The sequence below is a fragment of the Pantherophis guttatus genome, chromosome 1, assembly GCF_059756535.1.
Source record: "Pantherophis guttatus breed Tessera chromosome 1, ASM5975653v1, whole genome shotgun sequence".
Lineage (NCBI taxonomy): Eukaryota > Metazoa > Chordata > Lepidosauria > Squamata > Colubridae > Pantherophis > Pantherophis guttatus.
Window position 1 is genome coordinate 261497131 of NC_142063.1, and position 144179 is coordinate 261641309.

Sequence of the window (144179 nt, forward strand, 5' to 3'; positions counted from 1 at the left end):
CTCTAATAACCTTTAGCTATACATTTAATTGTGTGATCTTTTTTTTAAAAAAAGTAACTTTTTTAAAAGGTTGATTACCTGACTTGTTTTGATAAATTAGAAGAAAAAGAATAGAAAACATAGTTTACGATATATACAGGGCCTATTCTTTGAGCACTAACACGGAAAACAAGTTTAAAAGAGTAATCTGAGCTAATGAACCTTATTGTGCATTGAGTTTATGCTGCAAGCCCTTTGCATGAGGAAGAAGCTGAAAGGTTTCTGTAGTTTCAATTTTATGCTGTTACAGAAGTGCCACATATGCCCTTTGTTAAACCTATTTTAGCCAAACAAATAAAAGTAAAAAAATATTTCAGCAATTTTTTCACAATCCTAAAATGCAAATGCTGCACTAAAATTTTGCCCTTAAGTGGCATATAAAGATACTGAGTTGTCTTAGTCTCAATGTCTTAACACCAGGTTTTCAAATGACCTTTGTTTGGTGAATGCTTAAATTATAGCTTGAAAACTATTTTTTTTTTAATTTGATTTATATGCCGCCCTTCTCCGGAGACTCAGGGCGGCTTACAATGCGTTAAGCAATAGCCTTCATACTTTTGTATATTTTATACAAAGTCAGCTTATTGCCCCCACAACTGGGTCTTCCATCCTTGAACCAGCAGAAATTGCAGGCAGCTGTGTTAATAACAGGGTGCGTAGACCACTGTACTATCATCTCATTTCTGAGATGATACTTAAGAAGATCTACTGCAGTGTTTCTCAATCAATCAATCAATGTTTCTTAGCAACTTTGGACTTCAATTCAATTCCCAGAATTCCCCAGACAACATGGAGTTGAAATCCAGACATCTTAAAATTGCTAAGGCTGACAAACATTGATCTACAGAAAATAAGACATAATCATATACAGACATTTTATTTATTTATTTATTTATTTATTGTCATATTTATATGCCGCCCTTCTCCCGAGGGACTCGGGGCGGCTCACAGAATAAAACAACCCAACAATAAATAAAATTAAAATGTTAAAATCAGATTTAAAAACCCCAAATCCCCAAAATAAAAATGCACGGCAGATCAGGGAATTTGCTGAAAGAGCCATATCTTTAGGTCGGCACAGAAGGTCAGGAAGTCGGGGGCCGTCTGGAGCCCAGTGGGTAAACCATTCCAGAGGGTCGGTGTGACCACAGAGAATGCCCTCATCCTGGGGGCCACCAGCCGACACTGTCTGGCCGATGGGACCCGGAGGAGGGCAGTCCTATGTGAGCGCATTGGGCGGTGGGAGGCCGGTAGGAGGTAGTCCTGCAAGTACCCCGGGCCCATGCCATGAAGGGCTTTATAGGTGAGCACCAGCACCTTGAAGCGGATCCGGAGGACCACCGGCAACCAGTGCAGCTCGTGCAACAATGGTATTATATGGGAGTAATGGGAAGCACCCGTAACTACCCGCGCGGCTGCATTCTGGACCAGTTGGAGCCTCCGGGTGCACCCCAAGGGCAGCCCCATGTAGAGGCCATTGCAGTAATCCAACCAAGAAATAATGAGAGCATGAGTGACCGTACGGAGGGCGTCCCTGTCTAGGAAAGGGCGCAACTGGCGCACAGGCGAACCTGTGCAAAAGCCCCCGTCAGATGGTCCACCAAGGACAGCCGTAAATCAAAGAAGATGCCAAGATTGCGAACCCTTTCCGAGGGAGCCAGGCACTCCCCTCCCATCAGAAGCAATGGGGATACTAGATCATGAGATGCCGGCATCCACAGCCACTCTGTCTTGGAGGGGTTGAGTCTGAGCCTGTTCCTACCCATCCAGACCGCACCGCCTCTAGGCACTTAGACATCACGGAAAGGGCATCCCTGGGTTGATCCGGGGTAGAGATGTAAAGTTGGGTATGATACCTCAACCCGAAACTACGAATGATCTCACCCAGCGGCTTCATGTAGATGTTAAAGAGCAGGGGGGAGAGAACCGACCCCTGCAGCACCCCACAAGTGAGGGGCCTCAGGGAGGATCTCTGACCCCCCCGCCCAAACAAACTGCATACGGCCCAAGAGGTAGGAGGAGAACCACTGTAAAATAGTGCCCCCCACCCCTAACCCCCCGAGTCGCCGCAGTAAGATACCATGGTCGATGGTATCAAAAGCTGCTGAGAAGTCAAGTAGCACCAGGATGGAGGAATAACCCCCATCCTGGGCCCGCCAAAGATCATTCACCAGGGCAACCAATGCTGTTTCCATGCGGTGTCCATGCCTGAAGCCTGATTGGTATGGGTCTAGATAATCAGTTTCCTCCAGGAATTGTGGGAGTTGGTACGCCACCACAGACTCAACAACCTTCGCTATAAAGCGAAGGTTGGAGACAGGACGAAAGTTGTTCAGGGAGGCCGGATCCAGGGCAGGCTTCTTGAGGAGGGGACATAATCATAAAGAACAGATTCAGGCATATAGAACTGGAGAGGGGTGGTTATACAGTACTGGAAGGCCAAATGTTAAGCAAGAGATTTTAATGAAATGTTGGTTGGAACTCTTTTTTTCTTCTACTGGCATTCATGATTGGTAGAGGATGAAATATCCAGTAGCGGAAGCTAGTTCGGAAAAATCAGAAGATATAATCTTAATCATCAATAAAATTAGAATAGTAGTACAGTAGTTTGGTAACTATTGTATTGATGATGTTACCTAGTTTGGGTAATGAAATGTCTTCAAGAAAACAACCAAATCCAAAGGGCATCAAGAACACCACAATTGTAGGATTTATACAAGCTGTAGAGAAAATATATTTTTTCACAAATGAAGGAAAATATACAGTACATCAGTGGTGGGTTGCCCCTGGTTCGGACCGGTTCTATAGAACTGGTAGTAAAACCGGTGGGAGGCTCCACCCACCAACCCCGACGTCATCAGAACGCTTCTGCGCATGCTCAGAAGACCGTGCGCGCAGCCCCGTTGCGAACCAGTAGTAAAGGTAAGTAGAACCCACCCCTGCAGTACATGTCCCAAAATAATGTTGAGGATCCAATCTGTGTCGGTCACAGGGAACAGAGGATTAGTCTTCTGAATTTTCAGGTTTATATCTAGCAGAGTGTGAGAGAAGTGGTACTTTTGTTTAAAGTAGTACTTTCCCTTCCCCTTCTGCTGGAGAGAAATTTCCTGAAGATGGGCTCCAGCACGAGTTCAAAAGCTCAGAAGACTAAACCTCTGGTCCGAGTGATTTGACCCAGATTAGATTTTTTCTTATCTCAATCCTATTTTTATTATTTCTATTTTTACTGGTTTTGCTGGAAAGAGATGCTGTGTACTGTGCTGTGTATACTTCTGTGCAAGAAATTAGTTTGTGTGTCTGAAAGAGGATGGTTTGATTGAAAATCAGTTAATTTCATAAATGGGATGTCTTCTTTTAGAGGCAAATAATTTTAATCATTTTTTTTTCTTGGCCTTTTTTGGAATTCAATACCAGAATACATGCAATGCACACTTATATATAATTGTGTAATAATAAATGTGGAACTGAATAATCAGATTCATTCTCATTGTTTGAGAACTCCCTCTAAAATTCTCCCATTGAAGATTCTTCATGTGTAAAGCATTGTGTCAAAAGTGATATGAAAACTCATCACATTTGATATATCACAGTTTTACAGACTGAATCATCATGTAATGTAACCATTCTAAAGCTATGCCTGAGGATATTTTAATTAACTAATTTTAATTAATTAATTAAGATTAAACAAATGTACCGTACATGTTTGCCATGCATGAATGGAATTGTCATCATTTCTTTTTGTAGCAGAAATCCTGCCTTTTCTAGAAAACATAATGAGACAGCAGGAGGAAAGACAAATGTTGCCAACAACAAATTCAGAACATTATGACCAGGTTGCCAGTAAGGAAAAGATCATAACCACACCAAGAGTCCCAGGGGTAAAAGTCATGGTGTTAAGATTTTATCATGCCACTATAATCATGTGAAAAGGTAATGTTTTGCCTTTTTCAGCATATTTCAGTTTATTTGCTCATCACAACAATATTGATAACAGTATGTAGTATAAGAATTATTATGCATCATTTACACGTTTTAGAACATTGTGTGATTTAAATAAACATAAATGCAAGTTTCACATGTACAAAAAAGAAATACAACCCAGCATTTATTACTACCTAAAATACCTAAAATTAAAATCAGGTACAGAAGTCTAAGTGCAAATGATTAGAATATTGTTAGATAGAGTCTGGAAGGTGCCTGTCTTATTTAAATCTTAGGTGTTGAGTTTAATTTGTTCTTTGTTGTTACATGTATAGAATACCATGCCTAGATTGAAAAAAATTCTCTGAGGCTCTCAGAAATTAGGATATACAGTAGATGAAGTGGTTAAATGTAAAATTTGTTACTACTGGTTCTGTGGGCGTGGCTTGGGGGGGTAATGTGAGTGGGTGAGCGTGACCAACTTTTTTTTTTTACTTTTAAAACCATTTTTTCTACAACCTCTTTGGCCGAGGTAAAAAAAAGGCTTTTAAAAGCCTCTGACGATCTCAGCTGAGCCACACGATCATCAGAGGCTTTTTAAAAAACTTTTAAAAGCATTTTTTCGGCCGAAGAGGTTGTAGAAAAAAATGCTTTTAAAAATTAAAAAAAGCCTCTGATGATTGCGCAGCTCAGCTGGGCGGTGGGGGGCAGAGATTTTTGCTACTGGTTCTCCAAACCACCTGCCGCCATTGCTACTGGATCAGATGATCTGGTCCGAACCAGAGCATTTCACCCCTGAATAGATGCCAATGATTCTGGGAAGGGATTTTTAAAAAATTGCCAAACATTGAACATCAATCATTTCACTAAAATAACCTGGAAGATCATCTACAAGTGGAGAAGATTTCAAACTACTGCCAACTTGTCCAGGTCAAGCTGTATCAATAGGTTCAGCCCAATATGTTGAAAAAAGTCTCTAAGAATCCCAGAAAGTTGTTACATAACCTACAGATATCTTATACCACTATTGATATCAAAGTACACAAGTCTACTATTAGAAAGAAGCCACTAAATTAGATCTCCATGTGCCAATAGGAAACTTTTGTGATAAAGAATAGAATAGAATAGAATAGAATAGAATAGAATAGAATAGAATAGAATAGAATAGAATAGAATAGAATAGAATAGAATAGAATTCTTTATTGGCCAAGTGTGATTGGACACACAAAGAATTTGTCTTTGGTGCATATGCTCTCCATGTACATAAAAGGACAAGATACATTCATCAAGAATCATAAGGTACAACACTTAATGATAGTCATAGGGTACAAATAAGCAATCAAATCATACTAGGAAACAATCAATATAAATCATAAGGATGCAAGCAACAAAGTTACAGTCATGCAGTCTTAAGTGGGAGGAGATGGATGATAGAGACGATGAGAAGATTAATAGTATTGCAGCCTTAGTGAATAGTTTGACATTGTTCAGGGAATTATTTGTTTAGCAGAGTGATGGCATTCAGGAAAAAACTGTTCTTGTGTCTAGTTGTCTTGGTGTGTAGTGCTCTATAGCGTCGTTTTGAGGGTAGAAGTTGAAACAGTTTATGTCCAGGATGTGAGGGGTCTGTAAATATTTTCACAGCCCTCTTTTTGACTCATGCAGTATACAGGTCCTCAATGGAAGGCAGGTTGGTAGTAATTCTAATTCTCTCTGAAGTCTTTGTCTGTCTTGTTGGGTTGCAGAACTAAACCAGACAGTTATAGAGGTGCAGATGACAGACTTAATAATTCCTCTGTAGAACTGAATCAGCAGTTTGAATCTCTGTAGAACTGAATCAGTTTGAGTTTTCTGAGTTGGCACAGAAAGAATATTCTTTGTTGTGCTTTTTTGATGATGTTTTTGATTTTAGGTAGATATCAGGGCAAGAATAAAATTTGCTCATGACCACTTAGGCAAAGACTAAGACTTCTGGACAGGTAAGGCAAAATACAGAGTTACTTGGTTAGGGTACTAGGAACCATGTTTGTCCAAAACCAATATTTTACCAGAAGAACCTGATGCCAACTGCAAATTATGGCGGTGGAAATGTTATGGTTTGGGAAAGAATCCGCTATGAATTTTTCATAGTACCAAAGGGTGCTTGAGGATAAAGCGAGACCATCTGTCAGAAGATTGAAGTTCAACCAAAAGTGGACCTTGCAACATGACAATGACCCTAAACATTCCTGTAAAACCACCAAGTAATGGTTAAAAAGAAAAAAGAAATAGAGGGTTCCGGACTGGCCAAGTCAAAGCCTAGATCTAAATCCCATCAAGATGTTGTGGGATAATTTGAAACAGGCTGTGCATGCAAGAAACCTCTCAAATATTGCATAGCTTAAAAAAAAATTATGAAGAACTAGAAAAAAAAATCCTTCCAGTTAATGTCAGAGACTGGTTACAGTTATATGAAATGCCCCAAAGGGGCCAAATATCAGATATTAGAACTAAGGGTGTTCTTACTTTTTCCATAGAATAAAATCTGGCACATCTGTTAATTTTTTTGTTGAATAAATGATTGCAAAGTCAATTTCCCATGAGTTTTTTTTTGTGTGTGCGTGTGTTCAGTTATGTCACCTTTATATTTATTATACTGTTTGAATGAAGATAAAATATTGGTATGTTCACATGTTTAAAAAAACAAAAAAACTTTTAGATGGGTTATGCTTACGTTTACACATATCTGGATAGTATGATATCACAGAACAACAGATTTGCCTCATTTTCATATCAAATGAGGCAAATGTTGTTCTGTGATATTCAATGGATATCAGTGGTTTCCTAGAGGTCAAAAAAGTCAAGATGGCATGCACACAAAAGGGCCGTGTCCTCAGTCACAGGTTGGGGGCATGGTCTTGACATTTTAATCCCTCACCCTTGTATGGAATCTCTTCAGATTTATTATATGAGTTGAAGTGCTCCCTATCCATCCTTCAAAAATATATGTATACCAACATATTTACTGTCCGCACTCAAATAACAGATTAATAACAGATTTACAGAGTTGGAAGGGACCTTGTAGGTCATCTAGTCCAATCCCTGCCCAAGCAGGAGACCCTACACCATTTCTGACAAATGGCAGTCCAGTCTGTTCTTGAAAGCTTCCAGTGATAAAGTTCCTACACCTTCCGAAGGCAAGCTGTTCCATTGATTGATTGTTCTCGCTGACAGAAAATTTCTCCTTATTTCTAGATTGAATCTCTCCTTGATCAGGTTCTATCCATTATTCCTTGTGCTTTGGAAAATAGCTTGACCCCCCTCCTCTCTGTGGCAGCCTCTCAAATATTGGAAGACTGCTATCATGTCTCCCTTGGTCCTTCTCTTCACTAGACTAGCTATGCCCAGTTCCTGCAACCGTTCATTGTATGTTTTAGTCTCCAGTCCCCTAATCATCTTGGTTGCTCTTCTCTGCACTCTTTCTAGAGTCTCAATATCTTTTTCATAGTGTGGTGACCAAAACTGGATGCAGTATTCTAGGTGTGGTCTTGCTAAGGCTTTATAGAGTGGTATTAGTACCTCACTTGATCTTGATTGTATCCCTGTTAATGCAACTCCTGATCCTTCTATTGCCTTTTTCCCTTCAAATCGCTGCAATCTTATTTCTGTCCAAGGTAATGATTAATAAAGCCTAGAGAAATTTTAAAACACTGAGGCTGCCCTGGGATCAGGACAGAATGAAAAGGAAATGCCACTTTAACACAAGTATAGCTAAGGATGACTTAATCCTGTCTTATTCATAGTGGATGAGTATCATTGGGCACAGCATGAAAAAGATATTGCCAGGACATGTTTGTATCATAGTTGAGTTGCAAAAAGATTCCATGAGGAATGTTTTGATTATGCCTGCCTTCGCACAGCATTACAGGAGCGAGAACAGCTCCCTCGCTTTATTTCTTCTTGCAGATTTATAAGTACAAGGTCCAGGGGCAGTGGTGGTGTAAAGGGAAAATGAGGCCTTATAATTGCTTTACCCAGTCTGATGCCCTCCAGATCTCGAGTTCTTCAACTTCAGGTAACCAGAAATGTGAGGCTAGCTGACACGATTGTTAACTGCAACTCACTCTGTACTGTATTTGGAAGAGAGCAAAGAGGGCCTACCATAGATTGCCCCAAGTGAAAGCCCCCAAGTGGGGGCCACTTCTAGACCTCACACACCCACTTTACAGTCTGTTTCTGTTTCTCCCCTCTGGGAGGAGGTTCCGAAGTATTTTAGTAGGACTATCCAATTCTGTAATTGTTCCCTATGCCATCTATCTGGTAAACTGGCAAGATTAGTTTCTCTCACCATGTACATGTATACATCCGGACTAGACTGTGTTGTTTCTCTGTGTCCAATAATATATGTGGGTATATCAGAGGTGGGTTTCAGCAGATTCTGACCAGTTCTGGAGAACCGGTAGCGGAAATTTTGAGTAGTTTGGAGAACGGGTAGTAAAAATTCTGACTGGCCCTGCCTCCATCTATTCTCTGCCTCCCAAGTCCCAGCTGATCCGGCGGAAATGGGGATTTTGCAGTAACCATCCCCTGGATTGGGGAGGGAATAGAGATTTTGCAGTATCCTTCCCCTGGAGTGGGGTGGGAATGGAGATTTTACAGTATCCTTCCCTTGCCACGCCCACCAAGCCACACCTACAGAACCAGTAGTAAAAAAAATTGAAACCCTCCACCGGGGTTTATACATAATTTTCTACTTATTTTTTTCATGTTCATGCAGTGTATATTGGAGGTGGCTAGAGCTGTATGCAACGAAATTTCATTTTAACGCATGCCGATTAGTGTACATTCATAACGACCATAAAGCTATTGTGTTCTATTTTGTTCTATTCTTGAACCACTTTCTTCATTTAGCAAACGTCATTGGCGTGTTCGCGAGTATGAGGGACCAGAGATGAATTGGAATTAGTGACTGCTTTCGGGCACGGACGACGTGAATCATTCGCGTGAGTAGGGCAGCCCTCGCCGCTCGAAAACTTTTGGATGTTTTCCCGTCCCCGCCGTCACTCCGGGGTGGGGCTCGAAGTTGGAAGCCGGCCCCTAGAAGGTGAGAGGCGGCCGCCCGCAGAAACCAGCTCTGAGCCTCGCGGGAGACACTCTCCGGGTGCGGGGCCACGTGGAAGCCCCAAACACCGCAGGGTTTTGTGTGGGGTTTTTTTCTCTCTCTCTCGCTTCCCCCAACTTTCGCGGGAAGCGCCCGAGTGGGCGGGGAACGAGGGGCTGAGTCGCGGAAAAAAAAAAAACCCTTTCGAGGTTGCGTGGCTTCTCCTCTGCCAGAAAGGCGCAGCGGCGGTGGGAGAAATCGCTCCGGGTGGCCCCCATTTACCGCCTACCCGAGTTGGTCTCGAAAAGTTTTGAAGGGGTTTCCGAGAGGGAGGAGCAAAGAAACCCAGCGCCTGATTTCCCCCTTTTATTTTATTTTTTTCCCCGCCTTCGTCGGGTCCCAGATTTTTATTTTTATTTTTTTGCCCGTCGAAACGAAGGTGGTGGAGATGAGGGCGATGGAGCTTCCCTCGTGAAAACTTTCCTACCAAGCCCGGCGCTAGACGAGGACCACAAGAAGGCAGGAAAAAGAAGGATCCCCGCCCCAGAGGATGCTAACTGAAACCAAGTAATGCCAACATGTACGTTTCTGACTCGGCACTTGTCCTTACTGAAAAGAATCACGCTTTGCTTCCTTTCTTCTTCTTCTTCTTCTTCTTCTTCTTCTTCTTCTTCTTCTTCTTCTTCTTCTTCTTCTTCTTCTTCTTCTTCTTCTTCTTCTTCTTCTTCTCCTTCTCCTCCTCCTCCTCCTCCTCCTCCTCCTCCTCCTCCTCCTCCTCCTCTTCTTCTTCTTCTTCTTCTTCTTCTTCTTCTTCTTCTTCTTCTTCTTCTTCTTCTTCTTCTTCTTCTTCTTCGTGATTTGACTTTCTTTTGGCTGAATGCGGACCTGTCGTTTGTGGTTTAGTGTGTCATTAGGACAGAGCAGGTGACTCGTCTGTGCAGAGAAAAAAGTAGGGCCCAAAAAGCTAACTTTTAGGAAGAAAAGCTTAAAAAGAAAAGAGCCCAGTTTCGATGGAACAAACTTAACCCGATCTTTGACAGCTGGATAATCACAGGAAAGTTTCTTTTGTGGGTTTCTTTTTTTAAAACAACCACATGAGTTCACCTGGTGGCTTTAAAGTAATAGTTAGAAGGACTCATGTTTGCAGTGCAGCTGGATGAGTAACTCATAAAAGCAGTTGGTGTTTGCTCTCTGGTTTTTGTTTAGAACTTTAATGCCTAATTTCACATCTTGGGCTAAATATTATTTGGTGCTGGCCTACTTTAAAACCCCAGCTTTATCTGAGAGAAGATGTGAGTAAACTGTTTTACAAATATTTTACAAAGAAATATTTGCAGCCAAAAAAGATGCTCTGCCAAAAAGAGGAACAGGAAACTCATGAAAAAAAGATATTTGCCACCTTAATTTTCATGGTTCTTTGGTTACTGGGTTGCCAGTGAGACATCTTCTTGTCTATCTTGGGGAGAAAATATGATAATTGAGATTTGAACGACTATGCAATTAACTTTCTTAGCGGCTGGACTAACTTATTAGACAGAATATGCTGTATTACAATATTGCATAGTGATCAAAGATGCTCATTACTTTTGCTTTGGGTTCATACTTGCTAAGTGTCAAATGAAAATACATAGTTGAGAGCCAGAAAGGAAGGAATAATGGAAATTGTTTTGAAAATACATTGTCCCACTTTATCTATAGTACCTAGGAACTTTTAATAAAGCAAATTACCGAGAATTGTTTTCATAAATGTGTTTTCCTGTAAGAAATTTACCCCAAAGTCTGCTTAGCTTGGATTAGAAATCTCTAGTTATTGAAATTAATCTTAAAAAGCAGGATTTTTATGATATGTCCATCATACTAATCCAATTTATTTATTTATTTATTTAAAAGATTTATATGGCTGCCCATCTTAAGCAGCATTGGGGAGCTCACAACAATACCCTGTTTTCCTAAAAATAAGACATCCCCTGATAATAAGCCCAATCAGGCTTTTGAGCGCATGCACTAAAATAAGCCTCCCCCAAAAAATAAGCTCTCTCCAAAATAGTTAAACACAGAGCTCGAAATCAGGTAAAATGGAAAGAGGAGTCCCATCTTGCTCCACGGGCCCCAAAATAATAAGACCTCCCCAAAAATAAGGCCAAGCGCTTATTTTGGAGTTCAAAAAAATATAAGACAGGGTCTTATTTTCGGAGAAACATGGTAATAAAACCAATAACCATAAAACAACTATAAAACAAAACTATTCTGAATATTACAAGGAAAGGTATAAATTGGAACATAGTATTTTAAAAACTTTACTACAAATTATAAATATCTAGAATGACACCCGTGAACATGAATGTGACAATCTGAAGAGAATGTTATGGGAACACGGGCAGATATAAAGTGGCATAGATGATGTTTACACCAGCGTAAGAAAGGGTTAGGGTTAGGAGGACTAATATTGTATGCTGTTTTTGTCCTTCTTTGTGTCTTACTACTATGATATGGGGAGGGGTAATTACAAGTATTAGAATAGATTAAGGAAATAGTCTAAACCTGATATCTTGTTACACTTGTTACACTTGGTGGGAAATAAAGTAAATTGAAAAGTATATACCGGTATGTTTCTGAGTAAATATGCATAGGATAGGTGAAAGTTATACATAAAATCTCATCAGTTTATTGATTGATAGTATATTAAATGAAGTTGGCTTTGAAGATGGGATACAATACTTTAATCAAGATTTTTGTGATAATGAAATTAGATAAGATTTCATTATAATAACTGTTGAACCTCCTTAGGCTAAAATAGAAAAACATCTGTGCAACCAATACATAGCAGTCATTTAGTAATATAATTAATTTGGTTCAGTTCCTGATTATTAATTACAAAACTTGAAGTGAAAAAGTTGAAGTGAATTCAGTTTATCATTTATGCAATATTACTAGTAACGGTTAATATCGCACTGAAATATTCTATTACATCTGATTTTATTTGTTGCTGATTTTTCCCAAAGTATTTTGGAAGTTGCAAACTCCATCCTTTTTTAAAGGAAACAACCGAGACAGTATTTTTATTTTTATATATATATCCTTTGTATAATATCAGCAAAAATGGTATTCAAGGGGAAATCCCTATTTGCAGTTGAAACTTCATTTTTAGTTAGCAGCTGCATGAATTCTAGTAGTTCTCATGAGTAGTCATGCAAGGTCATAATTATATGAATGAAACCATGGAAACTTATAACTCATTCTATTCATTAATCTTTCCAAAGTCAGGCTTTGTTGCATGCCATTTTAGAGAGTTGTATAGAGCTCTCTATAACAGTATGTCATGTTGATAGCACAGTAGTGCTAAACATCTCTAATTCCTTTCGATTTTTGTAATAGGTCTGTCTTGTAAATTGCTTAATCAGTGATATATGTGTATTAAAATAATGGGATTTATGATTAATGATTCATTTCAGCTGCCTTGATCTTCAAGGCTACATTTTTACTACCATTTTTAATCAAAAACAAGGCTTTAAGGCGAATTATGGCACTTTCCTAGAAGTAGTGGTAAGCCTAAATAGTGGCCTGCTAGAATATGTCTGCTTAAATGGACTCCAGAGGATGGTAGAGGATAGGAAAGCCTGGAGGAATGTTGTCCATGGGGTCGCGATGGGTCGGACATGACTTCGCAACTAACAACAAAAGAATATGTCTGTCTATCTAGAGGTCTATCGATCTATCTATATTCATCTTAAACCAAGATATTTATTATCAATTTTCTTGTAGACTTTTCCTTTTTATTGGACAGCACTTAAAATTGATCATCAAACTTTATATAAAAGATTATACCTCCAAGGAATTCTGCATGCTAGTAAATAATAATGGGCATCCTTGAATATATTACCCTTACCAAAACCATTTCAGGCTTTATTCCTATCATAATTTTGATCACAACTGTTGACTGCTATCTCTCTGGCCTAGGCCTCCATAAATAAAACATGGGAAGTCTACTAAGTCTATAGATATGAATTTTGTATACATGTTGGGTTTAGAACATAATTTTTTAGATTAATGGACTATACCTCAAAACACCAGCCATAATGCTCAGAGTGCTCTAGCTGTTAAAAATATTAATGGAATTTGAAAATTTCCTTCCTTCCTTCCTTCCTTCCTTCCTTCCTTCCTTCCTTCCTTCCTTCTTTCCTTCCTTCCCTCCCTCCCTCCCTCTCAAACTTCTTATAAGTTACTAAGCCAAATGCACCCTGCCTTAACAACAGCATCTAAGTGAATCTCATTTTTTGCTGAGAATAACGTGAACTGTGTTCTGTCTGATTACTGAATTTATTATGTCTTATACATACCTCACACAGTTTTGCAGTCTAAGAACCACAGTGGGTGGCTGCAGTGGTAGCAACTGAGAGAAGAAAAATACCTCTTGACAGATATTGGTGACAGTAGTAATAGCTGGTAGATTGATATCTATGGACATTGCAATACAAATCTCAAGAGATATTGCAGCAGAGAAGGGATCGTGGAGAGGAATGGGGAAAAATACAAAATGGGAGTGCTGTATTTAAAATTATTGTATAATGAAAAGTTTTAAGTTACAGCCTATGGTGGACTCGGTGTTAAAAAGGTTCCAATCCAGAAAATAGAGTTGCATTGTGTGTATGTGTGTGTGTGAAAGAGAGAGAGAGAAAGAGAGTGGGTTTTTAAAAAAATTTTTAATAGTAAAGCTGATATATTTATTAAGGGCTACCTTACAGATACATAAGATTTCCAGGAATTTAGAGCAATTTTAATAGGCATAATTTCTCTTTCAAGGTGAGAAAGTAGGATTGATTGAAAAGGATAGCCGTCCGATATTCAAAATGGAGTCTGTATTTGCACTATTTAGCTTAGCTGAAAATTATAGCTGTGGATAATAGTACATTGATCATTTGGGGTTTTTGTCTGGATAGATAAGATATTTTGATTTATAGAATTAGGGTCATATTACATCCTATCCTTAAAATATAAAGATTTCTTCAGCCATTTTTTCTTAGTTAATATTCTTAGCCTCTCTGTAGGCTATTTCAGTATTATACACATATAGAAAATAATGATACTAAGAAACATAAGGGCAAACTTCTTCATCTAGTGAAGAATTCAGAATATGTGTGTTCATTTATTAACCATTCATTATGGATCGCTGGTATCTCATTTTCAGAAATTTTAGCAAGGATTTATTTGCAATTGCATTGACATCCAGGACAATCATTGTGTTGTGTGCTAATCCGGTTATTTTAGTGTGTCTGGCTTCATCAAAGAGCTTTTTATATTTCAGAGAGCAACACGTAGTGTAGGATTACCATTAAGTTTAATGTTACTGTTCATCAGAAAGCTGAGTCAGTTTCTGAGTTGATAATTTTAAAAAATGTGATTTTTCAATTTAAAAAATATGATTAATTAATCAGCTACTTATTTATGAAAAATCAATACCATGTGTAATTTAATTTTTAACTAGAATGAAACTGATCTTGTTTGTACATTTATCTTTAATAGACATAAGACATTTTTCTTTCCTTTCTAAGGAATTGATGATATGTGTAAGAAATCTCCATGCCATTATCAAGGGAAGAGTAAGTTGTATTAGAAATATAAGTTCCCTGTAAAATAGCTGCTTTTATTTGAAAAGAAAAAACAAAAGGAGATACTTTCCATATACAGAGATTAATCTCAAAACGACTTCTTGTTTTACTGATGTTTTAGATTAGATCTTTCATAATTCTGGAAGGACATATGGAACTGGAGGTAAGGCATCTGGAGGATATTAGGCCGCCTGTGAGGAAACTCAAATGTTCTCAGAAGATCTAAGTGCTGCCTTTGATTTGTTTCATATTCCCTTTCTCACGTAGGCACAATTGTCATGAATCTGATGAAAATAAATGTTCTAAGGTTGATGGCTACAAATATAGGGTTAATATTAATATAGGCTGATGGTATTTAATAAATTGGTAATCTCATTTTATATATTATAAAATTCAGTTAATGAATATCGGCCACTGGCCTATAGCTCCTACATGACAATAAGGCTTTAAAACAGCTTTCCACTAAAATCACTGAAGGCAACTTTAAAAGCCTGTTGTTACATGCTGGGAAGAAATATTTAAGACTCAGATTCAGAATACAACTCTGTTTTGGAAAAGGAGGGCTGTTCAAGATGTAACTGAGTTCACCAGAAAAAAAAAATCTAAATGGATCAAGAGTATGACTTTCTTTCTTTCTACATCTCTGCCATGTATGTCACCAATGCCCGTCCATTCATTTCCCCTTTTGATCATGTATAGTAGAAGTAGAGAATGTAGAGTCCTTTAGATATTGATGAACTATACTTTTTATAATCCAGTCAGAATGGCCTTTGTTAAGTGGACTAGTAGATACAGAATATAAAGAGGAGCACAATGTAGATTCTCTTATGTTGTGGTAACAGTATACAATTTATTTGTATCTCCAGAGACACCGAGACTGCTTTCCCTGCACCAGTCAACTTTCCTTGCCATCCTAACCCCAAAGTCCCCCCTCCACCAGCTGATACCAAGTTATGCCATGCATAACTTTAAGACGATCTAAAAACACAGCCTAGGAATGGGCAGCGTTTGATGTGAGACAGAATGGTGACCCATATGATCCCATTTTAAACAAAGTATCATTAATAATGAAGAAGCTGCAGAGCAGCCAGGTTGGAGTGAACTGGGAAAGACAAATGTCCCTTGGCTCTAATTAAATTAATAGCAGTGAATGGATGGAAGCAGAGGAGAAGGAGAGAGGGAAGGAGAGGGAAGTGGAGAAGAGGAGAGGGGAGAGGAGGAGAGGAAAAGGGAGGAGAGGGAAGGAGAGAGATAAGTACATATAATGTTATGGAACAATTATCAAAATAATGGTTACAACTATGACATACAACATTATGTATTTAAAAGAGACTATAAAGTAGGATTAAGAGAATACTGGTTATAATCAGGGTGTATAATACTATGTAAACTTAAAAAGGACTGAATACAGCCAGTATATTACCGTTGCAAAACTGGAAACATGATGTATTATAAAGAAAAATGTATAATATTTTTTTTTAAAAAAAATAAATTAATAGCATAATCATTATTATTATAAAGCTATTTCTTTAGTAGATGCAGTGATGTAAAAGTCAACATAGAGCAGTTGGTCTGATAACCTAATGGAGGAAACCAAACAGTTGGCCTGCGTCTTTGATTAGTCATAGTGCGATTCTCTCCTGCCATGCCTGCAGTGGGGTAATTCCTATACTAGTGAGCATGCAATAATCACCAAATAGAGCATATTGTCTCTGAACCTAGATGTACAAAAGGAAGTTAAAGAACAGGGTAGTACATTCATCTCAGCTTCCTCTTCCCTGTTGGTACTGACGATCACACTTATTTCACAGTGATACCAATTAATGAGTAACGATGACTAGCTTTGGTTACAGATTCTGATTCTTGTAAATGTAATCCAATTTGCATGACATATTTAGTCTTAAGCAAATATTGCATTTACCATACTCAAAGGTTGTCTATGATGTGAGAGAGTATGGTGACCCCTATGATCCCACATGGGATCAAATATTATATTATTTGTAATAATATATACATTTTCATTTTCATGTCCTTTTTTGTGAAAGGTGTTGTGTCCTAGAATTCCCAGTTGTAGTGTAAGGGTTAGATCCTAGGAAGACAAGAGTCAGTGATATACAAAAGTGTTCTAATGACAGATGGATTGACCCCAAATCTTCACTGGATGCACAGAAGAGAATACAGGGAGAATAGCCTAGCATCCCTGTGTGATTTTTAATGTTGCAACTAGAACCAAGTCAATGTTTTTAATATCAGAATAGCTATTTGTTTTTCCATGTACATTACAGTAAACTAGGTAAAGTCGTAAGATCCAGCAAAGCTTTCACTTATCCACTGGCTGATGGAACACAAGTACAATTTCACCCTTGGACTAAAGCCTTGTATTGCTATTCTAATCTTATATCCACCTTTGGTTTTACCTCTTTAAATCAGTGGGAAAAGATCTTGGATTTGGTAAATTTGAGTATTTGCTTGTTTTCAGTACCATTCAGACAACAATACTTTGAAAATGCATTTCATGATTAGCAGCTTTATTCTGAAACATTTGGAGATCAGATAACTTTCTCTGTTTTAGATAAGAAATAAATAATAGAAGTTATTTGACTAAAAATAGTTTGAAGAAAATATCTTTGAAGAAAAAATAGGTTTGTAATCTCAGGAACGTTAAAGAGGTATATTAAATTTTTCTCATTCCTTGTTCCATAGGATGTTATATGAGATTCAGATGTGGTGCTGTCAATGGAAAAGGAAGTCACATTTATTTTTTCTGTTCATACTCAGTCTTCTGTGTGTACAGATTTCAGGTAAGACACCATGAATATTTCTTTAGTAAATCATTAAAACACTAAATGTTTTAGAAAACTATATTTATATTGGTTTTATGGAGGTTTTGCAAAAGGTATTTGAAGATAATTATATTATCATTAAACTATTAAGATATTATTATTTTATTAATAAAACAAGTATAAACCTTTGCATCATATATACACATCTATACTTTCAGATGGATGCTTTTTACTTCATCAGTAATCCTAATTTTTCTTTGTTAATTCTTAGAATTACATTTCACAATTTATTAAGCTATGATTTTCAGATCAGATGCCCAAGTAACACATGGGTGCCAGCCAATGGTGCATCATGCTGTATCTCATAGTGCAACACACAAGCTTGTGTGCAATTACATAATGTGCTAGAAACAGAATTTCACAACAGCTGTAACTGTAGCAGCACCAAATATAAGTGGGTGCTAAAGTCCTGCTTCTGTTCCTGGTTGAGTGGGGGGTTGGACTAGATGACCTATAAGGTCCCTTCCAACTCTTATTAATCTGTTAAGACTTCTGTTAAGAGATGTTCATTAATATTAGGACTTAGTGTAGAAAATTCAGTGCAATAGGAATTGAACAAATGTCACACTTCATTACCAAAAATATCATATATCGATCTAATAATTATTTCTTTCAATATGAACTGCACACACAATAGTGTCATTTAAGAAGTTGGGTTTTGTGAAGCATTTACTAAAAGTGTGTTGTGAATAGAATGTATAGCTTCATTTGTTCTGCAGAGTAAGAGCAATTTTATTATACAGCTGGACTATGAAACATGAAAAATATAAAAGGAGGAAAACAGATCCCCTGAAAGGAAGGAAACAAGCTGGAAATTTCCATCCTTGGCATATCTCTGATGTTCTGATAGGAGTGGCCTTTAATTATGGCTTTGATGTTATTTTTCCTTGTCACCTTAAGATATTTGTGAGTATGTGCCAATAATTCTTTGAAGGTGCGGTTATATTTTTTTGCAACAGAAGAATGGATGATAATTAGGCTTCCTTTACTTTGTGTATATAGTTTGGATTAGATTTGCAATTAAGTAGAGCACAATGACAAGTAAGTAACCATACTAGTCTGTCTCTTCATGATTGCTATAATGATAAAGGTTATTTCTGAAAATATTTTTTTTAATTTCTTTAAACATTTTACTGGATGGTAAATTGGATTTAGTGAAGGCTGGGAGGGAACATGACTTGCTCCAAGAAGTAGAAGGAAGGAATTGCTTTTGATACAGATAAATTCTTTCTATTCAGAAGACAACAATAGCAAAAAAAAAAAAAATGCAGCACAAGGAAGAGTAGAATAAATTCAGTGGGTGGTAGATAGAAATAAACTGCTAGCAAGAGGGATATGACTGCTACTGCTGTAATAGTCCCGATAGGAGAATTCAAATAATTTTATCCCAGTGACAAGACTCAAGAAAACTTCAAATCACAATTGCTAAAACTGAAAGGAACTTTAAAAACACTTCTATGCTAAGATTAATTGTTTAGCTTCAGGGTTTTTAAAATGACACAAAAATTTTGAGATCAATACATAGCTATTAAAATCATGGTAAAAGCTATGTTTTTATGGATTTTCTGTAAGCTGAAAGACTAGAGTAGATGCAACACTTGAAGAAATGTGTTCCATAACCTGGAAGGAATGCTGGCTAAGTTCTCTCCTCCTTTTAGAACCACAGATCTCTGATAGCCAGGGCCATGTTCGCAAAGTTTCTCCTGCAGACCTTAACTCTGGGACAGTTATTTTAATGAGGAAAAACATGCCTTTGGATGGTTAGGCCTGAAAAGTAATATGGTTTTAAAAAATCAACTCTACCACCTTACATTGTGTCCTGTAAGCAATTGGCAAGCAGTTGCAATATGTAAAGTCATCATTTGATATCTGTTCCTTGTGCTGCACCTCTTGACAGTTCCGGATACTTCAGTATATAGGGACTGTGGCAATAGTCAAAGCAGCTTGGTTAGCCACTGTTAATATGACCAACCCACAAAGGATTGCAATTGTGACATCAAGCGTAATTGTGAAACAGTTCCACAACTGCCACATGTGATATCTTGGTGAAAGCTCATGGTCAAAGAGTACTTCCAAAGTGTACTTAATTCCTTAAGAGGAAAGTAGACTCACTCAAAACAAGCTGAACCTTCATATTTTTACCTAGATTTTAATTTGATTTTTTTTCTCCTTCTTTAATCATCCTATCTACTTAAGGGATGCTTAAGGCCTCTAATGGCTTTTGTAGGGTTGGGTACTAAGGAACCATACAGCAATGTAGCAAAAAACTCCAGATGACTTCTTGCCTCTATCTTCAATTTAGATAGTGAGAATACATAGGACATAGGGAGAAAGTAGTGAATAGTCCACTATCAGTAAGCATGTAATTAGCTTGGGGTAATGTATGATGCTGTTATCTTACTACTTTATTTTCTAAGGGCAAATCAACAACATGAACCACTTACTGTTTTAAATCTGAGTTCAGTACAAGTTTAACTCTCCCTGTCTATACATCTTTCAATATTCAGGTAATGAATTTGCAAGTTTGGTTGATATTCTGTTAGAAAGATTATGTGAAATATCAGACTATGAAAGAATACCATTGGCATGAATCATCATAGTATTTTATAATTATGAACTTTAGTATTACAGAAATACTGAATTTTCATAAAATTGCTTCATGAGTACAAATGCTGCAATGCACTCAGGATCATAAATTAAAATCTACTTAAAAACATACATTTTTATGCAAGTATGTTTGGAAATACTAATTTAAGTAATAATGCACCTGTCTTGGTACATGGGTAATGAATGTAGTATATGTAATGAACATTGTAAAATTTTGAACTAGCTATGAAAGGGATTTTTTTTTAAAAAAAATTGAGTCAGCCACACTGTCCAGAGCCAGCCCTATGATTAGGCATAATAGACAAATGGATTAGAACCAGTAACTGAAGTTGGATTAAATACTCACACATTGCCCTCTAGATTTGTTGCACAGAGGACCTTATGGCTCATGGAGCTCTAAGTAGTTTGCTACCTAACCAGAAAGATCCTCAGAGTATAGTACAGAGAGTTCAATGCAAGCCAAATGGTAAGTATGGAAGTGATCGTAACAAGGGATTACTGACTACTTCTATTGCCTGGGCATAGATTTTTTTGAAATTGTTATTTAAATAAAAGAAATATTTAAAAATATTAGTATTAAAAAAGCTACTGTTGTAATGGGATTTGTTATGAAGGTATTGTGTCTTCAATTTTTTTCAGTTCTGTTTAGGAAATCCTAAGGAAAGATACTAATGATCCATTTGGAACATGTACATTATATCCAAAGCACTTTCCACACTGTTAAAGCAGCTATGTCTTTTTTTGTTCTTGTACAGTTGTTTCAGAAACTGCTTTCATCTGTCTGATGTGTGGGTATGCACAGACATTTCTCTTCAATTTTTTTTCCCCAACAAAGAAAAGTAGCTGTGCACACATATTCATCCAGGTAGAGCTGGGAATAGCTTTTGAAGCAGGTGCATAATCCTGATGAAAAAAAGGTGGCTGTCATTACCCTTCAGGAACAGATATTTCAGCTGCACCTCTATGCATTTTGAAGTTCATCTTTTGAAATAGTTGCATAGCCCTATTAGCCAATCCTAACAATTTCTTCATTAGTTCTTTTGAAATTTCTACAAACTGTTTTATAAGTTGGACATGTCAGTATATTTTCCACAATAGGTAGGAAATATTGAACTTCTTGGTTCATCTTACATAAGTTGCATTTATTTTTGTAGTTGCAAAACCAAGAGACCTGCTTATTAAATAGTAATAAGACAGTATCACCCACCAGGCCAGTCAGTCAGTGTTTCTTCAGCTGAAAAAACATATCCAAATGAGGATTTATTTGCTAAGTCCATGCTAAATCCTACCCATATTAAAGACTGTCTGATATGAAAGCTGTTTCTGTAACAAGGGCATGGATTGGGAATTACACATTTTTTTAATTTGTTAAGGGCTTGCTTAACTTTTGAATTAATAGTTATTACTTCAACTACATGTAGTTCTTCAACTTATGACCATAATGGAACCTGAGCATAATGGTTGTAAGAGGTGTCAATCATCATGTGACCAAGCCTATTTTACGACCTATTTTTGTGGTAGTTACTAAGGAAAAACCAGAAACAAATGCTTTCAGAAAAACATTGCAAATCGCAGTCATGTAATTGCAGGGCACTGCAAACAGCCATAAATGTGGGCTGGCCGCCAAGTGCTCAAAATGTTGTCACATGACTATGGGGGAATTCAGAACTGGATTGTAAGTATGTTTTTGGGAGGTTCATCATAATTTTAAATGGTCATTAAACAACCAGTCGTAAGTTGAGGACTATCTGTATTGTAAGTGAGAAGAGATCACTAGGAATTTGCCAGGTCTCTGAAGCAGTCCAGATGATGAATAGAGTTTGCAAAATTACAAGAAAGGATCAAAGTCATCTATATTAGTGAGGACAACTAATCAAATACCTGAAGAAAAAAACCCTCAGGTGCTTAGATTTTGGAAAATAACCAGTTTGATGTAAATATGTGAAAAAGTAAGATATGCTGATTTAAAAATTTTAAAATGTGTATGTGACTTACTTAGACGTGCCAGTTCTAGAAGGAAAAAATATGCTAAGAATATTGTATTTTTCTTTATCAATTGTACTTCCTGCAAATTACTGAGCAGTATTACGTTCATCAAGACTGATAATCCACACTTTTTATTCAAAAGGAATGAAAATTGAATTTTAATAACCAGTGTCTACTCTCTTCTACAACTTCAAAGATCTTCAGTGCTGACTTAATTTTTTCTTGCTTCCATACTAGTTAATGATCACCAGTGCTTTGCTTTGTAAATCAAGTTAGAGCAGTTTTCTCTAACCTGTATGTAAGCAGTAAGCAATGCTCCAAAATTTCTTCGCCAGAAAGGTCCATGACCAAGAAATCTGACTTGTGCTCCAAACAGGGTACCATTTTGCAAAAGGCTAATTAGAAATAAGCAGCTCGCTAGATGAAATAAGCTGTAAATTAGCAGGAGTTGAAAGAGTTGCTGCTGACTATGAAAAAAACATTGCGACACGAAATCTCCTGTTTCATCTAGAGAGCTGCATATTTCCTTCATTAAAACTGACTAATCTTTATTTTTGTCACTCTAATTGGGAAACTGCTTGCTTTCGAAAGAGGAAAAATCTAAAACATACCGTAGAACAAGCTTTCAATTTATGACAAGGTGTTAGTTCCATCTTTTCCTACTTCATCTACCCACAAGGAAAATAAAAGCATAATAATTAACCTTAAATAAATGAATAAAACATGACTAAGTTTAAAGGAATGAAAGATTCAGTGGGTGTACCTTAAATATATGATGATATGATCTCAGCACAATTAATAAAATAAAATGTAGCATCTCCAATGAGTTGATAGGTAAACACATTCTCTAACTGGAATAACAACTTTATAGAAAGTTAATCCCATGTTACAAACCAAATTTAGGAACATGAGAAGTAATATAAAATGTGGGCCTTTGCTAAAGATACAAAAAAGAAACAATGCTTTTATTGAAATATTTTACATGAGGTACTTACTTCATCATACTTTCAATTACATGTTCACCACCTTGACTTATTTATAAAAATAATAAATAAATATAAATAAATCCAATAATAAAAACATAAGGAGAAGGAAAAATGCACTGTAGCTCATTCTGTTATAAGCAGGATAATCATTATCCTTGACTGTTTATTGTCAGCTTCTGGAGATTATCGTTGTACTTGTGATCAGGGAATAATTGTGCGTGCTTGTCTTCAGAGTCAAACAAGAACTTCTCTGATTCTACAAAGAATGCTTTCTTTTACAGTGAAATGGCCAATGAAATAAACCAGGATTTTTCAAATAGTTTTCTATGGTATCCTAAGAACTTGATGAGATTCTTAGGTGTAAAAGAAAATCCCACTTAAACTCAGCCAATGTTAAAAGTTCTGCTTTTTAGTGTTGTGCTTTTCCTCCTGAAAAACTTGTCAATTAATATAAATTATTTGGATCAAGAATATATTTACTAATATTAGAGGGTTTTTTTTTTTAGATAATCTCATTTATTTCTGCTGAAATTGAATGCTATTAGTACAGGCTTCAATCCCATGCTTCTGTTTTTTTTTTAATAATACTGAAATTATTACTGAGAATTATTTTTTTTAATTTCTTTTTTTATTAAAAAAAACTAATATTAGAGTTTTAAAGGGTTCTTTGCAATTATGAATAAAAAATTCAAAATTATTTGATATTATATGTGTACACACACACAACTTTGAATGTCTATATTTGTTACTTTCCCTTTCCTAATATTAGCAGCAGAGGATATAATATTTAACCAGTTGACACTCCAATTTAATCCTTGTAATCATATTAAATAAATTGTTAGAAGAAATCTAGATTTCAAATAGCAGGATTATTTTTTGTTATAGAACTTGGAAGGAATGTACATTGTGTAATTTTGATCAATATAAGGACTTAGATATCCATTGCAGTTAATTAAGTTGTAATGTAAATCTCATTTACAGGATGGCAATATCTTAAGATAAAATACTTCTCTTAATATATTTTATATTAATATATATTTTAATGTATTTATGTCCAGTTAAGAACTTCAAGAAAATACTACTTCAGGTTCACTTTTAAAGATTAGAATGTTTTACTTATTTTCACAAAATCATTATTTATAAACAAATATTAGAATGTAGTGTGTGTAAAACATTCTGTATCTGGAGAAGGAGTGTTCTGGGAAATGCTAAAATATCCTATTATCCCTTTGAATTATTCTGATCTGGTTGTTCCAGATGGTCCAGAAATTTTCCAAGCAGGAAGTAATTTGTGATACTGCAGAAAGAGACTGGGCATAAAATACACCCAAAGCTTTTACATGCTTAATACATTATGGTTTGTCACACAGTCAGCTAGATGTTCAGACTGGATTTGGCTTTTTTTTTTTGGTCCATCTATTGAGGCCTTCCAATTGGGGTAGGCAGATGTGGATGTTTGATGCAGTAATGAAATCTAAAATTTGTTAATACCGGTTCTGTGGGCGTGGTTTGGTGGGAGGGGGTAATGTGACTGGGTGGGCGTGGCCATTTTTTTTTTTACTTTTAAAACCATTTTTTACATGTAAAACCATGTAAAAATGCTTTCAAAAGGCTCTGATGATCCCACCTGAGTTGCCTGATTGTCAGAGGGTTTTTTAAAAACCCTCTGCCGATCAGGCAACTCAGCTGGGATCGTCAGAAAAAACTTTTTTTCTTTTAAGTGGCTCTGACGATCCAAGCTAAGTTGCCTGATCGGCAGGCAACTCAGCTGGGATCGTCAGAGCTCGGATCGTCAGAGGCATTTAAAAGAAAAAAAGCCTCTGATGATCGCGTGGCTCAGCTGGGCATGGGGGGGCGTGGGCAGGGATTTTTGCTGCCGGTTCTCCGAACTGCCCGCCGCCATCGCTACCTACTCGCCCGAGCCGGTCCGAACCGGGAGCATTTCACCCCTGGTTTGATGGTCTTTAAAAGTATTGTTGCAACATGTAAGCTGTTCCGAGCAAAGCCACCTTTTGCAATTGACGGATGGAGAGTTTGTCAACGCCAGTGGTGTTCAAGTGGTGCTCCAGTTGTTTTGGGATTGCGCACCCCAAGTTCCTATTACTATTGGTACTACCTTTGCTTTCTTTTGCCACAATCTTTCTACTTTTATTTGCAGCTCTTTGCATTTTGTTATTTGCTCCAGTTCTTTCTCTTCTATTTGGTTATCTCCAGGTACTGTCACATCTACTATCCAGACTTTTTAAAATATTTCTTACCAACAATTGTTAAGTCTGGGGTGTTATGTGGCAAGTACCCATCTGTATGAATTCTAAAGTCCCCGAGCACTTTAGCTTCTTCATTTTCTATTACTTTCTCTATTTTATGGCCCCAGCAGTTCTTGCTTGCTTGCAGGCAAATATTATTTCTTGCAGTTCTTCCAATGCACCAGTGTTACTACTTTGTCATGCCGTCGTTGCTAGTCAGTCTATGTCAGTGATGGTGAACCTTTTCGGCACCGAGTGCCCAAACGGAATGGTCAAGGCCATCTGGTCTTTGGGTTACCAGCACATGTATGCATGCCAGCCAGCTGGTCTTCACGCACGCTGGAGCACCGGAAACCAGAAGAGCAGCTGGCTATGGTGCGCGTGCTCACAAAGAGGGCTCTGCGTGCCACCTCACGTACCATAGGTTCATCATCGTGGGTCTATGCGATCTTCTTGCAGCAGCTAACCCGGTGAGTCACTGTTTCTGCAGCTTCTTTGCAGAGGTGGCACTTGCTATCTGTTGCTGTCTTCTCAATTCTGGTGTGCTGACCTAGGCTTCCTGAGTCAGTAAAACACACGAGTAGTCCAGTGGTGCGTTTCAAATTTTTTTACTACCGGTTCTGTGGGTGTGGCTTGGTGGGTGTGACGGGAAGGATACTGTAAAATCTCTATTCCCACCCCACTCCAGGGGAAGGTTACTGCAAAATCCCCATTTCCTCTCAATCAGCTGGGACTTGGGAGGCAGAGAATAGATGGGGGTGGGGCCAGTCAGAATTTTTACTACCGGTTCTCCGAACCATTCAAAATTTCCGCTACCAGTTCTCCAGAACTGGTCAGAACCTGCTGAAACCCATCTCTGGAGTAGTCCCAAAAACCTCTTTTATTGCAACAGCTGTGAATTCTGTTCATTCACAGATGAGTCCCAAATAGTTGTAAAGAGTCTTTCAGGATAAGGCCGATAATCACCCACCTTTATCTCCCTTGAAATGCTGGCAAAGCCACACAGATTCCAGAATCAAACAGAGCTTCAGACTTTAAACTGAACAGAATTAAGAACGTTGCTTCCTGCAAAGGCCCACATGCTTTTGCTCCTCTTCTAAGTCTTATGGGAGGGGCCAATCATCTCCAAGCCCTACTCCTGAGTTGTTCCTTTTGTTTTAACTGTTCTTGCCTTCTGGCAGCTGTGCGCATGCACGCACTGGGAACAGGCTCCCCCTGTTCCTCTGCCTTGACTCTGGAGGCTCCGGAGGCAGCACGTACCTCCCAGATGGCCCTTTCTCTGCCTCCGACACAGAGCTTCTGTCCGAGCCTTCCCCATACTCCAGGACTGGCCCATGTTCCTCCCCAATCTCTTCACTGTCCAACTCTGCTGCCAGCTCCACAGGCTACCGGTGGACACAACATCTGGCTTTGTATGTTTTTGTTCTTAAGGCTTGGTCTTATGCAATCAGAATTAGCCCTTCTGTCTCTTTCTTCAACATTCCTGCTCTTAGCCATTGCCAGGTCTTGTTATTATCTGCTTTCTCTGGTCTTTTTTTTAAATGTACTGGCCATGTAGAGCTTTGTCTTTTCATGCCCCCATTCTGTTCTTAATTTGGTCTTAGTTTTAGGCCAGTTTGATCTCTCCAGTTGTCAGTAAGCCTTCCTGATTTGTCCCAAAGTCCCTTTTCCAGGAGGCAACTGGACTTTCTTGTTTTTTCTTTGAAGACGTTTCTCATCCAAGAAGCTTCTTCAGCTCTGACAGGATAGTGGGGAATGGAAGGATTTATATTCCTTTCAGACAGCTGGTCATTTGCATCCTTGGGTCCTTGAAGCACTTTGAGATTTATCTGTGGCCTCAGGGTCACCTGAGTAGTGCTCCTGTTTCTTGTAGTCTGCATTTTTTTTATCTGGAAATCCATTCCTACTCCCACACCATTCAAATTGTATAGCTAAAAGTCTGTAGAAGCGAAACGTCTTCAAAGAAAAAACAAGAAAATCTAGTTGCCTCCTGAAAAAGCACCTTTGGGACAACTATGACCTGGATGACTGAGAATCTCTAAAACCTTCCTGGTATATCAGTTTTGGTGCATCTTCTCCACTATCCTTTCTTCCAATGTACTTGCAATAAACCCCTAATTTTCCTTGGTAGTAGAGTCTGTGACTAGGGCATATATGACTGAGCAGATTCCGCTGATCTAGGAATGGGTGCAATGGACCTCCTGACCATGACTGCCACCTGATATTTATTTATTTATTTATTTATTTATTTATTTATTTATTTATTTATTTAAATTTTTATACTGCCCTTCTCCCAAGGGACTCAGGGTGGTGCACAGCCAGCAATAAAACACAAATATACATAAAATTTTAAAACAATTTAAAACATATTAAATAATTTGGCCCCATTATTTAAAAAAAACTAAGACAACCATTAAAATTCATGTTTAGGCCAGCCCAGCTTGTTGGAACAATAACATCTTGAGGGCACGGCGAAAGGTGCGTAGGTCAGGGATCATCTGTATCTCCGGGGCAATTCATTCCAGAGGGCAGGTGCCCCACAGAGAAGGCTCTCCCCCTGGGGGTTGCCTGTCGACATTGTTTGACCGACGGCACCCTGAGGAGTCCCTCTCTGTGGGACCGTATTGGTCGGTGGGAGACTATCGGTAGCAGAAGGTGATCTCGTAAGTACCCAGGTCCTAAGCCATGGAGCGCTTTAAAGATGGTAACCAACACCTTGAATCGCACCTGGAAGACCACCGGGATCCAGTGCAGCTCGCGCAGGAGAGGTGTTACATGGGTGCGCCGTGTTGCTCCAATAATCACCCGCGGGGCCGCATTCTGGACCAGTTGAAGCCTCTGAGTGCTCTTCAAGGGGAGCCCCATGTAGAGAGCATTACAGTAGTCCAGACGGGAAGTGACGGCATGAGTGACCGTGCGCAAGGAGTCCCGATCCAGAAAGGGACGCAACTGGTGAATCAAGCGAACCTGATAAAAAGCCCCCCTGGCCACAGCCGTTACATGATCTTCTAGAGACAGCCGTGCATCCAGGAGGACACCCAAGTTGCGAGCCCTCTCTGAGGGGCCAAGATCTCACCCCCAATAGTCAGCGATGGAACCAGCCAGAAACCACAGCCACTCGGTCTTGGAGGGGTTGAGTCTGAGCTTGTTTCTCCCCATACAGATCCACACGGCCTCCAGGCACTGGGACATCATGTCAAGGGCATCATTGGGGTGGTCCGGGATGGAGATGTACAGCTGAGTATCATCAGCGTACTGATGGAACTTCGCTCCAAAACCACGGATGATCTCACCCAGCAGCTTCACATAAATATTGAACAGGAGGGGTGAGAGGACCGACCCTTGCGACACCCCACAAACAAGGCACCTCGGGGTTGACCTCTGTCCCCCTGCCAACACAGACTGCGTGCGGTCAGAGAGGAAGGAGGAGAACCACTGCAAAATGGTGCCCCCCACTCCTAACCCCTCCAACCGGCGCAGCATGATAGATGGTATCAAAAGCCGCTGAGAGGTTTAATAGGACTAGGACAGAGGAACAACCCCTGTCCCGAGCCCTCCAGAGATCATCAACCAATGCGACCAATGCCATTTCTGTGCTGTACCCCGGCCTGAAGCCCGACTGGTACAGATCTAGATAGACAGCTTCATCCAGGTACTGGGGAAGTTGTCACGCCACCACACTCTCAACAACCTTCACCACAAAGCGAAGGTTGGAGACTGGACGATAGTTCGCTAATATAGCCGGGTCCAGGGAAGGCTTCTTGAGGAGGGGCCTCACCACGGCCTCTTTCAAGGCGGAGGGGAAGAAACCCTCACTCAAAAAGGGTTGTGCAGGAGGACCCCCAGATTGTGCATGGGGTCTGTCTTGGGCATTGCCACTTCAACACACACATAGAGATAAGCAACATTTAATTTGAAACGTATAATAAATAATAAAAAGACCAGAACAACTCCTTACCAGCAATCAACACCCAGTTAAGCAGGGATTAACATCATACACAACAAAAAGTAAACAATACTCTTAAATAAGGAACTACCAACTCAGACAAATAATCAAAGAACTGCCAAGGAGAAAACAACAGCCCCATCAACACTGACAAGATAATGTACTGTATATAAACAGACAGCAAACCTCATGCACTTCTAGCACTAAAAAGATTACCTAGTTAAGTAATGAAACATTTGCAAGCAAACAACCAAACTGTCACTTTGTAGTCAAATTTACATAATTCCCAGGTAATCCTCGATTTACGACCACAACTGAGCACAAAATTTCTGTTGCTCAGCGAGACATTCATTAAATGAGTTTTGCCCCATTTTATAACCTTTTTTGATGCAGTTGTTAAGTGAATCACAGAAGTTCTTAAGTAATTAACAGTTAACAGTTGTTAAATTAATCTGGCTTCCCTATCGAATTTGCTTGTCAGAAGGTGATCACATGATCCAGGGACATCATAAATATGAACCAGTTGTCAAGCATCTGAATTCTGATCACGTGACCATGGAGATGCTGCTTTGGTCATAAGTGTGAAAAAAGGTCACAAGTCATTCAGTTCTGTAGTAACTGAATGGTCGGTAAACAAATTGTTCTAAGTGGAAGACAACCTGTATATTGCTGCTATTTATTATATAGGCCAAATTTCAAACTCAGATATGTTTAATGTATTTAACAGAAAACAAAACATATTCTGGAGAATTATACAGATGTATAATAATTCAGCAATTTTAACTTTTAAATGGATGTATATATTTCCTCGACTAAACAGAATTTGCTCTAAAGGTTGTATAATCTGATTAAAGTTTAAAATAATTCTAAGTCTAATGCGCATAAAGTCTTAATTTTGTTCTGAATCAGTATTACAAATTATATAAAACAATAATTTTAGTGTGCCTTTAATTTTCAGTTATCATAAATATGTTAGCTTTGCATTATACGGTAAAAAATTTTGTATTCGTTCCCCCTTTTTCTTCATTAAATATTATTATTCTCCTCCAGTTTTTGGAACTCAATAACAAAGTGGAGTTATTCCTGTTATCTTTTTCCTCCAGTATACAATTATTGGCAAAATAATCTGTTTTTCTTTTCCTCAGAGGACTGTGATGCGAAGAACTCCAAAGACCCCTGTGCCCTGTTGGCTTCAGGCCAGCAGGGTGGAAGTGCAAGGGACAAGTTTCTTGCACCTTTGCTTCAATTCCTTAGTTTGGTTTTGTGTTTTGTGTTTGTTTTAATTTAAAGGAGGAAAGCATTTTATCAGGAAGGGAGAATAGGACTCTCTCCTAAATGTATAATCTGAATTTTAAGTGAACATCATACTATGTTCACTAATTGAAGTATAAGGACGTATAGTAGAACAACTGAAGAGTTGAATGCGCTGCTTTATGGACAATTTGTTAGGAAATAGAAGAAAAGAAACAGCAGGAATTGTTTGTACAGACTAATTGGATGGCAGTGTGCCTGGAGCTTATGGATGGGTATTTCTGTGTTTTAATCATATATATAATATACAACACACATGCACACACACTCACATACACTTACATTTTGGAAGTGACATTTTTGATGTGAAAAAAATATTTAACCAGATGAAAGAACATAGACACAAAGCATATAGTGCCCAGTCTTTCTGTTTCCTTACCACCTTCCATTCCAACACTTCTAAAGAATGTGTGGGTTGTAATTCCAATCTTTTCGTCTTTAAAAGAATTTCCTTTAGATCTAAGAATTCTTTCTAAGCAATTATCATGTGACAGAATGATTAAACAGGAAATGGTTCTCTAGCATGTGGAAAATATGAGATAGCAAAACTACTCTCAAATATGGTTTTCCTAAATTGTAAGGACAGGTTTTATGCCAACCCAAAATTCTGCTGGATTCATTTACTGCTTGTACTGACATTCTTAGACTGTTCAAGCAAATAATTTGAGAATAATTTTATAAAGTGGCAGGTGCATTAATGGTGCTTTACAAATAAGAATAAGAATATTAAATATGCTCCAGTTAATACCCATTAATACTTACTGGCTACATTTACTAAGCATATAATATTTTACCCAAATATTTTGCCACTTAATTTTAATTTACTTTTTACTTGATGGGGTAATTTTCAACAACAATGGTATACATGGCAGAATTGCAAGGAGAAAGCCACTACTCTCCAAAAAGAACATTACTACCTGTCTGCAGTTAGCAAAAGACAATGTGAGTTATCCAGAAGGCTATTGGAAGACTGTTCTGTGGATAGATGAAATCAAAATTAACCTTTTTTCTTTTTTAAAAAAAGCATTTTATTTGCTGAAAAGCAAACATTGCATTGCAGCATAAGAACCTTATCCCACATGTGAAACATGGTAGTGGCAGTGTCATGGTTTGGGCCCGCTTTGCTTCTCCAGACGAAGACAGCTTGCCATCATTAATAGAACTATGAGTTCTAAATTGTACCAACAAATTCTACAAAAAATGCCTAGGATATATGTTTTTGAAGTGAAGCTTAAGAGAAAGTGAATCATGTACCAAGACAGTGACTCACACACAAGTTGTTCAACCAAAGAGTGGTTAAAACAAAAGGAAGTTAATGTTTTCGAATGACCGAGTCAAAGTCTTGATTTTATTCCTAGAGAACACTTGTGGAAGGACCTGAAGTAGGCTGTCCATGTGATAAAGTCCATCAGTTCAACTCAATCCCTGAAGCTACTCTGTAAGGAAGATTGAGCTAAAATTTCTCCAAGCTAATGTGCTGGACTAATCAACAGTTACCAGAAAAGTTTGATGATGACGGTGATGATGATGTTATTCAGTTGTGTCCCACTCTTGGCCATTCTATGGGCCAGGTCTCTCTACATCTTCTGATCTTGCACTACTTCTTTGAATTGTTCTGTGCTCTGGATGGAGACAGCTTTGATGGTGTCCAGCCACCATATTCTTTGGTTACGCTAATTCTTCTAACATAATTGCTTTCTCCAGTGAATTCCTCAGCAAAACATGGCCAAAATAAGTGAGACACAGTTTCGTGATTTTGCTTTCTAGTAATAACCTTCTGGTATTATGCATTCCAGTACTTTCTTGTTAATCATCTTTGCTGGAATACACAGGAGCCTTCTCCAGCACCACAGCTTAAATGAGTCAATTTCTTTCCTGTCTTAATTTTTTAAGGTCCAATTTTCACAACCATAGATACCTTACACAGAACAGAATGGACTAACCTACATTTGGTTACCAGGTTGATGTCCTTGCTTTCCCATATTTGATTCGTGTTCATCATTGCTGTCTGTCCCAGTGCAATCCAACATTTATTTCTGTGCTGCATTCACCATTTTGAACTATCTGTGATCCTAGGAAAGTGGTTTTTTTCCATGCATTCTATCTCTTCACTGTCAGTTTCTATTTTGATATTTCCATTCCTAGCAGTGGTCATGAGCTTGGTCTTTTTGATGTTCAAAAAGAGACCAAAATTCTCACTTTATTTCACTTTTCACTTTCAGAAAAGTTGTAATAATTGTTGCTCATAGGGGGGGGGGGACAGAGACACCAATTGCTGAAAGTAAAGATACAAAAAAAAGAGCAACAAAGATGATTAGGGGGCTGGAAGCTAAAACATATGAAGAACGGTTGCAGGAACTGGGTATGTCTAGTTTAATGAAAACAAGGACTGGGGAGACATGATAGCAGTATTCCAATATCTCAGGGGCTGCCACAAAGTAGAGAGAGTCAAGCTATTCTCCAAAGCACCTGAGGGCAGGACAAGAAGCAATGGGTGGAAACTTATCAAAGAGAGAAGCAACTTAGAACTAAGGAGAAATTTCCTTACAGTTAGAACAATTAATCAGTGGAACAACAGAAGTTGTGAATGCTCCAACACTAGAAGTTTTTAAGAAGATGTTGGATAACCATTTGTCTGAAATGGTGTAGGCTTTCCTGCCTAAGCAGGGGGTTGGACTAGAAGACCTCCAAAGTCCCTTCCAATTCTGTTATTATATTATATTATAAATACTTTAGTCACACATAAATATGTAGCTCCATTATTTTCATGAGCAGAAATAATGGATGGAATGGTTGCAGACCTTGTCACCAATGCATAAGTAACCAGTCAGCACTTTATTACTACAGGTAGTCCTCAACTTACAATAGTTCACTTAGTGACCATTCAAAGTTACAACAGCACTGAAAAAAGTGACTTACAACCTTTGCGGCATCCCCAGGATAATATGATCAAAATTCATACACTTGGCAACTGACTCATAGTTATGACTGTATTAGTGTCCCGGGGTTACATGATCCCCTTTTTGCAACCTTCTGACAAGCAAAGTCAATGGGGAAGCTGGATTCCCTTAGCACCCATATTATTAATTTAACAACTGCAGTGATTCACTTAACAACTATGGCAAGAAAGGTCGTAACATGGAGCAAAACTCACTTGACAAATGTCTCGATTAACCCCAGAAATGTTGGGCTCAATTGCGGCCGTAAGTGGAGGACTACTTGTATTCTGTACTTAGCCAGCCTGAGAAGAAGTTATTCCCCTTTCTTAGTAAGGAACCCTGAGCTACCTTTACATACTGAATGTATAACTGTATTTAATTGTACACAGGTAGATCATGGAGCTTTCTATTGCTCTTCCATTCAGTAATAATGCTGTTATTAATTTTTGCTGTGGATATCATATGACAAAATACTTGCCATATTAACATATACATAACTAGTAATGAAGTTCCAAAATGATAGGAAACTTTAAAAGGAAGAACATGCCGTATTTCCATATGAAATTTTAATTACCGTATTTTAAAGTAGACGAAAACGTTAATGGCTGGGGATGTGGCAGAGCCCCCATCCAGAGAAATAATGACAAGTGTAGCTAATCCTGAAGCTTGTACATAGTGTTAAAGTTCAAGATAAGGAACTTTGTGCTAAATTACATAGACACACTGTTTTAAAACAATTTGTTCAGTCGATTTCAGAAAAGACATTAAAATATCTTAAGTCACTTCCTAATTCATTTCAAGAATCTTTGTGCACTTGTTATCCTGCTTCAATAAATCTTTCCAAGCCTCTTTAAAGTATGTCTCCAGAGATAACTAAATGCCATTTTCCTGTCTGTATTACTTTTAAATACATAATCGTGACAGAGATTTCCTTTTGGCTAATGTCCTAGATTTGGTTTCAGAAGTTGTAAAGCAATTCATTTGTAAAGCTCTGCAGTTTTAGAGGGAAATATGAAGTGCAACAGTGGGTCAGACCTTAAAACAAGCTAAATTGCCACAGGATTTATTTTTTATTTTGGTCTTTGCTTCTTTTATAAGTTATCTATTTGGAATTTGGGGTAATAGGAAATTGCCATTTTTAAAGTAATATTTTATTCATGGCTGCTTTCTGTTTCCGTTCTATATGGTGTCAGTTTAACTTTAAAATGAAGTAAGATTAATTTCTTCTCAGTTTTAGAATAAATTTGATTCGAAGCCATATCAATAAATAGATATATAATTTTGCAACTCTTTTAAAATGATAAAACAAATATTGATCCTATATTCAGTTCAACAAGAAAAAAAAATGTTAATGCTATTGCAAACTCTCCTTCAATAATGGGTCTTATTACTCATATTTCTTTAGCTCCTAAAAGTGTTCATGATTGTGCATCTCCATATGGGATTCAGCCAGTTCGCACCACTTCGGGAGAACCGATTGTTAACTTTCTGAGCAGTTTGGCAAACTGGTTGTTGTAAGAAATCATTAGGGCAGAGAACCGGTTGTTAAATTACTTGAATCCCACCACTGGTACAGTTGTACAACCAGATTTAGTCTCATAAAAAGGATTTTGTTGTAGAGAACAGTATATTTGTTTCATATTGGATTTTGTTTGTCATAATTTCTGCCATTATTTTTCTTGCATACTTGCCTATTATAGTAAACTTGTAGGTCCATTGGAATATACTGATATGCAATCTATAAGAAGCTGACCTACCACATTGTTAAAATACCACCTAAGCCTAACTAAGGATATTGTCAGGGCAGCTTGAACAAAGAATAGGTATTTCCCCTTGCAATAGTGTTTGAAAATAAATTACACCGAAATGAAATTAATTTGTAAAAGACAGAAATAAATATGGGGCCATAGGCCATTATTTTCCTGTGTGTTTAGTTTTTATTTAGTGAAACATTGTTGGGTATAAATTATTAAAGCATATTCATCCTACTGAGCTTTAATAATTTTATAAAAGTGTAATTAGTTTACACAAACATGAAATTAAGATTTGAATTAGCAGCTAAGTTTTGTTATTTGTAAAAACTTATAGCATGAATGCCAATGAAAATACTCTCAAATAACATTGGGTGTAACACAGGATTTTCATACTACCTGTTCCTCCGAGGGAAATCCTTACACTGCCTTCAGGGTGACCTCTTCAAAAACTGTGGATGTGGGTTGAGTTAGTCAATGCATTGTGCTTCTACTTGAATTTTCACTGGCAGAAAACCAAAGTATCAAGGGAAACAGGCAGGGCAGGGCCCCAATTCTAGTTCAGAAAATATGTTCTGCTTTTACAATTTGTTCTTTCATAGTTCAGTCTGTCTTTCAGGAAAAGTAACACATATATATGCTATCATCCTGGAAAACTTTTGTAATCTTTGATTATACATAGACATTCGTATTTTTTTTCAAGCAACTTTGCTTTTAAGGTAAAGTGGTCTTTGGCATCAGAGGCATTTCAGAGAGCGCCTTCATGTTAGATAATTTGATAAGAACAGAGTACTTTACAGCAAGGAAAAAAAACTGAAAGCTGAGAAAACCAAAAGGGAAGAAACAGTCCTGCTGAGAAGGTTGCAAGTAACAGGATGACTTCCCTCCAATAGAAAGAAGACAAGAAAGGCAGTAAATGGGCACAATCGAAAAGTCTCATATTAAAGTACAAAGCAAAAGAAAACCAAGTTGGTTAGAAAGACTCAAAGTCTACTTTTTTCCCCATAAAGATTGTACTTTTTGGAAATACGATGGTTGGACAACTGGAAAATATAAAAGAAAACTAACTTCCTGCTGATGCAACTTCTGTATATAATGTCACTCACTTGAATATTTTATGAGTTAAGAGTGAAATCCATAGCAATTAAACACAATAAAACTTCAAAATAAAAGAAAAATCATGCTAAACCTGGAGCAAACTTTTGAAAGAATTGCTTGTTAGTCCTTATTTATTGACCATAATTGGGACCAGAAACTCCATTACTAAGCCATATGGTCATAAAATGAAACATTATATGACCATGCATACTTATGTAAGTTTATCTCTTTTGGCTACAGTTGTGAAATGAATTAGGTCATTAGGTATGTGACAATGGGGAAGCCAGAATGACAACTATAGTTCTACAGTTTAATGTTCAATGCAAAAATTAATAATTCAAACAAGTAAAACTATGGAAAGTTAGTAGCTGAAATAACTGAATCAGGTAGAATATTCCAAACTTTGGCAACTCTATTACAAAAATCATTTTTTTACAATCAAGTTTAAAGTGGTTTGCATTAAGTTTAAAGCGATTATTTGTGTGTGTTACATTACATTTAAAACTTAAAAAGCCATTTACAGGTAAAATGTTACTATGTACAATTTTGTATACAAAATTAATACCTAGTCTAACCGCAAGTGTTGCAATACTAAGTTATCTGAACCAAGAATTTCAAGCCTAGTAGAATTCCACAACTCTAGTGAGCAATACAGTATTTCCAGAAAAGAAACTTAGTAAAATTAAATTTACAACTTTTAGTGCCTTTTTAGTAATGCTGCTGCAATGAACTTTAGAACATAAATCATTCAAGATGAGTACACCTAGGTCCTTAGCAAAATAAAGATCAATATTATACTTTACATTCTGGTTTTGCTTTCCAATATGTAAAACTAAGCATTTCTTAATTGAAATTTGAAGTTGCCAAATAGGTGACCATTAAAAAACGTGATCAATGTCATCTTGAAAAACAAGTGAATTTTCAGTAGCATTAAACAGTTTTACATCATCGGCAAAGAGGACACAATTACTTTTAAGTTGATCACATGTCATTTATGTAAATCAAGAAAAAAGTAGGTCCTAGGACACTATTCTGAGGAAAACCACTATTAATGGATACCAGATCAGACATTGAGGAGCCTGTTTTAACTTTCTGCAGCCTGTTAGACAAAAAAACAGCAATATTTTCTCGTCTTTCTCAGAGCTAAGCAGTTCTTTGATACCTTCTTCAAGGTTAATTTAAAGGTTATTGCCACATCTGAGTACCATTTTTTAAGAATGAATCAGAGAAATCGAGATACATTGAGAGAAGAGTAAGAAGAAAAATCAGGAAATTACCGTATTTTTTGGTGTATAAGATGCACCTTTTTACCCCAAAAAAGGGGGTGAAAATCTGGGTGCATCTTATATGCCGAATATAGCGCCGCCCACCGCCGGCCCCCACCCTTTGGCCATTTTCGGCCAGTTCCAGGCGGCAAAGATCTGGGTCGGGGCACAGCCTGAGGAACAACCTTCCCTCTTCAGGACAGTGGGGGGGCGGAATCTGCCCAGCAGCTTTGGGGAACAAGGCAGGTGCCACAATTTGCAGCTGGTCACCCCTCTGGCTGCGCTGACTTCACTCCCCAGCAATGTGAGGTACCGCCGCCACCACTCTCTGCGCCCAGGAGCCAAGCCAAGCTGAATGGGAGGTTTGCATTTTGGAATCCGGGCAGCGATGGCTGGAAAGGAGGAACGTTTCCCTTTAGGGGCTCCCATTCAGCTCGGCTTGGCTCCTGGGCGCAGAGAGGGTTAGGCAGCAGCGGCGGCGGCTCCTCACATTGCTGGGGAGTGAAGTCAACACGGCCAGAGGGGTGACCAGCCGCAAATCGTGGTACCCGCCTTGTTCCCCAAAGCTGCCTGGCAGATTTCACACACACACACACACACACACACACACACACACACACTGTCCCGAAGAGGGAGGGTTGTTCCTCAGGCTGTGCTCTGTCTCTCCCCCAGAGCACGCTAGGGGTCTCTTTGGGGGAAAGCGAGTAGTCCCTGCACCTCTCGCTTGCAGGAGGAAGAGGAGGGCAGCGCCACCTTAAATGCTGGTAGGCAGAGGTAAAATACTTTTTTCCTTGTTTTCCTCCCCCAAAATTAAGGTGCGTCTTATACTCCGATGCGTCTTATACACCGAAAAATACTTGGGAAGGGAGTTTGAAGGAGCTTTGAGAAAAGTGATTGAAGGGAAATATGATAGCATTCTTCAGATAACTTGAGAGGATGCCACAAAGAAGATGGTCACATTTTGCTCACTCATTCCAGAGTACAAGATGGAATGGTTTTAAGTTACAGGAAGCAAATTGCAATTCTGTTGAAAAAATACTTCATAACAATAAGAGCACTTCAGTTGTGAAACTACTTCATTTAATGTGTTCAAGTGAAGGCTAGATAACCATCTGTCTGGAGTAGCTTAATCTGTATTCCTGCATATTATGAGCCAGATGACCTTTTCTAGGTCTGGCCCATTTGTGTTTCAAATTATTTCTGTGTAAAATGTCCTCTTCTCAAAAACTCAGTTCAGGAAGTTTTGGTGGCCAAAGCGTGTACTGTATTTGTGGATGGACAGAGGGCGGGTGGAACAGGCCTGTTCATAATAGGCACCTTATCTTCAATCCCCCTTTCCAGTTGCAGATATCTCTGTGTTAAATTTGGTGAGGTCTTTTTGTTGCTTAACTATGAAGGGCATATTGTATTTTATGTTGTCATGTGGTTCTCACCTCAAAAAAAAAGCAAAAAACACCTGCCATTAGTTTTGTGCATCAGAGATCTAAGGAGACTAGTGAATTAAAGGTTACTCATTTGTGTTTTAAAGCAACATGTTAGATAGCTAAACTGTGTTAAACTGAAAATTCTTCAGCTTTGAGTGATAATTTCCATGCCATCAGTCTGTATTATTCACTGTAAATGCTACACATTATAAAGATTTTTTTTCCTGCAAGCATTTATTTTGGGGTAGCACATTCAGGACATTTTAGGGGGATGGAATCCCTTACTATTATATGCTTTAAGCAGTTGAGTTTTCTCTAAAGCACAAAATATCAGTGCATAGATATAATGCAAGCTGGTGGGACTAGCAATAATGCTGCCTTTGTTTCCTATCATCAGTGACCAAAACGCAGTTGAATAATTTTATGACTGCATAATTCTGTCTTTCATTGAATTATTTTAAAAAAATGCATGAAGCCTATACATTATTTCCAGTCCAGACTGAAGGATTTATATTCTTCCGGGTTAAGGGACTCCTATTAGGCAGATGAAAGGAACACAACAATAAAAAATAACAAGATGTGATACCTCATATAGTACATAAAATAACATCAATTAAATAGCTCTCTTAAATATTTGGAGCACTAATACTATCCCAGTATTGCTTGCAACATCATGGAATAAGTTCCACTGCATTTATACATAGCCATATATATAGCAATATAATTTTAAGATTTGGAATGACCAAAGATTGACATTTAACTTTAATGCCAGAAGCTGTATGTTTAATAAAATGTTATAAAGGGTTCTGGAGACAAGAGTCCTCTTTATTCTTTCATGTGAATTTGAAAATCACAAAATAGCTATTCAAATTGTTACTGATAGAAGCAAATGTTTTTTTTTAAAAAATGTAAGCAAATTTTGATAGAAGAAGCTCTTGGTATTGATAGTTTGCTTTTTGCTTCTAGAAAGTAGAAAATTGCTGGTTATTGTGTTTTTAAAAAAGTATTAATGACAACCTAAAATGAGAAAAAAGTTGAACAAATAAGAAACTATCACACTGATTACTTCATTTTTTGTTTGAAATTAATTTTCATTAAGACGAGTTAAATAGATGCTTTCCAAATAATGAATTCAGTTTTTTTTTTAATCAGTGCTGTAGTGAATTAAAAGCAATGCTGAAAACTATAATTCTGGAAACATTTGGTAATACAATGTCTCCCAACATTGTTGGAGATTAGTGGTGATTTGGGCTCTACTTGGCAATAGGAAGAGCTATTGTAGTCTTTTCTCCATGCATAGTTGTTAAGGAGATAATGTCTGTAAAACATTTAATATTAAGAATTGGAGATATATTCTGCTGTTTAGTGTTTTCAAATACATGAGTTTAAAAAATATGGTATCTTATTTCCAAAAAGTAATATTAGTTAGAGAAAAGTTAAGTGTTGTCTCTAGCCTTGTCTAGGAATCATAATAGGACTTATCCTTTCCAAACTAGCTATGTAAAGAAATATTAGTCATTTAGTCCCTTACCAAATCTTTCTCTCATTTTCCACAAATTTTAGTACACCCAAATCCAAGTGTTTCCAGTTCTAAATATGCTCTCTCAGATTGAAAAAAATTACCAGCTACAAATGCTGAACAGTCTTTTGCTCATCTCACAGACATTCCTCTTACTTCTGTGATTTGTAAGAACATTTAAGAAACTGTGGCATAATAATTGTGCATGGCAATTGTAATGAAAATGTAAAATATTTTAGAATCTAGATACTTTACTACTCTTCTAGATTTATCTGGAAGTTGAGTCATGGCAACGGGACCTCTTTTCTTGTTGGTACTCTTCTAGAGATATACATGTGAACAGTAATAGGCCAGTTCATGAGAATGTATTTCTACCAAATCACCAGTATACTCTGAGTGACAAAGTATAATTATTTACAGAATTGGGTCTAACATTTAAGTTTTTTTTCCACTCTGGAAAAATCTGTCCTAATATTAACCAGTGCGGATGGAAAAATGTAGGCGTGAGGTGGGGTGGGGTGAGAGTTTGAAAGTCAGGTTCTGAAATTTCTACCCTTGTAATGTTTTTGACTATGGCTGTAATTAATTATTTGGGTCACAATCATTCAGCATGTAATTGCTTGCCAGATATCTTGCAAAATATTATTTGCTTACAATTAATATCCACAATTTTAACTTCTCTTCAGCAAATGACTTTACAAAGTATTTCTTTGCTATGGCCGGGAAATGGGCTTCAGCTAGAAGCAGGCTTTCAAAAATAATTGCTCACAAGTTAAAGATAGAATTATGTACCAGCAGAAAATATAAAATACTGCCAAATTGTAAATTCAAGGCCAATTATGATTTTATGTTCTTTTTGTTCTTTTTACTGTTTTCACTGTTACCTTGCCCAGAAAGTTATTATGAAAAAAAAAGAGTTTTTGTTGATCAATATAACTTGACAGGGGACTAACAATTGCAAAGTGGTTTGTAAATGGCAAAATATTAGATCAAAACAAACATTTTTACAGAATATTTACTGAAGACGGATCATGGAAATATTTCAAGATGTATAAAGGCTGATAGAAATATATGGGCATTTTGTGGCTTGCTGTGAGAAATGAATGTTTATCAGAAAAAGCTAAAATTCTGACCGATAAGAGTGTAGCTCTACCCATTTCATTATTTGTAAGTGAGTCTGGAATTTCAGAAGAATCAGAAAACTAAAATGAAATGCAGCGGGATTGGAAGCTGAATTGATGTTGAATGAAGGCAGACTGAATGATTGAGCAATCAAAAAAAATTCCATTGAAGTGATTTGGACATAAAGAGAATGAATGAATACATAAAGAAAGGAGGAAGGGCTGAGAGGAAGGGGAAGACAAGAAAATCATGTGTGGATGAGTTGAACGGATCCTTAAAAAAAAGAGAACTGAGAGTGGCAATGTATAAATTTATATTTGGACAATGTATAAATTGATATTTGATATTATGGAAACAAGTAGTTTGATAGAAATGTATTGTTTTGCCAATACAGTGATCAGGGCAGTGATCAGATACCCAGGCAATTGGTCCTTTTGGATCTAGAAACAGCAAGCACAAGGAGTTTTCAAGCTTTATTATTTAACTGTAGCAGGCATATTAAACAAAAACATACCAAACAAGATTCTTTCCCTTCAGCTGCTGGGATCTCCTTTTCAAGCAGCAGAGAGACCTTAACTGGCCCTGGGTACATAGCACTGAGCGTTCCAGCCTATGCAGAGTCTCAAACTTCATGGACAGTTTCAAGACTTTTATTACAATCTGGCACTAAGACTTCATGGCCCTGCTTCTATGGTCTGCAATGCAAGACACTGGTAGAATGTTCTTAATGAAGGGAAAAACAAAATGTCTCACCAAACTCCTCAAAATAGAATGGTCTTCTGCATTGCCACTACATATATAGAAAAGTGCCTTCAACTTACAACAGTTCATTTAGTGTTCATATGAAGTTACAACGGCACTAAAAAAGCAAACTAATGACTGTTTTTCATATTTATGACCATTGCAGTATCCCCATAGTCACGTGATCTAAATTCAGGTGCTTGGTGATTGATGCATATTTATAACAATTGCGGGGTCCTGGAGTCACATGATCACCATTTGCAACTTTCTGAGAAGCAAAGTTAATGGGGAAGCCATAACCATGTTCCTAACTTAACAACTGTGGCAAGAAAGGTTGTAAAATGGGGCAACACTTCATTATTGCTTAACGCATTGTAAGCCGCCCTGAGTCTCCAGAGAAGGGCGGCATATAAATCAAATTAAAAAAAACAAAAAACAAAAATTACATTGCATTACTTACTTACATTAAGAAAGTAACAATTGTTTTGCCTAGCAACAGAAATTTTGGGCTCAATTGTGATCATAAATTGAGGACTACCTGTATATTAAATATAAGGAATAGCATTGATATAACATAAATTTAGTCAAATGTGTGTTTGTCACATTACTTAGATTTTTTAAAAACTTATTACTTGATTTTATGTGCGTGTTGGATATGTATGCACAGTTATATAGTTTGGGAGAGTTTGGGAGAATTTCTAAATCCTTCTCTTGTTCCCTAGATTGAGACAATTATAACGTTCAATAATGCAGTACAAAGTGCATCCTTTCGTTTTTTGAAAGAATGATTAAAATGTAAAGCCTGTATTGGTAAATTCCAACTCTATCTATAGTGATCTACATGGCGTTTGTTTTGTATTAATACAGAATTCAGCAGCCAGGTTTCATCTACAGAAGCAGCTCAGTTAGTCTAAATTATACCAATTACACAGCTGGTACTACATATGTTGGCAATTTTTTATGGATGAGATACAAAGTTTCCATTATTACCTTGAAAGCTCTACATAACTTGAGTCCATAAGTTGAAACAATGCCTTCTTTTATATGAAATCCCCTACTGAGGATCATCTGGGGAGTCCATCTACTGTTTCTGTGAGCGTATCCTTTGATCACTTGCAAGCGAGTTTTCTTTGTTGCTATCCAGAAAATAGTATGTTTCCCAAATCTTCATATCTCTAAACACAGCAGCTTTATAAAGCTCTCAAAAGCACATTTTTTGAATATTTTTCTGCTGTCCTCTTGTTAAATTGTTGTTATTTTTTTTTTGTTTAATTATGTAAATCACTGAGGAGCACAGGGTAGGCTGCAGATGGTCCGTGCCAGATCATGTGACCAAGGTTGCTTAAGATAAAGTAGTTGGCTGCCAAATTGCTTCTACCTTTGGATGGTATTGGGGTTTTTTTTTTTTTTTCTGGATATCTCCTATCCAGATCTGGCCCATTTTCAAACTCAGTATTTATTTTGTCAGTTTGTTCTCCTCCACCAAAGTTAGTCTTATTTCATCCTGGTTTTGGACAGATATCCTGCTGATAGGCAGAGAGGGTCCCCTATATGTAATATATTTCCAAAATTCTTATGAATCAAAATGGAATTTCTGCCTTTAGGATCTAAATCTATAGAAAGATTTTTCATTTGTATTTTATTTTGTATAATTGTTGCTGAAATGTCAAAATGTTTAAAATTGTTTATTATTATATGTTCTGTTTTACACATTTTTATGTACTTTAATAGTATGTTCTATTAAACCTTCTCTTTGAGGCTTCTTTTAAATTAAAAGCAGGATAAAAACAAATAAATAAAGCATCTAATACTGGAAATAAAAATGTTTTAGCAGCCAGTTAACAATTATGCTGGGAACATATAAAGTACAAATTATGAAATGTTGTTTACAATGGAGTAAGGCCCTTGCATGTTTATTCAGAGGAAAATTACCATGATTAAAGGAATTTACAGCCAAGTAAAGGTAGATGAAGTTACAGCATTAAATAATGTAAATGAAGCTTTATGATACTCACCCAGGGATGAAATGCTCCCGGTGCGGACCGGATCACCCGATCCGGTAGCGATGGAGGCGGGTGGTTTGGAGAACCAGTAGCAAAAATCCCTGCCCCCCCCCATGCCCAGCTGAGCCGCACAATCATCAGAGGCTTTTTCTTTTAATTTTTAAAAGCATTTTTTCTACAACCTCTTCGGCCGAAAAAATGCTTTTAAAATTTTTTTTAAAAGCCTCTGATGATCGCACGGCTCAGCTGGGATCGTCAAAGGCTTTTAAAAGCCTCTGATGATCCCACCTGAGTTGCCTGATCGGCAGAGGCTTTTTTTTCTTTTAAAAGCCTCTGATGATTCAAGCTGAGTTGCCTGATCGGCAGAGGCTTTTAAAAGAAAAAAAGCCTCTGTCAATCAGCAACTCAACTGGGATCGTCAGAGCCTTTTGAAAGCATTTTTTTACAACCTCTTCGCAATTGGCCACGCCCACCCAGTCACATTATCCCCCCACCAAGCCACGCCCACAGAACCAGTAGTAACAAATTTTAGATTTCACCACTGTACTTACCTACATATTTATTAAATGATATTTAAATATATTTATCTGGTTTATGAATTACATATTGTTCATGTACAGAATGATAGATGTATAGAGTTATGACTATATCTGAAGGAGACCAAGTTCAGTTAATTGTAAATTGTCAGAGTTTCTTGCAAAAATCAAATCTAGAAAGCACACACAGGCAAACTGATTCAGCAGGATTCATTAATTTTCTTTATATACATAATAATACATGAAGATAAATGTATGATACCAATATAGATTCTTCTTCAACGTAGTAGCAGTTACAAGCAAAACACAAGGCAGGAGAGACCAGTTAGTTTCATTTCAGCAGAGCAGACTAGTTTCAGTTTCTCTGCACAGACTCAGAAGCTGCAGACTAAGACATGCCCTGGCTCCAGTCTGTCTCAGCTCCCAAACAGCCCTCATTGGCTGACTTAGTTGCTATGCCTATACATTGGCTGACCTTGTTACCATGTCCTATTCCAGTTGATGAATATATTCTAATATAATATATAATAATAATAAATATTTCTTCACTGTGCATGAAATGATCAAGAATATCTACATTGTGGTAAATTCTACTTTGTTATGTTAACCAACTTTTCTCTGTTTTTTTGTTTTTGTTCCAAAGCTCAAGAATGCTCAGAGTGTCGTATGGTGCTGACCAATCCCACAGGAAGTTTTACCTCTCCTTGCTTCCCCAATAATTATCCCAACAATCAAGCATGCAAGTGGACCATGAGGGCTCCTTCTGGATACATCATTCAGATAACATTTGTTGATTTTGATATTGAAGAAGCTTCTGGTTGCGCATACGATCATGTAACTTTGGATACTGGAGACAAAAAAGATTCCTATTGTGGTATGACTGCCAAAGGTTTATCGTTTAACTCATCTAGGAATGAAATGATTCTAACTTTTACAAGTGACTTTAGCATTCCAAAGAAAGGCTTCAGTGCCACTTATACCCGAAGTAAGTATTCGCTTCTTGCTTTTTCCAAGCTGTAGACTATATGTAAAACTTCTGAGATTGTGATTTGATAATATCTATTTGATAGTAAAAGTAAAATTTTAGTATTTAGCAGGGCTAGGTAAGGTATCCAAACCATTGACTTAAAACCATCAGAATTCTCTTACTTAAAGAAATTGTGTTGCGCAGCAGATAAAGAGATATGGTTCTTTATTTAGATCTCGTCTGGATCATGAAGTCAATAAGAGGGTCTCAAGTTTGCAACTCTCTGTATTGCCTTCTACATCTGTGATGTGGAAAATAATATAGATCTAGTTATAGGGTTACTGTACTTAAAGATGGGGCACCATATGAGCTGCAAAACGCTAGATGAGGAGCAGATGGCAGCAAGACAAACCAAATATCTACCAGTAATTCTCGGTTGCCTCTAGTGGTTGTCTAAATCCTGTACAGTACAGGTAGTCCTCAACTTACCATTTGAAGTTACAATGGCATTGAAAAAGTGACTTATAACTGATCTTCACACTTACGACCATCACAACATCCCCATGATCACACGATCAAAATTTGGGCACTTGGCAACTGGTATGCATTCACAATGTTTACAGTGTCCCAGGTTCATGTAATCACTATTTGCAACCTTCCCAGTCAGCTTCTGACAAGCGATAAATAGATAAGGCAGGATTTGCTTAATAACCATATAATTCGCTGTTTAACAACCATGGCAAAAAAAAAAAGGTCATAAAATCAGGTGTGACTCACTTAATTGCCTTGCTTAGCAATGAAAATTCTGATTCCAGTTGTGATTTTAAGGCAAGGACTATTTGCATATATATCCGGTAATGTACTATGACATTGTAGTATGTGCTGAGTAAGCAAATAGGAATGCAGTAGATTTCCTTAAGCTTTCTAATTGCACATCAAAACCTTTCAAGAGTAAGTAAGATGATATAGAAGTTTTTCTTTAAAAAATACTTGAAGGAAATTAGTCATCAGGAAATCAGATTAATGAAATAAGACTGCATATCACTCTTTCATTAATGAAATAAGTAAAAATTAAACCCTAGTTATAATTAAATAAAAACCCCATAGCAACAAATTAGCCCCATTGATCTAATTTAAGTTAGCTTTTGATTAACTGGGCCTGTAGCCATTCTGTCTGGTTCCCACAATGTGGTATAATAAAAGCTCTATTAATTGTTTTTTTTAATAGACCTTTCCAACTTTTCAAGGAACATGTAAATTGTACGCCATAGGGGAAAAATGGTATTTATGTTCGGCTGCACATTGAGATTAGTTACTTTATAATACATGTTTGCCATTTACAAATATAGCTAGGTATAAAAATTGATGGCAAAAAAAATAAAATGTTATAGATATTGCTTGAAAAGGAATATCAATAGCAGGAATTCCTCAAAAAAATTAAACATTTTTATATCAGGAGAGAAATGTGTTGATAATTTTGACACTATGTTTCTTGTGAAATTACTGACAGAATGCTTGTCCTTTCTCTCTTGAGCTACTACTTATTTTCCTCAGGTTACCATTGTTACATAACTGGATTTGTAAAGACTTTTTTTTCAGTTTTTCTCTTCTGGGGATCAGTATTCACTTCTTTTGGTTTGCTTGTTTTGACAAACAAACAGACTTCCAAAAAGTGTTAACAGGCAAGAAATAGTTTCTTGTTACTAACAAAGACTCAGAACAAGTTGACTTACATGGTACCTAAATCAGAATGTCTTTCCCTTTTATCAGTAAAAATGTAGCAACAAGACACAATTAAGAGCCATGGTGGTGCAGTGATTAGAATGCAGTACTGCAGATTACTTCTGCTAACTGCCGGCTGCCAGCACTCTGGCAGTTCAATTCTCACCAGCTCAAGGTTGACTCAGTCTTCCATCCTTCTGAGGTCGGTAAAATGAGGACCCAGATTGTTGGGGGCAATATGCTATTTGATATACTGTCTTTGGTGTAAGCCGCCCAGAGTCCTCGGAGAGTGGGCAGCATAGAAATATGACAAACAAACAAATAAATAACTGACTTCAGAATAAGGTTTGGCAAGATAGATAGAAATGAATATGATGTTTAAGGGTTAAACATTGATCAGCATTATGGCAACTATGTTATGGATGCTTACAGCAAAATAAAGTTCAATTAAAATACTCAGATTCATTCCTCAGTATAGATGCAGAGGATATGGCAGCCAGATGTGACTGCTGGTATATTTAGTAAGCTGTTTTGCGATGAAATGTGAATAGATTTATTCAACTGAAATTCAAAAGTTTGTAAACAAAGAGCTTTTATTTGTGAAATAACATGGCAGGGCACACTCTGAAAAAGATGTCTGGTATTAATTTCTTCAGTTTAATGTAGTCGTATAAAATAACCCATTGGGAGCAATGCATAAAGAAATGAAAGGGCTGTTTTAGGTTACTGGTTTACTGCTTTGTCTGGTACAACAGGTAAATTACACAAAACATTTTTTGCAAGTAACTTACTCACATTTTGTGGGAATCAAATGGTCATATTATAAGTTAATTGACTACAAGAATATCCCCACATATATTTCTGATTGATGAGTTTAATTATACATTGATTAAAAGTATTATATTACTTGATGGTAGTTGATTCTGAAAATGTTTTCTATCTATATTCTAGTTGCTGTATCTTTGAAGAATCAAAAGGTGGCCATTCCGCAATTTCTAGATTCTGATTCTGTGTCTCTGGCAAATTCTATCCAAGTCCCAGAACTTAATCAGTTCACCCTGTGCTTTGAAGCAAGAGCGAACAACAGTAATAATGATGAATGGAAGGCTTTCTCCTACGGTGATTCCTCTGTGGAATTCTTCAGCTTTGGCAAAACAAAACAGGGGCACTTCATTTTTATCTCAGACTCACAGTGTTTTTTAAATGTTGCACTTGACATTGGTCCAGATGACAACATTTTCACAGAAACATTTGAAGAGCTTTGCATTGTATGGGATAGCTCATCAGGCATCGTAGGGATAAATATCAAAGAGACGTATAAAACAGTCCATTGTTTAGATACTTACGGAAAAGTGATTCCTGGTAATGGAAAATTGGTTCTGAGTTCTGACAGAGAAGACATAAGCCCTCTACCTGGAGATATGTACAACTTCCGGCTTTGGAATTTTACAATGAATTCCCAATCACTTTTCAACCTCACCTGTGATGAGAAAGGTAACATTATTGACTGGGAAAATGATTTCTGGAGTATTCCAACAACATTTCTAAAAGCGGAGAACAACTTGAGTTGTGGTGAGTTTCTTTTTTAAATTTAGGCTTTTCTCTTCGGCATAGCTGTTAAGATGATTTAAGTCAGAAAGAAACTTTGTTTATAGTGAAAATGAATTAAGATCCCCATACTCCATTTTCTCAAACTTGTTTGTTTATAAGATTCATGTGCCACAATAAATGTATTATTCTGTAGGTAACTTTTGTGAATTCAGAATCTCAATAATGCATTTATTTATTCAATTTATATCCCATTGTTTTGTTCAGGAGCTTAAGGTGTTACATAACATATTCCTTTCTCTTATTTTTCCCCACAATAACAACGTGATCAAGTAGCTGGGCTGAGAAACAGTGACTATCTGAAAGTCACTCAGTGAGTTTCCATGGCTGATCCTTAAAATCAGGATCTCTCCTGACCAGTTCAGCCCCTTAACCACTGCAGCAAAAACTGAGATTTTTCAAAGAGATTTTATAATGAGCTGAATGCACAATGTTATAATTTTAACAATTATCAAATTGTTACATTTTATTCTTTACTGAAAAGTATTACACTGGCTAAAATCAGTAACAAAAATGATAGCATTAAGTGTTGTATTATGCTTCTCTATACATTCATGTTCTTAAACTAAATCTGTTCATTTATTTGCATGCTACCCATTCAAAAATAGAATATAGAATAGGATATAGAAACAAAATTTATAAACATGGTTTTGTTTTTCTAAGCAATCAGTGTCTTGCTAGCAGTCAAACTATACATCTTATGAAAAAGCCCACAGAAGAGAGAATAAAATCCCTTTCCCTAACTTATTTCATAAAGTACTGTGCATCTTTTAAACAGTTTTCTTCCAGTTTTGGTTAGATACTGGCATAGAGCTGTTTGGAGTGAAGTCCAGAATGCAAAAATGTGGTATTTTCAGATTGAAAATAAAGTTGTTCCACACCTATCTTAATTATACCTACTACCAGGGGTGAAATCCAGCAGGTTCTGGAGAACCGGTAGCGAAATTTTGAGCAGTTCAGAGAACCGGCAGCAGAAATTTTGAGTAGTTCAGAGAACTGGTAAATGCCATCTCTGGCTGGCCCCAGAGTGGAATGGGAATGGAGATTTTGTAGTATCTTTTCTCTGCCATGTCCACCAAGCCATACCACGCCCACCAAGTCATGCCCACAGAACCAGTAGTAAAAAAAATTGGATTTCACCACTACCTTCTACCAATTTGAATAAAAAGGCTAAGCCTTGCCCTTATATTTGAAGGATCCTAAAAACCTCTTCATGCAAAAAATGTTCTTCTATATTCATTTTAAGCTTGGAGTGTATTACATTGGAATCTTCAGAGGGCAGAGGGGCATTCACCATTAGAGGAATGCTTTTGAACATGGCATTTTGCAGAGGCATATCCAAAGAGGGCAAGATGGCAGGCACATCAGTGTGAGCACAGCCCTTTCCTTTTGAACATGCATGCGGCACACACAGAAAAGGGACAGAAGTTCAGTTCCCTGCCCACCTGCCATTTTGCCTCTAGCAACCCATGATTGCCACTGACAAATAGCAAAATAATAGTTAACAATTTTAAGGAAATAAATGACTCTGCGCTGTATAATTGTTTCTTGATCTATCTTGTACGGTTGTTGTGATTGTAAAATTGGAGGGATTCTGACAGTAGGGCAGTGTATACCTGCAGCAACTGAGGATCAAGATGAAGTTGATGATACTCTTATAGCGAGATGAACATTTTATTTTTTTCCTGAAATTCTCTTGTAAGGGAAACTAATTAGATCAAAACGTTCTTGATCCCATCTACTTAATTTCAATACACCCTTGATTTTTATTAAGGGTATATGCTGATCACATACCAATAGGTATGATTAGATTCAGACTGTGATTCAGTGATTTGAACAACACTCCAGTTAATCACACACTGCATTTCAAAAGTTGCGTAATTCAGGTATGACATGAATCAAAATCACAGTTCAAGAATGCTTAAGTTTGTGCCTCTCCTCTGATTGTCACGGGCAATCAAAAAAGATTGGAAGTTTTTTTTAAAAAAAAATCTGAAGAATCAGATAGATAGAATAGCCTCTGCTAAGAAGATGTAATTACAATCTTCTTCAAATTGAGCTTTGTTCCTGGACTCAGTGAATAGAAGTGACCTGTGATCCAATTTCAATCCAGTCTAGCTTAGTTTTTCAAGATTAGTCATGGTCAGCTAGACACTGCCACCCCGTCGAACTAAGGATATGAGTCACGTGCCAAATTTTAGACTTTTAGGTCCAGAGGAGTCACTTTTCAATCTAGAAGTTTTCAAAAGTGGGGGTGATCCTTCTTTTGCGGATGAAAAGAAATGGGCTTTGTAAAGTTCCTTCACACATGATTAGGTTAGAATAAAAAGGAATTTGCTTTCTTCTTCAGCTGTTTTAGTAAGTAATTTGTATCTTTATGTTGTAGAGATGCTCCTAAGCAGGAAAAAAATATTCAGAAGGGCAAGGAAATTGTAAGGAGTACATATAACTTTAAAGTTTTATTACTTTAGATGTCTACTTGGTAACAGAACTCACTCACAAAAGCTTTCAAGTATTTCATGCTTCATGGTTTATAGTAGGTGATAGAGTCTTTTGAGACTAACCATTTTATCTAAGGCATAACATTTTGTGGGCTGCAGTTAATTTCATCAGGCGCATAAGCTTGGTTTATGGAAGATTAAATACATTAGGATGAGGCAGAGGGTGAAGGGGAAGGCAGGAGAGATCAGGTTATGGAGATGGGGTTCTTTGGGAGGCACATTACATGTACTACTGACGTGACCCACCTCCTACAATATACTGGATAGGCAATATAGTGCACAAAAGGGAGCCTTTAGCCTTTATGGTATGATTTTGAAAACAATTTACTGCAATGTTCAGAAAGAAAGTGATAACATAGGTTTCTGCTATGCTATACTTCACAAACATCTGTATAACAGTGACATTACCTAGTTGGGCTAATGAAACATCTGCAAGAAAACAACCAAGTTCAGAGAGCACCCCTAATTTCAACCCTGAACTACAAATACTCTCCTTTATAAGAATGTTTTTCATTTATAAAATGAGGATTTTGCTTTTTGACCCAGAACTTTGATGCATATCATCACAACCATTCTGGTTTACATGAAGGGGAAAAACAATGAATTACAATTTCATTTATACATACAGATAGCATCAGGAAGTAAGTATGGTTTCTTTAAAGTTGAAAATCCTCAATTTCTAATTATATCCTCAGAAAGGGAGCCATTATTCTGAGGTACATCCAAGCCCATCTCCATAAATTGTGCCATCTGTGGTGAAAGACAAGATGTTCTCTCTGCTGCCACAACTAATTTCATGCACAGAAATGAACAAGTCTTAACAGCTGAATCTTATTTAACATTGGCATTGGAATAGTGTTCTGTCACAATTGGCTTATAGAACATAGGCTAAGTGTCTAATTTCATGAAGAGCTTCTATCCTTTTGTCTTTTTGTGAAAAACGAACTATTAGTGTATTTGTCTTCCTTGAATGAGGCAACATGCCATTTCATTTGCCTGAGTCATAACTAGGGAGATAAGGTACAAACATTTGTGTTTAAACTTGTGTATCAGATTTTAAAAGGTAAAGGTAAAGGTTCCCCTCGCACATATGTTCCTGACTTTAGAGGGAAGCGCTCAAAGCTGAAGAGCCAGGGCTGTCTGAAAATGTCTCCGTGGTCATGTGGCCAGCATGACTAAATGCCAAAGGCGCACGGAATGCTGTTACCTTCCCACCAGAGGTGGTCCCTATTTTTCTACTTGCATTTTTTACATGCTTTTGAACTGCTAGGTTGGCAGAAGCTGGGACAAGCAACGGGAGCTCACCCCCTTACGCGGCACTAGGGATTCAAACCGCTGAACTGCTGACCTTTCGATCAACAAGCTCAGTGTCTTAGCCACTGAGCCACCACGTCCCTTGTATCAGATTTTATGGAACCCTAAAAAAGCTTCAAGGTTTTGCCTCAACCTTTACTGAGTTACCAAAAGACCCTATAGTATCTACTATTATATTCAGCACATTTGTTTTATTTAGTGATCTGTTAACGCTTTTTCTCTTTACTTTGTATTTACTAAAGCAGTTTCTTTAGCTATCTCACTGAATTTCTCATTAAAAGGCAAGTCCTGTTTACAGTCTCTCCTTTTTTTAAAGGCTCATATCTCGTCCCCTTGCCAACAGTTGAACCAACTGGCTGTGCCACCACAGGAAGCCTTTGCCGAGGTAAGAAACCAACACTTGTCTGCCGAGTCAGAATTTATTCCTACCTTTTCTTTATAGGCTTTAAGATTTAAATGGAAAGTATAAAGAGGAGGAATATGATAGCTGAGACAGAAGTGGACAAACCAGATGTGTAAGGAAAAGAAAAATAAATCTATGTTTTCTATTATTTATTTTAAATTTTGTAGATATTCAACACTTCCAGTATAAAAGGCTCTAGCCTATTTTTTTCCCCTTCATTCAGTTTGTTGCTATAGTATATTTCAGAAGTGTCCTTTTTATTTTGACACAACAAGAGTATGAGTAAACTAATGAATTGCAGCATTCTCCTTAAGAGTTATGCAGTTTTAGTTTAGTTATGCTAGGTAGTTATTGTGACTTGTGGTAATTTATCTTGATTCATGTTTTATTCTATATAGTATAGAAATTATACATAGACTTTCTGTGGGAGGATTTTATTTTATTTTTTGAGAAGAAAGAAGAAAACACATGTTGCTTCCTCTATAGGCCAAGCAGTTAGGAAAGCTTTTATTTTGGTCTTTTTTTTTTTTTTTTTTTTGCTTTCTTATATTATGCTGCTCATAAAAATCAAACTTAGACATTACAAATATAAGAAAGTCTCACATCTTTTTTTCCTTTTTTCTACTTCTTTCTTTCTATACTTTTAGTTTTGTTCTTTATTTCTCCTTTTCTCTCTTTTTCTTTATGAATTTTCTTAATACTTTGGGTTATATTAGTTCTTAATATTAAAAAAGAAATAGGTTGTCATGACTGTTAGTTGAACATCTGTGGGGCAGATAGTTCCAGATTTGAATTACAAATGAGAGTTTGCCCATTTATCTTTACCATTGATTCCACAACACTGCTTATCTCCTTTAATATTTTTCAGTGAAAGGATAATATAGCATGAGGATTTCATTAATTTTCTGATTCATAATGACATGATTTGTGAGACAAGCCACATAGCTGAAACACCATGTTCATACTTGTTGAATGCCTTAGTACAGTAGGCATTCAGAAAAAGTTATTAGAGTTAATAATTTAATGTGTGTGTGTGAGAGAGAGAGGGAGATTAACTAATGTATTAAATCATTTCAGTTTGAGTATGGTTTCAGTTATATTATCTGTGAAATAACCAGTGAAAATTTTTATTCTGAATATTTGGAAAGTTGGATCCTCTGGTACAGGCATACATATATTTCTTTCACATTTCTGTTTTTGACTTAATCATGAAGGCTTTACTACACTGCAAATTAAGTGAAGAAAATGCTGACAAGTGCTGCTATGTGTAGTTGTGTCAGATATGGAATATAGTCAGGTAGTAGTTGCAAGACTGAAGGTCAGTTTTTATTAATTGAGTAGCTATATCCTGCTACACTTGTGCGGTGTTGTACGGTCCTGTCTTTGTGTGATGGGAATCCACAATCTTTTGAAGATTAACAACTTTCTGTTATCCTAATCTAGCACTGAAAAAAATCTAACGGTGAGACTTAGCAAGTAGAAAGCAATTGTGAACGTGAAATTGTGAAAGAAATGGGGTGGATGAAGTACACTCAACAATTTTGCAATTCATGAAGCAACAGAATAACAGAGTTGGAAGTGACTTTGGAAGTCTTCTAGTTCAACCCATTGCTCAAGCAAGAAACCATATCATACCATACCATTTCAGACAAGTGGTTCTCTAATCTCTTTTAAAAACCTCCAGTAATGGAGCACCCCCAACTTCTGAAAGCAAGCCATTCCACTAATTAACTGTTCTAACTGTCAGGACATTACTCCTTAGTTCTAGGTTGATTCTCTCCTTGATTAGCCTCTCCACTGCTTTTTGTTCTGCCTTCAGGTGCTTTGGAGAATAGGTTGACACACACACCTCTCTACTTTATAGCAATCACTAGATATTTGAACACTGCTATCATGTCACCTCTAGTCCTTCTTTTCCTTAAGCTAGACATAACCCAATCCCTGCCACCATGCTTCATATGTTTTTAGCATCCAGTCCTCTATTCATCTTTGTTGTGCTTGTCTGCACTCTTTCTAGATTTTCATCTGAAGAATACATCAGGTATGTGTAAGAAGAGATTGGGTGAATTGATACAGTTTTTGTCTGAACAACTGCTGGAATAGCAGGAACGGTTGCAAAACTATGAATTATGTCAGCATTTATCAGGCTGAAATCCAAAAGATGTATTTGTTGAATGTTAGGGTTGGATTTGGACCTACTTGTTTCAGCAGGACTAATATATTTTAGCAGAAATGGTTCAGAATTCTAGGAGTCGATCAGTATAGATTTGAAAATTATGGTTTCCAAATTCCGAATAGAATAGAATAGAATAGAATAGAATAGAATAGAATAGAATAGAATAGAATAGAATAGAATAGAATAGAATAGAATTCTTTATTGGCCAAGTGTGATTGGACACACAAGGAATTTGTCTTTGGTACATATGCTCTCAGTGCACATAAAAAGAGAGGATACATTAGTCAAGAATCATAGGTACAACACTTAATGATAGTCATATAGTACAAATAAGCAATCAAATCATACTAGGAAACAATATCAATATACATCATAAGAATACAAGCAACAAAGTTACAGTCATGCAGTCATAAGTGGGAGGAGATGGGTGATAGGAATGATGAGAAGACTCATAAATTCATAAATAAATTCTAACTACAGTTTTGGCGTTTGAATTTCCAAGTTGTTGAGTTTGTGAAATGTTAATGTCAATTGGAATCTGCTTAATAGTTTCATCTGAAATTGAAATTTGATGGTTTCTTATTATAAGTTTTTTTCAAATTCAGTTCAATCTATAAATATTCTCTCTTATTCTGCAGTTCTTTTAATACTATGCTACATAGTTAATACTATGCTACATAGTTGAAGATATTGCAACATCAATAATTCTGATCATTCTGCAAAGTCTCAAAATTTGTCTCATTAATAATCAAAAATATTAGTGTATGTACCGTAATTAGTCATCTCTACCTTTTCAAGTATTTCAACACAAGTATTTAAAGTCTACATATTTTGTGCTTTCTTCTCCCTTTTTCCTAGAAGAAAAAAATACTATTATAGACTTACAGGTAGACATTAGTCTAACGAAGCTGAAATAATTAAAGAGATTAGCTGCCATCTTCATTCCATAAGCTGTTAACTGAGTCACTCTGTAGATTTATTTAAATTAAAAATGTATCTGCTGGCAGGTGAAATAGGCTTTTTAAAAACAGATTTTACTCTGAATGGGTTTGAAGGAGTGCAAGTGAGAACACAGCTCAGTGTCCATTACTTCCTTTGAGGAGTTATTTTAATGTCTTCAAATATGCCCTAAAGAAATCATCCCAGCCAAATTTTCTGCAGTTTGGTTAATAGATGTCATTCAGGATAGAATATAGTCCTATCTACAATCATAACCCTAGGTGAAAAGCAAGTGTGCAACAACTGATTTGAAATTCCCATCATTTTCTCTAAAAGTTGAAGTTTTGTTCTCTTTAAATAAGGTCTGTTTCATTCTGAGCTTGCAGGAAAAAATGCCTTCATTTCATGCAGTTCTCTAGTTCACACTATGAATAGGAATAGTTATGAAACAAATATTGCAGCAGTTATGTTTCTGATTGAGCTGCTTTTTAATGCATTTTTTCTTGAAAATATAGTCATACTAACTTAATTTTTTAAAAAATAGAATGTCTCCATCCGTTGGTGTTCTTAAAAGATGAGCATGCATCTGGTTTTGAATATTTCCATCAAACAAAATTTCCATCATGAGTGCTACTCCCTGATTGCCAATACAAAAGACTTCTGAAATTGAGGCAACTTGAAAATGTAATCTTGTTGTCATGCAGTATTACTGTATTTTTCGGAGTATAAGACGCACCTTTCCCGCCCCCTAAAAGGGGGTGAAAATTTAGGTGCATCTTATACACCAAATGTAGCTCCGCCCACGCACAGGCCCCCACCCTTTGGCCTCTGCCTCCCAGCAGTTACCTCCTTGCAGCAAACAGCAAGAAGAAAAGCTCCTTTCAGCTTCAGCAGAGCCTAATTAGCACAAGTTGATTGGATTGGCCTCCCGATTCTCAGCTGTTTTGCTCTCAGCTGTTTTGCGCTGGCCTCTGCTGATTGCTGCAAGGAGGTAAATTGCTGGAGCAGATTTTTTTTTTCCTTGTGCTAATCAAGCTATGCTGAAAACAAAAATGAAAGTACAGCAGACTGTTTGCTGCAACGAGGCAAAATTGCTGGGAGGCAGAGGCAGATTTCTTTTTCTTGTTTTCCTCATCAAAAAAGGTAGGTGTGTCTTATAGTCCGGTGCATCTTATACTCCGAAAAATACGGTAATCAGAAGCTGACACGCAGATAGATGCAAGGCAAATTTTATACTATTTATAAAGGCTCCTTTTTGTCATTAAGAGAATATTATTTTGAATTTTTATGCTCACAGGTGGACTGTGCTGTACTTCATTTCAAACAAATAGTATTGCTAAGGGGTTGATATTAAATTTACAAGTCAATGGCTCACTTGCAAACAATATGTTTAGGATTGAAATATCTATTGTATTAACTAATGAAAGATGTTGTTTGTGTAGTATATTGTAACAAAACTCTGAGGATAAATTCATGTTACTTTCATTTTTTAAAAAAAGAATGCAAGCATAGGTTTTAGCAAAATTTCCCATAAAATTACAATCCATATTCGTTCAATTCATCTCCATTATAGCTAACATCATTATTTGTCAACATCTGCATTAGAATCTTTGTTGCAGCCATTGCAAAGAAGCAGTTTGTTCTGTAACACATTTGTCTACATTGGTCAGTAGGAAATAGCGTACAGTAATTTATGTCATTCATCAGTTCCTGAATTGATTTTTAAAAAGTGAGAAATTTTAAGCATGAATTCACCCATACACTATTGTTAAATTGTTTGTGGGGCATTGTTTTGTCAAATGTTGCAGGTGAACAATGAGACTTGTTTAAAAATATATATCAGAAATTTGAAATGAGTCTAATGAGTGTATATGTGTGATTTATGTTGTACGTGGATCCAGTCATTTAAAAGTCATTTCGTCTGTTTGTTTTTTCACGTATTCCTATTTTGCCTGACCTTATTAACATTCATATTCCATGTAAGTTCAATTCTTTTTCATCTTTGTTACCAGCTACTGTAAGTTCAACCACTCCATCACCCACTGTTACCACTAACATGCCTGATACTAACAGAACCGATAAAATAATGGATGGTAAGAAATTTAATGTTATATTTTCTTTGATTATGTTACATAATTTTATCTTTTGAGCATACTTGCATTATACATGAGTGTCAGATTTTGTTTCAGCAAACACTGCTTAAAGAGGTTTGTGTCAAATAACAATTTTGTTATTTTCAGCAAAATTTCCTATGCGGAAGGAAGATTTTCTAAAAGATTTCTTGTTGCTGTTTCATTAATTCTGTTTATTAATCTTCAAATGCTAAAGGTTTTACAAAAGCAATCTTAGTATAGTTCTCTGTAGGAGTGGTTATCCAGAGCACCCCTGGGGCTATATAAAATTATTCACATATTCCTGTTAGGGTTATTAATTCAAATAACATCATTAAGAAAAATCCAAATCCATTTGAAAGTGATTGTTACCTTTCTCCTAAAGATAACCATGAAAATTGACACGTCTTTTAGGATAGCAATAGCAATAGCACTTACTTATATGCTTCTTCATAGTGCTTTACAGCCCTCTCTGTAGGGCTGTAAAGTGGTTTACAGCGTCAGCACATTGCCCCCAACAATCTGGATCCTCATTTTACCCACCTTGGAAGGATGGAAGGCTGAGTCAACCTTGAGCCTGGTGAAATTTGAGCTGCCAAATTGCAGGCAACTGGCAGTCAGCAGAAGTAGCCTGCAGTATTGCACTCTAACCACTGCGCCACCATGGCTCATTTCAGGATCCAATATTCAAGAGACCCTGATAACACAAGAGTATATTTTAAGAAATATACAGGTTAGAGAAGAAAGAACCAATAGTGGTCTCTTAGCTTGTCTATACTTGTTTTAAAACATTGTCAGATTCTGGAGTTGAATATTTTCAATTTCAACGCCAATGAAATAAATGAAATAATGCAGAATTATAAAGAAAGCAACAAACAGTTATATAGGTACAAGGGTTAGACAACCAAAAGAGCCAGTGTAGAGCATAACTTGGGATGCGTATGGAGTAAGAATAAAAATATTTCACAGATGCTAGGTAATCTAATAGAATATGTGACCAGGAGCTCATTCAAAGAGAATTCTGTGTCTTCTTGCACAATCAGTAATTATGAAGAGAATAAAAGTTTGATCAGACAAAGGACAGGACTAAAGTACATATTTCTGTCTCCTGTATACATTTTGCAAAATTTAAGTCAGTGGAAGCAGTTTTGTATAATGAACAGTTTAAGAATAAATTGCCTAAATTTCTTGTTTAAATTTTCACATCAGAACTCAGTTTATATAGTGCAGTTCCTGCTGAAATAAGTGATTTCTTCAAACTCAATCTTTGAGCTGTATTTGATGTCAAAGTAATTTCCTTAAGTAACGTTTTTCATTTATTAATTGAATGACTTACTATATACAGTCCTGCAGGAAATGAAAAGTCCTGCTACAGTGGTCTTCAGAGTCAAGAGAAATTCAGCTGACTCTTCTCAACCTATTCAACATTGGCAAGAAGATTCTAAGATAAGAGGCATCAAAAACATAGGAATTATATCAACCCCAATAGTTTGGCCTGTAAAACAGAGGCCTTTACACACCAGTAAATTTACAAAAACAGAGAGAAAAAGTGCACCCAGTTACTTCATCACAATAACTCCTGAAGTGATACCATCTGCTTCGAGAGAAATGCAAATTAATAGCTTGGGCCCTTTCACAGAACAAGTAAACATAAATTATAATTCTTCCATTGAGGTGTCATACTTTAATAACTTATCGGGACATTCTGAGAGTGTGTTAAGTGAGAGTAGTATTTCACAGGAAACACCAACTCTCCCACTTGATCACATCAGGAATTTAGGATTCAATATTCAACAGGGTGGAAGTGTTGAGATAGAAGATTCTAGATCAAACTTACTGTTTCCTTCACTGGTGAACAAGAACACTTTTTTTGAACTTACAGAAGACCCTCAGTGGATGTTATCTCCTATTAGTTACACATTTTCTTCTGTGTATAAACACACTAACAATTTCTTGCAGTCTTTGAGTACATGGAAGGAAAATGCAACTTATGAGTATTTTATTTCCAGAATTCCAGAAGAAAATCTTTCCTCTCTTGTTCATCAATATTATCCTAAGGAATTAATTAAAGAAACAATGCTTGGCTTACTAAACAAATCACTTGAAAATGTCTACTTGCAGCCCACAAAGAGATTTCTACAAGAGGATTCTCTTAGGAATGGCTTTTACATTGTAGATGACTTACAGACTACAAAATTAAATCACAGAAGAGACTACAATTCAGTACATTTTAAAAAACAACTGTTTAAACACAGCACAAATCCTTCTGATTCATTACAAAACATGAAGGCCTGGTTTCCAGATGTTATGCCTAGAATCCATCCAACAGAAGTCTTCATGTCTGTGGTATATAGTAGGGAATTACATTTATCATCAGGGTTACCAAAAACAAGAGGCAGAAATTCTGAAATTCAGCTAACTGTTTCTGTTTCACCTTTATATCAAGAAACATACAATAGGGCTTTTTTAAAAAGTGACTTTTTTGCATTTAATCCTCTCACTGAGCAGTTAGTTAATTTAGAAGAACTGGAAGGTTCATCTCTAGAAGATGAATTTGAGCTTCCAGATAAGTTAATTTCTTACAATAATGATGTATCTTCTTTTTCATTTCTATTGGAAGATGTCAAGTCAAAGTCAAAAGTGATTTCTGGAGCAGGATATGTAGAAAATAATACATCTAGCAGTCCATATAATGACATTTCTTTTCTCACAATTAATGATGTAAGTCTTCCAACACAGTACATAAATACTTCCTTTTGGTCTATGGTTAATGATTCTCCAGAATCTACTGGAAGATGGTTGTCCTCATTTAATCAATCATATTCTTCCCTAACAGAGACAATGTCTTTTTTCATGTCTCCTACACAAATAGAAGATATCAGCATGCAAACGGTTCCTTATGATAGACTAGTAGGCGGTAATGTTTCAAAGTTATATATTTTTACTAATACATCACAAGAGAATTTTAGTTCAGTTTTTGCAGTGTACTCATCAAGAAATTCAGATGTTATTGAAAGAACAGCAACAAAATCAGACCCTCTTCTTAACAAAAATGGATCCATAAATGATATTTCAGCTGTTCATGTTCCTTTAACTTCCCAGATAACATCTTTGATTCAGCCTTCCTTGCATTTACAAATTAGTACTTATGATATATTACAAGGAAGGTTTACTGATGATTTAAAAATTACTGCCAATTTAGCCATGCAACAGACTATGGAGAAAATCCCAAATGATCAACTAATAACTTTTTTTCTATCTGCTGAAACATCAGCAACACCATTTTTTGAATCTTCCTGTATAGAAGATACTTGCAAAGTTTTATCACTAAGTCCAATACATTTTAAGGAACTGACACATAATATATATACAGACTTACAGATTAGTCAGTTTACAAGTGCCTCTGATTATATGAAAAATGCAGCACATTCACATATGAATAATGCTTTTTTTGAAAAACAACATGCACAAATATCTGATTTGTTTATAAGGACATTGCCTTTAGAAATACTGCCTACTAATAGTCATGGAACAATTGCACAATTTGGCAAACATTCAACAGCTTTAATGATTTCAGGCGCTTCAATTTCACAGAATCCTCTAAATAACCTTGATCAACATTTGCTTGATTCAGAATATTTGTGGAACGAAAAACCAGTTCAGGAAACAAGTACCATGAATAAAACAAAGCCTTCTGAAAATGAACATAATGATCCAAACAATTTAGAAAGCAAAGACACACCACTTCTTCAACTTGGTCATGCAGAGGAGTTTGGTGATATGGATCACAAAAATATTGATATGAAAATAAAAGTTACTGTTTCAAAACAAGAATCGGTTTGGAAAGTGCATCACGGTTCTAGCAAATCTATTGATGATCCCATTAAGAAAGGATTGTCATCTTTGAATCCAAGTAATGTTTGGCTGACTGATTTTTATGACCAGACAATTTCTTCATCTTTTGAAGACTTGAAATATGAAACAATAGTAAACTATTCTTCCCTTTTGGAACAAGCCACAATTTCAGTAGTTACTGATGTGATGGTTCAATCTTCCTTGTTGAATGAATCTATTCAGTATTTTGATGAAAATGTATCAAACAGTGGAATGATATTCCATAATCACAACTCAGAAGTTCAAAACACAGTGGATATATCAGTTCATGAAACTGCTCTGACCAATATAGCACCAGAAGCAAATCAAAGTATTGTGTTCAAAACAACGTTGACTCCCAGCAGCAAATACTTTTTGACTTATTTTTTATGTAATTCCTTCATGGACCGGGACTGCCCATGTGGACCTGAGGTCAAACACAGTAGGTCAAAACATGAAGCTAGATGTAGAATGAAAAATGTCTTATCTGCTAGATGTGTAAATAGAGTTTAGAATTACTGGTGCTAAATTAGACTTCATGCTTAGCAATAGAAACATTAAAGCAATAGAAATTTATTAGATATGCATTTATACCATATTAAAATGATCAATGATCAAAGTGTAGAACTTTAGCGTATGATTCTAATCACTACCATTCCGTTTACTAATTCAAGATCTTTGAGGAGACTATTGTGACAATCAAATTACCTGTTTCTCCACAATCTCAGTGGAGATTCTTTTGTAAAAATCTAATGAAAACAAATAATTACAGTTTGATCAGAAAATATGAGTGAGAAATCATATCAAATGATCTTGTCCATATGCAGATAATTTCTATTCTCCCACTTGTCTCCACTGAGATGCTAAATCCTTGCTTCTGAACCAAAATATAGAATCTCTGTGTATCTCTTTCTCTATTATATGTCTTGCTGCCCATAAAGAAAAAAGACATTGAATCTACTAAAGTATTGTTGTTTTTTAAACTGATTTTTCAAAATAAACAATATACAACAAAATGAACAGGAGAATCACTGCCTAATAATGTTTAAGCATATTTAAATTTAAAAAAAACCAGTTTGCTGGTTTTTTATTTTACTTAGATTACTGTAATCTAAGGTATTTTGAAACAGTGATCCTAAAAAATAATATATACATTCAATGGAAAGAGTGTTTTGAATTCTTTTAATATTGTCAATTGATAGTCTCCTGAGAGTAAAACAAAGTTATACTTCTTCATACTAACCTCAAGAAAACATGTTTTCACTCATTATTCAGAAGTGATTTGAATTAGCTCTGCTATTTAGAGACAGTAGAGTTTTCCCATTCAGTGTGACATAAAATAAAAGGTATTTTCACAAAGCACATGAATAATTCGTTTCTAGAAAAATATACTATAAAAGAGATTTTGTGTTCATAGAAAATTGGTTCACACATATTTATGGCATATATATGTCCAAATGAGTTGAAGGGTTAATGAGATCATGGATTATTCATATTAATGTGGTTTCTCAAATATGTCAATTCATACTAGCAGTGGTGATATATAAATGAAAATACAAAAAAAGAAAAACCCCAAATTGGAAAAATTATCACAAACATGGAATGGAATATTGGAGTTGTACAACCTATTTTTTAAAGTTATTCAGCTCTTGTTGATGACACATTGGCTCTATTATCCCATAAATAGATTGGTATTTATTAAAAAGTTCAGTATGACTAATGAAATGTTGTACGGTAAGAGAATCTGGATTCCATGTAGGTAATTCCTTCCCTAAACAATTCTCTTATAATTTGGCAGATAATCTGTGAGATTTTTTTCCTACCTCACCTGATTATCACTTAGGGTTATAAGTAGGCTCTGCTCTCTGCCCTTCTTACTCAGTGGGAACCACAAAATATTTTCAATATGCTCCACATAACAACTAGATTTGATCCTTTGTGTGTGCTATTTATTAGATATGTACAGTGCTAGCAATTGTGCATCAGTCAGCTAGCAAATTATTTATTTTATAGGATAGTTGAAAGGTTTTTTTTTCTGCTTCAACCCCCAACAATGATCTCCACCAGCTGAGAAGGGGTTTCTTATATAGATTAATAAAGCTGTATGTTTGAAAAAAAAATATTCTATAAACCTGATCTATTAACTGTAAGAAATAGCATATCAAGACATGTAAGCACATTTACAAAAAGAATTTTAAAGGTGTTTAATTTAAAAAAAAAAAAACCAAATGTGCTGCTTTTTATAAAATTGAATACCTTAATAATGCTGTAGTTTTCCTGAAAATTTCATCTCATACTGAAAAAAACCCAGTTATAGTCATTTTTGCTTTTTCCATTTCATACTACGAAAGAGCACAGTTTTCCAAAGATTTTCCAAATCCCATTTGTGATCTGTAGGACCCAAATTAGATCAGAATATCATTGGATCAAGGATTAGATTGTTTCTAAAGCTTCTGATCTTGCCTTCAAAGCAAAATAACTCTTTTCACGTACCTCTAATTTTTACTCAGAAAAATATAGAAAGATTGGTCAAAAGATCAGGCAGATATTACTAAAATATTTTCAAATAATGGTCAAATATTTTAAACTCATTTGCCTTGCTACAACAAAAAATGATACAATAATAATTATTGTCTACTATGATAAATCAAGGTACACACATATTTTTAAAAAGTGAAATTAAATCTGGTGACAATACCTACCATATTATTAAAAATTAAAGCCAGTTTTAAAGGCATTATCAGTGTTGTGACTTTACTACTGGCTTGGTGATATGTTTTGGTGAGAAGTTTATATATTTGAGAGTCATAATTCTGACATTTACATTGTTTTTGTAATGCCTAGGTAGATTATACTACAGAATTGACTTTACTGTCTACAAAATCAAAGAAGATACAGAGCCAAACATTCAGAATGTAATTAGAGAATGGGTAAGTTAGACTACTTTTCATACCATTGTATATAAATTTTAAGTGTGCTTGTGAAGAAGTTACTTAAATACTTTTTAAAATATTCATTTAAAAGTATGATCTTTAAAATTTTAAAGATTAATTTTACAAAAGCATGATTCAGAACTGTCAATTTCTAGATTGTTTTGTTCAGTTGTATATACTGTTCATCTGAAATACTGCTTTTCATTCTGATCTTTCAAAATCCATAAAGATTAAGCATGCCCCATCCTTTTAGCAGTGGCTCAGTGGCTAAGACACTGAGTTTGTCAATCAAAAGGTCGGCAGTTCAGCGGTTCGAATTTCTAATGCCCCGTAACGGGGTGAGCTCCCGTTACTTGTCCCAGCTTCTGCCAACCTAGCAGTTTGAAAGCACATAAAAAATGCAAGTAGAAAAATAGGGACATCTTTGGTGGGAAGGTAACAGCATTACCTTTGGCATTTAGTCATGCCGGCCACATGACCACGGAGACGTCTTCAGACAGCGCTGGCTCTGTCACCACAGTCTATGTAGGTTTACTCTCACTATATAATCACAACCTTTTTGTTGGTGATGGCGTTGATAGAGGATTTTTTAAATTATTTCACTGTTAAAAATGTTTTTAAAGGGTTACCAGTTCTTAAGGACAAATGGAATCTGGATTAGAAATGTTCAAACATTTTTTATTATTATTTTATAATAATAATTTGCCATCCATCTCACTGCGAGGTTATATGTTATATAGGTTATAAGGTTATTAATTTGCCAGCAGTGCCATTGATATATTGTTTGAATAAAAAACCCAGAAGGGTTTTTATGCAAATCTGCATGCAGATTTTTTCTCGTATTTAGATTTCTGTCACTATTTTTAAGGATTAATAACAAAGCATTTTATATAATCCAGCTTTGTGTCTCAATTAGTGATTAATAGTCTTCTTAGTGCTTTATATTGGTCGTGAAAGTATAGGTCAGGAAGAAAACATTATCATTAATGTTTATCATTCACAACATTTATGTGAAGCCGCTGGGTGAAATCATCCGTGGCTTTGGGGTGAAGTACCATCAGTACGCTGATGACACCCAGCTGAACATCTCCACCCCAGGCCACCCCAACGATTCCCTTGAAGTGATGTCCTAGTGCCTGGAGGCTGTGCGGATCTGGATGGGGAGGAACAGGCTCAAGCTCAACCCTTCCAAGACTGAGTGGCTGTGGCTCCCGGCATCCCAATATAGTCAGTTGACTCCATCACTGACTATTGGGGGCGAGTCTTTGGCCCCTGAGGAGAGGGCGCGCAATCTGGGAGTCCTCTTGGATACGCAGCTGTCCTTGGAGGAACATCTAACGGCTGTAGCCAGGGGAATCTTTTGTCAGGTTCGCCTGATCCGCCAGTTGCGGCCCATTCTTGATCGGGATTCCCTGTGCACAGTCACCCACGCCCTTGTCACCTCTCGCCTGGACTACTGTAATGCTCTCTACATGGGGCTCCCCTTGAGGAGCACCTGGAGGCTCCAACTGGTCCAGAATGTGGCCACGCGGGTAATCACGGGAGCCGCCTGGCACTCCCACATAACACTGCTCCTGTGTGAGCTGCACTGGCTCCCAGTGGTCTTCCGGGTGTGCTTCAAGGTGTTGGTTACCACCTTTAAAGCGCTCCATAGCATAGGACCTAGTTATCTTCGAGCCCGCCTGCTGCTACCAACGACCTCCCACTGACCTGTGCGCTCCCACAGAGAGGGCCTCCTCGGGGTGCCATCAGCCAAACAATGTAGGCTGGTGACCCCCGGGGAAGGGCCTTCTCTGTGGGGGCACCTACCCTCTGGAATCAGCTGCCCCCAGAGATAAGGAGAATCCAAGACCTCGGTCCCTTCTGCCGTGCCCTTAAAACTTTCTTTTTTCAGCAAGCCGGGCTGGCTTAACATATTTTTTAACATATTTTTAAATATTTTTAATTGGTGTGTTATCTTAAATTGGGGTCAAATTAATATATATCCTTTTAATTGTTTTTAATGTTTGTATTGTATGTTTTTATCTGGCGGTGCTGTACACCGCCCTGAGTCCCTCGGGAGAAGGTGCGGTATATAAATTCGAAATAAAATAAAAAATAAATAAAAAATAAATTAAGAAATATTGCCATGCCCTTTAGAATTCTTGCTTTTCTGCTCTTAAACATGCTTTCCCTTGCCTGTTGTTCTGTCTCTTCCCTTTTAAAGACTATTTTTTTCTACAATTAACTCATAAAAAAAAATACAATGAAGAACAAAAGAAAATGTATGAAGTGCTTTATGAGTGTAGTAAAAGCAAGGGCAGAAGTACAGTATATAGTGAAAAATGTTGATCTTAGCTATGTTCCCTGCCCAAAATCTTTTGTAATTTCTTTCGCTTGCTATTTTTACTCTTTCTGCACTTTTCACCACAACATAAAAGGGAACAGCATGATTTATGTGCTGGTGCTGGTAATTATCATAATGATGATTATATGAAAATAAACTCAGACTCTCTGAAAATAAATTCATGCAAAATGAATACAATGCAAAAATTAACAGTTTCAACAATTTTATGCATTTTGACCTTTGCATTATTTTCCTGTTTTCTAGTTAATTCAGACCATGGGGAGCTGGAATTATAACGTATGTGTGGTTGATGTAAGGTAGGTGCTTGACAGGATAGAAGGGAAATATACTATCTTCTGCAGAAGGCACTTTGCTTAAAAAAAATAAAATACGTCTTTTGTTTTTATAGTGTTGAACCAAGCTCAACAAAAAACGCAGCAAGAGGAAAGAGAAGCATTGATCAAAGGTAAAATTGTAAGAAATTCTTGAAAAGCTCTGGAATAACTCAAGTAACTTTGTTCTATTTATCAAATGCTAATTGGATTTATGTTTGTCATAAATAATTTTGCATGGTAATAACATGAGATCTATTTTACCAACATGTCCTTTCAAGTTACTCTTTAGTTACCAGTTTAAAGAGCCAATGTCATAATTCCTTCTCTGAAGACTCATTTGCAGGGAAAAATAAAAAGAAAGTTTAGGAAGCACCCAGTAGTTCCATTGATGAAAGATGTTAGTTGAATGCACCTACTACATATTTCCTGAAGTCTGTTGTACACATAGAGGTAGTCCTCAATTTACGACCACAGTTGTGCCCAAAGTTTCTGTTGCTAAGCAAGACAGTTGTTAAGAGGGTTTTGCTCCATTTTATGACCTTTCTTGCTGCAGTTGTTATGTGAATCACTGTAATTGTTATGTTTGTAATATGGTTGTTAAGTGAATCTGGCTTCCACATTGACCATGCTGGTCAGAGGATCTTAAAAGGTGATCACATGATCCTTAGACACTGTAACCGTCATAAATACATGCCAGTTGCCAAGCTTCTGAATTTTGCTCACGTGACCGTGGGGACATTGCAATGTTCATAAGTGTGAAAAACATAAGTCACTTTTGGTAACGTTAGTCTCTAAATGAATGGCCATGCATCATACAGGATCACAGAGGAATGTTAATAAATAACTACAAAAATATGAATGTTCCACCAAACTTCATTTTGCGCTGCAAAATCCAACTTCTACCCACCCTGGAAACAGTTTTAGTATTCCAAGATCGAATCTTACAACATTATCCAAGAATATCTATCCTGGGCCTTCATTCGTGAGTTTTAGTATTGTTTGTTTTCTCAAAGACTGAAAGCTGAACTACTCAAACTAGAGTTATGGAAGAGTTCTCATAGAATATTAAACTCTGGAATGGCTTGACAAGTGGTTTGTTCATCTTACATCACTTAGTAATTTCTATTAAAGTTATCAAAAGCTCTTAATGTTCAGATTGCATTAATTCATACACCGGTGACAGATGTATGTTTGCCAGTTCCTGAACCACATGTTCCTTTTGCACCTGGAAGAGCATAAAAGGATCTCTGGACAACAGTGAAGTGACAACACATTGTTAATATACTGTATTATTAACTTTTGAATAAATGCTATGTTTTCTCAGTTGTTACTGTAACAGCATATTTAATTTTTTCATCTCAATAGTCCTGTTTCCCAATTAAATGACACCTATTGGAAAGCAGAGAGAATAATTTTTAAAATCATCATCGTTTGCACTGGATTCTTTTTTAAAATAAAATCTCTATATTTGCTATCTATATAACTGATGCCATGTCATTTTTGACATCACAGTAAAGCCATACATTTCTGTTCCTGCTGCTGCTGCTGTGTTTCCTCGAAAGAGCATTCATATCCTAGGTGTAACCATATGACCAAGTCTAGGTCAGATGGGTAAGACATGTATTACAAAGAGGCTCCCTTTTTGTGTATGTGAACTCCCCATTTTATTTTGCAAATAGCACTGTTGCCTTTGATGTTATTTACCAGCTCAATAAATACGCGCTTGCTGCACACTCTTACTACAAGGAATGACCATTCCTATAACAAAATAACAGCAAAACCAATCAAACAAAACCATCTGTTACATTTAACAGTGTACTACAGAACTATTTCCCAAAATTGCATTTTTAAAAAGTATAATACTAAATAGAATAACAGGAAGAACTAGTATTTTTGTGCAATAAAACCAATAGTTTTGTTTTATGCTGCAAAATCAAATCTCACTTTTATGTGCTTTGGTACTGACTGATTTATCTGATCGCTAAAACACTCTAAAACAAGCAAACTAGGTGTTGTTGGCTTCCTTTGAGCCTAATTAATATTAGTTGCTACATTAATCCTAGTTAAGATTAAGTAGGACGAAGTAAAAGAAGTGGAAATTTCCATTTTTTGTGATCTCCAGGTATTCCCTTTACTCCTGGAAAAGGGGGTAAGGGAAATGCATAAGATCAATACACACTTAATGTTATCTGAGTAAGGCCAAATTGGGTGCATTTATGTTATGTTCAGGTTACTCTTTATAACTTATTTTAACTCTATATGGTTTTTAGACACTTAATTTTTGTTCTATATTAGATTACTTCTTTTAGAAAGACTTTATTAGCTGTGATACTGTAGGAAAAAAAATCTCATAAGAATAAAACAGGATGTTCCAATATGGCATATATAAATTGATGAATTGTTGAGTCCATTAATAGGCTTGATTGATTAATTGATTATTTTTGTGTATTAAATTAAATTAAATTACAGTGATCATATTTAAATGCCTTATTGTTATACTATATTCTAATTCAGCAATTCTTTTGCAGTTTTGAAGTCCGTGCTCTTTTAGCTTACAATTCTACCAACAATGTAAGTTTAGAAGAACAAACAATTAGAAAGAAACTCGAAAACAGTAATATCACAGAAAACTTGAAACTCCATAACGTGAAAGTTCATTCAATTGGTAAGGACAGAGTTTTTGTTTTTGTTGTACTCCCATTTTCTGTACTTTGCAAATATTATTATTGTGAACATTATCAGTGTGTAAGAGCAATACATTTTAACCAATAACTGTATTTTAAAAATACAGTTTCAGTTTATAGTTTTATATACTATACTTTGCTTTAAGGAATTAACTATTGTACATTGACTAAATAAGCAGAGGGACATTAAAGTAGTGAAGTCAATTGCAATATGTGAGAAATCAAAATTAATAGATTTATTAGTTCTGTCCATAGTTTGAAAATAATCTATAAGAAGTGGTTCAGACCATACACAATTGCAAGCACAGCACACCTCTGTGATTGATCCATTCACAGTTGTCATTTTTCAGGTTCCTTTGTGAGGAAAAAAATGCCATTATATTAATAATCATATTGAAAACATTCATCTTTAATGCTTCAATGAATATCAGAAGATTGATGTACTGACCTGAAGAGTCAGGTCACTTTTCCCAAATTATTTTCAAAGCATGCAGTTCACTGATATTAAACATTTTGTTCTTCAAGTTCACTTTTTGGTAGAAACAAATGGTACAGCAGAAACAACATTATGGGGAAACGGAGGCTTCTTGAAGTCTTTTGCACTTGTTTCCTCACAAATTAACAGAATGAGTAAAGACTGTTTATGATTGAGAAATGTTTTGTGTTGAAGCTTTATTCTCAGTAGCCTGTGCCTTATAACCCATGCCACAGTCTCTCCTTCAGATATTCAACTTGTCATTCAAGGAAAATACAAGAAGCAAGAACATTATGCAAAGGATTTAGTGGCTGATCTGGGAAGGAATTAACATCTGGGACAATGGCCCTGGAATAATAGTGCAAAACAGTAATGGAATTCGGGCAAAGCCAGATCAGAGTTAGTTTAACTAGAAATGAGCCATTACATGAGCAATGCCCTAACTTAGAGACAGTAAAACTGAGCAACATAGTGAGCTTTGAATACCGCATTGCAAATCAACAATTCAGATCTAAGGACATTTAGAATCATTTGGCCTTCAATCCTGATCCACACATTCCTGATTTATTATGATTGTTAGATTATAAATTAATTTAAAATATATAGATTTTTAAAAAAATCACAGATAACTAATTTCTCCCTGATTCTAGATGATTTCGGTCTCTAATTGGAAAATACATTTGTATTCAGTGATGTACATTTTGTTTTATAAATACTCATTCCATTAAGTATTTGTAAATAAAAATAACTCAGTATAAAATTAAACCTGATTTATTCAGACCAGTCTAACAACTTTTACTAGGAAGCTACAGTGTTAATGGTTGTCTGTTTGTTTCACTGCTTTTCATTTGCTCTTGTAGAAAAATGTGAGGCTCAGGAACAGCCTATGAATTACTTGTGGAAAGAAACTGGACCAAGAGACACTGCCACCACTAGCTGCTATAACAACCCTACCCAGATTGCATCACGAACATGGTAACAGCTCAAAGATTATGAGATGCTTAGTGGTGAGACTGAGATCAAGTATACTACGGATATAATTAAAAAGTGACGGATATAGGTTTTTAAAAGTAAAGAAGTAAAAGATACAAAGAATTTAAAACAATACAGAAGGACTATGTGATTTCATAAGAACTTCGATATAGTATTTGCTAATGGTATTTTCTGTTCTATCTTTACTTAGCTTTCTAAGCCTGAATAATTACACATCTTACTGGGGTACTCCTGATCTTAGAAACTGTACAGGTAAGGGTTTGTGTATCTGCTCCATCTAGATAAATTTGAAATATTTCTTTTCCAAGCTCCAGACACATCTTGGCCTTGCCAAGAAAAGTTTTCTAGATATTAGTCTCTGATATAAAACTCTTTAATGCTTTAACTGAAGAACTGTGCAATTTTGTTAGACTCTAAAGCACAATCCATGTTTATTTTAGATATATAAAGCAACAACAGCATGGTGTTTTTTATAGCATAAATATTTAAATTCTATTCAGAATATTTTATCAGGTTGAGGCTTTTTTTTATTCCTACAGAAGAAAAATCAGAACATTTTTAGCAATGTGACCAAAATACAGTCACCCTAGCACCACATGGGTAATTTGGATAGGACTAGACTCACATCATGCAGAAAAATTGCTTTGAAGATAAAGAATTTCGCCCTTAAATTAGGTCTATTGATACAAATGAAGCAGCTATCAAATCAGAACAACCTGTATCCTCTCTCATCTGTCATCTTTAAAGAGGATCTTTATATTTGAGGCATTCATTCAGCATATGTCCTCAGCTATTTGAACTACCATGTACAAAACTACATCATGCAGCAATTCCATAAGTAATGAACAGAACTGTATAATACAATACAAAGCCAACACCAAAATCATACTAGCTTTATAGATGATAGGCAGAACAAATGAATTCCAAAACCCAGAAATGAAATGTCTATGGAGATTCTCAGTCATCCAGGTCATGGTTGTCCCAAAGGTGCTTTTTCAAGAGGCAACTGGACTTTCTAAAAAGTCCAGTTATCTCTTGAAAAAGCACCTTTGGGACAATGAAAGAAACAATTAAACACACCCAGCAGAGTCTGAAACAGCCAAACAACAGTGTTTTTTTTAAAAAAAGTAAAATATTTAGGAATTTGGTTAACGGCGAGATGTGCAACCATTAAAGAAGATAATTATTCTAAATTAATACAACAAATAAAGATAGACCTGGAAAAATGGAAAAAACTTACAGTGTCAATGGTTGGAAGAATAGCTACAATAAAAATTAACATTTTGCCAAAGTTATTATTTCTGTTTCAAACAATTCCAATAAAACTAGAAAAAAAGGTTTTTTAGGATTTAAATTAATTGATTTTAAAGTTTATTTGGCAAGGGAAAAAAGCAAGAATGAAAATGCTACAAGAAGCTAAAAATAAGGGGGGATTTGGGTTACCTGATTGGGAGTTGTATTACCAGGCCTCAGTGCCTACATGGGTGAAAGAATGGGTTAATTTGAGGAACAAAAGTATATTGACTTTAGAAGGGCATGTTTTACAATTAGGGTGGTATGTATTAATGTGGTATGGAAAAAATAAAATACATAAATATTTTCAAAGACATTATATTAGAAATGCTCTGCTTTTAGTATGGGAAAGAATCAGAGAGAAACATTACATGAAAATACCGGTCTGGCTATCCACGATAGAAGCACTAAAACATCCAAATGTTCTTGAACTGGAAAAAAATTACAAGATATAAATATATCCTAAATAAACAAGGGGGAATTAAAATCAAAGCAAGAACTGAAAAATCAAGGAATTGATTTGTCTTGGTGACCACTTATGTAAATACAATCAAGATACAAGAAAGATGCAGAAATATATGGATTTTACAAAGAACCTTCAGAATTAGGTCAAATATTTTTAGGGAGAGAATATAAACTAATATACCTATTGAATTTTAAAATGGAAGAAGAACAAGTAAAAGAAACTATGATAGTATGGTCCAAAAATTTTGGATACACTATAGAATTAGATAAATGGCAAAAACTCTGGGAAAGAAACTAAAAATTGACGATATCAACAGCCTACAAAGAAAATCTCTACAAAATGTTTTATACTGGCATCTGCTATCAGCAGGAATGGCAAAGATGTTCCAAAATATATCTCCCAGATGCTGGAAATGCAAACAGATACTGGGTTCTTATTGTCATATGTAGTTGACTTGTCCTATGGGGAAAAAATGGTTAAAAATAAAAATGGGCTAGAAGATATGATAAATAGAACAACAAATAGACTAAAATCAGAGATGTTCTTGTTGGATATCCGACGGGACAAATATAATAAAAGAAATATGTATTTAATTTTACATGTGGTAACAGCAGTGAGAATTGTGTATGAACAAAGCTGGAAAAATGAAAATATAGAGGAAAATGCAATAAAGAAAATGTTAGAATCTGCTGAAATGGATAGATTGACATTGAAAATTAAGTATAAGGAGGAAAACAATATTTTTTAACTTGGGAATTATTTTATCAATGGTTAGAAAATAGTAGCAGAAGTTAGAAATTTAGAATCAAGGAGGATATGTAAATAAAAATGAAATAAATCTGCAATTAAATAATAAATAATGAGGATAAGTAAACATGATTAATAGACTTGAATGATAATGATTACAAATGTGATGGTTATATGATGTTTATAATGCTTGATATTATTAACTAATTATAAATAAAACCAAATAGAGCATTTAATTAAATAACAGAAAATATTTAATAAGGATATGTGAATAATATGATGAATAGATTTTGAGAACAATAGTGATAGCTACTGTATGTATAAGAGTTATTATTTGTATTTAAAAGACATTATACCCAATCAGTACACTGCCATTGTGGATATGGAAATTTTATATATAACAAAGAAAATTGTATAATAAAAAATAATATTTTTTTAAAAAGCAGAGTACATTCACCTACTGTCCAAAGCTATTTCCTAACTTATCATTTTTAATGGCACCCTGGAAGCTCTACTACAGCAGTACACAAAATACACACTAAGTACATACACACCCCGATCCTCGATAGATTTGCTATAATTGGAAAAAAGGAAGTTTTTCTGCGACTAACTGGCATATTGCTTTTTGTGTATGCTTTCAGAAAATGCTGCTGACATAGCCAACCAGCTATTGAATCTTACGGGAGAAGGGCAGCAATTGACTTCAGACAAAGTCAATGATGTGATCCAGAAACTTAAAAAAATTGTGAACGATGAAGAAATCGATGAATCCTTGGGTTCTACTGTGATCACGATATTTTCTAATATTTTAACTAGTTCTGATAATGTATTGGCTGCATCATCTTCTGAGTAAGTGTTACTGGGGGAGGATCTGAGTGGTATGCAGAGTTTTTTAAAAAATGTTTATATATTGGTAGGACATATAAACAGTGTGAAACTTTATCTGCATTTTAAAATTAACTCAAATGAATTATTCAAATCAATAAAAAATGAAATTTAATTTTAAGTATCTTAACTTTTCAATGCATGGGCTTGATAGTAAATCTACTATTTTAATATTAAACCAGTTTTCCTCTAGGATCATAACACTTAAAATAAGTCAAAGTGAAAAGTAGTTAAAATATAAGTGTCACAGGAATGCTAGTGACGCTAATAACATTCACTAGTATTAGATACAAGCAAAGAAGTATTTCATTGAATCAAATTACAAGTAACTTGTTAGCTCAAGTAACATCAATTAACTCTTAACTGCAAATGTAATCCAAAGGAACAGATGCCCAGAAAAGAGATGCATTTGTTTGGAGCAATCATGGCTCCCAGCATGGCAGTAGAATGGAAATTATAGTGCCCAATAAAGCTTTTGCAAATTCTCTCCTATTCTGGCCATGCTAATAAATAGGATTCAACTGGTTTTGTGAATAGCTATAATTGTAGCTTATACTACAACAACTATCAAGAGTCCTGGATATCTCTCCAGTATCTATCAGTTATGAAAAGATTTCCCCATCACTATGAGCAAAATTAAAAAAATAGAATTAGGCCTAAAAAACATCAAGAAGCATCATAATCTATGTTTTAAAAAAATGCATATTCAAAATATTCCATTCTAAGAGAAAAAGGAAGCTTTGAGAAAAGAAGCAATTTTTTCCTCCTCCAGCAGGACAAAGAATAGAGCAAAGAAAGAGGATGACCTGTATATGACTTTTTTTCTCTTTCCCATCATTTGGACACACTGTACTTCAGTAGAATTTGCTCACAAATATCTGGATATTTTGCAGTTTGGTTTCTTTTTCTTTATACTTAGGTAAATCTATGCCAAAAATAATACTTACGAATGCATGCAAAGGTTCTTTGGACTCAAAGTTTTTTTAATCTCATTATTTTAATGAATTTTATGTGTATGCTTGATTTTAGAGCTATAAAGACAATTGATGCCTTGGCATTGAAGATTCAGTTTATAGGTCCCTCCATGAGCATCTCAACCCGAAACTTAGCTCTTGGAGTTTCATCCTTGAATTCATCTTTATTCAATGGCTCTTCCTTTAGTGTCGGTCCCCAGAACAATGCTTCAGATTTTCAGGTATATCAAGAACATCCAGGGTTATTTTCAAGCAAGATATGTTGAATTCCATTGACTAATTCTTATGCTGAGTTTGTCAATTCAAGACAGGGATGAGCAATGCATGCTGTGTAACCCACATGTGCTTACCACTCCATTTGTAGCTTCTAGCATGCCCTAGACCAAGGGTGTCAAACTCAATTTCATTGAGGGCCGCATCACAGTTGTGTTTGACCTCGGGGGGGACGTGGTCAGGGGCATGGCCAGGTCGACGTCACTTGATGTCAGCACCTGTGGTGGCCAAGTGCTAAGGCAGGATGTCCCTCAGACCCTATCATTATAATCTCCTCTCCTCCCCTCCCCTCCCTTCCCTTCCCTTCCCTTCCTTCCTTCCTTTTCTTCTTTTTCTTCCCTCTTCATTCTCCTTTCTTCTTCCTTTCCCTCTTTCCTTATTTTTCTTTCCTTACTGTCTTCCTTCTTTTTCTTTGTCCTTCCTTTTTCCCTTTCTCCTTTCCTGTCCGTTCTTGGATGCTCAAATGCAAAAGGGAAACATTTCTCCTTTTGTTTTGTTTTGCTTTTAGTTTGTTTTGCTAGCCCTCTGCCAACACAAAGGGAGCCTGGGAGCCCGAGCTCCATTTTTGCTGGCAGAGGCACCACATGCTGGTCCTTTGCTGTTTCCAGGGTGGCCCTGCGGGCCAGATCTAAGCACCCCACGGGCCAGATCCAGCCCATGGGCCTTGAGTTTGACACCCCTGCCCTAGAGTGATTGGGGACAGATGTTTATAATAAGGAGAGTTTGGGAGGCTTTTAAAAGCTAAAAAGAAGTCTTGCAAGATGAAGCACCCATTTTACTCCTTAAAAATTGCTGCCATCTTTCATCCCCCAAAAATACCAGTTAGATTTTTCCCATGGAGTGGTTTAAGGGCAAATAAGTTCTTTAAGCCCTTAAATATTGTTATTGTCAAAACATGGTTCACCTAAGGCAACCAAATCATGTTGAAGATACAATATAATTTTATTTCCATGCAACAATATATATCGGGCTCCCTACAAAACATTGACACTCTGAACTGGCATGAGTAAAAGCAGAACCAGAGCTTCTATACCTTTGGCCCACTCCATAGCAAAGACAAGACAAAGAAAAAGGCAAACAGAGTGTGGAATGTTTTAGATAAAGCCATCCATGTGACCTTATTATTATTTATCCCATCCTGCTAGGTCAGCATGCTAGCCACATTATCTTTGAGATATGGTCAATGAATAGAAACAATTTGGTTTACTGGGCCACAGGTTCCTGATTTATTCTTTTCTCTGGCACCACCCAGGGTCAATTCAGCTTTCTGTGAATGTTTTCTTACAAGGGCATTTTAAGTAGTTACAGGAGGGCAACCTCATAGGTTTGTTAGAGAATGCAGCTGATACGGGAAGATTACAGTTTGGTATCAGCCTGAGCATTTTGGTATCAGCCTCCTATGCTCTCTGAAGATGTTATGACATTTCTGGCCACACTCTTTGTGGTTCCCAGCAGGGCATGTAAGTGGTGTTCTGTTTCTAGATTGAAGAATGGGATCCATCTCTGATTTAAGGCTTTGTGGCTGTGTCCTACCTGATAAGGGGTTTGAGCTAGCTTATGCAGTACTGTTGTGTTGTGTACTGTTCCATGAACTTTCAACAGCAAGTTAAATAAAAAGCCTGACACAAGATATTAGAATTTGAAAACTAGTACTATTCTGTGGTACAATATTATATCTGGCCCATGCTATAAATTGTCTAATTTAATCTGTTAGGATTTATGAGTTGAGTAGCTCTTGAAGGTGGCCTCTATTTCAACTATTAGTTGTTGCTTCACTGGGAGGGAGGTTGGTGAGATAGACTCACTTAATTATTTACTTTTCAACAGTGGTAAAATCCAAATTTATTTACTAGCGGTTCTATGGGCGTGGCTTGGGCGTGGTGTGGCTTGGTGGGCGTGGCTTGATGGGCATGGGAGGGGAAGGATACTGCAAAATCCCCATTCCTTCCCCACTCCTGGGGGAAGGATATTGTAAAATCTCCATTCCCACCCCACTCTGGGCCAGCCAGAGGTGGTATGCCAGTTCTCCGAACTATCAAAATTTCCGCTACCAGTTCTTGTTATTAACTAAATAATTAGCAATATATTCCCTCATTCAACATGGTAAATAGTTTCTATTTTTATTTTGATAGAGTTTTTTTTTTATTTTTCTGTTTTAGATTGATTTTGATAAAAACCAAGAAAATTCTCTTGCTACTATTTCTTTGCCTCCAAGTTTGCTAAATAATTTAAATCAAGAAGATCTCGAAGCAATATCCAGGGCTCAATTCACTTTTTTCAATAAAAATGGACTTTTCCAGGTAGGCATCAATATGTTTAATGATTATGTAAAGAATTTAAGAACACTGAAATTTATCTTTATAATTTTAGTGAGATGATACTGTTTTTATGACCCTAATCAGACACTATAAATTTAGAAAGAGGATGACATTCACTTTACCTCTGTGTGTTCATTATCTGATAAAACCTTTTCAAGATTTTTACTGTGATTGGCAAATATATTAAAAGACTTTTCTACTGTAAAGGCCAATTTAGACAGCAAGTGAATTGAATGATGAAATTAATGGGTAGGTTTTAAAAAATACCGGTAGTGGCTGTTTTACTTTCCGTTGCTTTAATTTTTGTTGGTTTATTCTTTTTAACCTTGAGCAGCATGGTGCCCTAGAAGTGGAGCTTTCACCTCACAATCAGGAGGCTGTGAGTTCGATCCTAGGTAGCAGCAGATATTTCTCTCTCTGGGTGCAGTGAGTAATTGTCTGCTGTGAACTCTGCGTAGACGCCAGGAAGGGCATCCAGCCAGTAAATGCTCAGCTCCAATCAGTTGCCCCAACCCCATCCCCAAATAAGGGATTGCATTGATAATTAAAAGGAAAAAAAATCTTATTTTTAATCTTGGTATTTAAAAACAAGTCTTGATAATTTATTTGGTAAGTTTAAATAAACTTATAAAATGCACAGTTATAGGAGAGGAGACTACAGAATACCAGAATGACAGGATTTGAAAAGAGAATATAAAAATTTCCTTGATATGCAGGTATTACCTTTATGAGTTTTCTTCAGTTCTGTAATACACTAAAGAGATCCTGCTGTCTTGCTGAACAATGCATTGATGGGTAGAAATTCTTCTTAATTGCCTCATAACTTTGGAATGTATTATTCAGTGAAATACATATGGGCCTCTTTATTTCTGGTTTTTAAAAGAATTTTGAAGACATTATTATTCCACTCTGTTTTATTAATTTTACTGGTGTTTTGTTTTGTTTTGTTTTTACATGCTCTCTTATGTTGCAATATACCCTGAAAGGCAAGATAAAAATGTCTTCATAAATAAACATTTACATTTAATTTGAGGAAAATGCTCAAATAATAGGTAATATTAATTGCCTCAAGATTTTATAAAGACTATATGCAGACAATAGCACATACATACAACAGAGCTTCCATGTCCAATAGAAATAAATCCTGAGTGATACATGGGAATGGAATATAATAATCTGTTTTGTTTAAAATAGAGTTCTGGTGCTATTAAATTCAGGTTAAATGTGAATATTTGTATAAGATTGGGTAGATACAATAATTATGCCTGTTCTATTTTCTTCCTTGTTCAAATAAATTCTTTTTTAAAATACTTTCATTAGATAACAATTACAATAGTAAAGATAACACAAACTAAAAGAAAAGTTTAAAAATGAGTAAAAGGTACAAAAAGATAGAAAGATTAGTAAGTAAGAATATAGTAAAGAAAAATACAGTCACTTCCAATCTTCATCACAAAAATGTAAACTTTTCACCTTCCTTTAAATTACTACAAATGATCTCTTCTTCCCATACCTATCTCTTATCGATAAACAAAACTTCATCATTACAATCCTGGTATCTGCAAAAGTCTTAACAAGTTCCATTAGTGATGTATAAAAAATAATCCACATTATTGTCTTGGTTTATTGTTTATATATCCTTTTAATCTATTTAATCTATTGAAACATCTTTTTCTTTTCTACTATTTGTCCAGTATATAATTTTCATATAATTTTTAAAGCCTGTCATTTGTAAATCAACCTTTAACAGAAGCTCTGTTTTGTCAAGTAAAATTTCTATAACAACTTTTAGACAGTCTATTTATAGAGACAGATAATGTTATTGACATTGTTAATATTAACGATTAACTCCATTTTTCAAAAGTGTCTATCAATATTTCTAGTGTTAGAATATTTTGCACCATTCGTAACTGTTAATCAAGTTTACGTATTCTCCTTTAACATAAATCTAGTGTCTAGTGTCCAACTTTTTAAAATCTTAATATGTTTTACAAACATTTGAAACATAGTTCAATTTATAATTAATTCCAAAACCTCAGTTCAAATTTATGTGGACCCTTTATCATTTGAACATTTTCTAAAATCAAAGTTTTAATTAGCTTTTTGCTGTTTATGTCAATTTTTAAAAAAGAGTTCTTAAACTTAAAAGTTTCTTTTGTTAAGAATTGAAGGCAGATTCACTTGATGTTTTCAGACTTATTTACTCCAAAGGTTTCTAATAGCTGAAAAGTAGTTAATAATTAATTTCGAAATGTGATTAGGAAAGGAAATAAGGGTACTTCATGTACTTCAAGCCGCTGGCCATGGTTTGAAAAAGATGGCTATTCGCTTGTCTCCCAAAGCTCTAAACCTACAAGGATCCATTTTACTGTGGTCTCCTGGTGAGGAGCAAATCTCTGACCCATTTGTGGATGATGTCTTCTTCCTTCTTTGTCTACACACCAGCTCTTCATTCTTCACAGAACCATCTTCAGTCTGCCACTCTAAGAGGTCCTGTGTTTTAGAAAACTATCAGGAAAATATATTTTGTATTATACTAAAGCAAGAGTTCCAGAAGGAAGCTTTGTTTGTCAACAGTTTGTTTCCTACAATTCATTTCTAACGATCTACAGATTATCTGCATTGTGCTGGAATATATCACAGGGTTTTTTTAATCAGAATATATTAAAGGTTATATAACTTGGCAAATCACTACAACCAGTCATTGTTTCTTTTAAACACAATTGGTAATATGTAGAGTTCTTAGTCTACATTTCCAAAAAAACATGCCTTTACAAGAAAGAAATTTAGAGTGGACAGGAAAATCAAAGGCATACAAAGTAATTGGAACTTTGTGATGACATCATCCTAATGACACATAATTAGGGGATGTTATTAAGCTTCCAGACGGGGAAAGGCAGGTAAAGATTTTCTGATCTTTTGAACTATCCTAGTTTGACATGAACTAAATTATCTTCAAAGTTTCTCCCTATCAGGCCTAGGGAAGAACAAAAAAGTAGGTGCCGGTATATGAGCAGAGATGTTTGCATCCCTACCCCATTAGATTTATATAGTATCATGTACTGTTATGTGTTGTGCATAAATGGAAAGGGAACAGATGGCATTACCTACCTTGGGTGTACTCTCATAAGAGTTTTTAGCATATAAACTACCAAAAAAGAACTTCAACATACTGTCTTTGAAGGGAGTATTGTATTAAACTGGAAACAGCTTCCCTGCTTATGCATTAAACATTAATTATTTTATGTATGGGTGTTAACAAGCCACTAAAGTCTTTTTCTTTTCCATCTCTTTATCAAAAGAGATAATGAGTAAAGACTGGAAGGTAACTATAGTCCTTGCTCAGTCCCAATTTAGAGTGCAGATCAGGTTTAAACCATGGTTTATATGAAGCAGTGTACTGAAATAATTGGATGATAATCATAATTTAGATAGGCAGCTTGCAAAAACATGCCTGGATTTTTGAGGAAGGGGGGGGATTCCGGACTTGAAAACTGTATGTCCCTTTTAGATATTCATAATGGGATAATGTATAAAGTAGTAGTAAAGCTGAAGATAAGCATAATCTCCCTTCTGTAGATTTTGTTAATCTACAGGTTTTGTTAATATGATAAGCTATTCTTTCATACATTGGGAAATAATCTAATTATATCACTGGATATCAGTCAGCATTGTTTGTGAATTAACTCAGGTTTGCCTCCAAACAAATATCAAAAGGGAAACATTTTCTCAGAATGACAATGCAAAACTATGCATTGCAGTAGTAAGGGAAATAGCAGACTTTCTGGGAGGAAAAAACAACATTTTAAATTAATGAACAGGATGTACTGGCAATATTCATTCTGGTAATGTGGAGAAATAAATTGATGAACTCTTGTTACTAAATGGAGGTTTACAAAATCACATTTCCCTATAAATCTTTAATTAATATCCTAAAGGATACAGAAGCTCCTTCCAATTTAACCAGTTACGTGGTAGCATGCAGTGTGGGGAATACTACTATCCGTGATCTCAAGGAGGCTGTGAAAATTACAATCAAGCATACATTCAAACATGATAACATCCAGGTAAGAGATCTTCAACTTTTGTTTAAAATATAATTGATTAAGTTAGAGCAGCAAAATATTCATTTGTCTATACTGAACAGGAAGGCAAAACAAAATGTTTTTAGAAACAGAAATACCTCTACATAATACACATGTATTGGCAACCTCTTAATTATTTTCTGTGGCCCCGGAGTTGTTATTGTTTTTCCTCCAAAATCAACCCTTAAATCAGGAAGCTGGGGGACAAAAACTGAAAGTAAAATTTCTTGCCCTTTGAATTGAAAATGGTATACATAAAGTTATAGGGTAACTCTCAGAGTTAAACATAGATCAGAAACTTTGTTCTTCCATATACCCAGAGGTGGGATTCACTTATCTTCCCTACCAGTTCGCAAATGTGAATGTGCACGCTCGATATGTTTGCATGCACCTCCTCTGCGCATACACATGGCCTTCCGTGCATCCCAGAGGCTCAAGCATTATGGGGGGTGGGCAGAGCATCCCGCAGTCGCCACTACCGATTCTCTCGAACCGGCTGAATCCCACCTCTGCATATACCCCATCCCACAAAAAACTCTGTTTATGACAGCTACATGGCTGCTTGTTCAAGAAATCATGTGAACAGTAAGTATATCCTTAAAGAAATGTGTTAGCATTTCTTTTTCTTCACGAATGAGAGAGATTGTGTGTAGGTTCCAGTCATTTGTACAGGAATTCACGACCTATTATGTCTATACTTTTTCACAACTGTTAATGGGAGAAACTACAGAAAGAGAAGACCAGAGTGACAAAGTTTTCACTGCTTTTCCTTGTTGTGAATCTACAAAGTAAAACAGTAATACCAGTGCTGATGCTATCAGGTCAATTAAGAGTCACTATGTGGGGCAAAGATGATCTGAGATACAAGAACATTTTCAAGAACAATCAACTTTTGCTAGACAGGATACCATTCCTTAATCCACAATCACCAATTAACTCCTGCAAGCACTTTCAATTTTTTTCATTTACTTCATTTAGTCCTCTTTGTTAGAGGACTTAGTTTAATAATTTCTAATCCTGCAGTTTGGAGACAGCCACAAAATTACAACATCTTAGAAAATGTAACATTTTCTTCCAACGAATGATTTCCTCACTAATTTCAGAAAAATGGATTTTCTTCAGCAGAGCATTACAGAACTGAAGGGTTAAATTCCACAATGATTGCTTTTCTCCAGTAGTTATCCAACTGATTAAATGTGATTGTTCAAAAGTTTGGATTTTTAATTGAAAATGCTCATTTAAGATTGTTTTTAATTTGTTCTTTAGTTCTTTATGTGTTTACAAGTTTAGAACAATAAATGGGAAGAAATGGAGATGGAAAATTAGCTTCCTTGTTTAATTAATAACATTTTAGAAGATGTTACTTTTTAATTCATGTACCTATAGAGATACAATTTTGTTTTTGTTTAATTTTTAGAAGGCTCCTAATGCTACTTGTGTTTTTTGGGATATGAACAAGAACAGTAAGTTTAATTTTTCCCCTTTTCTTTGATACGGAAAATATGGGGCATTTCTGAAAACTTTTTATTTACTTAGCAGTAAGACAATTCACATTCAAACCTACTAATCATTTATACAAGATGTAAAATCTAAAAGTTTAGTCTAACAGCGGCACTGAGCCTCCCTCTAGTGGTGAACCCTTTAATATAATCCAATTATGTAATGCTGTATAATCCAACCATCCATTATAGATGAATAGTTTCCATGTATTTCTTTGGGATTTGCCCCTTTTGTAAATCTTATTACAATTCAGACCACGATTAGGAATCAGAAAATAGACTGGAAAATGTTTACAACTAAGCAACTTCTCCTATCCAGACTGGAAAGTAATTACAACCAAGCAACTATGTCTATCCAGATACTTACCGTAGTTGTCTAGAGCAGTTATTCTTAGCCTGTGGTCCACAGACCACGGGGGGTAGGTGGGGGATGGCACGATGTCATCACAGGGAGTCCATGAAGGCTTGAAGAAATCTTATGATTTAAATCTTGAGTTAAATCTTGGTGGTCTGTGGCTATGGTCTTTGGGATACAAAAAGTATTTAAAGAAGGTCCAGGGTAAAGAAAAGGTTGAGAACCACTGTTCTAGAGTAAATGACAAGCTGTGTTAATAGAGGGCAGTTGCTGGAAGTCTTGAGATGCATCCAAATCAGCATAGGTTAGATTTTACACTAGTCCCTAATGGTGGTAATAAATACTTTTGGGGGCCTTCAACCTCTATCAAATATCAGCTGGAGGATCTATTTCAAATAATGAAACATGCATGAAGGATAAAGAGATGGGACATAATTGTCCATACCATTTGTCTGGCTACAACTAAACTTCATTCTAATCTTCATCCATAATTTTTTTGGTCCACCTTTGGTCGCCTGACTGGAAGGATTGATAATATGAATAACATTTTGCTGAAAGTATTTAGTAATCATGCATGGCTATTGTGAACAGTCTTTGAATCCTTCCATTGAGAATAGGTAGAAGCATACTGTCATCCATTGAGGTAAACTGCTCAGTGTTTTAAATTAGCTTGTTGCCTATCTTGCTATCACAGAGTTGTAGGAACGTTTTCAATGACAGTCAACAATGTCAAAATGGGAAGCGCAACCAGGCAATTGAAACACTCTCCTTTTTTAATGTGCATGTCAAGTATCACACATAAAATTGGCAATGCTTCAGTTGCTCAGTCACAGTTGCCATTTTGACATCATTGACTGTCACTGTAGACACCCTTGCAGAATCAGCTTGTTAAACCTAATGTAAGTTTTATCATTCCATCATATTTGTTCTAGTTGCCCAAACTGTGATAAAATAAGGGAGGAGCCACAATAGGAGAGAGCAGGATTTACTACCTTCAACATAAATTTTAAGATAGGATAGATTCCCCCCCCCCTGCCAAAATGAAAATGTCCATCTCTGTTCATGGTCTTCCTTTAAACAGGACTGATAAAATTGGAATTTGAGATACAGCCTTTTCTTTGGTACCATCAATTTAAAGAAATATAGTGTCCTTCTTACAAAGATTTACTGGCTATCTTTTTAACTCTTCAAGTAATATAGTGTCCTTCTTACAAAGATTTACTGGCTACCTTTTTAACTCTTTAAGTAAGTGCTAATAAACTTTCAATTTCTGTGGGGTTTAATGTTTGATCTTCATGTGTTGCCCTTCCTCTTTCACTTTGTCCTTTTTTGCCATTGAATATGTGTGTGTGTGTGTGTGTGCGCACATATGTGTGTGTATACACATATGTATACACACACATATACATATAATTTTACTGCATTGTTTTTTAATAATTCTCATAAGCTGTTTTCATACGTCTTACATAGGAAACATACATCAAAACTTTTTAAAGGATGATGATGATTATGATCAATAACAATTAACAATTAATAATCATTAATTATTGTAGGAGGCCAAGGTGGGTGGAATAGAACAGGCTGCAATGCACTTCCCGAATCAAATGAAAATGAGACTGTCTGTCTCTGCAATCATCTTACACATTTTGGCATATTGATGGTAAGTGCCAGTCTTATTCTTTCATAACATTCACAAATTGCTATCTTCCTTGAGGTATTTTTGTAATTTTACTTAAATAAGCTGCTTATGAACATACCAAACATTTCATGAAATATTTTTATTCTTTTATTCTGAATTGTAGTATTCTTGATACTACACAATATGATATTAGGTATTAGAGGAGAATGTGTCATTGAATGTTATCTTCACAGGAAAACATGAGAAACACATCCTCATCAGCAATGTTCAGCATTGATAGAGACATTATATGATTTTATTCTGGCTTGATCCCTATGCATACAGTTAATAATGCAACATAGAACATTTTGCATTTTCTTACATATTCTGGTCCAGAGTGAGAATCTGCTACAGGAATTGTATATCGGTGGCTGTATTAGGAAAATAACTTTTCTGGAATTTATCTGGCCATTTTCCTTTTTTTTTTTTTAATTGTGGCCCTGTTGAACTATCTGCAAGAAAGGAAAAGATGTGGTTAAATACTGAACTTCTTAAAAATCAATAAAGATCTATCTATAACTTTTTGACAATGAGTTCTTTTCAGTAATCATTTCAATTTTTGTCTTGATATTGACAACCTCTGAGATATTTTGGTGATTTACTCTTTAGGCTAAAAGTTAAGTATGTACATAAAAAATTTCCTGGTTTAAATCATTATTTTTTTTAAATAAACAAGGCTTCAAATACTAAGTTACAATGTGAGAATGAGTTTTTCCCTACTTCTTTCTTCCTACTTCCCTCTTATGAGTCATAGTACATCACACCCACAAAGTTAATATATGACTCCCATAGGCCTAGTGATGTTGCAAGATTTTCTATTCCCTTCTCAAGATTGTTACATTCTACTTCCATATACTGTATTTTTTCAAAAAGGAGAGCATTCTTTGAAATAAATTCAATGGGTCCTTTCTCTTGCTGCGAGTACTTTTGTAAGGATTTTAAAAATGAAGACAGGGAAAAGTCTATAGAATCTCGGCAGCATTCCACTCTGAAAATGTTAATATTTTTTGGCAAATATCCCAATAATACTTCCAGGATTATTTCTGTGCAGAAATGTATAAGACTTTCCAACCTACAGCCGCATTTAAGACAGGATAAGACAGTGGTATCCATTATCAGATGATGTTTACACCTCTTTAGTGGCTGAGTACTTTAGTATGGAATACTTTTTGTCTCTTTCAACAAAATTAACATCAAAAACTTCAATATCATAGTTCAGTATTTTCTTCTGAAATGTTTCAGTTTTTTTAATGCTGAAAAACTATACTTACTTACTTGGCTGGAGGGGAGTCTATAGATCTCAGTGGGACTTCAGTATGTGTATGTGTGTAATTGTGCTGTAAGAATCTCATTCTGGCCACTTTTACAAGCATGTTCGCACTGTTGTTCTGAGAAAGGTAAATCATTTAGAAAATGACCCTATAGACAGAAACTTCAGATTCTCCACCCCTGCCCCTTAGTGAATCTTCATTCAGATTTGTATGCACGGAAAATCTAAAGATGACATCATTATCACATTCCATACAAACAGCATGTTTTTAAATGTTGCCAGCGGTTTTAATTAAGGAAAAGCAGTTCTTAGAGGTGGGAAATTTTATAGTTGAGAATTAGCAATGAAATCTGTTCGATCCCGTTTTTCCATATAAGATTACCTTGCTTTTAGCCTTTGTAATATTTCCACAAGATTCCAGTTGTGTGTTTAACTGTTCAGTTTGAGACCTGGCTGGTGGAAAATAATCTGAATGGTGAGCTTGGGGAAGAAAATATTCTTAAAAACATTTGGATACCAATCCTCATTTTACTCATTCATTTAATCAATTTATATGGCCACCCATCTTGCTGTGATGATTGGGCACATTACAAGAGAAGCGTCTATAAACAACAATGTAAGAAACCGATAATGATAGCCAAAGGAAAAACCCAATCAACAAGTAAATGACAACATCTCATGAACTTCAACTAGCTTCCTGACACACACACACACGCAAATCCAAATTTTAAAGTGTTTTATCACCTTTAATTTTTTTCAGTGTTCCATTTATTTTTATCAATCTGGAACATCGTACTCAAACTGAAGTTCCCAAATAGGTCTATAAAAGAACACCAGCATAAATTTTCACACACCAAAGTGTCATTTATGACAAGACTGTTAGACTTTCTAGACTTTTTATAAAGGAAGATTCCACTTAGAACAGGAAAAAAAAATCCTGATTTCTAAGGAATGTTGAGAAAATAGAAACGGCAAGTGGAAGGATTACTTACTGATTGTTTTGCAATCTACAGGATGAAATGACATAAAACTAGTGCTTAGTATTTACTGCTCATTCCAGCTGATACACAACATATCCTCTTGACTTCAGGAAAAATAGGAAGGAAACCAAAGGTGTGACAGAAAGTATTAAATATTTCATGGGCAGTACTTTTGGCCAGATTGCCTATGACTTTCATCTATGTTGTTGTCCCAGGAGAAAATAAACAGTTTTCAAAAATGTCTTTCTAACAGTTTATATACTTTGTTTCTTTTCCTGTTTAGGATTTGCCAAGAACAGCTTCACAAATAGATTCTGGAAATACCAGAGTCCTCACTTTCATAACATATATCGGTTGTGGAATATCAGCCATATTTTCTGCTGCAACCCTTCTGACATATATTGCTTTTGAGTGAGTACTTGTTAAATAATAATTTTAATTACACCACCGTATTTCAATCTAATCCGTATTGCCCAAAACCATTCTGTGGAGAGAGCCACAAAATTTAAAATTCAGATTATTGACAATGAATATGAGAAATCAGGAAAATACCGTAAAAGTAAAACCTGATCCTTAGTCTGCTGAACCAGCAGATAGATAAAGTAAGACGTGTTTTATTTGTGGCAGGAATGTGGTTTTGGTGTTGCAAACAAACCAGAATAAATGCCTATAAATAAAATGGCTTAATAATCATTTAATTCCTCATCTAGGTAATAATCTGGGATATCATATTAAAATGCAGCTCTTACTTATTTACTCCTTCTAACATACATGCCCATATATCACACACACATAAATCCATATGATACCTGAATTTATTTTAGAGATTCAGACATGGAGTTTTGCCTTCCTGATAATATCCTGGTTTCTATGGGGGGAAAAGAATAAAACCCAAATTACAAAACTATCTGCTACAATAAAGATATCACTTAAAAGCAAATGCATATACCAGTGATAGCTAACCTTTTTGGCACCGAGTGCCCAAAGCGTGCATGTGAACCCCCAAAATGCAATGTGAGCGCCCCCATGCATGCGCGTGCATGCCCCCGCCCCCACACATGTGGCAGAGACCAAATGTCGGTCACCAGTTGGCTGGCGGGAGGCGCATCCGCATGCGCAAGGCAATGGCTCGCGTGCCTGCAGAGAGGGCTCTACATGCCACCTGTGGCACGTGTGCTATAGGCTTGCCAGCATGGGTATATACATTACTTTCTCAGTGGACAAGTTTATAAATGGACTTACCTTTTATCAATTGACACGAGTACATCTGTATGTTTTGTTATGACCTAAATAATTCTGAGGTTCAAGAAAAAATGTCAAAAATGAATGGGATGGAATTCTTACTTGATTACATTGTAATTTGCTATCCATTTATTACCAGAAAACTGCGAAGAGATTATCCTTCTAAAATCCTAATGAATTTGAGCACAGCTTTGCTAGGCCTTAATCTGGTCTTTCTCCTGGATGGTTGGATTGCATCATTTCACATAGAAGGCCTCTGCATAGCTATTGCTGCTCTTCTGCACTACTTTCTTCTGGCAACTTTCACCTGGATGGCCCTTGAAGCTGTTCATATGTATATAGCTCTAGTAAAAGTGTTCAATACTTATATTCGCCGATACATATTAAAATTTTGTGTCATTGGTTGGGGTAAGTGAGACTCTTTTGCAGTTTTTGTTTTTCAACTATATTATTCTAGCTCCTGAAGTGAAAGAGTGAGAACAGAAATACATTAGAATTAGAATATGAGAATTATTTTTGGTTTTCTAGTTTTTCTATTCCTCCTTTCCCCCTTCATTTTTGGCAAAAATAATACTTATTATAAGTCACAGAATTGTCCCCAGATAAGTTCCGATATTCTACATATACACTTATAATTTTAAAAGTTTTTAATATTTCATATAAGATTTTCCAGTTAATTTTTATTCCTAAAACTGAGCTCTTTCCTTTAAATGTAATTACATAATTTTATTTGACCTATTTATGGAAATTGATAAAGTGCCAGGGGAGTGGCTGCTAAGAACTTATCTAACAGTATAATTTTAACACATTCATCTGTTGATATGATATACATATTGATGGCTTAAAAAGCCTGACCAACTGATAATCTCACAAATAGTTATGAGCAGTTTTTGGACAACAAAATTAGAATATTTAGGCCAAATAATCTGAGTTTTTATTAGCCCAATTTCCAACCATGGATTCTATAATTCCTGCCCTGGAGTCCTTGTTTCCATTTAAAGTAGCATTTGCTTGGTTTATTTTACAAATAAAAAAGTGCTGATAAAGTTATATTCATATAAGTAGCAGAGGAACTGAAGCTGAGAGCAAGGGATAAATTCCTGCATTTTATGTATCAGTTTTTATTCTGGGTTATATATATTCATGGCTACAAGGAACATTTTCATAGTATAATCTTTATACATTATAATCTAACACAGCATGGTAGTAACTGATTCTTCTATAAAGCTAAGGAAAAATTACTAAAGGAAATGTATGAAATTCATAAAGTTATATGTTGTATATACTGTAAGAAAGCATTGTGAAGATTATGTTGGTTAATACCTTCTAGGAAGTATGCTATCATTTGAAGATAGTTTTTCTCCACCTTCAATTAAGTGCTGCTTTCAGATTGGAAGGAAAGACAGTTTTTATTTATAAAACATGCAGTGAACAATGATTCCGATAAATAACTGTACAGTTCATGAAACAAAACTCTTATTCTCTTCCCTTCTTCCCCCCCCCCCCCATTTTTAATTTTTGAATTATGAAAAAAAGCTTGGAGGGCTTGAACACAATTGTAGTATGCAACAATTCATAGAAAGAAAGACATATTGGTGAAATAACAGCAATAAACTAATTTGTGAGTGGATTTCTTATAATCTTAACTAATTATTGACATCCATTTTGAGATACCATACAAAATACTAACCACTAATCTAGAACAGAAGGGGGCACAATGGCTCAGTGATTAAAGATGCTGAGTTTGTCAGCTGGAAAGCTAACAGCCCGAGTTTGAGATCCAAGCACTGCACAACGCGGTGAGCTCCCATTCCTTACCTTAGCTCCTGCCCACCGAGCAGTTAGAAAGCACACAAATGCGAGTAGATGAATAGGTACCATTTCGGTGGGAAGATAACAATGTTTCATGTACCTTTGACGTATAGCCAAGCTGACCGCATGACTACAGAAATGTCTTCGGTCCCTTGGCCAAGAAACAGAGATGAGCACCATGCCCTAGAATCAGACATGACTGGACAGGGAAACCTTTATCTTTTTTTAAAAATCTAGAATAGAACATTAAACCACATATTATTGACATTGTGCTGAATCCTTAGAACTCAGATGGATTGGAATGCAATTTCTTGTAATATTTCTTCATTAAATATCCACTAAAGTCTAATAAATTGTTTTAAAAGCAACATATGGTCTGACATTTGTCAGTTTAGCAGAGAAACAATGTTGTCCACCAATGAAGAATCTTTTATACATTTTATTACCAGTTGAAATTAGCTTCTAGAATACTTTACATATAATCACTTCTTTCTCTTTAAAAGAATGGGTTAATAAGTCTTTATAAGACTGCTGATAATCATTTGCCTGCCCCTGGAACATATATATTCTTATCCACTGCAGCTTATTCCTGGTATGTACTCTTATCCACTGCAACTACTTAGACCAAAATACTGAAACTGAAAAAAGAGAGATTTTTCACCACCAGAAGTGTTATGATGTCTCCACAGAATCTGTTCTGGAAAGTTGGAGAGGATTAGAAACACTAGAAAAAGACAGTTTGTCCTATGTAAGATATATCCTTACCAGTTCAGGATTATATGCAAAGCCCTTTATTATTATTTTGTTCAGCTATTCCTCTTTTGAGGTATTTGAAATGAGACATAAACACAAGACAAGTTGAGCTGGCAGATTTGTTGTTATCTGTAGTGTATACACTGCAGTTTACAATTACAGTGAGTATTTGAAAATGGATGAAAGTAGGGAAAAGATGAAGCTAAACACTTTCGATCACATCAAAAAGTTGAAATGCACACAGGCATAATAATATACATTTATATATGCATATACATTATGTATATACAGTATTTAAGAAATATTGATAATTGATTTTAAATCCACTGTTGCATTAATTTGCTCTATTAGATGGTGTGGCAGATGGCTGAGATTCACAAGGTGGAAGGCCAGAGGTCCTACCTCTTTTTTTCAGACGCCTCATGTTGTCATACCCTTGTGAAGCTTTGCTGTGAGGTAGCATCTTGGTACTTCCTGCCACTACCATCTTATGAGGGTACCTCACCTGGCATATATACCTCATTTTAGAGAGATAGGACTCTTACACTCTTACACTCTACACTCTATCCTTTCTTTCTGATTAAATAGGCAAAATGCAGACTCTTCTGGTACTTCATGTAGCATATAAGTACAGTGATTAGAGAGTTCAGCCTTTCCACCCCTATGGAAAATAAATCCAATACCATAGGACAGGCTGGTAAAACTGGCGGCCCATGGGCTGGATGCGTCACACACAGGCCACGCCCACGCCAGCTCCGCAAAGGCAAAAAACATAGTGATATGTCATGTGACACGGTCAAGTTTGACACCTGTGCCATAGGAGATAAACAAAATCTATATGATGAAGATCCATGTATATATGAATCTGCAGTCTACATTCACAACAAGTGGATTATTATATGTTAATAAAACTTCTTTTTGCTGTATTTTATTTTATTGCAGGTTTACCAGCATTGGTGGTAATTATTATTCTAGCAAGCACTCATGCAAATACAAATAATATTTACAACAATGTTTTGAATGACAAAAATAATAAGGAACAAAGTGGAGATGATTTGTAAGTATTTGGTTAAAATGTAATGATGCAGACAACCTGATAAATGCTTTTAAATTATTTTTAAAATGATGCGAATCCAATAATGTATCTGAATATATGTATCTGAAATGATGGTATTCATTGTTCACAGGATGTTTTCTAAATTCCATGTCAATAAATATTGAGGTTGCAGTTTCAGGGTTTTTTTAATGTAATCAGAGATTATTATAAAATTAGGAATATTTACATTTGGGACAGTACCTGGCTAGATATTGAACTTCTTCAAATAGATTTCAGGAAACCAGAGTTTGTTTGCATATTAATCTAATGGATCAAAAGAAGCAACAGATTTTAAGTGTTCTCATGTGTGTTCAGAGAAACACTTAATCTTCACTGAGGAAATTGTGATGATATTTGAAGTATCTAGAAGTACAGAATAAATGATTCTGAATTTGTCTGATCATTTACTAATCCAGCATTACCCTGATATACAATTTTAAGGAAGTAATAGTTAAAGCTTTTTACTTTTGTTTAAGTAGCCCAAAGCAACCTGAATCAATAAACCAATTTTGTAACATGGGAATAACGTAGAATTAATCCTTTTTTTTTTTTTTTACAGCTGCTGGATTAAAAGCACCATTGTATTTTACGTGACTTGCGTTGGCTACTTTGGAATCATGTTCCTCATGAACATTGCCATGTTTGTTGTGGTGATGATGCAAATATGTGGACGAAATGGGAAACGGACCAATAGGACTATGCGGGAAGAGATCCTGAGGAACCTTCGTAGTGTTATTAGCCTGACTTTCCTTCTAGGCATGACGTGGGGTTTTGCTTTTTTTGCCTGGGGGCCATTATATCTCCCTTTTGTGTATCTCTTCTCTATTTCCAACTCATTGCAAGGTGAGTAGAGGAACGTTTTGGAAAAACAATATAAATAATAACCTAACTTCTAGCAACTTACAGATTCACAGGTATATTATATGCATTACGTAGCACTCTTAAGTACATTGTACTTAAGATTTGTAGATTTAAGCCCATACAAACCCACACACAAATGGTATCAATTTTAACAATTGTACAGCATAAATAGTAATGAGTCACATGACAGTAATTGATGATAATAGAATTCAGAAATATCATATCATGGTGAGTAGAATTTTTTGGAACTGGAAATGTTCTCTAACTTACCCTGTTCTGATTGTTTTAGGAAAGTTTAATTCATCCAAGTCTTTCAAGTAAGAAACTTGAAACTTATTCAAAATGTCTAATTTAGAATTAACAATGCATTCCAAAATTAAGCCTAAAATGTTCCTTATTATTGAAATAGGAAGGAGACGGGTGTTTAGAATGAACTAGTGGTTCTTGTTCTAAGCCATGACCCATAGGGTTGATTGAGGAAATTGTTTCTGATTTTTCTCTCATTTATTTGATTTATTTATTTATTTATTTATTGCCATCAACTCTTGCCATATCAAAATCTGACCCAATTCTATTCAGCTTTCAGAATGTTATCTTGCTGGTAAATAGAGTCCTAAACCACAGTTTCTTTCTACTATTCCACTAGTTTGGAAAGAATAATATTATATTATAAGAAGTTCATTATTTTTGTTCATTTATTTATTATATAGGAGCAGGTGAAAGATGCAAATACTAAATTAATTATCTAAAAAAAAATCCAGATTTTGAAATATTTATCATGTAGACAACGTGTGGCTTTGTTTTAATAACATTTAAATTTAGTTATGGTTTAGGTTCAGGTTATCAAGCCTATATCACTTCCCCTTCAGCAGAGTTGGACTAAAATTTTGTAGCAGACTTGAAGTTAATTTTGTACCAAATTAAAAGAGGATCTCTTTTTCACGCCATCAGCTCTCTATTTGTTTTTTCAGTCATTTCCCTTTTTATTTATTTATTTTATTTATTTATTGGTTTGATTTATATTGCGCCCTTTTCTGGAGACTCAGGGCGGCTTACAATGCGTTAAGCAATAGCCTTCATACTTTTGTATATACCTGCTTAGTAGGGCTTTTTGGCCCCCCTAAGCGGTGTTCTTTTTTATACAAAGTCAGCTTATTGCCACCACAAACTGGGTCCTCATTTTACCTACCTCGAAAGATGGAAGGCTGAGTCAACCTTGAGCCTGGTGAGATTTGAACTTGCAGTAATTATCTACTGTGCCACCAAGGCTCTTATCCAAGATACTTCCAATTTTATTCATGCCATCGGTTTTCCAAGGGTGTTGTCAGAAAACACCTATCATATGTGATAGAAAGCTTGAATTGATGCAATTTAATAAAGACTGCAAAGGTTTCATTTTAAAAAAAACAGTGAACTAAAAGCTATTTGTAAGGACTATCACCATACTTGATTTTATTGGAATTGCTTGAGCACTCTTACCAGTAAGGTCATGGAATCTGGGTTCTTATTCAAAACCCAGATGAATTATTAAAATTTATTCTTGGAAATCCAAGAATTTGTTCCAAAACAAATTCACATTTACGCATTTTTCAAAGAATCCCACTGTTTTTAGGAAGAAGACAGTTTCCAGTTTAGCAAAAGCCCTAATAGCAGCCTGTGTTAATTAGTTCAAGGAATTAAAGGGGGGGGACTTGATTTACAAGTTGAACAGGTTTTTTTTTTCATATTAAGCAATTTTTGCTCTACAATTAAAAAATACAGTAGAATAGAATAGAACGGAACAGAACTGAATTGAATTGAATTGAATTGAATTCTTTATTGGCCAAGTGTGATTGGACACACAAGGAATTTGTCTTTGGTGCATATACTCTCAGTCTACATAAAAAGACAAGATACACTCATCAAGAATCACAAGGCACAACACCAAGTGACAGTCATACGGTGCATTAAGCAATCAAATAATACTAGAAAATAATATCAATATAAATCACAAGGATATAAGCAACAAAGTTACACTCATGCAGTCACAAGTGGGAGGAGTGGGAGAAGGGGGGAAATCATTCAATAAATCTTTTATTGGATGTGTATAACTTGTGCATACATCAGTAATTTGAATACTATATAAACTGTATTCAGAATGTCATGGTTAGAATCAATGGTGGGATGCAACTGGTTTAACAACCAGTTTGGTGAGCGTGCGCTATAAGAGGAGAAATGGATGGAATCTGGAGTGTACCAGTATTAGGACTAAGTATAAAGGCATCAGGGAAATAACAGTAATGTTCAATAAAGCTTTGCTTTCTCCTGTTTAATGTCACCATTAAGGATACAGCATCAGCATGAGTAGGGGAGTAATGGGTGGACAATTTTGGAAACCATTCGAGAAAGGACACATGCCCAGGAGTTTCTTAATTGGAGGTCATTCATATATTAACCAGTTTGGCTTAAAAATGAGGTGGTCTCTCTAACTGTGGTCAATATTGATTCCCAAATGCCGATACGACTTTTGGTTACTATACATAGAATAATTAGTTAAAGTAATACTTAATAAATTATTTTCATATAATAAAAGTTTGGAGAGTGATGAACAAGCTAAACTTCATGAAGGGATTGATGAGCTGACCAGTTTGGGGACCCCTGATCTAATTTATTAGAACTTCTACCTTACTCTGAATCAGTTGAATTCATATCTAGTTAGCTTTGCACATGTGTAACAATTAGTTAAGGAGTATATCTAAATATCATATACACTATTTCATGAACCAAAGGTATTTGTGTCTTTATGTGTGTTTCTTAATCTTTTTTTACTAAACCCCTAGATTTTATTATTATTTGCCTTTTCAGGTTTATTTATATTTATATTCCACTGTGCAATGAAAGAAAATGTACAAAAGCAATGGAGAAGGCATCTTTGTTGTGGACGATTCAGACTGGCAGATAACTCAGGTACTATGAACTACCCTTTGTAATACTTCTGTCTTAATTGAGCCCATAAAGCTAAAATGTATATTATAAGGTAATCTTTCATCCATGTGCTGACCTGCAAAGACCTGCTAAGTGCAACTTTCTGAGACATTTAATAGAAACTATCTACTAGAAAATTGAGAATGTGCCATTTCTGCAAATGATGTTATTTCAAAGAATAAGAGTTTCCTTGCAATGTTTATGTAAATGTTTGAGGAGATATTAGAAAATAAAGCCTGAAACAGAGCAATTGCTTTGATCCTTTTATTTTAGCTTTCATTGAATTAAATATATGTATTCATAAGCCTGGCAGACTTCCCATTTAGTAGATAAATGGACAAGATCCATATACTGTATAATTGTCATGCTATAATTTCTTACTTTAATTTAAAGTCAGTTCTATTCATTATTAAAGCAAAATCGGCTTCATTTTGAATGGGTTACTTACCGAAATGTCCTTGTAATTTTCTTAGCAGTTATATGGAAGTTATTTGTCCTTGCCAAGTTTCCAGATTTCTTATTTAACTTCCTAGTTATTGTATGTATATAATTCCAGGAATGAATGGATTTTTAGTTGTAAGCTGAATTTAAAAGGATCTTCTGTAGTAGTATTGCTAGGAGGTTTTGCATAATTATATACTTCGATAGCTTCCTGCTGCTGGAAGCAAGTTGAGTACCGTTACTCACCCCAGCTCCTGCCAACCTAGCAGTTCAAAAGCATGAAAATGCAAGTAGATAAGTAGGTACCACTTCAGTGGGAAAGGTTACTACGTTCTGTATTTTCATGCTGGCCACATGATGATAAAAACATCTCTCAGACAATACATGCTTCCTAGGCTGAGAATCGGAGATGAGCACCATCTGCTTGAATCAGTCTTGACTGGACAAAGGAAATCTTTAATTGCTCCTAACCTTTTTGTAGCTTAATAAATATTGTTTATAGCCTCATCCAGTTCAAGGAGGCTAATTGCCATTTGAAAACCCTGAGTCTACTAAATAAGAAACATTCATGTTTAAGGTAAAGGTTCCCCTCACACATATGTGCTAGTTGTTCCCGACTCTAAGGGGCGGTGCTCATCTCCATTTCAAAGCCGAAGACCCAGCACTGTCCGAAGATGTCACTATGGTCATGTGGCCGACATGACTAAACACCAAAGGCGCACGGAAAGCTGTTACCTTCCCACCAAAGGTGGTCCCTATTTTTCTACTTGCATTTTTTACGTGCATTTGAACTGCTAGGTTGGCAGAAGCTGCAACAAGTAATGGGAGCTCACCCCGTTATGCAGCACTAGGGATTCGAACTGCTGAACTGCCAACCTTTCGATCGACAAGCTCAGCATCTTAGCCACTGTTCATTCAGGAACTGTTCAAAGTTATGATGGTGCTGAAAGAATAGTGGTTACAATTGATCCTTAGGGTTCCGGCCATCCCAGGATTCCCATGATCATGTGATGATGATCTGGACACTTGGCAACCACTTGCATTTATGACCAGTTGTCCCTGCAGTCATCTGATCGCCATTTATGGTCTCCCCTGATGGCTTCCCCAATAAGTCAGTGGGGAAACTGGCAGGGAAGGTTACAAGTTACTGGAGTAAGTCTCCCCCACCTACACATCTTCCCCAGCCCTTCTGCACAACCACTGCACAACTTCTGCCTTCTTGCTGCATCTGCCTTGCACACCTCCCTGAGCCTTGTGGCATCACCCTCACACACCCCTAGTACCTCCCTTAGCCTCACCATGCATCTCTCACCAGTTACACATCCCCTCACTCACTCCCCGATGCAGTAGCAAGCACCCCAAGCCTTGCTAAACAAGAACTACTTGTATCTTATATAAGTGACAGGGTGGGAATAATTTCAGATGTTTAAACATGAATGATAACATTAACATGGCAGTGTCACTGCATATATGAATTTCCCATATTGTCAGCACAGAGGAAATGCATGATTGCCTGATTTGCATAATAAAGGGTAATAAGCACACTAGGGAAAAATGAAAACGATTTGTGCTTTCTTTAATTCCATTCCTTTACTTCTTTTAAGGTCTGACTAATTATTTCAACCTGGTATGCTATCACAGCCAGTTTTGCTTTCATTTATTTTCAGACTGGAGTAAAACAGCAACTAATATAATAAAGAAGAGTTCAGACAATCTGGGGAAATCCTTATCTTCCAGTTCTATTGGTTCTAATTCAACATACCTGACTTCAAAATCCAAATCCACATCCAACACCTACCATAAAAGGAACAGCCATTCTGGTCAGTAGTTTTCAATATGAAAAATCTAATTTTAAACTATCTACCTGGGATATCTTGTTTTACATTGATGTGGAGCCTTAGATAAGTTATGCACTAGAAATGCATCCATGGGAATTAACCAGAATTTGGCTGGGATTCATCTGCTTCAATGCTATTTTTTTCCAACAGCCCATTTAAGTGTCATATATTAGCAGAAGGCTCCCAAGCCCCACATGCTATTGAGTTATTTTTAAGATTACCAAAAGCTAAAACTTGCCTAAATCTAAAGCAGAATAAGATTGTTGGCACTTTTCAACAAAACACTGCTAACACTCCTTTTTCGTATAAATAAAATTTCTTTTAATTTTTATTTATTTTACTCATCAAATGTCTACATCTCAAGTGATTTTGGTGGGTTACAGTTTTAAAAAACCCATTGTATTGAGTGCAAAAAAAATTCTCTGAAAGTGTTTAAAAGTGTTTATAAATATTGGCATATAACACCCCACTGTGTTAATTACAAGTAGTCTTTTTAGTGATTCATTAAATATGAATCGCCATAAGTAACTAATTTGATACGTTGTTGTGAATTAAAGCTTTATTCACAGAAGTTCTACATTAGACAATAGATTTTCTTTATGTATCTGGAGGTGATTATTTGTCCTTAGTCATGATACAGTTTATTAATCTCTTTTTAATATAAATGACAAAAATAATATGTTTGTGTTATGTGCAAATTGTAAAGTACAGTTTATGTTAATCTTTCATTCTGTATTAACTGTTAACTGCTTGAATACGGCTGCGTAAAATACAGTTATTCAAATTGGTATGTTATGCTCATGTTTAAATGTAATTTAGTAATTTACATGGTGGTGGATATCTCCAAGTAATTGTTGAAATATTTCCCTGTTCTCCAAAATTGATTCAGCTGCTCATATGTTTATGGTATAGATAATGTCTTCTAAGAACATATCCTCACCAGTGGTCGAACATTCAAGGTAAAGTGTACATCACCTTTGCTGAATGCATGATTTCCAAGCGCTTGCATAAGAACACTTGCATGAAGTTTGAATCAGCAGAAAAGATTAACTAATCATACATATTGCTTCATTCTATTCTGTGCATCTTTCTCTGTGATTAATTCTGGCTGACTATAATTGGGTACACAAGAGTGCTTTTGATTATGGTTAGCATGAAAATGAAACATTCGGGATTGTTTGAGGTAAACATCCAAGGGAAACAGCTTCATAAAATGCATATTGTTAGGTATATATTTTTGTCTAGTAGCTGACAAGAAGAAAATGAAAAAGACACCATTAAAGTGATTCACCTAATTTGTAATAATGCCTGCAAGAAATTACTGTATTCTCTGATGCGTAACGTTTTTCAAAACATTAGAAAAAGCTTTCAGTTACCAACCTACTTAGATTTTTAAAACATACAGTGGACATAGACGGTATATTGGTTCAGCATTTATTTTTAATATTTAGCCAATCTAATGAAAGTAGAATGAATTATTCTGGATTCTGCTATCAGACAGTGATCAACAGACACATCCCAAAAAGCTTATAAGTAAGAAATGAAAATGTTTTCTTCAAATATTAGTCCCTGACAGTTGATTTAAGCCATGCTGCCTTTGAGCCTCAGCATAATATATAACTATTAAGCCATTGATCCTATTCTCCATGAATATGCCTAGCTCAGAGGACGTAGACTTGCTACCAGCCAAGTCACTGTCTGTGGCCCATGGACTCCCAATCCCATATACAGCATGTACATGTTCATACTCCAGTCATTCAATTTTAGCCTCCAAGAAAGGGAGCAAGCATTATGAACATGAAAGCAGGCAGCTGCCATCCCCCTTCCTGTAGGAGCCACCTTCCTCAATCTGGGTAGGAGAAGTGGTCATGAGGATGGCATCTGGGAATAGGTCAAGCTATTTTGCGTCAGATACCGAAGCAGTCTCCCAGCTACCAGGATGGAGAAGATCTCACCAGTTGAGGGAGGAGAGAGAAAGAAGGAAGCAGCTGGGAAAGCCTGAAACAATGGTGGAAACTTCTCCGCTTACCATGGTGGGGGTTAGGTGAGCCTATGAAAGACCCAAGGACTGGAATATCACCACATCACTGAGTTGCTGCAATACATTCCTTTCTGTTGCGGATATGAATGAGCAAGTCTGAGTGACTCCCTTTGGTTCCTCCTTCACCACCTGCTTGAGGAAGAACAACTGGAAGGAAGAGTAAAGACTGCAGTTCTCAATTCCCTCCCCTTGCCCCCCATTTCACACATGGATTTGGAGGAATAAAGCTATTCCCCCTCTAAAGGAAGAGGGGAGGAAGAAATATATTACATCATCCCAAATAACCTGGGGCCATGATAAGTAGAACATGAACTAACAGACCAGGAATGAAATTCAGCAGGTTCTGACAGGTTCTGGAGAACCAGTAGCGGAAATTTTGAGTAGTTCGGAGAACCAGCAAACACCACCTCTGGCTGGCCCCAGAGTGGGTGGGAATGGAGATTTTGGAGTATCCTTCCCCTGCCACGCCCACCAAGCCACGCCCACAGAACCAGTAGTAAAAAAAATTGAATTCCACTACTGTAGCAGACCTATCTAAGTGAATAGGACCACAGTGTAGCATGGAAGGCTAGACAGGTGGCTTGGAAGTTCCCATAAGATGAGAGCTGGAAAGAGCCCATTTGAGGCCATTATTAGGGCTAAAAGATCAGAAGGAAGGATGTGCACTAAACCTGGCTGAGGTACCTTTTAAAGCAGTGGCCCCCAACCTTTTGGGCACCAGGGACTGGTTCCATGGAGAGAGTTTTTTCCACAGACCGAAGAGGGCATGGTTTTGCATGCTGCCTGCATCCCGCAGATGGGGCTTTGCTTGTTTGTGCGGATCAGTTTCTGGCATGTCGTGGACCATGGACCGAGGGTTGGGGACCCTTGTTTTAAAGGACTGAGGAGGGAATAGATCCTCTATTCTTGTTCATCTTTTGCCTTCAACAGGCTTTTGTTGGCAACTTGAAAGTATATCCCAATGGTGGGATGGGAAGGAATTAATGGGTCTTCCTTAGATAAAGTGAAGCATTCTTTGGAAAGATGGTCTGCTAATGGTGCTGGGGCTGCTGGGAATTTCAATTCATCAACATCTGTAGAGCTACATGGATTATGGATTAAAGTGTGTTTATTTAAATAAGTAACTTGTATTTATGAATACAAATATTTTATAATCCACCCCTCAGGTTAATGAGCTGTTAATGCATTTCTAAATTTGCTTTTGCACATTTCGGCAACAGATGCTGTTTTGCTGTCTTGTTCACCATGTTTCACTTCCATGGCTGACTCCAAGTTCCAATAGAGCGAAGGGGAAAACTTTTCTATATTTTTCATGCTCTGGCTTATTTCATATACCTCTGTTGTATCTCTTCTTATTGATCTTCCCCCTAAACACTGTAGGAATATGTGCTTTAGCGCTTAAATCACAGATTTATATTGAATAAATACATATAACATAACATGCAAGAAATCATAACTACACCTTTTCAAAAATACCCCGTTTCCCCGAAAATAAGACATCCCCCTGATAAAAAGCCCAATCGGGCTTTTGAACACCTGCGCTAAAATAAGGCGCCCCTCCCCAAAAATAAGCCCTCCCCAAAAATAAGCCCTGCCTGAAAATATTTAAACGCATGCGCAGCCAATCCCCACCATTTCCTCTGGTTAGGGTTAGGTAGACATTGCTGGAAATCAGGTAAGATGGCAAGAGGAGCCCCGTCTTCCTCCACAGGCCCCAAAATAATAAGACCTCCCCGAAAATAAGGCCAAGCGCTTATTTCGGGGTTCAAAAAATATAAGACAGGGTCTTATTTTCAGGGAAACACAGTAATACAAAAAAACCGAAGTAAACCATATAAAAATGTTTGTCCCAAAAAATCATTCTGGCTATATTTTTTTCCATGTAAAAAAATCCTGTGCAATTTGCATTTTCTTCATTTGCATTTCATAAGTAATTCTAATTTTAAATCTACTTAATTTTAGCTATACATTATTGTAAAAACAAAGATTGAGGAATCCTTTCCCTCTTGTTTATATTTGTGACCAATTTAAATTTTATATAGTTGCTTGTTTGGATAATTGAATGCTAAATATTTTACGTAGTATTAGTCTTTTGCATAAATATTGATGTGTTACGATTGAATTCAATATTCAATCATAACACATACCAATTGTAGTAAGAATTCAGCAAGTAAAATCTTATTCATTAGATACCTATAAAAATAATGTGTTTAGTTGTATATTAAGAGGAACATTATATGAGCACCATCTAATGGTCACATTTAGATCAGCAAAGCTGCTCACTGTCTTGAACTCTCCAACCTTTATTCAAAAGTTTGTTCTAGGTATGCTTGAGGCTGAAGTTACCAGTATGATCACAGCTGACTGAGTCAGCTGTTATTTGAGTCAGTACCGATTATGTCATAGTATAACTCTGCCAAAGTCTGAAACAATATATTTTACCTACCAAGTATTATTGAAAGGGAATTCAGTAAAGTCTATCAGTGTTGTTATAGACATTAATTGCACCCAGGGAAAAATGACATATTTTAGTTTTATAGAAAAAATACTTTATCAAGTTCTTTCTCTTTTTAGATAATATATAATGCTATTTATTCTGTATAATAAAGACAGATGAGTCAATATTACTTTCACAGATATTTAATCACACATTCTACTTTCTGGGTTAATCTCTACATTGAAAACTATCCAGTTCACACAAAATGCATTTAAACATTATTCTTCTTTCTCAAAATGTATTAATTAAGTGAATTTTGGCACCTTTTATGTAAAAAGAATGCATGCTGGAAACTGTGCCTCTCCTAATTTTGATCAGAATTTGTAAATTTCAGTTCTGCCAAGAATCTTTAGTTACATGATAATGATGTGGAATATTTTTTTGTCAATAGCCATACCAGCTGATTTTGTACAGCATACGGGAAACAAACAATATGAGCAACGTAGTGGCCTAGAGATGGAGCTCTCAACTCACAATCAGGCTGTGAGTTCGATCCTAGCTAGCGGCAGATATTTTTGTGGGTTCAATGAGTTACTGTCTGCTGTGAACTCTGTGTAGGCATCAGGAAGGGCACCTGGCCAGTAAATACTTGCGCTCCTTTTAGGCATCCCAACTCCACCCTGATGCAAGGGATTACAGGGTTGTTAAAAGAAAAAAAATGGAAACACAAAATATAATCATAACATAATAGAGGGTGAGAGACAGTGCATGTTATAAAAAAAGAATATGAAGCTGTGACTTCCAGTGTCAATTCTGTACCTTTTTTACAGTTTGAAGAAATGTCACCTTTAGATGCAGCAGAATCACTCTGAAAGTGAGATGAGCAATACCTAAATTTGATAAATAAATAAAACCCTAAATCTATAGATTCTGCATCTCCAGGGGTGGTACATGGGTTTGACATTCATTTCAATGTACATAATACAGTCTATGTGCATAAATGAAATGGAATATGAATGTAAATTGGTAGTGAGAACGCAGTCAAAATCCTTTCTCAGCACATAGTAAGCTGAGTCTAAAAATGGTGAAACCTGTAGCCATTACTATTGATTTTAGTGCAACTTTCCTCATTTCAGCAATTCAGTAGTAAAAAAATGAATTTCTTTTCCCTTTCTGGCATGACTCTTATGAGATGTATTTTCTCTTGTCCTTATTCTGAATTGGTTCATACATTCAAAATTGATTGTTCATGTGAAATTATCCTGAATCCTGTTCAGAATGAAGCAGATAACATTCCCTGCTTTCTTTAGAGCACCATCATAATCACTTTCCCAATACAAAAACAGATTCCAAATGCTTATACCAAACAGCATTTAATTGTGAGTCAAATTACTGCAGTTTGATATCATGGCTTCAATAATGCTGATGCCATTATTTCAGTAACCATGTAGGTCAGCATGGAAATGTCATCCAATAACTGAAAACCAGAGCTAAGTATCAGATCATGCAAGCTGAAGGAGCAAAATTCGATTTGTACTTCTAGATAGATCAGGAGTACAAAGGTGTGGTGTTCATACAGTCTAACCCTACTAATTTACAGTTCCCAGAGGATCAGTGGGGCTGAATTTTTCAGGCACATGATACAGATGAAATGAGTACCTTAAGACTTCAAGATTGCACCTTTTTAGAATCTCTCTCTCTCCCTCTCTCTCTCTCTCCTCCTCTCTCTCTCTCTCTCACACACACACACATACGAACACATTACTCCTTAAAACCTCTCAAAATGGGAACAATTAATTGTTCCCATTTTGAGAGGTTTTAAGGAATAAAATTTGGGTGACTTAGTTCTTAGGAATGTTTAAATCACCATTTTGGTACTTCTATTTCCCTGAACCTCACCCAAATGGCTTGTTTATAATTGCTTCCCTAAAACACAAAAATGATGAAATTTTATAAGAAAATAATAAAGGAAAAGCTTTAATGTATGGTTCTTAAGGTGCAATGTAAAGCTTGTTGTAACTATCAGAGTGGCAGCTTACATACATGGTATGGATTGTAAAAAGAAAATCAGAATTCGGAGCAAAAAAAAAGGTATTATATACTTTACAGTATTTACTAAGGGGTTGTCTGAGGTCATCCTCTTGGCAGTAAATTTTGTTTTCAATATTACTGACTTGTTTTGTTTTGTCTTGTTTTTTAATCAGACAATGTTTTTCTTGACAAGCCTTCAACAAAATACATCCAAGTGGACATGGAACAGACGTCAATCAGCCCAGTTCACCAAGTCATTGACAAAGTGAAAGGTTACTACAATACTCAATCAGACAATTTCTATAGAAATATGATCATGTCAGACTCCCTGAGCCACAGTACAAAATTTTGAATAACTGTGTATCTGGAAGAAGACAAGTCAACAAGCGGAATAAACATTATTCAGTGTTGAACTTGTGACTGGCTGAAGATAGAAACTCTACCAAAGTGTTGTGCTTTATCCAATAAGCTGTTCAGCTACCTATACTTGGAGAAACAGAACATCTAATTAATTGTCTCCACTGATCCGGTATTGATGCTGGCACTCTCTTCTCAACAGTTCTCAAGCATCTACACAGTGACATGTTTATTAATCCCATCTATAATCTCGCAAAATTAAGAATCTTGAAAAACCCAAAACTAAAGCTTGTAGCTTCCAAAGACATTTTCAAAGCATGCTGTTAAGATGTTGCATCAACCCAAATTTTCTTCTGTGATATATCTATGTGTCTGTGTGCATGTAGCCTTACGCAGGGAGAGCTATACAATTGTGCATGTCCATAGTATAAATGGATCCCCTTGTTTCATATAATCAAATCTCTGAAAAGAGAGATGATAGCATATTCTGCCTGCGGCATAAGCAGAAGTCTGCTTGTGCAATGCTAGAGAGGTCATTTGAGATTTTACAGATTTTTTTTTCTCCACAGACAAAACTATTTTAGTGAATTTATACTTCTTTGTGCCTGATTACAGAAACCAAAAGTGTTTCAAAGATTATCTTAACTCTTAATCTTTACTCTTGCTTGCAAACTCTGGGCCATATTTATTATTTTATTATTTTTTTAATGGCAGAAGTATTGAAGTGTGCTTCTTTGATTTTGGAAGAGCTTAATGAAGTGTTTTATGTTAACTTGAAAGTTTGCCTAGTTATAGACCAAAAGAAACTGAGCAGTTGAATATGTCACGGTTGCTATGCATCTTCATCATGATCAAAGAATAGAAATTCAGAATCAGTCCAATATGATATATAAACTTCTATCAGTTTTTCCTAATTTGCTTTATTTTCACATCCTTAGATATATGGAATTCCAGGCTGGAACATGAAGGTTTTCCATTGATTTATGCCAAGAGCAATGTTTATTAACCTGTACAAATCAAACCTGTACTACCAATTCTTACACCTTTTCACCCAGATAGACCTTTTCCAAGATGTGTATTGACATACACCTAACAAGAAATCTTTATCATTTCAGATACACATCGCTGCTGAAACAATTGAGATTTTCACACATAAGCATAGCGGTCATACTATCTATTCTTCCCTTAATACAGTATTTTGAATTACAGATTATATTATTACATACTCTGTAGCACATATATTTAGATTTACTAAAGTCAGTATGCCTCATCTCTAAAAGAGATGTTATATTCATTGTTTACAAATATAACACAAATTCTCTTTGGATGAAATTAGTTAAACACTCCAAATATTTTTAAAAAATTATATGGTAAATATAAAATGATCTTTGTCACTTGCTCAATTCTTTCTGTGTGCTACTTTATTTAATCTCCCAGTAATATATAACATAATCTCCAGTATGTCTCCTTAGAAGTAATTCCAACTGAATACAAGGAGGCTTATTTTAAGAAAAATTTGTACAGAATTGCAAATTTGACCAGTGACTGACAGGTGGTCATAGGATTTCCCCCTTTTTCTATGGCAATAATCTCTGCATGCTTATTTTCAAAATATGTTTCAACTCCATCTGTTTTATAGCTGTTTAACAACTATAATGTATTAATTTGCACCATCAGAATTGTCAAATTAACTTGCCCCGTTACACCAGAGTTGTTTGACTTTAAACTATTTAATTCGTTTTATAATCCCCTAAAAGGCATTATTTATCATGGGTTAAGGATTTAATTTAATATGAGTGAATGATTCCTTATGACATCAAATTATACCAGAATCTGATGGGATCAAACAGCTTTACTAAAGAGAATGTTTTCTAAACATTCTGTGCCATCTAAAAAATTAGTTTATGTCTCTTAATAAATTTCAGAAAGTAGCTTATGTAACATTTTTTCTGGATAAAAATATTCAAAATAAGAAGGGAAAATGTATTTCTGTATATGGTAATTGGAAGTAAATAATATGAAAATGGTAAATAAAGCTTTACTTTCATTAGGAAAATTGTAATACTTTAGTTTCCCCTTAAAATGGTTTTATCTGACCAGATTAATGTGAAATGTGCCTATATTTTAGCCAAATCAGAATATTCTTTGCATTTACTACCATGTAGTAATTCTTTAAAAATTATATCAGATAAATAGTTTTTCTAGTACTCTTCTTTCATCATATCGTTTTTCTGTATAAATCTTTGGTTTTCTTATCAGCAAAGCTTAACTTTCCTTGTACATATTTATTTATTTCTGAGATTCAAAATATGTCAGCATATTTCAACTGCACACTAGCAGTCTTTGTAATTATATGCAAACTTTAAGTGATAGGGAGAAAAATAGGTTTGTGTGTGTGTGAACATGTCTGCATGTTGGATTTGCTATGTGTACAGTTTATTGGATAAGCTTTTGTTTATCACGGAAATACTGATATCATTTCAAACATTAGTTTTTAGGAACTAGTGATACAATTTATGGAAACATTGTAACATCAGTAGTCTACGTCATTAAATTTTTCAAAATTGTGAGTGGCTCTTGATTCTTCGCAACTGATTAACGAAATTCTTTGGTAGAATGCCGGAGAATAACCTATTTCTTCCAAGTAATCTTTCTTCACCAGAATTTGGAGATGGAAGAGTTAAACCAGACACTGAGAGGACAGGGAAGTCTAAACTCTGCCCAATGACCTAAGGGTCACAGTAGACTACCTGATTGAAAAGAGGATGACATAAGAGGGAAGGTATTTTTATGTATTCTCAGGGATTTCAAGATGAGAAGAAAAGCAAACAATCTGGTCATTATTCTCCAAAATAATGCAAAATTGCAATTTTAGGCAAATATTTCACCCTTTTCAGATAGTTTGGAACACTAAAATTGTAACATTAAAATCCCCAAAATGCACTCACTTTTATCTCCTTAGCCAATACTTGGCATCACCACATGCATTTCATGTTGTTGTTAGTTGCGAAGTCGTATCTGACCCATCGTGACCCCATGGACAATGTTCCTCCAGGCTTTCCAGTCCTCTACCATCCTCTGGAGTCCATTTAAGCTCACGCCTACTGCTTCAGTGACTCCATCCAGCCACCGCGTTCTCTGTCGTCCCCTTCTTCTTTTGCCCTCAATCGTTCCCAGCATTAGGCTTTTCTCCAGTGAGTCCTTCCTTCTCATTAGGTGGCCAAAGTATTTGAGTTTCATCTTCAGGAACTGCCCTTCTAAAGAGCAGTCAGGGTTGATCTCCTCTAGGACTGACCAGTTTGATCGCCTTGCAGTCCAAGGGTCTTGCAGGAGTCTTTTCCAGCACCATAGTTCATAGGCCTCATAATTCTTTGGCACTACGCCTTTCTTATGGTCCAACTTTCACAGCCATGCATTTCTTATACATCCATAAATATTAAAATGTACATTGCACATCTTTATTCCCTGCTCTCAGTTTTGAACCATTCTCGAAGCATGTCATTTATTCATGTGGAAGTTTTCATCATCTGTCACTGTTTTTGAATTTAGTAACCAACCTTCCCTTCAACTTCATACTTGCACAAAGTATTCCAAGATTCAAGTCTCTTCACTTTATTCAATAAACAAAAACCTTTCTCACAATCATATGACCTGGTGTACACACCAGCCCAGGTTAAAGTCATCGTATTTGCAACATTTTACTCATAACTGCTTGTACCTTTCCAGTCCAAATTCTGGAATTTTGCCAGTGCAAAGGGATAAATGAAGATTTTGCATCTGCTAAGGATTTAGGGATATAATCCTGGAATCAATTAAATTTTATTAAAAATTTGTTCTATTGGTGTTTATAGAAAACTGAGATATTGGAAATATGGTGGAACTTGAGTAATATTTAAAATATTTAAATATTGATGACTTAACAGGGCTCAACAAACAATAGCCATTCACACCCCTTTGTGTCAACCTGTGTGCATGTTATCAGGCCACAATCACCAGGGTATGTAAACCTTTGATCAAGGTCCTTTGGGTAGTTTCTGTTGTCATTATGATTAAAAAAGAGTTACAGTTGATTGATAATAAATGGCTTCAGCCAAACACTAACCATGAGTGAAAGAAAGGTTTTCGTGTTATCATTCATATTCTCTATACCATCTACCTCTGCAGCTTTACCATTATTCAAAAGCCACACTCTTGCAAATCTCTAAAATGTTCCTTCCGGCATACCATCATTTCAGTTTCATTCCAAATCATTTTATCTATTTTAATTCCATTTGCTTGCTGGAGGCTTCTTGTCATCCCTCCTCACACAACTATCTTTCCCACTATACATTATATATTTTAAGTCTCATACTTTTTAGCATCTTCTTGTATCAATTTATTTTTCAGTTCTTCATTTTACCAAGTAGCTTTGTATATTTCCCATTAGCACTTGTATGGCACTCCATAACTTCATTCTTTTCACTTTGTTCTAAGCTCTTCAACATCTTTCTTCACATTCAGTTTCCGTTTATTCTGTAAGACTTAGTCTGATGTACAATGTGTTTTCATACTAGTCCTGTGCATTCTCTCCCTAAATCCTTCCTTTACAGTAACAAAAATAGTTTATCTGATATTCAGAGTCTCTAATCACCTTTCCCTAGTCTTCTCAGTCTTTCTGAAACAAATAGCAAGGGCACTTAGACTTATATACTGCTTCACAGTGCTTTATAGCCCTCTCTAAGCAGTTTACAGAGTCAGCAAATTGTCCCCAACAATCTTGGTCGTCATTTTACCGACTTCAGATGGAAGGCTGAGTCAACCTTGAGTCAGTCAGAATCGAATTGCTGGCAGTGGGCATAGTTATCTTGCAATACTGCATTCTAACCACTGCACCATCATGGCTCATATGCTTTGTGATCATTATGAAAGGAAGAAAAAGAACTGAGTGTCACCCATACTGAAGACATCCAACTCCAAATACTATGATGACTTTGCCCAGATGCTTCATATAGATATTAAAACGACAAGAGTGACAGATTGGTTCCCTGTGGAACTTCACAGCTTAGCATCCATGAAGCCAAGCAGAAATCTCTCAAAGCTGTATTCTTGCTGCCAATCCAGGTATGAAACTTAACTGGAATAGGTACATATCCTCCAAGTATATATGAAAGGAGTGTTATTCTGAGTAAGTATGCATCCAGCAAAGGCTACAGCTTTAAAGTTAGCTGATAAATATTAACAGATGCTGTTCTGACCTAGTTTCCCTTAAAAAGCAGGAAGCAGAGTCTTGATCCTGACAAAACCTCTTTCATTTACATGACTGTGAATTCCTTTCATTCACAGTCAGCAAGGCCTGTCCAAACAGTTTTTCAAAGGAATATTTATCAAAACGGACCTTATCTCACTTGGAAGGCTGCCAAGTAACTAGTTTCCAAATGCAGTACAAGGCAAAACTTGGCACAGAGTCTCTCAGAGTCACAGAACGAACAAATTGTTTCCTGCAAAAGCCCACTCCCTGTTCACTCCTCTTTTGTTTCCTATGGGAGGGGCCTCCAAGGTGTGGCTTTACTCCCTAAGTCGACCCTGCTTTCTGAGTTGCTCTTGTTTTCTGGCAGCTCTGCGCATGCACACACTGGGAACAGGCTCCAGCTGTTCCTCTGCCTCACTGCTGTCTGGCTCCCTTTCTGCCTCCGATGCCGAGCCCTAGCCCCCAGGAGACTGGCCCATATTCCTCCCCAACCTCCTTACTGTCCAACTCTACTCCCAGCTCTTCTGGCTGCCAGCGGGCCACAACAGATGCATATATTGATAAATACTAAATTCTGGAAGCAAATCATAAGACATAATTAAAATTTTAATTACCAACCTTACTAAATACACCTGCTTAGATACAGTTGGAGATCATGGAACAGATGAACTTTGAGATATAGATAAATATCAATTTCTCAATATTTCTGTGACATAGAATCCATTACTCTTATTATTTGAGATCATGTTCTGTCTCCAAAGCTCGTAGGTACTGTTTGTTTCAGAGTGAAATTAAACTTTGGATGGGGACGGTTCATAAAAGAAGCTTGCTGTGCTTTATATATATTTACAGCTCCAGTTCTGCCCAATCTGTTGAGAATGATGGTGTGATGATCTTAGTGACTTAGCATTCCTGCATTGCAGTAGTTCCCTGCATGTTTGCCTCAAAATAAAAATAGAAATTATGCAGAAATCTTGTTGCCTGCATTAGGTAGAATGAGCCAGCAGAGTGCAATATGGCACCACTATTAGTTACGCAGTGAAACTTTCAAAAACATTCCATTTCTGTATGCAGTTGTGAATGGAATTGTCTTAAGCAGGAAAATTTACATGCAGACCAAAGTCTCAACTCATATCCTGAAGGCATATCACAACATAAAGCAAATTTTAATTCTGCATACTTATGGGAGATTCAGCAGTCATGGATATTGTGAACACTAGAAGAGACAGAAAAAGAAAAGCCTACTCAATAATGCCTTCTTTAGACAGGGCCCTTCATCACTAAATGATAGATAAGCCTATTAGCGAACAGAACAATGACTCAGCTCTCAAGTTACATTCCATTTTCATGTCAGAGGGCATGCTTTCTTTGATTAATTTTAAAGTTTGTATGAATATTCATATCCCATAATCCAATATTTGTTCATTTTTAAATGACAATTGAAAAAATTACTTGAGGCACAGAAAAAGAAGATACGGCAATATACACTCAGCTTTTGTTGATTGGTTCTGAAATGGAAAGAAAAGTTCACATTCTCTGTTGTTAGGATCCTTTTGAAGTTTGCCCATTCCTCTAAAAAATATAATTTTTTTATTCCAGAACATATCTATATATGTCTATATATAATCTACCAAGAGTGGATTTACAAAACACTACAGTACCTTTAGAGAACCGTGAACTTTGGTGTTGAAGATTCCTGAGAATATCATGGATAGCCAAGAAAACAAACAAACTTATCAAAGAAATCAACCCAGAGTTCTCATGTGAGAGACAAATGACCAGACTCAAATTATATTTTGGAAACATGATTTGTTTCCAAAGGCCCATCACTCTGGAGAAATCTATAATTCTGGGAAAGGTGGAAAGAAACAGAAGCAACAACCTGGAGAATTGCAACTACACTAGCAATGGATGTACCATTGGAAGACTTAAAGGACTAGCTTGGAGACAGCTTGTCCCAGATAAAAAATCTTTGTGGTCACTAAAGAATCAATATGACTTGATGGCATATCACATTGGTTACTTGAGATATTGCGTTTCCTCCATTCCTTCCTGATATTGCAGAATTGGTGTGCTTTGTGTTCCTTTGATTAAACAAGGTTATCTATCAAGGCCCCACAAAAAGGCCTTTTCTGTAACCATGCCTGTCCTCCAAAATCTAGGCAGCTGGAGATCTGGATAGATCCCACTCTACTGTTGTTCAGAAGATTCATGAAGTTCAGGCTCTTCTCTCGGGTGTTTTGCATGAGAGAGTGAAGGCCCTTGCTTCATTCCACTTGGTCTGTCATACTTGCCATCCTTTATCTTTCATGTTTATTGGTTTTATTGGTATTGATTTGATTGTTGTGAGCCCCTAGAATCACTAGGAGTTGGGTGGCATTTATTACTTTAACAAATTATTATGGTAACCAATCAGAGATCATCCCATTCGTTGACTCTCCATATTTTGCTCTAATGACATTGCATTTTCTTCCTAATTTTTACCCTAGAGTTCTGGAGAACCCCAAAAGGCTGCTGGAAAAGTCTTCTAATATGTACAGACACACAGACACACTAAAATACTAGAGACAGTGTGGCTTACACACACACACACACAGTATAAAATACTAGACACAGTGTGGCTTACTAAGACTAGTGTGGCCTTAGTGAGGCATTCAGCAGAGCTAAGGGAGAGCATATGATCAAATAAGTACTGCACTGACCCTTTTCTACGTTCATTGTTACATTACATACACGGGGCCAAAGGTGGATTACAATCTTAATGGCACTAGACATTCTGCTGAAGCCACTGGAGTCTGTGGGAATTTCTCAGTGTCTCAGTTAAAGTACTAACCAAGGATTTGGAAGGCCCGGGGTCTATCCATCTTCAACCATGGAAACCCACCCGAGTAACTTTGTGGTAAGATAGGCAGCCAATAAATCTGATAAAATAAACTCAACAGAGTGGCTTGGAGCTACTCCTTCTCCTTCTGCCTAGTCCCCTTCCCACAGTTGCTATTCAAGGAAATAAAAGAGCTCCTGGAGAAAAGGCAGGATATAAATCTAATCAACCAACCAACAAATAATAAATAAATTTTGGTTAATTTATAACATAGCTTCTTCAAAGATTGATTTCCAATGGACACAGGGATAACTGAAGTCTTTCTATTATATAATAGCTGCACATCTTTTTCCTGAAAGGCAGATTCAGCTATATGAGGCAGTATGAGGAAACAGGGGATAGAGAAATGATAGAAGATATATTGAGGGAAACATACTGCTCAAGGTATGCTTTTAGTGGTATTCAACATTATGTAGAGTGCAGGGAATGTGAAAAAACAGAGCAAGAAATTAAAGGCATGAGTTAAACATGAAACATAGCTAAAATTAGTATTTGTATTCATAACGTTCTGAAATGGCACAGCTAAACATTCTCACCTTGGTCATTTTTACTGTAGATTTCTAAGACCAGCAGCCTGTTTCCTCAAGTTGCCCTTCAAACAACACATGGAAGCCCATAAAACAGGACAGAGCAGTAAATGCAGATTTAAAGAACCTGTTAACATATTAATGAAAGAGCCCAGGCTAAACAGATGGGTTTACACGGGTGTGAAACTCACAGGGTCATGTTGCCGTCACATGACGTTTCGTGACATTTTTCCCCTTTGTGGAGCTGGGGTGGGTGTGGCCTGCATGTGATGCATCCAGCCAGCAGGCCGCCAGTTTGACACCCCTGAGTTAGAATATATCAGGTGCTTTTCTCAAAAGTTATCTGATCATTTCAAAAGAAAGAATGATAAGAATTAAACACTATACCCAATCTGAATCAGGGCAAAAACAACTAGCCTAAAAGACAAGCCTACAAAATAAAGTGCAGAACATTGATCCCAGAGAACTTAGTTTTTTCCCCTTTTCTGCAAAGCAATGGAAAAGGCTTCAGCTGGAAAAGGTATTTGGGACAGTTTGAACTAATGTGTGGGAAGGCTTGGCAGGCTTTGTATCTTTTTGTGCACATCTGGAGTTGGAAAAGAATTTTCCCTAACATAAAAAAAATTGCATGAGGTAATCTGTTAAAGCTGTTTGGGTACCTTATTTCTTTCAGGCTTACATTTAGAAACATAGAAACATAAACTGACAGTAGAAAAAGTCCTAGTAGTCCATCAAATCTGCCCTGTGTTTGTTATTTTTGTTTTTCTTTTTTATGTATATATTAAATTTTATTTATTTTTAATTTTTGTTGGATGATGGATGTATGTTTATCCCAGGCATGTTTAAATTCAGTTATTGATGACTGACCTGCTACCTCCACTGGAAGTTGGATCCAAGCTTTGTCTACTCTTTCTCTGAAGTAATACTTTCTAACGTCACTTTTGAACTTCCCTCCTGTCAATTTGAGGATATGCTCCTGTGTTCTTGATTTTTGCTTAATATTGAAAATATTTTTTGCTTAATATTGAAATTTTTTACCATTCTAGTAAATTCACATGTATCAGATAAGCATAGACAAATACTCCTATTATTGGAATTAAATTTTCTACCAAAGCAGGATTTGTTTTTTTTAAAGGATGCAATCCCATAAAAACAGGGGTGAAATCCAGCAGGTTCTGACAGGTTCTGGAGAACCGGTAGCGGAAATTTTAAGTAGTTCGGAGAACCGGCAAAATACCATCTCTGGCTGGCCCCAGAGTGGGGTGGGAATGGAGATTTTGCAATATCTTTCCTCTGGAGTGGGGTGGGAATGGAGATTTTACAGTATCCTCCCCCTGCCACGCCCACCAAGCCACACCACACCCACCAAGCCACACCCACAGAACTGGTAGTAAAAAAATTTGGATTTCACCACTGCATTAAAGGCAATGAGGCTAACTCTAAGCAAGGATGTTTAAGATTCTGCTATATATATATCTCTGAAAGTGAATTCCAGTACCCATGGCTGGCTTTAGGCTAAGGCCAAGTGGGCACAGGCTTAGGTTGCCAAAGCTTAGGGGGTACCAATGCCACCCCTCTTTTCAAAAACAAATTCCTCAATAAAAATTTCTCCTACCTTTAAAGACTCATACTTTCATATTGTTAAATACATGATTTCAGGTATTTTTGCATTAAGACTTAGCCATTTTCAATTAACTATCATTGACATTTCTGCTTCAGTGTAATGGTAGATCAAGTAATAGTTGCCAAGCAGATGTTAAACAAATCATTCTAAAAATGGAGGGAGGAATCACATTTGTGGGGGGTGGCGTCATCTGTCGGCGTGCCCTAGAGACACCATATGACTTTGAGCCAGTACTGGCAATGCCAGTCATTTCTGGCATAGATATACTGTAATTTGTACCACCTCTAAAACAGTAACTTCTAGCTTTTCTTTAGCTGAGAAAATAACTCCTCATTATTTAATGCCTAATGCAGAAATGTCTGGGGTGATACAGAGGGAAAATAGGAGGATAGGAGGAATAGCCACTATCAAAGCAATGGCGAGATAACAGGAGCCTAAGCCCAGGTCAAAAAAAGTAACTTGAGAAAACATATCTGACTCCTCTTCATAGTTCACCCAAAGATCAAGGGAGGGAGGGGAAAGTACTTTCAGACTTGCAATATTCTGCTACTATAGCTGTTGCAATAAAAGTATTACTGATCCACATGGCATTGGTTTTTTAACCTGTGGAGCTGACAGGCAGAGACAACCAGGTTTACAAGATGAAGGGCACAGAAGTCCAGCTGTTCCTTTTTTGTACACGTGTCATCATCCCACTTGTACAAAAAAGCATTGTGCTGCAATGCTGAGCCTGCAATCTTGCAAATGTTGATATACAACCCCTTCTCTGAAAGACACCCGCACCTTACAAGCTAAATACTGCTAGGAGGGGGGAATTTCATGCTCTAAAAAGTGGTGAAACCAAACCACATGTATAAAATGATCAGCAAATCAGAATCAAATTACTAATATTTGAACACTGAATTCTAAATTATAATCTCCCGAACCGAAGAAGTTAACAAGTGTCAGATGCTTACAGAAAGTTCTATATAACAACTTTCAGCTTTTTAAGAGCCAGGGTAGAAGTATTCTCAATACAGTACACAAGCCAATGATGGGATGATGGTTGTTATCAAGAATGCAGGGAAAGTTGATATCTTTCCTTCTATTTCCCACTGAAACCTGTTTCAGAGGAACATGAATATTTGGCTGTTCATTCATATCCCATTTGTATTTACTACTGACTATGTTGATGCATTTCCTCAAGCAGCCAATTTGTTCCAGAAAAGAGAGTGAAATGGAAGCTGGGGGACTGATAGCAACAAGAATGTAAAACTCAAAATTGTACATGGATGACAAAACCATCATTTAGAAAAAGAAGCTTTTTTCATTTATTGGATTTAAAGCAGCTGCTCCTGAGTACTTGGCCCTATGTATAAATACCTGAAGACTAGTTAACTTTATTCTACCAGTCAAAGATAGAAGTTAAATATTCCTTGTTAAAACATAGCGCATAAAACTACTAATTTTTATTAGTTACTAATGCTCTCAAAAAGTTCTTTCTCTGTCTCTCTATTCATCCATATGCATCCATATATACACTAGTCCACACATGTATGTGAATGAGAAAACAATTGCTATCAATAAAAATCCAACATCTAGTCTATTTTTTCTATTCTAATTAACCTTACCACTTTTTTTTGTCCCATCTTTCCTCAGTAAATCCAGAGGAGACACAGAAGATTGGACTAGAAGACCTCCAAGGTCCCTTCCATCTCTGTTATTTTGATATTCTGAGACTATTTTTTGAAGTTAGTTTGGTAATGAAATGTTTGCAAGAAAACCACTCAGCTCAGAGAGCCCCAAGGACCCTGAAATATAATATCTTCATGACAGTACTGCAACAACTTGAATTCATTGGATATTGTTATCTTTTTAAACAATTACATATAGTTTAGCACAAAATTACCTAGAAATAGGTTTCACTGTATTTAGTGGAATTCCTTATAGGTCAGTAGCCTTAGAAATGTTCCATTATTTGAGACAATATTTGGCTGTCACAGAGAGGAGGGGAAGGATATTGCAAAATCTCCATTCCCACCCCACTCTGGGGCCAGCCAGAGTGGTATTTGCCGGTTCACCGAACTACTCAAAATTTCTGCTACCGGTTCTCCAAACTGCTCAAAATTTCCGCTACTAGTTCTCCAGAACCTGTCAGAACCTGCTGGATTTTACCTCTGAACTGCATCAAACTGAACACACTGCATTGCTAGGGCTTATATAGCAAAATCAGTTCACAAATATACTCTCATAAAAAAGAAAATTGCCTTTTCTATCCTAATCTGGGAGGACAAATGAGTTTCCATTCCAAGAAATTCTGTTAGCAATTTTAAAAATAGAATATGGACCAGAGAGGAAGGAAATTAAGAGGTATGATACAATCATTAAGCAAATGATTGCCTAAAAAATTGAAAAGCATGCACAAATACACAGAAGTGTTTTTGAGAAGTAATGGATTTTAGTGCACAATATGGGAGACATGTGAAAGGCTATTTTGGTCATGAATCTGATGAAATATTTTCATCTAATTAGATAAAATTCTCCTAGTGTCAGTTTTGTGTGAAGCTTTCAACGGTGTAAGAAATAATATTGCATTTTAGAAAATCAGTGCATGATATATATGCCCATTTCCAAATAATTTCTCACCTGACATTAACCATTTCTCCATTTCCTACGGCTTGTTACACCACCATATTTTCCAACCACCGGAAAGCATCTACTACGATGTTGCCTTTCAACTCTCTTGCATTAGAATTAAAGTTTGAAGTTGGTTCAAACTTTAAAAGAATGGCCCAAAAAGCAGACCACCTGATTAAAGTAGAAAAAAGCATTTCTGTTCCAAGAGAAAGTACTACTTTTCTACAGCTTTAGTTTGCTTCTATTAGTTGTATGTATGCTCAGCTGTGATAAAAAGAGCTCCTTTCATTTCTGAAGGGGAAAAAAAATAACCTTCCAGTTAACCCTTTTTTTCATAAAATCATTAATCCTTTTTTTTTTAAATTTAAACACAGCATGTATGTAAACTTTGCCTTCAAGTTAGATGGTTTTATCTTACATCATCAATTTCTAAAAAGAAAGAAAAATTGTTGTTTTTCTTCATTGATTCTGTTCTTTAGGTACACTGTTACGAAAAAAACTTCTAATACTATAAACATCCATAGAAAGAAAGAACATTCTTAAGTATTATTTAATGAGGGACAATCATTTCAACCTAAAATATTAGTTCAATTTTTCAAAGTATTATACAAAAGAGAAGTTTTTCAAATTTATCTGTTTCGCATGCGACATTCAGCCATATGTACAATTCCTCATTTCTTCTTTATTGCCGTTAGTTAGTTCATTCATAAACGCACATCCTGGTGCTTCCTTTGACTGCAATGAATGTTTTCTTAAACGTTCAGAACTTCACACTGGAGCACAAGTAGAATTCTGGGTTAATATGTCCAAATCCTTTTTTTTTTCCAGATGTTAAAGTTTCAGTAATAAAAGGGAAAAAATATACTTATTGATTCAATTTCTGTAGCCACCCATCTCAGACCCAGTGTCTCTGGGTGGCTTACTTTTTTAAAACTATAAAAATAGTAAAGCGATTGAAAACAATAAAAACATCCAAAATAAAGACAGCAGCTGAGTTAGTTAACTGGTGAACAATAAATAACAAGAAACAGAGCCCTGTACGTATTCAGAGTCTCAGGCCCAGGTACACATCCAAGTTTTTAAAGCCTTACAACAGGCCGATAATGTTGAGCCCATCCTAATCTCTGAGGGGAGAAAATTCCACAAAACAGCGACCACAGCAGAAAAGATCCATCTTCTAGTTCCCACCAATTGGCACTCTTTGGCTGAAAGGGTCTACAGTAGCATGCCCAATTTGCTGGATCAAATTGGATGGGTAGAGACTCTTGGAAAAGAATTCCAACTTGATTTCTATTAAGCATTTGTTGGAATATTTACAATTTTGTAATAATGACTCCAAAGTTTCAAAACATGGTATTCTTTTATAGTATGACCAACAAATCATATTTCATAGCCTGAAACTACACTGAATGAAACTGTAAAGCACACAATGGAAGTGTTAAGGACGCAACTATGTGAGTCTCACCCTCATTTTCTATCTTTGCATTCTTGACAAATGGATTGTGGACATGTCAAAACTGTCAATTATTTTCCCCTTTTAGAGAGCCCTGAATTAAAAGAAGTTTATCACTTATCAATAAACAAATGGAGGGAAGAGCCAACAATGAAGTGGTGATCTGAACAACTTGGGGTTCTCATATGCATTTTTGAATTTTTCTTCTCTTGCTGCTTAAAAGTTCACTATTTTACATTGAGATGTATCACTGTATAAATCTTGTTCTGAGCTGGAAACCAAATTTGGATTCTTCCAAGAAAAAGTTATTTTTTAAAATGTTTTTCTTCCTCCCTTCTTTTTCAACAGGATTATATGGTCTTTTAAAATATCTTAGTTTTTCCTCCAGTTGCTTTTACTTAGGGAAAATAAATCTTTCCCAGATGGTATCCTCCTTAACAAATTTGCCAACTCAAATAAATAGCATGCCATTTACTGGCGAGGTGGTTGAACTCATTCAGCTCTGTTAGATTTTCTGTTAAATCTTTTTGGCTTGTGTAGAAAAAAATTCTCAGAAAGGCAGAAGGAAAATCATAGTTATATATATTTATTTGACAGTCATTTATTTAGTAGACAAATCAGTCTGAGCAAGTAGACAAATGACTGCTTTGCCTTAAAATTCTGTCCGGTCCATTTGTTGAGAAGAGTTTCAGCACGATGCCATTATTATAGGCTGAGTTTAACTGAACCAAACTTAATGTTAACAAATATATGTATTTTTCATTTAATTACTGTATCTGAAATGCTTATCTCAGTTCATAAATTACATAAAGTCCTAAGCAGACTTGCATGGTTTGGACATTGCTTGATGCATGAATCCAGTCATGTATGAATAATAACACTTGGGTTTATAGAATAGAATAGAATAGAATAGAATAGAATAGAATAGAATAGAGTAGAGTAGAGTAGAGTAGAGTAGAGTAGAGTAGAGTAGAGTAGAGTAGAATAGAATAGAATAGAATAGAATAGAATAGAATAGAATAGAATAGAATAGAATAGAATAGAATAGAATTCTTTATTGGCCAAGTGTGATTGGACACACAAGGAATTTGTCTTGGTGCATATGCTCTCAGTGTACATAAAAGAAAAGATATGTTCATCAAGAATCATAAGGTATAACACTTAATGATAGTCATAGGGTACAAATAAGCATTCAGGAACAATTATGTTAAGAATAACAAAATCAGCCTAAGACAGCAACATCCAGGAACAGCAACATGCCCAAAGTGAGCCTGACCAAGATAATGAAATACAGGTTGTCCTTGACTTACAGCTATTCATTTAGTGGCTGTTTGAAGTTACAATACCACTGAAAAACATGGCATAACAGTTTTTCACCCTTACAACCATTGCAGCTTCCACGTGATTAAAATTCAGATGTTTTGCAAATGGCAGGTAGTTATAATGGTTGCAATGTCCAGGCTCATGTGATCACCTGGGCACCTGCTTCTTACAAGCAAAGTCAATGGGGAAGCCAGATTCACTTTACAACTGCAATGATTCACTTAAAACTATGGCAAGAAAGGTCATAAAATACAGAAAATTCACTTAACAGCTGGTCTTGCTGAGCAACAGAAATTTGTGGTTGAAAGTTGAGGATTACCTGTAAATGGACTCTGGGAAAAACTAAATTTCACTTCATGTAATTTATACTTTTTTTTTTTATTTGATTTATATGCCGCCCTTCTCCGGAGACTCAGGGCGGCTTACAATGCGCTAAGCAATAGCCTTCATTCTTATGTATATTTATACAAAGTCAGCTTATTGCCCCCACAACTGGGTCCTCAATTTACCTACCTTAGAAAGGATGGAAGGCTGAGTCAACCTTGAGCCTTGGCGAGATTCAAACCTGCAGTAATTGCAGGCAGCTGTTCTTAATAACAGGGTGCTTTAAACCACTGTACAACCAAGGCTCTATTACTTCATTAAATATGTGTTAGTTACATGAGTCCATGCATTTAATTTTTTCCTAAGCAGGTTCAAGTCTGGTTAGTACTTGGACAGAAGACAAGCAGAGAATCCCACAAATATCAGCTAGATAGAGAAGCCGAAAAACATCCCAATAGGCCAAGCAAACCACTTCTAAAGTGTGGCCAAGAAAACAGCATGGAGATGTTTTTGAAGTCAAAGCAAAGAAGCCTTACATGATTTTTTTCTTCTTCTTCTAGATCTATAGCCAAAGTTTTGGAGAGCTGCAAATAGCTGTGGCAATTCAGGTGAGACATCTCTTGATTTAGTGTGACATGAATTCTGAGGAAGTGTTAAGTAGTTCTGTGGTTTCTTGCCATTGCTGAAAGCATTCATAGAAAGCATCTCTCCTTACATGGGCTCAGGGGTGGGTTCTAAAATTTTTTACTACCGGTTCTGTGGGCATGGCTTATTTTGTGGGCGTGGCTTGATGGTCATGTGACAATTCTTTAGGATTTAGCAGAGGTACTGGTCTACCAGGCTTTTAACTGATTGCAGAGCTGTACCGGTCTACTCATTTGTTTTTGGAGGCACCAGTCTACTCATTTGTTTTTGGAGGCACCGGTCTATCTATTTGTTTTTGGAGGCACCGCTCTACCACCACACTGCCTTTTAACACTGATCAGCTGTAGGGCGGCCCTTTGAAGCCCCACAGCAAGAGTTTAAACAGTTTTTTTCCTTCTAGCCAATCAGCTGGGACTCGGGAGGCAGCAATAGATTGGGGGCAGGGACATTTTGTATAATATTGCCAGGGAGGAAAAAATTATCTTTGGGGGAAAAGAAGTGAACATCTTAAAACAAATTCCAAGGAGAGTGAGGGAGAGGAGGAAAAACTATAGATTTTTGACAAACCAACTAAACAGGAGAAGTATAATATTTAGGTGGCTTTTGCCAGAAGGAATGCTTATTTCCTGGCAAGGGAGAAAAATCAAAATCGATTGTGTAAGCGATGCCCAAGACTTCCTAGAGCAATTAAGGGGAGGTGAAGAGGAACAAATTAGTAAGGAGGAAAACGAAATAGTAAATACGGAAGAAGAGACATCTCAAGAACAAATCACAACAGAAGATATAGAAGAGGAGAAGAAAAAGGAAGACACAGAAGAAAGGGGGGAAAAAACTAGACCAGTGAGAGCAGTAACTTTAAAAGGTAAATAAGAACCGAAGACTAGAGAACAGTTACAGGAATGAACGATACTAAGATCTTATCGTTAAATGTGAACGGTTTAAATGATTACAAAAAAAGGAGGATAGTATTGTCGAAATTGGCGAAACAAAATCCCGACATAATTTGTATCCAAGAGGTCCACATAAAAAAAGAAGAAGCCAACTATTTAAATTATACTAAATTTGGTAAAGTATTCTTTTCATTAGCTGAGAAAAGAAAAAGGGGGGTGGCTATCTATGTTAAGAAAGGAATAGAGGCAGAATGTAAATATAAAGATGAAAAAGGGAGAATACTTATAGTAGAAATAACGAGAGGTAATTCTAAGGTGTTATTGGTTGGGGTTTATGCCCCGAATAAAAAACAAGGGAAATTTTACCGGAAATTACATGAACAGCTGGCAAATTGGGCAAATTACAAAATATGTATGTTAGGGGACTTTAATGGAATAATAGATCCAAAATACGATTACAAATGTGATATAACTAAAAAGAATAAAAGATCTCCCTTACCAAAGTCCTTTTTTGATTTAGTGGACGAGATAAACCTAGTCGATATGTGGTGTACCCTACACCCCCATGACAGACAATTTACTTTCTATTCAATGCCACAAAACTCTTGGTCTAGAATAGATATGGTCTGGGCTACCAGAAAACTGGGCCTAGAAATTAAAAAGGTCAACATGTGCATAAATGTTTGGGCAGACCATAAGTTCCTTGAAATTAGCTGGCACCATGATACAAAGAAAATACAACAGAGATGGAGCCTAAGGACTAAGCTGCTATATGAAGAAGAGTTTATACTGAAATTGAATGAAGAAGTCAAACGCTTCTTCATAGAAAATGGAAACCGAGAGACAGCCAAAGAAATTGTGTGGGACACTATAAAGGCATATGTGAGAGGGGTTGCCATCTCATATGCCGCCTTCAAAAACAAGGAAAAAAGAAAGGCTAGAGAAGAGCCCACTAATAAGTTATCGCAAGCTGAAGATAAACTCCAGCAATGCCCGGGAGATGAGGCGATCAAACAACAGTGGTCGATGACGAGACATAGATTGAATTTACTGGACCAAGAGGAAATGGCGCAAAAAATAAAAAGAACCAAGCATTATTGTTTTGAGAACGCTAACAAGTCAGGGAGATGGCTGGCATATAAACTAAAAAAAGAGAAGGAAAAAAATCAAATATTAGTATTAGAAGACTCCCAGGGTAATTTGCTGATGAAGGAAGAAGATAAATTGGAGAGTATAAGAAAGTTTTATGAAGGCTTATATAAAAGTGAAGGAATTGCGTCAAGCAAGGTAGAACAGTATCTGTTGGATGCTAATCTACCGTTAATCCCGGAAGAAGAAAAGGAAAGGTTAAATGAAAAGATCACTATAGAGGAATTAAAAATGGCCCTTTCTAAAATAAAGAAGAATAAAACTCCAGGCCCAGATAGTCTTCCCGGGGAATTATACCAAAAATTTGATGACGCCCTAAAATTAGAGTTACTAGAAATACTGAATGAGGCTCTGGCGGGTATCACAATTCCAGATTCGTGGAGGGAAGCGTATTTGACGCTTATTTTGAAAGAGGGTGCCGACCCGAAACAGATATCCAACTACAGACCTATCTCATTGTTGAACGCAGATTATAAACTGTTCATGAATATAATTGCGGAAAGGTTCAAAAAAAAATTTAAATCGGTGGATACACAAAGATCAAAATGGCTTTCTCCCAGGGAGACAGATCAGAGATAATCTGAGAATAGTTTTAAACACCTTTGAATACTACGAACAACATCCTGAAAAACAGCTGGCCTTAATGTTTGTCGATGCCCAAAAGGCATTCGACAACTTGAATTGGACGTTTATGATAAATCAAATTGACCTAATGGGATTCGGTACTAACTTTAGGAAGATGATTGAGAATATCTATAAAAACCAGAGGGCAAATATACTAGTGAATGGAGACAGAACCCAATTGTTCCAGATTCAAAAAGGAGTGAGGCAGGGATGCCCCCTGTCTCCCTTATTATATATTTTGGCGCTAGAGGTGCTACTTAGAAAAATAAGAGCTAACAATGATATCAAAGGATTAAAGATTAGGAACGAATTATTCAAAACCCAAGCTTTTGCTGACGATGTAGCCCTCATAATGGAAGACCCATTAGAATCCGGTGGAAAATTAATGCAGGAAATACAGGAATATGGAGAGGTGACGGGCCTTAAACTCAATAAGGATAAAACTAAACTATTAGTGAAAAACATGACAGACCTTCAAAAGGAAGAATTGGAAGATTTATTAGGCCTCCAGACAGTTAGGAAAATAAAATACTTGGGAATATGGATCACCGCGAGATTCTCCTCATTAAAAGATGATAACTATATCCCCCTTCTGCAGAAAACACACCAAGATCTTGAAAGATGGAAAAAGCTCAAATTGTCTCTGATTGGTAAAATTGCAGCGATTAAAATGAATATCCTACCAAAAATTTTGTTCCTATTCCAAAACATTCCGTTATCTTTAGATAAAAAATTCTTTTTGGACCTGAACAAACATATCAGGAATTTTCTGTGGGAGGGCAAGAAATCGCGGATTTCTTTTAAGATACTCCAAGGGAAAAGGAATTTGGGAGGTTTTGGGCTCCCTGACTGGGAACTATATCAAAAGGCGGCAAAAATAATCTGGATTAAGGAGTGGATCAAGTTACAAGATAGGAGAACCCTGACCTTGGAAGGACATGACCTTCTAGAAGGATGGCACTCCTACCTTTGGGATATAAAGAACATATTTTCATAAACATAAAATTAGGGAGACCCTTATTCACACGTGGGTCGAAATTAGACAGAAGATCTATACGAAAGTACCCAACTGGCTTTCCATCATGGAAGCATTGGCGGCACCAAACAGGAGAGATGAGTACAAATGGGGTACATACAAGGATATCCTCGATGAAGAAGGGAAACTAAAATCGTTGGATCTATTGAGAGATCAGGGCCTAAACTTGGATTGGTGGAACTATTTTCAGATCAACTCAAGATTCCAAAAAGACAGAGACAAATTTGGTATAGCAGCGAAATTTGGGAACTTTGACAAAATTATTTGGGGAACAGATAAGAAAATGTTATCGAAAATCTATAACTTTCTATTAGATGAAGATAGGGCAGAGTCCATAGCAAGAAATCAACTGAACATCTGGGGAAAAAAATCTAGGACATAGACTAAATTTTAATGATTGGGAGATAGCTTGGAATAGAAACTACAAAATAACTAAATCGACAACGTTTAGGGAAAATCATTACAAATTGTTACACAGGTGGTATCTAGCCCCAGCGAGGCTAGCCAAGATGTTTCCAAATCACTCTCCCACATGTTGGAAATGTGGAAAAACGGTCGGCACCTTCTACCACCTATGGTGGACCTGCCCTGAGACTAAAAAGTTCTGGTCCAAAATCCGACACTGGCTCTGTGAAATAACGGGACAGGAGGTAGACCTAGCCCCAGAGCTTTTCCTCCTAGGCATAACCGAAGAAGGCTTTAATAACAACAAAACCCAACTGATAATCCAGATTATAACTGCGGTTAGATTAGCTTTCGCAAAATGCTGGAAAAACAAACTTATGCCCTCAGAAGAAACTCTAATAAATAAGATCCTAGAGTGCGCAGAAATGGCGAAACTGACAAGTGAGTTAAAAAACGAGGACAACTCAAAATATTATGACGTATGGGGTATTTGGTATCACTGGTTGAACAATAAGACGAAAACATGACTTTAGAATTTGACTTGGCACATGTATTATAGTTGTATTGTATAAAATAATGTATAGTTAAGGATGAAGTCTTTTTTTAACTTTTGTTTCACTATATTGTATAAACACTGCACCTCCGAAAGGAGAGATAGATTGTATATTTTCTTTTTTGTTTTAGAAAACTCAATAAAGTATTAAAAAAAAAAAAGAATAATGCGTGGGGCAGGGGGGTGGGGGCGGGAGGGCCCAGCTCCCGAACAAAGAGAATCGGTTCGGTGATGTCATATTGTCATCACTACCGGCTCGGCCAAACCGGGCCAAACCAGGAGGAACCCATCACTGCATGGGCTACAAAGAAAGTCATACTTACAAAGGCTGTACCAAGGCTACAAAGAAAATCATCCAATCCAAGGTGTGTCTCTCAGGGACGCACACCCTGGTTCAGGAGCACAGTCCCCAGAAGCAAGCTTCATGCACAAACCGTCCATACACACAACCACTAACATCTCCTTTTCTCTGGCTCAGCCACCGATGCTGTTTTTAGCATTTGCAAAACCTGGTAAAAGGCCAATGCAGTGCTCAATAGCTGACTGACACACTTGCAGTTCCCGGCGGGCACAACTCAATCAGAACTTTTACAATTATATCTTAGGTTGGAAGTACTGTGACCCAACTTTTCCCACTCAGCCCATTTATTTTTTTTAACTCTGTCTATTAGTAGAAAATAAAAGATACTACAAAAAAGGCATGTTCTGACAAAGATGATTTATAAAGCAGAACCAAAAACTATATAAGCCAAAGACTGCCATAGAAATTTTATGCTGCTACAGGCAGCATAAAAGTAACTAAAATTGGTAGGTTTCCAGACCTCCCTGCAGTCAATAGAAATCATATCTCAATGTTTGCCTTGATTTCTTTCCTCTGCAGAAAGGCTGCTGGCATAGCTGAGCAGGCTTTGGAACAGATCTCCATGTCTGACACTCCCTACCACCACCTCAAACATCCAGTGCAAAAACTGAATAAGGAGTTTTAGAACTGTTGCTCAAGGAAATTATTTTGCTGCTCTAATTCTAGCAGATTCTCTAAGTTGTTATTACATATTAGGAGAGTTTCAAGTTTTGGAAAAGCAGAGATTAGTTACAGGTAGTCCTTGGTTAACGACGTCCCGGTTTGGTCACCGTTCAAACTTAACGATGGTTCTGAAAAAGTTTTACAACTGGTCCTTGAACCTATGACTGTCGCTGGGTCCCTGGTGTCCCCTGTGTCACTTGATTGCAATTTAGGCACTTCGAGATTGGCACACATTCATGACAGTTGCAGCTTCCCACATGATCACCATTTGCATGCTTCATAGCCAGATTCGAACAAGACATAGTCATGTGATGTTGTGCTTAATGAACGCAGGTAATTCACTGAATGACCTCAGAGCAGGGATGAAATCCAATTTTTTCCCCCTACGGGTTCTGTGGTCGTGGCTTGGTGGGCATGGCAGAGGAAGGATATTGCAAAATCTCCATTCCCACCCCACCCTGGGGCCAGCCAGAGGTGGTATTTGCCGGTTCTCCAAACTACTCAAAATTTCTGCTACCAGTTCTCCAGAACCTGTTAGAACCTGCTGGATTTCACCCCTGCCTCAGAGGAACTGATATTGTAAGTTGGACGTGTTGTAAGCACAGTCATATGATGTTGTGCTTAACCTCTGCAGGTAATTGGCTTAATGAGCCGTGGTGGCGCAGTGGCTAGAATGCAGTATTGCAGGCTAATTCTGCTGACTGCCGGCTGCCAGCAGTTGGGCAGTTTCGATTCTCACCAACTCAAGATTGACTCCATCCTTCTGAGGTCAGTAAAATGAGGACTCAGATTGTTGGAGGCAATATGCCAACTCTGTAAATCGTTTAGGGAGGGCTGTAAAGCACTGTGAAGTGGTATAAAAGTCTAAATGCTATTATTAATGACCTCAGAGGAACTGATATTATAAGTTGGACATGTCACATGATATTTTGCTTAATGACCACATTACTTAATGATGGAGTTGTCTTCCCTAATTGCAGCCATTAAGTGAGGACTACCCATGTGGAAAGTAGCTGTGGAAAGTAGCTCTTGTCAGTGAGAAAAGTGATCAATATGTATTTGTAGGGAATAAATCAAATGGCCAAGAAAGACTACAGGTGGAAGATAACTTTATCTCTAGACTCTCAGCTAGGTGTTTGGGTACAAAACAAGCCGGTTTATTTGTTTCGAAACTATTTCGACCAGGCGAGAGGAAAGAAGAAAATGTGACATTCAGAAGTGTTTTGGAATGCATTTTCTATGAATATATATGGGATATGGCAAGTGTTAAGTTGTATCTCCATTGAGACCAATTGGTATATTTGTCCATGTTCAGAGACTCCAAAAATTCTTCAGTTTTCCATTATCTGTCTGCTCCCACTTCCAAGTGAAACTGAACTAAGGAGGGATTGTTTCCAGAATTGCCCTGCTACCTAGATAAGTAGAGAGACTTGGCTGAGTGGAAAATAGAAAGGGAATGCATTGTAATAATGAAGCACTATTCCCAAAGGCCATTTTAAGAGGGATTAGGTAGCAGAATGAAAGACAATGGTCTGAGCTGGCCAACAACCAATCTTATAATGGAAGCAGATTTCTACATACAAAAGTGTTGAAGGACTACAGCAGAAGCTGCTACTTTGGGAGTGAGGGATTGGGAGGGGGTGAACTATATTTTGAAGATTGCACGGGCTTGAAAAAGAAGCAAGCCTTTTGTGATGAATTATTCAGGATAGATTAGATTTATTGTGTTGCTTCTAAAACACCGTGATAGATGCATGTTTGTGGTGGACTTTTGATATTTTAAATTGATTCTTGGCTTTCTGTCATCACTAAACTCCATAGCAAACGTTCATATTACCTACAACCCAGGAGAGCTGTGGCTCAGGGGTGGGTTCTACTTACCTTTACTACTGGTTTGCAATGGGGCCGCATGCCCGCACTCGCTACGCTCACACGTGCGCACGCTCTTCTGCGCATGCACAGAAGCATTTTCATGACATCAGGGTTAGTGGGCGGAGCTTCCCGCTGGTTTTACTACCGGTTCTATAGAACCGGTGCGAACCGGAGGCAACCCACCTCTGCTGTGGCTATTCTGAATGTTTTACAGAGCTTTGTTCTTCTTGCTTAGATCAAACATTTTGCAAGAATAATTGCTTAGCTTCTCCTCTCCTGCAATTATTAATAATAAAATATTTTTTTAAAAAAAACAATCAACTGAAGACCTGAGAAGAAAGATACCCTGTTTCCCCTAAAATAAGACCCAACTGGAAAATAAGCCCTAACATGATTTTTCAGGGTGCTTGTAATATAAGCCCTACCCCCAAAATAAACCCCAGTTAAGATTGTCAATCAGACACAGGCATTTAGTACTGTACTTTCCCCAAAATAAGACCCAACCAAAAAGCAAAAATTAATATAAAACCCGGTCTTATTTTGGGGAAAACATGGTACAGTTTATGAAAAGTTGAAAGATAGAAGTTGATAGAAAAGGAATGAGTGTAATTAGGAAACTGGTGTTCATTTCTCTTCATTAGACAAAATATTTATAATCCAGACAGACCAAATATGCTTTAAAGGCTATATTTATCTCAGATTATCAAGACTGAGGCAGACAAATGACTGAAAAGTACTTTATTGAGATAATGGTATTCTCCCCACATCTTCTCTGATATAAGGATTATCTCTCATGACAGGCTTTACCTTCTTACAAATTTCTTTATAAACTATATAATTGGCTACATCAGAAACCACTTTATTTTCTTCACAGCTATCAGTGGTATCAGGTTATCAAACCTTGCAGCATGCTGTTATCCGAATTATAGGACTCAGTCATTCCAAGAAGAAGATAAGAGAAGGTAACTGTGAAAAATCAGTGGCACCCTTTGATTTACAGAACAAAGCAAGGCATTTTAAGTGGGCTCTGAATTCAATTCACAGTTTTGACAAACAAATGTAAATGATGATGGAGATTCAATAGCTCTTAGATGAAAAATATTTTTAAAACATACTACCCAGTATATACTTGCACCAAAAGTACTGTGAACCCCAGGATTCATAGGATTAGGAAAGGATCTAGGAAGAAACAAATATGCTCAATTTACAATGCAGTGTAAAATAGATGACTAAGCACCCTAGCACAGTGGTGAAATCCTGCCTGTTCTGTCCGGCTTGCGCAAGCTGGTAGCACCAGCAGCGGGTAGTTTGGTGAACCGGTAGCAGTGGCAGTGCGAGGCTCCTTCCACCCGCGAACGTCATCACTTCCTGGTTTTTAACCCTCTGCGCATGCGCAAAGCCTTCTGTGCATCTACAGAGGGTACAGAGAGTGAAAAATTGGACGTGACGATGGCATGCGCGTGCTTCCAAACCGATAGAGAAGGTAAGTAGATTTCACCCCTGCCCTAGCACCAATTGTTTTAAGATTCAAATGATCACTTTGAAGACACTTGTTATGCATTAAAAGAATTTGTGCCCAGGACTTACTAGTCATATAGAAGATGCAAATGAATACATGTTTGCACAAAGATTAAGTGTGTTAATGCAGCAAATGTTTGGCTTTATGTAATGTATTACTGTTCCATACCAAAGAACCACTGTGGAATTCCAGATTTTTCATTGTTGGCTTTAATGGTGTTATATTCTAAGTAGAAACCTGGTTGATTTTTTTTTCTTATATTAGCTTTATTTTCTCTATTTTAGAGGCTGCAAAAAAATTCACAAGTCTGAAATTGTTGGAATAATAAAAGAATGTGTGCCTTCACCCTGTTCCACTTACTCAGATCAGCAAGCAATGGCTCTGGGATGTATCCAAAATCCAGTTGGTAAGGTCATAAGGAAACTCTTCTGTTTTGACATAATCTGCTTTAAAGATTCATCTTCCACCTTGATTCTTAAAGGCATTTAGATAGTCCAAAGAAAACATAGCATGACATATGAATTGCTTTCTGTCCCTTAACTTTTGAAAAATTTAGGGTAATATTTTAATTTCTACCCTGTCTTGTTGTGTGGATATTATGTGATTATGTTGACTTTGAGGAATTTTAATTGTCTTGGACATTTTGAAACTTGAGATGGAAAGTCAAATGAGATATATTTTAAAATGCTAGTATATCACCACCCAAAGTCACTCTATGAGGGAGATGGGGTGGGGTGGGATTCCTTCATATGATAAATAAATAAATAAATAAATACAGGTAGTCCTTGATTTACAACAGTTCATTTAGTGACCATTCAAAGTTACAACATCATTTGAAAAAAGTGATTTAGGACCAGTTTTCACACTTACCACCATTGCAGCATCCCCATGGTCATGTGATCAAAATTTGGATGCTTGGCAACTGACTCATATTTATGATGGTTGCAGTATCTGGGATCATGTGATCAGCTTTCGCAATCTTCCCACGAGCAAAGTCAATGGGGAGTCAGATTCATTTAACAACTATGTTACTAATTCAACAAGTGCAGTGATTCACTTAACCACTGTGGCAGGAAAGGTCGTAAAATGGGGCAAAATTCACTTATCAAATGTTTCACTCAGCAACAAAAATTTTGGGCTCAATTGTGATCATAAGCACTGGTGGTATTCAGCCGGTTCGGACCGATTCAGGTGAACCAGTAGTGGTGACCTGCGGGTGGGGTACGGCGCGCCCACCCGCACTGGCGCTATGCCATCCTATTTAGCCACGTTTTCTAAGCCGCACACATGCGTGCAAGCCGCTTATGCAAGCAAAGCTCATGCTGGGAAGGCCATGCGCATCTGCACGCACTCACACTTTCAGTGCACGGCGAACTGGTAGCAAATTTATGAATGAAACCCACCTCTGGTCGAAGGTATGTACAAGTACATATACCTATATATGTAGAGTGTCTGAACTGCTTGTTATCTTTTAACCTCTGCACTTGCAGAAAAATGGTTTCCATGACCTTTCTTTTTTTGTACTTTATATGATCCATTTAACATTACTGTGGTACCTTCTGGTTTTATGATTATTTCTGTCCAGTAGACAGATGGTAATAAAGTGTTGGCAAGGTAAGAAGCTTATAATGTTACCTTTTCTCCTGAGTGCCACTTAGCCTAACATTTGAAGCCAAATGATTTTATCTGTAAATGTCCAACGCCAACTCAAATTCCCTCTTCCCCATCTCAGCAAGCAATAGATCTAAAGACAGCCATCCAATATGGAAGGATTAAAAATAGCCAGTGAAAACTAAACTATAGAATATAGCTGGAGTTTATGATAATAATAATAATAAAAGAAGAAAATTCAAGCAAAATAAAATGAGATTCTTACGCAAGAATGAAGTTAGCCTATGGAGATTCTCAGTTCTCCAGGTCATGGTTGTCCCAGAAGTGCTTTTTCAAGAGGCAACTGGACTTTCTGGTTTTTCTTTGAAGATGTTTCACTTCTCATCCAAGAAGCTTCTTCAGCTCTGACTTCCATTCCCCATCATCCAGTCAGAGCTAAAGAAGATTCTTGATTGAGAAGCAAAACATCTTCAAAGAAAAACCAGAAAGTCCAGTTGCCTCTTTAGAAAAGCACCCTTGGGAAAAGAACGAAGTCACTTCTACTAAAGAAATGCAGAGAACGTATTACCCTAGCTTTTACCATCTTCCAGCTTCCTGAAGACAAAAATGCTAATTTTTAAAAATTCTAAAAATTCTATTTTAACTGAATAGCATCCTGATTACCCCATTAAATTCAAAAATGATGAGCTTATAAAGGGAATTCTCAGGAATTTCCTTGATTAAACAATCTCTCTTCCTTTATTGTAACTTTAAGGTAAACTCCAAACCTTTTCAAGTTTAAAGCTTTCATCTATGGGCTGACATGAAATAACTAAGGTTGAATAGGTATGGCATAATTTTTCTATTAATTGCGTGTGAATTGCTAGTTTAACTCCTTCAAGAGGCAATTACCTGAGAAGATGTAGAAACAAATCAATAAAATTAGAGCTACCCAATCTGGCTGCAACCGTCCAGATGACAAGTGAATGTCAGCAAGGAGATGTAAAAAAAGAAACAAAAAACCACTCTTTGCTGCCTTCTAGAAATCATTCTGGTTTGTGTAGCCCTGGAGGATCGTCTCTGCATTAAGTGGCAAAATGAATACTATATTTTTGTCATTATCTCAGCAATAAATCTACAAAGATAATAAGAGAAGAACTTGGAAGCTAGATTTCTCTCAGAGGGTTTAGGTGATTCAATTATTAGTTATATATAATGAAGTGATGCTAAAGGGGCTTTTGCTGCTTTTCAGCTCCAGGGCAGCCTTTTAATGGTAAAGATGGATTGAATTAGGATTAGTCTCTGCCTTGATTTGTAATGGGATGAATTATTACTTCTAAGCGATATAATTGGATTGGCTACTGCATATAGCACCAGGAAGGCCCCTTTATCTAGGACAAAGGTATCCCTTTCTCTCTCTCTCTCTCTCTCTCTCTCTCTCTCTCTCTCTCTCTCTCTCTCTCTCTCTCTCTCTTTCTTCCTTCCTTCCTTCCTTCCTTCCTTCCTTCCTTCCTTCCTCTCTCTCTCTCTCTCTCTCCCTCTCTTCCCCCCTCACACACACACACATACACACATTCACAAACCAATTTAATCTATGTTGCAGCATTCTTTGTAATGGTATTCCAGTAGCATAGTAGTTATAAAATTTGTCTAATGTGCAGAGGGTTAGTGTGCATATAAACATTTTTAAAATAAATATACATACACATAGACATCTCTTTTTTTTTTTAATTTCCCTGTTCTGTTGTATTGTATTTGTCCATAGTTTTTTTCTGAATAAGTCCATCAGTGCATTATTGAATCACTAGAATTTCATTCTCTCTTCTTCAACTCAGCATACAATTAACCATAATCAGCACTATAAAGGACTATTTGGGACCTAGGATGAAATATTTCTACCTCAAGTGATCGGTGTACCAGTGATTTTTTTTTTAAAAAAAAAGCATTAAAGTGGATAGCTGAAAAAAAATACATATATAATAAAAATACATCCGTAATAATTATACAATTCAACGTCATTCTGACAGTACGTAATTCTTAACTTTGTTCATCTATTCCCGCATATTCCTACTTAATCAACATATTTAAACACATTTTGTATCTTATTCTATTCTATACATTCCTTATTTTTAAAATGTATTTTAACTTGTATTTTTGGATTTTAAATAAAATAAATAAAGTGGATAGCTGAGAGAAATAAAAACAGTAATTGTAATAACTAGTTACAATAATTCATTGAGTTTCAAACTGTTGATGGTCTGCATGTCAAGCAATTGTTATAGCGCTACGTTACCAATAAACTAATCAGTAGCTCCAATAGACATTATTTAGCTAAACCTGGGAGAATTCTATCCCCAGTGAAATCTGCCCACTGTCAGGCCTGGAAGCCATCTTTGCATTGGATCTTCAGGCCTGCCACAATTACTGCTGTGGGAAACTGGGAAGGGGGATTATATGGAGCAAGGGTGATATATAGTCATAATAACATTTCTTTCTCAGAGAGTCAAGGACAGCTTGCCCTGCACCTGGAGGGGTGTGGCTGGGAGGTATCTCCAGTTGGGATGGTGCTTTGATTGGACCATGTGATGAACTTGTGTGTGCTGGGTAGGAACTTGGACTTTCCTTTGGGTGGGGAAAACCTGGAAACTTTCAGATTCGGGTTTTCCCAGTTGTGCCAATATGACATCTCTAATAAAATGGAACTTTGAGGAACTTCAAGCCTCGGAGTCTTTTTTTCGTTGGGAGTGTTACTTGGAATACATGCACAGGAGGTGATTGGCCATTGCTTTCCTAGAATGGAAAGAAAGCACAACAGCAGAGGAATTATCCAAAGCAAATATATTGCTATTGGAACATTCCAACCCAACCACATTTTCTTAAATTGGCTTAGTGCAGCCAGCCTGTGGGGCAGGAACCATGTAAGGATGCAGTGTAGATATGCTCCAAGAAATGATATCTAGAAAACATTTAATTTTCTACCTACATTTTTCTACTTCTACCCTGTTATTAGTAAGTCAGGAGGTACTGAAGAGTCTGTGCTATTGAATCTGCACCTGCAGCATGATATTTGTCCTTGCACAAACCCCATAGGGCCGTGATGGCAAACCTATGGCACGCATGCCAGAGGTGGCACTCAGCACCCTCTCTGTGGGCATGCAAGCCGTCACCCCAGTTCAGCTCCGCTGCGCATGCGTGTGTGCCACCTGCCAGCCAGCTGGTCTTTGGATCTCTGCCATGCATGCACGGGGGGGCATGTGGGGGGTACGTGTGCATGCATGGGGAAGCAGAGGTGTGCGGGAGGCACACAGGGGGTGGGAGTGTGCAGGAGGCTGTGCATGCATGTGAGGCGGTGGGGCGCATGTGCGAGGGCTGCACATGCATTGCATTATGGGGGTTCGGGTGCATGCACGCATTCGCAGGTGCGCCCACGCATTTTGGGCACTCGTTCCGGAAAAGGTTAGCCGTCACTGCCATAGGGTCTCACAATGGAGACAAAAATGCACAGTAACAGCTGTCCTGAGATGAGTCTGTCTTTTCAGTGAATTCTATTTTAATGTACTCTCATTATTTTATTTTATGGGAGATTGTTTTTATTACTTTTTCAACACTTCTATGGGTACTTTTTGGAGCAAAAGCAGCACAGAAATAAAAACTACAACAATAATAAAGCAGGTTTTGCAACTGGACTCCTCACACAAAACCCTGTTGAGCCAGAATGTAAGTTGAAATCCATAAGAGACTGTAACCTTTGTTTTATTGGAACAAATGGGAATTGCAGCCTCTTTCAAGACTTTCCCATCAACACAGGAAGGGCAAGTCTGGTCTCAGTTAAGACCCTGTACACTTTTAGATACACAAACATACACACAAGGACTGCCTGTAGTGCATTTATATTTTTGTAGCTCACAGCCTGATACACACAAATACTTTAAAAGAACAGGTCAAATCCTGCATTGCTAGAGTGTCCAGGTTTTACAGAAGTTTGTTTGTATTAGACAGATTTAGAGATCTCTATTATATAGAGGACAATTAATTAAAATTAATGACAGTTTCTCCTTGCTGGGGCTGTGGGGTGGGGAATGGGGAAAATGCTTCCTGAAGTTTTAACTAAATGTACTGATTTTTCTTTAATAGGACTGGAAAGGACCTTGGAAGTCTTCTAATTCAATCCTCAATCCATCCCAGACAAATGGCTATCCAAACTCTGCTTCAAAACCATTTGGGAGGAGGGGCAGGCTCAGGATTCCAGGGCACACACTGCTTAATAGCTCCCACATCCTCCTTATTTTGAGTGTGGACTTCTATAAACTTCCACTTAGATGTTGAGGGCCTAGAAAGAATGCAGGGTACAGCAACAAAGATGATAAGGGTCTACAAGCTAAACCATATGATTGCAGGAACTAGGTATGTCTAGACTAACAAAGAGAAGGACTAGATCAGTGGTGGGTTGCCCCCAGTTTGGACCGGTTCGCAAGAACCGGTAGTAAAACTGGCAGGAGGCTCCGCCCACCGCCCTGGATGTCATCATAGATGATCTGCGCAGAAGCTTGGTGCGCGCATGAAGCAATTGCGCGCACACGATCCTGTTGCAAACCGGTAGTAAAGGTAAGTAGACCCCACCCCTGGACTAGATGTGACATGATAGCAGTCTTCCAGTACTTGAGGGACTGTCACAGAGAAAAAAGGGTCAACCCTTTTGGGGTGGGGGGGGGGAGAGACAAGAAATAATGGGTGGATGATCGTTTCAGAGAGATCCAATCTAGAACCAAGGAGAAATTTCCTGACAGTGAGAATCATTAATCAGTGGAACAGCTTACTTCCAGAAGTTGTGGGTGCTCCATCACTAGAAGTTTTCAAGAAGAGTCCAGACCACTATTTGTCTGGAATTATATAGGGTCTCTTGCTTGGGCAGGGGGTTGGACTAGAAGACTTCCAAGTCCCCTTCCAATCCTATTATCCTATGCTCTATGTTTAGTGGTTCTTTGAAACTCAGGTGCACTGGAGAATAAATCCACCCCTTCTTTCTTGTCACAACCCTTCAGGTATGGAAGACTGTTGCCATGTCTTCCTTTAACCTTATTGTCTCTAGGCTCAATATACTCAGTTACCATACTTTTCGGAGTACAAGATGCACTTCCCCCCCCCCCTAAAAGAGGATGGAAGTGTTGGTGCATCTTATACACTGAATACAGCAATTTTTGGCCTCCTGAAGGCCTGCCCTGTGTGTCCCATTTTTGCTAAAAACAGGCCCATTTTTCACAAAAACGGGGCTTGCAGAGGCTTTGGGAGGCCTGCAGAGTGCTCCTGGGGGCTGGGGAGGGCAAAAATGCTCCCGTTTTTGAAAAAAATGGGTCCATTTTTGGCCTCCCAAACCCCCTGCGCACCCTGTTTTTGTGAAAAAAGGGACACACAGAAGGTTTGGGAGGCCTGCAGAGTGCTCCCAGGGGCCGGGGAGGGCAAAAGCTTTCTTTTTCTTGCTTACCTCTTCAAAATCTTGGTGCGTCTTATAGTTTGAAAAATATGGTATTTTAATATATGTTCATAAGATTTCGCTTCCAAGCTGCCCACCATTTATATTAGTCTTCATTCTATTCTTCCAAGTTTCAGCATCCTTCTTACAGCATACAATATTGCAGATGCAACAACGATCACTTTCCCATTATACTATATAGATCTCAAAGTTATATTCTGCTGATGCATCCCAAGATTGCATTAGCACATTGTTGACTCACGCATGTTCTGTGGTGTACTAGGACACCTAATCCTTCTCACAAGTAGTATCTCATACCCAGATACCTTTGGATCAGTTGGGGAAGAACCAGTAAATAACAGAGCATGTTATTTATTCCATGTAATAACATGGAATAGATATTGAACCATTTCCTTTTCTAAGAAAATAAAAGAAAATCCCTCTTTTGAAGCTGGTGTTTATTTTGGCAGAACTGGGGAGGAAATCCCACACTGGCACCAGTTGGTAAAAAATCCTGACTGCAGTCCAAATCATTATCAGTCCTGCCCAAGTGAATGCAATTTGTACTTTAGCCTTCAGTGAACAAATACTAAAGTCAGCACACGAAAACAAATGCTGTTGACAAAGCACACTAAGCTATCATTTGATACCACGGCTTATTTAATAAACCATGAGTTCCGCTGGGTGCACACGACATGCAAGGCCAAAACTGAACCTATTATGGCTTAGTGTGATGTGTAAATCCAGCTATTGTGTTAATTGGAAACAGGTAGCCCCCAAATTCAGTGTGTCCAGATGGGACTGATAAAGTATGCCCATTATTATCAAAGCATAAATGAAATTTTCTCATGCATGGAATTACAAATTAGTTTTGAAATAAGTAATGTTTGAATGCAGCTGGTTCTCATGCATTTCCATTGACCTCAAACCATACTCGGCTGGTTTGAATACAGATTAGTAGTACCACTAAAAACATATCACCATGGATCCAATTCAGTCAGCTCATGTATTACTCCAGCAGCCACCAACTCTATACTAAAACACTAAGCATGGGTACTGACATATGTGTATAACACAAGCCTAACGTTTATCACAAATTATCTTTTTTGCACGACGTACATTTTTCTGGCGCTGACACAGAAGGGATAAATCAGGTTGCTTCATTATATGACCTGCAGAAGTTTGAAATATCATTGTTTTGTCATGCTGCTTTCCATCTTATTGCAAACCAACTGTATTAAAAGAATACTTATATGTACACTGTTTTACTCATAAAGGAAGTTAAAGGATTTATAGCACATAAACCAGGTTTTGTCCCAAATCCAGTTTTGCTGCAGGACCAGATTTCCAAAACATCTGCCTTAATCTGAAAAGGTCTTTTTATTCATCATAAAATAAATGAACCAGCTGGAGGGAAAGTCCTTTGTTCTCTCTTTCTAAGGAATCTAAATGCAATACACATCAATGCCTTCCAACAAGTTTATTGTACGCTCAAACAAGATGTAGGCTCAAACCTATCCCGTCACTTGTATTTTACTGCTAGTTAACATTTCATTATCAGGTTAGTTTTCATCAAATTTCAGCTTTTCATGTAATTTAACAAACCAGTTGGATTATTATAGTTGACTGTAATATGATCTCAGAGCTTATCATTTTAGGCTGGATCTCAGTGAAAATTAAGCTGTGTTGGTGCAGCTCCAATGAGGAATGGGATCCTAGAAGAAAGAATGAGGCAACCCAGAGGTTGAGAGCGAAATGATGGAAAATGGCCTTTGGCTAATGCCCAAGCAATGTTTGTTATAAACATCATATGTGAATCATTGCAAAATGACACTAGGGACTCTCAAAAACCAGGCTGGATTCAGCATGGAAAGGACTTTGCAATCATTTTAGCAGGGGTAGGCACAAAGGACCCCTGACTCTGATATGGAGGCTGAAAATCCCAGAATGCCGATGTTTGAAGGAGCAAAGCCAGAACATTTAAAGAAATGCTAAACTTGAAATAAGAACTACCGGTATTTATTTGACAGGGACTAGAGCTGAGTCTGGATGAGCAAACATCATGAAAATTGTAGCAGAACTGTGTTGGAGTTAAATGGGAGACCTGGTCTTTTTCTTTCAAATAACTCTAGTTTGGCATCTTTGGACCTCTGCTCTGACACTGATCTAGTTTGTTTATTTTTAAAATAACAAAGCAACAAACACGCACAATATTCCGTCCTCCTTCTCTTTTTCCACACAACAACCCCGTGATTTGGGTTGGGCTGAGAATGACTGGCCAAAGTCATCCAGCCAGTTTTCATGCCTAAGGTGGGACTAGAGCTCACAGTCTCCTGGTTTCCAGCTAGCACTACAGCAAAATGGCTCTCTACTTTGCCTCAGGCTATTGCTTAGATCAGTGTTTTTCGATCTTGGCAACTTTAAGATGTCTAGACTTCAACTCTCAGAATTCCCCAACCACACACCTGTTACCTTGATACATTTCTGCAAGTTACCTTGGTACTGCACAAGTAGTATACTATAGGACAGTGATGGCTAACCTTTTTGCCATCGCATGACAGGCAGGGAGGTGGGTCGCGCACATACATGCCCACACCCATAATTCTATGCGACCCACCCCCCACCCCCCACTAACCCCGCTCCTGGCACGCAATGGCCCAGTAGGCCCGTTTTTCTTTCTCACCTGGCTCCAGGACCTCTCTAGGAGTCTGGGGAAGGCAAAAACGGCCTTCCCCATCCCTCTGGAAATGCTCCAGAGGCCAAAAATGGCCCGTTTGACAACTTCCAGTCCCACCAGAAGCTGAGCTCGCATGCCCACTGATATGGCCATAGGTTTGCCATAATGGTTATAGGATATAACAATACAATTGTCTACTCATTTGAATGTGCTTAGGCAGAGATCCCAGTTGCCTGCAAATTACATTTCCAGTATGTTTATATCTGGAAAGTTTATCATGATATCCTTTTAATTCAAAATTATGCAATGCTGAAAATTCTTTTCAATAGAGGTATTTCTGCATCTATGTAAATTAAAGTGCTAAAATTCAAAGCGTTCACCAGAAATCTGCAGCATGTGAGTATAACCTTCACTGGCATTCACTTTTATCTAATGGTAAACCTCACTTTATTTATTGAATTTAACTCAGTGTGCTCACATGTTATATTATAGAGGTGAATATAACAGAATGTTGAATTTCAGCATTTAAGATCTAACTTCTACATAGTTTAAAGGTTTAAAAAGTGTTTGGTTTAAAGAATAGAAAGAGTGCTAACTACTCTCAGTGGTAAATTATACCAGTAATAGGAGAATATAAGGAGTGATGGGGTATACCAGCTTTATTTAAAATATTGCTAAACTTGAATAACCCAGAAAATTAAAATTAAAATTATAATACATAATAAAATTGGTAGGGATAACACAATCTGGGAGTTAGTTCGGCGTAGTGATTAAATCACCAGACTAGAGACTGGGAGGCCATGAGTTCTAGTCCCATCAAAGCCAGCTGAGTAGCCTTGAAGCAGTCACTCTCTCCTAGCCTAGAAAAGAGACAAGAAACAACTACTTCTGAAATATTCCAAGAAAACTGCAAGAATGTAACCAGCCAGTTGCCAGGAGTCTACACTTACTCAAAAGAAAGGAAGAAAGAACAAGCTACTGTATTCCATATTACAAAACCAAGATGGCCCCATATGTATAAAGAACAGGAAGAACAGGATTTGTTACAGTGGTGGGTTTCACTTACCTTTGCTACCGGTTTGCTTGTGCGTTTGTGCTTGCTTCACTCGCGCGTGCGCCACTTCTGTACATGCGCAGAGCGTATTTGATGACGTCTGGGTGGGTGGGCGGAGCCTCCCGTTGCCACTGCTACCGGTTCGCAATCCACCAGGCCACAACCTTGCTTAGAAACTCTTTCAGAATTTTCTGTCTTCCAATTTCAGAGAAAACCTGTCTTGGTCAGTCTTGCCCCTCTCTGAATGTTCTGATCTTGTTGGGATTCTTTAATGATATAATTAACTTCTTCTCTAGTCCAGTCTTCAAGGCTTCATAAATGCTGTGGTAGCTTGAAAATTGAAGGGGGCTTGGTAGACATGAAGAGATCTGCAACTCCAATTCATGCTTATAAACTTGGAAATACCTGAGGTAAGATGTTATCGTTAATTGTAAAAGAGAAGCTTGTAATTTTAATTCGAGATAATGTTACAGTTGATTTCCTTTGATTAGTCTTGCTTATTTTGAGCAGAAAGGCATTGTTTCTGAGAAGCTACCACAAAATGCTTCTCCTTCTGATTCCTGGGTAAGTCAGTCCTGTTTATTTCTGAATTGGCTTATCTAAGATTGAGTTTTGAAATGCATTATTCCCATTTCTGACCTCCTCATTTCAGCTGAAAGCACACAGAGAGC

General features: G+C 36.7%; 1 protein-coding gene across 6 annotated transcripts; it reads left to right on the forward strand.

Annotated features, from left to right (window-relative positions):
• Window positions 1–8704: 8704 nt before the first annotated feature.
• On the forward strand, window positions 8705–109592 carry ADGRG6 (adhesion G protein-coupled receptor G6). Of its 6 annotated transcripts, none has more exons than XM_034418928.3 (25): window positions 8705–9620; window positions 17350–17447; window positions 45613–45954; window positions 48610–49230; window positions 53398–53466; window positions 58612–58692; window positions 65428–65513; window positions 68107–68159; window positions 68252–68308; window positions 70706–70842; window positions 72197–72311; window positions 72520–72581; window positions 75477–75684; window positions 76750–76915; window positions 79127–79267; window positions 83224–83352; window positions 84788–84833; window positions 86778–86884; window positions 89436–89563; window positions 90534–90802; window positions 93902–94016; window positions 94615–94898; window positions 97761–97862; window positions 99989–100141; window positions 106842–109592. In XM_034418928.3, coding segments are annotated over exons 1-25 (3750 nt in total). In that variant the 5' UTR covers window positions 8705–9618; the 3' UTR covers window positions 107021–109592. The 6 variants fall into 6 exon arrangements, with proteins under 6 accessions (XP_034274819.1, XP_034274817.1, XP_034274818.1 ...); XM_034418926.3 differs by having other exon boundaries at window positions 8845–9607; XM_034418927.3 differs by having other exon boundaries at window positions 8845–9607; window positions 84791–84833.
• Window positions 109593–144179: the final 34587 nt, after the last annotated feature.

Bases quoted from the DNA above. Each gene is read 5' to 3' on its own strand.
- ADGRG6 (XM_087882834.1), top strand. The intron at 72,312-72,519 runs GTAACAGCTCAA...ATCTTTACTTAG, and splicing joins CAGATTGCATCACGAACATG to CTTTCTAAGCCTGAATAATT. The intron at 89,564-90,533 runs GTGAGTACTTGT...ATTTATTACCAG, and splicing joins CTGACATATATTGCTTTTGA to AAAACTGCGAAGAGATTATC.